Genomic DNA, 144,179 nt, shown 5'->3' on the forward strand with positions numbered 1-144,179 from the left:
TATATGTGCTGTATGTACCTTGTGCTGTGTGTCACTGTCAGTACTATGGTTTGTACCTTAGCCCTGGAACAAAGTTGTTTCATTTGGCTGTATTCATGTATGGTCGAATGACAATTAAGCTTGAACTTCCTATACTTTCCGTTATTTGTATATCATGCCCTGCTCAGCACATCCCAATAGGGCAGATTATGCAACATTTCTCAGACTTCACAACATCAACAATGCATTACACAAACAAGGGAGCTCATCTCTCCATTTAATGATTCTCCCTCATCACCGACTTTCCCTTCACTCTATCTATTGCCTACCCCCTCACCTTCCCCGCAATCTGAACATACTGCTTCCTCTCTTTCTCAGTTCCAATAAGGGTCCTTTGACCTGAAATGTTCCCCATTCCACAGATCTTGCCTGACCTTCAGAATCTTTCTGAAATTTTCTGTTTTTATTTCAAAATTACTGAGATTAAACAACTTTATTTTGAAACATTTTGCCAAGTTCTTTCGATAAGTTGTTTCTAGTTCAAGGTTCCATGATTCTTGTTTCTCCTTGGTGCTAAGTGTTCAGAGTCAAGTGGCCAAAACTAAATAAATTTGCACTAAGAACAGGTGAATAAATGTTCATTCTTTTAGTAGTTGGTTAATTTAGTTTGTAAAATAATGAATTAATAAGTTGTTTTCGGGGTACAGACAAAGGCAGCCATTGTGTCTCCTGGACTGGTAATGGCAAAATCTGATTGCAAGCAGATTATTCTGTCAAATACATGGAACATAAAGGAATAATTTTCTACATTTTGAACAAAACAATAATTATTAGTCCCCTGCTTAGTAGTAATAAGCAACAGGAACCAATAAGTTGTAACATTTGTGTCTTCATATAAAAATGTCAGTGTAATTAAGGTACGTTTCATCCCAATATGTCTCTGCAGGGAACTGAATTGTTAGACTGGCTGTGCTTCAAGAACAGGCTGTGTGTCATTGGAAGAGTCTCATACCTTAAAAAGAATTAGACTACTTTGCATCTGCAATTGCCTCTTGATGCTTGGTTTACCTGGTATGCAAGGAACACAAGTCTGGTCCTGATAAGTTCATGCCATAGAAGACCTTCGGTAATGCAGTGATGAGTGGGAAGTGAAAGGGAAGGTTATGTCAGTCAAATTGAATTGTCGGTCAAGAGGGCACAGTGAGAGTGGCAACTTGTGTGGAAACATTGAGAGATTAGCTTTAGTCATCAGCATGATGAGTTCTTTCTAAAATCACCTGGAGTTAGAGGATTCAAGGATTCAAAGTGTATTTATTATCAAAAAATGTATAAATTATACAACTTTGAGATTTGTTTGCATACAGCCAGTCACAAAGCAAGGAACCCAAAAGAAACAATTAAAAAAATGCATTTTAAAAATTAAAAAAAAATTAAGACCAAACCCCAGTGCACACAGAGAAACAGAAAATAAAATCATGCAAACAGTAGAAGCAAGCAACAACAAGCATTCCAAACCAAACTGAGTCCGTAGATTCAAATTCCCAGAATAGCTTGGAGTAGGCCTAAAGCCTTGGTGTTCAGTTCATCATATTAGTGGGCCAAATCGCCTCAAAGTTCACAGACACAAAGCACAGCAGCTGGGGGCAGTCTCACAGCCTTAGCCTCGTGGAGAGAGAAGCCCCCAGACTATGTGAGCCAGCATTTAATTGTCTGAACCTCTCACTACGACCTGGGCCCCACCACAACAAATTGTTCTAGGCCTAGGTTTCACTGCTGGAGAAGCTGTTCTTGACCTCTGTAAATCAGATAGGTGCCCGGAACAATCTAACCTCGCTTGCCTCTCGACACCTTGCCTTTCCAGTCTATCTGGGCTGGTGATTAGGACCTCACATTAGGATCGGGCACCCTGGCGGCGAATTGCTCCGGGTCTAGAATATGCTGCTCAGCGATTCACTTCGGACCTGGATTTTGTTACCGAAGAAGCCATTCTTGATCTCACCAAATCGGCTCGGTGCTTAGAGCGATTCACCCTTGCACCCGGGTTAGTCTGATGGGCATCGAAGCTCCTACATCCTGTCTTCTCCCCTCCAAATTGTCCACTCCTACCAGCACGACACCAACTCCAAGTGAATTGATTCTGCAGCGCACCAGCAGGGCACATCTCTCAAGTTTGCTTTGCCCTCTCTCGCCTCTTTGTTTGGGATGATAGTTTACCACAATTTGCTTCAAAAAAATGTTATTAATAACGTTTTTAATCAAATTCCTTTGCTTTTGAATCACGAGTACGATGTTGTGTGCCTTCGGTAGAGCCATCTACAGATAAATGGAAATGAACACAGAGCATAGATCAGTGCAGCAAAGGATTAGGCACTGTCTTTGCCGACAATGTTGCCAGCTGAACTGCACATCTGCCTATAGGTGGTCTGTGTGCCTCTATTTTCTTTTTGTTCTTGTATTTGCTGAAATATTACTTAAACAATCTCTATTGTATCTGCTTCCACAACTTCCATGACAACATTCCCAGAATGCCGAGGCAGTAACCTGTAGCCACTGGGAATATTCTCCCTCGGTCTACTCTGTCTAGGCCTTAGAGTTTTATATGTTTCTATCAGATCCTTGTTGGCAATTTCTTTTAAAGCTGTTCTTTTGATTTCAGCCTGGGTGAGGAAAATCAGTTGAAGGGTACCGAGCCGTACAACCTGGAGCTCTTAAAATTTGAGCAATGCTGTGAACAAAATAATATAAATGTAAACAGTACATTACAATATAGTGTAAAATTACTCAGTGTACGATGTGAAATATCATGAACTGTCATGTTCTAATATGCCTTCTGTGCTTTGTCTCTGAACACTATTTCAGTCCGGGATCTCCATCTCTCCACACAGTTGGTCCCTCCTGTTTGCAGTTCCCTTAAGGCAAGGGTCCCAGTCTGGGGTGCACAGACCCACTCAGTTATTGGTAGGGGTCCATGGCATAAAAAAGGCTGGAAACCCTGTCTAGAGGCTACCCTTTAATCTTAAGATTACTTATCCTTTCACTCCAGGTGATTTCAGACGGAGAGAAGACACAAGTGACTCTAGATGCTGGAATTTGGAGTGACACACAAGATGCTGGAGGAGCTCAGAGGGTCAGGCAGCATCCATGGAGGCAAATGGATGGTTGACATTTCAGTTTGACAGCTTTCATCTGGATCAATGTCAATTGTATCTGAGGATGACTGGTCATTGACTCATGGCAAAATGTTTCCTACACCTCCATCCCCTCCCTTCCACCTTTTTGAGGCCTCTTTACTTCTAATCCAATTTGATTGATACAACCTTCTCTTCATTTTTGTTTGTATTCTGTTTGCCTGAGATGGAAATGTTTGATGTCTAGCCATTAGCACAACAAAGATGTTTTTATGGAAAATAATCTGAATTTATCCACAGTCTGAAACTTGTTGACAAGTATTTCTCCTGGTATTCACAATGTTTGTTGAGAACAGAACTAGGCACACTGGTCACATCCTGTTAATTCAGTGATGACTTGCTACTTTGGACACATTGTTACTTAGCAGGGGTGCAGAAGAAAAGCTTCTGTCTGCATGTGCGAATATATTAGGATAACTGGAGCAACAAACAAAGGTGCTGGAGGAACTCAACAGGTCAGACAGCATCTGTGGAGGGGAATGGACAGTTGACATTTTGGATCAATACCCTTCATCTGGTCTCCACCCAAAACATTAACCATCCACTTCCCTCCATTGATGCTGTCTGACCTGCTGAGATTGTCCAGTGCCTTCGGTTGTTGCTCTGGATTTCCAGTTATCTGCAGTCTGATGTGTCTCTACTTCAGCATTGCAGTTTACAGTCTGGAAGAAAGGTTCACCAACTCTGAACTCCCCACAAAAACTTGTGACAGGAATTACCCTCCGTTCTTGTCAACTTTTGGTTCATTGTGGGCTGATTTTAGGTTCATTCATACTTGTCCTGACTTCTTTCAATTCCTCTCTCCCTAGACAATTTTTGGAGGTTATTTTTGTTCTCTGTTGTGAAGTCAGTAGCAGAATATATAATCAGTGGCCCCTTACTAAGCTTACCTCTACATCTGCTCAATAATGGAAGTATCCAATCAGCCAATCATGTGACTGTGGAGTTATTGTTGGTGCCAGATGGGGTGGTTTGAGTATTTTAGAAATTGCTGACCTTCTGGGAATTTCATGCACAGCAGTCTTTAGAGTTCACAGAGCATGGTGCAAAACACACACACACACAAATCTGTGGGCAAAAATGCCTGGAAAGGCGTCTTGAGAGAGGTTGGAGGAGAATGGTCAGACTGGTTCATGCTGACAGAAAGGCGAGTGTAACTCAAATAACCATGTGCTACAACAGTCGTGTGTAGAATAGTGTATCTGAACACAACATGTAGAACCCTGAGGTGAATGGGCTACAGCAGCAGAAGACCACGAACATCCAGTCAGTGGCCATTTTATTAATAAACTGGTATGGGAACTGTACCTCCCTCAATTGCAGGGCTCTGTGGAGAGTGGCGCGGACAGCCCAGCGCATCTGTAGATGGGAACTTCCCACTATTCAGGACATTTACGAAGACAGATGTGCAAAAAGGGCCCAATGGATCATTGGAGACTCGAGTCACCCCAACCACAAACTGTTCCAGCTGCCACCATCCAGGAAATAGTATCACAGTATTAAAGACAGGACCAACAGTCTCCTGCCAGTTTCTTCCACCAGGCCATCAGACTGATAAATTAATGCTGACGCTACTGTATTTCTATTTATATTGACTATCCTGTTGTACATAATACTTATTATAAATTACTATAATTTGCACATTTGAATGGAGGCGTAATGTAAAGATTTTTACTCCTCATGTAGTTGAAGGGTGTAAGTAATAAAGTCAATTCAATATTCAGTTATCATAGAATCATGGAGTCCCAGAGTTATAAAACACAGAAACTGGCCTTTTGGCCGAAATCATCTGTGCTGACCAAGTTGGCCACTTGAACTAATTAACTTAACTGTATTTGTCAGAAATCCTCTGAACTATGTACCTGTCCAAACATCTTTTGCAATTGTACCTGCTTTTATATTTCCTCTGGCACCACATTCCAGTTCTCACCACCCTCTGTGTGAAATATTTCCTCTCAGGCTCTCTTTAAATCCTTCCCTCCCACTTTTAACCTTTGCACTCTGCCTTATTATCGGTGCTTCAATAAGGCACACTGATTTCAGATTTGTCTTTTTGACATTATTAGCCCTGTTAGTATTGTTTTCACACTATAGTTCCATCTGCCCCTTGTCCTTGTTACCTCTGTTGTTTTTTCTTTGCCAATTCTCTGTCTTTTCTGCAATAGTGAACATTCTGAGAAACAAACTGCAAAGATGTCTCCTATAAAAAAAACCATCAAACAGCTGAAATACTTCATACTAATAAAATACTAACTGAAAATTTAAGGACAATAGCTGGGGCATCTTCACTCTCTGAATGATCAGAGTTCTTGTCGGTTATGAAAGAAATGACTGCAGAAAATGAGCTGACACTGCCATCGGCTCTTTCAATGTACGGTCTGGTTTTTGATTCATTAGATCAGACTCTCACTAAAACCCCATCTGTTCTTTGTAAGTATTTAAGGATTAAATAAACCTTGTGTCTGTGTGAATACTTGCCAGTGCCTCATGTTCTTGACATACCTTGATAAATTGTCTTATGGGGAGTCTGTCAGTGCATCTGGTGAAATGTCTCATGATGCCCTTACAATTTCAATGAAATCTGAAGGGATTCTTGAGAGTCCTAAGATACCCGAGGCTCATCTGTCTATGTCCCATCAACCTGTACTTCAGACTCACAGCTGACAAAAGTTCAGAGCCTGGGAAATGAGGAAGATGAAAAACGAATTTGATATTTACTTCAGGAGAGGAAGAAATGTTTAGAAAATCTTTTTTTCTGAGCATTAGATATTTACAAATTTCTCTAACATCTCCGCACCTCCTCCCCTGTCACAGGAGGAACGGAGACAGGCTCGCTCTGATCAACATCAATGGGTCTGCAGTTGAGAGTGTGAGTAGCTTCAAGTTCCTTAGTATACACTTCATTGATGACCTCACCTGGACTGTACATACTGGCTTTGTGGGAAAAAAAGCACAACGGCATCTCTTCCGCCTCAGTTGACTGTAGAAGGGGCAACTACAGGGGCACCATTGAGAGCATACTGGCTGTTTCACTGCCTGGTATGGGAACTGCACCAACCTTAATCACTGGGTACTGCAGAGAGTGGTATGTGCATCTGTGGATGTGAACTTCCCTCCATTGAGGGCATTTATAGCAGCAGGTGCAGAAAGAAAGCCTGGAAGATCATCAGGGAGTCCAGTTACCCCCAACCATAAATTGCTTCACCTGCTTCCATCTGGCAAGCATTACTACAGCGTTAAAGCCAGAACCAACAAGCTTCTTTCTGCAAGCCATTAGACTTTTAAATTCACATCTTTGTACATTGCGACAGAGTCATATCGCAAAGATTTTTACTCCCTCTTGCGGAATGGTTGCAAGATTTAAATAAATTCTAATTCAAGCTCACCACACTGTACACTCGAGGTGGCAGTCACGAGGATCCACCTTCTTTGCGAGTGTGGGTTTGGAGAGGGACGCTGTGGTCTTTATTGAGGTCCCATCCATATGAGCAGCTGCAAAACACAAGATTATGTGGTCTATGACACCTATACTAAGACAGATATCAACTACTGACTCAAAAGAGATTCCATGGATGCTGGAAATCTTGAGCAACATATGCAAAATACTGAAGGAACTCAGCAGGTCAGACAGCATCTATAGAAATAAATGGATAGTCGACATTTTGCGCCGAGACACTTCTTCAGGACTAAGAAGGAGGAAAGGGAAAGATGATATAGCATAAAAAGGTAGGGGGAGGAGAAGGAGGCTAGCTGGAAAGTGATAGGTGAAGCCAGGTGGATGGGAAGGGTCAAGGGCTGGAGAAGAAAGAATCTGATAGGAGAGGAGAGTGGGCCATAGGAGAAAGGGAAAGAGGAGGGGACCTGGGGGAAAGAATAGGCAGGTGAGAAATAAAAGGTCTGAGTGGGGAATAAGATATAGGAGCAGAATGAGGCCACTAAGTCAATTGAGTCTGCTCTGCCATTTCATTATGGCTGATCTGAATTTTCCTTTCAGACCCAGTCTCTTGCTTTCTCCCCATATCCCTTCATGCCCTGACCAATGAAGAATCTATCAACCTCTGCCTTAAATATAAAGACTTGGTGTCCACAGACCAAGATTGCAGTTTTCCATTTAGGAAGTAGAGGATCCAACTGCAGAGGGAGGTGCAGAGGTCCAGGTTCTGCAACTTCTCAATTAGGATTGTGGAATGATGGTATTAAATCCTGAGCTACAGTCGATGAACAGCGTCCTGACATAGGTGTTTGTATTGTCCAGGTGGTCTAAAGCTGTATGGAGAGCCATTGAGATTGCATCTGCCGTTGACCTATTGTGGCAATAGGCAAATTGCAATGGGTCCAGGTCCTTGCTGAGGCAGGAGTTCAGTCTGGTCATGACCAACCTCTCAAAGCATTTCATCACTGTAGGTGTGAGTGCTACCAGGCAATAGTCATTAAGGCAGCTCACGTTATTCTTGGGCACTGGTATAATTGTTGCCTTTTTGAAGCAGGTGGGAACTTTTGACAGTAACAGTGCGAAGCTGAAAATGTCCTTGACAACGGCGGATGAATGCCTCGGCAGATGGAAAGCCAACCTCCTCCTCCTGGGCAGGAAACAGAGGAGGTTGGTAGCCAAGGCAGCTCTCAAAGGGGGATGAGGACAGATGAGAGTTTATGGCGTACTCAGCCCAGGATAGCAGCTGACTCTACGTGAAGGGGTTCTGGGAGACCAGACACTGCAATACAGTCTAGCTGTCGGTTGGCCCACTCGGCCTGGCCATTGGTCTGTGGGTGGAATCCTGAAGACAGACTCACAGAGGTACCCAGAAGATTACAGAATGCCCTCCAGAAGTTGGTTGTGAATTAAGAGACCCTGTCGGACACAATATTGACAGGTAAACCATGTAACTTAAAAACATGCAGTACTAGTAATTTGGCTGTTTCTTTGGCCGAGGGGGGTTTAGGTAAAGGAATGAAGTGTACAGACAGACTTGGAGAAGCAATCAACTACTGTGAGAATGGTGGTATTACCATCTGATGGGGGAAAACCGGTGACAAAATCCAGGGCAATGTGGAACCAGGGTCTCTTGCGGATAGACAGGGGTTGTAACAGACCAGCAGGTGACCAGTTAGAGTTCTTGCCGAGCACAGACTGAGCAGGCGGAGATGAAGTTGCGGAAGTCTTCTCCCATGGAGGGCCACCAGAACTGTTGAATGATGAAGGCCTGAGTACACATGGTTCCAGGGTGACAGGATAACCAGAAAGAATGGTCCCACTGCAATACCTGTGGGCACGGTTAACATAAACACAGTTAGTGGGGCATTGACTAGGGGCTGCCTCGCTCTGTTGAGCAGCTAATGCCATGGCTTCAATGTCCCATTGCTCAGACCCACGAGGCAGTGAGCGGGGAGGATGACATTGGGTACCTCAGGGGTTTCAGAGGAAGGAAATCTTCAGGAGAGGGCATTAGGGTTTCCATACTTGGAACCAGGGTGGAAGGACAGAGTAAAATTGAATCTTGAGAAAAACAGGGACCAACGAGCTTGACGGGAGATGAGACGCTTGGCCGTATGGTTATATTCCAGATTCATGTGATCAGTCCAGACTTAGAATGGTACCTTTGCTCCCTCCAGCCAATGCCTCCACTCTCCCAGAGTGAGAGTCACAGCCAGCAGCTCTGGTTTCCGACATTGTAATTCCTCTCCGTGGGAGTAAGGCAGTGAGAGGAGGCGGCACAGGGGTGAACCTTCTCATCCTTGGCCGAGCGGTGAGGGAGAACAGCTCCTACACCAATGTCAGACGCATCCACCTCCACGTTGAACTGCCGGTTGGTGTTGGGTTGAATCAGGATGGGGGCAGAGGTGAGACATTCCTTCAGGTCAGAGAAAGCTTTTTTAGTAGCAGGGGATCGGGAGAATCTGACAGCAGATGGGGTAAGAGCAGTGAATGGTGCAGCCAGCGTACTCACAAAGAGCTGGTTCTCCAGAAGGCACTGGAGAACTCTACGGACGTGACTTGTGCGTTCAGCAAGACTCTTAGAAAAAAAAATAGAAATGTCACTGAGATACACAAGAACAAATTGGTTCTCAGGGACATGCCAGGGCTTGGAAGACATTGGGGACATTGGTGAGACTGAATGGCATGACCAGATACTCATAATGGCCTGAGGTAGTATTGAAGGCCGTCTTCCACTCGTCCCCTTCGCGGAGGAGGACAAGATAGTAGGTGTTACAGAGATAAAGCTTGGTGAAAACTGAGGCTCCTTGTAGTAGTTCAAATGGCGAGGTCATGAGTGGAAGAGGGTAATGGTTCTTAACAGTGACTTCATTCAGTTCCCAGTAATCAATGCATGGATGCAAGGAGCTGTCCTTTCCAACAAAGAAAAAAACAGCATCGGCAAGTGAGGAAGATGGCCGGATGATGCCTGCAGCCAAAGACCATTGAATGTTCGTATTCATGGCTTCTGTTTCAGGTAGGGACAGGGAATACAGGTGGCCCCTTGGGGGAGATGTGCCAGGCAAGAAGTCATGGTGCAATCATATGGACGATGAGGAAGCAGGGAAGTGGCCCGGGACTTGCTGAACACAGCCTTGAGGTCCATGTATTCAGGAGGGACGGTACTAAAGTCCGGAAATTCCTCGGGGGGGGGGAGCTGGACTTGGAGACAAGGGGATCTGAGCATGGCAGAGGTAGTGGGAGCGACAGAATGGGCTCTAGCCTACAATCTTGTGACTGAGCCGGTCAATGTGGGGGTTGTGTCTGACTGGAGAGCAGACGTGGGTACTCCCCACTGGGCAGCCAAGCCGGAACCTATAAACACCCCTCCGTGCCACAATCGACCAGGACAGAAACTGCTCGCCGTTGGACGAGCCACTCCAGAGAAGCGGGTATGAGAGTGAGTGGTGTCGAGGAGTGCCGGGCAGGGGTCATGCTCACCAGTGCTCCTCGTCCTACTGGTGAGCACTTGGCTTTTATTGGGCAGGTGGAGATGGTTGGCCACAGTGCAGACAGGAGTGGGTGCTTTGTCTTTCAGTCGATGTCAGGTGGGTACGGTCAACATGCACAGCTACTGGCTCTGGAATGGGAATTGTAGATGGGGCAAATGGCAGGGCAATGTAGACTGATGAGGAACTTGGAACTCACCCAGTGCCCATAGGGACCCTCTGGAACCCCTCCCTCTGTGGTATTGCTGAAGGAAAACATCAATACAGATGGCCAAATCCACCAGGGCTTCAAAGGTGGCAGGAAGGTCCTGCGTGACCAGCTCATCTTTGATGTCTTCGAACAGATCATTCAGGAAGGTGTCGTACTGTGCCTCCAAGTTCCAGCCACTGGAGGTGGCTAGGGTCTGGAACTCTATGGTGCAATGTGACACGGATCTGCGCCCCTGGTGTATGTGCAGCATTTCACGGGCAGCCTCTCTCCTATGTTTGGAGCGATCAAACACTTTTCTCATCTCCTCAGAAAATAACTGAAAACTACTGCAATTTGGCACAAAAGGAGGCCATGGACCAACACCAGAACAGGGATGGGAATGGAATTAAAATGTTAACGTCTTGTTTGGTATGGACAAATTGGGTCGAGGGTGTAACTCAATGATTCTCTGACACAAACAGAGTTATCAGTATTGCAAGATTCTGGAATGAGTCCATATTATGTTGTCTTTCATTTCTTCCCTTTTCTCTCTTCCTCAGTCCAGACCAAAGGACTTTGACATGAAACTTAACCCTGAATCTCTCTCCACAGATACTACCTGATCTGTGAGGTGCTTTCAGCATCTTCTCTTTTAGTTCTGCATTTTTATCATCTGCAGATTTTTGATTTCTATTTCCTGCTCGTTGTTCCCTGTGTTTGTGAGTGCCGAGGGATCGATTGCCAAGTGCCCAAGTGTTACCTGTGGTGATTTTCAGTACCCAATTTCTCCCATGGCCTTCAATTAAAGAGACCCACATAAAGTTCACAGAACGAGTATTGTCAGGCCCCTCTGAGATGATATAATCTCAGTTTAACATATTTACACAGTGTGGCTCAATAGATGAGATTCAATTATGCTGTATTCCATTCACTGGGTGACTTAATGCTGGAACATCTGAGTACTTTACAGGCCTAAAATGAATGCCTATTTCCATGCATAGGAACCTCATTACTTGGTAGAATAGCCCACCATCTATAGATTGTGATGTTTCCACTTCACTGCAGTGGATTTAAACAAATCACACAGAGAAATGTCCCAGAGATAATAGATTCCAAATGGATAATCGACAAATTACTACAGGGTGGCTGAAGTCATGTGATCTACCCAAATCATTAAGCTAATGGTCTGTGATGGCTCTTGAAATGACTGTCTGGTCTAAATTTCTGCTGTTACGCAAGACCCCTTTATATAGCGGTGCAGAAAGCAGGCCCCATTAATCGTTGCCTCAGGCATCATTCAATGTATCAGACAAATCTTTCTTTCCCCGTTCTCTCTTCCAGAAGCTATTGTTACACATTGGACAGCAGTCCCACCAGACACTTTTCTGCTAAGATGCAATCATGTGTAGTCTGGATTAGAGAGGTGTAAGTACAACATCATAATCCCATGGTGTTAGGACAGGTGTTGGATGTTCAGTTGCCTTGAGTACTGGACCTTAGAGCTGATTGCAGTCCCGATGCCGCTGATGTGATGGATGCTTGCAATATTTTTGGCTTCTGTGAAAAGGCTTTGCATCTATTCACACTGGAAATCCCACTCCCAATGAGTGGCACATTGTACATTGGGTTCCAGGTCTGATCAATGAGTCCTTTAAGCATTGGGGGTGCCTTTCTTTGTGGGAATCGGCCCTGACGACATCACTAGGTCCTGTTACCTCATAAGATCATAAGGCATAGGAGCAGAATTAGGCCATTTGGCCCATTAAGTTTGCCCTGCCATTTCCTGCCTTCTTCTCATATCCTTTCACACTCTGACTGAACAACACTCTAGCAATCTCTGCCTTAAATGCATCCAATATCCTGGCCTCCAAAGCCAGCTGTGGCACTGAATTTGACGGATTTACCACCCTCCAGTTAAAGAAATTCCGCCTCATCTTTGTTCTTAATGGACATCCCTCTATTTTGATACAGAGGGACTTGTGGTGAACTAGATATACCTGTCTGACTGCTCCTGTGGCTCCTCCCAAGACCCTGCTGACTGCCCCTGTGGCTCCTCCCACAGACCCCTGTATAAAGGCGACTGTGGCCTGCTGCTCTCCCTCATTTTCCCCAGGATGTAGTGTTGTTCTTCAGTCAATAAAAGCCGATATCTCAATTCCTAAGTCTCGGCGTGAGTTATTGATGGTGCATCAGGACTACACTCCCCTTCCATTGGAAACATCCTTTTCACATCCACTCTATTGAGGCCTTTCAACATTCAATAGTTTTCAATTTGATTTCCCCCTCATTCTTCTAAATTCCAGCAAGTACAGGCCCAGAGCTACAATCGCTACTCATATGATAACCCTTTCACTTCTGGAATCATTCTCGTGAATCTCCTCTGAACCCTACTCCAAAGTGAGCACATCCTTTCTGAAATAAGGGGCCCAAAACTGCTCAGAATACCCCCAAGAGATGCCTCACCAGTGCCTCACACAGTGCCTCTGGATTGCATCCTTATTTTTATATTCTAATCCTCTAGAAATGAATGCTAACATTACATTCACTTTTCTCACCACTGATTCAGCCTGCAATTTAACCTTTAGTAAATCCTGCACGAGGACTCCCAAATCTCTTTGCAGCTTGGAATTTTGAATTTTCTCCCCATTTAGAAAATAACTCTATGCTTTTTATTCCTTGTGCCAAAGTGCATGACCATACAATTTCCAACACAGTATTCCATCTGTCACCTCTTTGCCCATTCTCCTCATCTAAGTCCTTCTGCAAACTCCCTGCTTCCTCAACACTACCTGCCCCTCCACCTATCTTCATATTGTCCGCACACTTGGCCACAAACCATCAAATTCGTACAGTACAACGTAAAAAGAAGCAGTCCCAACACAGGCCCTGTGAAACACCACTACTCACTGGCAGCCAATCCAGAGGATCCCTTTATTCCCACTCAGCCAATACTCTATCCATGCTTGTATCTTTCCCATAATACCATGGGCTCTTAACTTAATTAGCAGCCTCATGTATGGCATTTTGTCAAAGGACATTCAAAAATCAAAGTACACAACAGCCTCTAATTCTCCTTTGTCTATCGTGCTTATTATTTATTCAAAGAATTCCAACAGATTTGTCAGGCAAGAATTTTCCTTAAGGAAATCATGCTGACTTTGGTCTATTTTGACAGGTGCCTCCATGTACTCTGAAACCTTATACTTAACAATGGACTCCGACATCTTCCCAACCACTGAAGTCAGGTTAATTGGTCTATAATTTCCTTTCTTCTACCTCCCTCCCTTCTTGAAGAATGGAGTGACATTTGCAATTTTCTAGTCCTCCAAAACTGTGCCAGAATCTATTGATTCTTGAAAGATCTCTGCAATCTCTTCAGCTACTTTTTTAGAGCCCTGGGATGTAGTCCAGGTAACCTTTCAGTTCAGACCTTTCAGTTTCACAAGCTCCATCTCCCTCGTAATATCAACTGCACTCACTTCTGCCCATTGACATTATTGAACTTGCGGCATACTACTAAAGTCTTCCACAGTGAAGATCGATGCAACACACTTATTCAGGTCATCTGCCATTTCCTTGTCCCTTGTTCCTATCTCACCAACATTATTTTTCAACAATCCAAAATCTACTTTCACCACTCCTCTACTCTTTATATATCTGAAAAAAACTTTGGTATTTTCTTTTATGTTATTGGCTAGCTTACTTTTGTATTTCCTCTAACCCCTCTCCCCATGATTGTTTAAGTTGCCTTCTGTTAGTTTTTAAACTTTCCCTATCCTTCTCACAAACTTCCCACTAATTTTTGCTCTACTTTATGCCCTCTCGTTTGCTTTTATGTGGACTTTGACTTCGCTTGAAAGCTATGGTTGTGTCATCCTGCCTTTAGAATACCTCTTCTTCACCAACCTCTTGAATTCACAGGAACTGTAACTACTCAAGGTGGGGAATGAAATGCCCACAAATGTCCACCCTGGCTTTTCTTTCCTCCTCTAATGAAGACACTGAGGGTAAGTGCTGTGTGCAGATCTCCAGCGTCTTGGTTGTGTTGTTAACTTGGAGTATTGTGTTCAGTTTTCATTGCCCTTCTGTAGGGAAGATGTTATTAAACTGGAAAGATTGCAGAAAAGATCTACACGGATATTGCCCAGACTTGAGGAATGGACTTAAAAGGAGAGGTTGGGCAGGCAAAGACGTTATTCCTTGGAGTATAGAAGACTGAGGGGTGATTATATAGAGGTGTATAAATCATGTAGGGTATAGATCAGGCGAATGCAGTCTTTTGCCCAAGTGCTGGGAAAATCAAGAACTAAAGAGCATAGATTTAAATTGTGAGGGAAAGATTTAATAGGAATGTGGGCTGCAATTATTTTTAAACAGAAAGTGGTACGCATGTGGAATGAGCTCCCACCGGAAGTAGCTGAAGCAGGTACAATAAGAACTTTTAACAGACAGTTGGACAGTTACATGGATAGGAGATATTTAGAAGGTTAATGGCCAAATGGGACTTGCTTAGAAGGGCCTCTTTCCATACTCTATGACCCTGTATTATCCATCAGTGGATCCCATACTTTTTTGGGTTACCGACCCCTTGGCTCCAAGGCCATGTCCCCAGTGATGCCCTCTTCCTTTCATATAAAAACTATGGAAAGTGTTGATTTATGATGCACAGTGAAAAAAAAGGAACTGAAATTTCAAAGCAGTGACAAATAATTATTCAAATCTATTTAAAGCTACAAATAAAATTATTTCTTTATTTAATAACAGTAAAAGCAATTTTCATCCACAATTTTACAGCGTACATTAGTATTCACTCCTTCATTGCTTTTATCTTTTGATGAGATGGATGGGCTTGGTGCGGAGATATCAGCTTTTCAACATTAGGCTGAACAGCACTTAAAAGGAATCTCAGATCACCACATTTGATAATTTTCAGTCTGTTATGTTGCTTTTAAAGAAGTTGGGTGACTGCACTGAAACAGCAATCCACCAAATACGATGTTGGAAAGCAATAAAGAACATCTTGTCCTTTTCCCACAGTGCAACCAAAAGTCTTGATATGATTTTATGACCCTCAGCTTTAGCTCAAGGTAAATTTGCAGCAAGATCAGTTCATCCTCCATCCTTCCTGTTAATTCTTCATTACAAGTGTTCAGGAATGGATTTATTAACCAATTTGGAATTTGGATCGAGAGAAGATCCTGAAATCTTCCGATGTGTCTTTTTGTAGCTCACCTATGTGGGCACAGTATACTTGAAGATTATCATCTAGTATTCCTTCTTTTTATTCCAACTTAGAGAGGCTTGGAAATTGGAAGAGGTCGCAAAGACCAATGTGGCACTTAAATAGGGATAACTTGGACAGAAATGGGGAGACAACTGATCTGACTCTAGTAAGATTCACATCTTTTCATTGCAATTAAAGATTGATTTCATTAAACTTTGCAAAAAAATTCTGACAAATAATCCATGCCATGCTTAATATTATTGAGTTGATTACTGAAGGAAGCATTCGAGTCTTCACAGAATTTTATCACAGTTTGAAAAAGCACATAGGAGCGTTTCATATTAGTAGTTAGATTAGTGACATATTAGCAGTTTTCCTTTGAGAGCCATCTGACTTATGTGTGCAACAACAAGCATTCAAACTATTCATCATTCTCAATACAAAGCTTTTGAAATATTCGAGAAATGAGAGCATGGGACTAGATTTTACTCACTGCAGTGACAGTAGTACTTAATGATTTGTGCAGCCGATCGCTTAGGTTTTGAGCGACAAGATGTTGTTTGTCAATCACACAGTGAATGTTAAATATGTTAGATACAACCTTTTTCAGGAAATTATTAACCCTACAGTGTCATCCTGTCATTGATGGTGCCTCATCTGTTGCTCAAGCAAGGATGTTGGTGAGTGTCTCTGTCAGTACCTCCAGCTGAACTCTGTCTTTTTGTGTGTTTTCCCCCTAGCTGTCAGTCTGTGGTTTTGTATTGCCACGTGTTCTTGTTTGTTTCCATGCCCCATGTGCTCCTGTCTCCACTCCTGCTCTACTCCAGCCCCTGTATTACTGAGTACTCCGCCTCTCACCTGTTTCCCATTATTACCTGTATTGCTGCCACCCGTGTCTCATTGTGCTCCACCTATCATCTGCCTCTCTGTTTATTGCTCAGTGTATTTCAGTCTTGTGTTTTCACCTGTTTGTTGCCAGATTGTGCCAGTGAGTTTCCCAGCATTTGTATCTGTACTCTCTCTGTCTGAATAGTGACTCTAGCAACACACACAAAATGCTGGTGGAACGCAGCAAGCCAGGCAGCATCTATAGGGAAAAGCACTGTTGACATTTCAGGCTGAGACCTTTCGTCAGGACTAACTGAAAGGAAAGATAGTAAGAGATTTGAAGGTGGGGGGGGGGGGGGGAAGGGGAAATGTGAAATGATAGGAGAAGACCAGAGGGGGTGGGGTGAAGTTGAGAGCCAGAAAGGTGATTGGCAAAAGGGATACAGAGCTGGAGAAGGGAAAGAATCATGGGATGGGAGGCCTAGGGAGAAAGAAAGGGGGAAGGGAGCACCAGAGGGAGATGGAGAACAGGCAGAGTGATGGGCAGAGAGAGAGAGAAAAAAAAGGAGGGGGGATAAAAACTAAATATATCAGGGATGGGGTAAGAAGAGGAGGAGGGGCATTAACAGAAGTTAGAGAATTCAATGTTCATGCCATCAGGTTGGAGGCTACCCAGCTGGTATATAAGGTGTTGTTCCTCCAACCTGAGTGTGGTTTCATCTTGACAGTAGAGGAGGCTATGAATAGACATATGGGAATGGGATGTGGAATTAAAATGTGTGGCCATTGGGAGATCCTGCTTTCTCTGGCAGACAGAGCGTCTCTGCCTGTTTTCTGATTCTGGTTTGTGGATTTCTCTGGATGTTTTGATCTCTGCCTGAATTTCAACGCCGACTTTGTTTGTACCTTGGGATTTGTTACACAATTAATATCACTGGGTGCACAGTACAGGGTCTGCAATTGGATCCCTGCTCCAGCGTCCTGACATTCTCTTTGAAAAATTGCACAACAACCTGAAATATTGACTCTGCCTTCATATCAATTTCTAGTCCCTATGTAAGTAGCAGCTCTTGAACCATAATTTTATCTTTTATGAAGTAAACATAACCACGAAGCAAAGATTTGTTGCCTCACAAAGTTGGCTCATTCAACTGCAGATCAAATTCTATTGTGCTAAGTATATTGCACAAGTTGTTTCCAAATTCTCAGAAATTTCAACTATTCATCTTTGAACAGAGTTGTCGCTGAACAGAATTGATTGAATTATTAAAACTGTACTCAGAACCTCCCTTACTACTGGCATAATTAGTTCTTCTCCATTTATATGGGGTATTCCAGGTCTAGCAATGAGCAATGAACTGTCGTATGAAGTACGCAAACCATCACTGTCTTGTTGTGAAGTGCTGGTAAACATGTTTTGAAGTACTTTCCATTTCTGAAAGTTTTTACAAAGTGACAGAAAGTAAGCCAAGTTCTTGTTTGTTTTATCAGAGTGCATTCTCTTCAAAGACTCAAGGAACCTGAAAAATCCTTTTTTTACAACAGACACATTGGCTGCTGTTGGTGCTTCGTGCTGGTATAAATCCATATTTCAGATATTCCACGCTATACTGTCTGCATTTCTTTTTCATTTGGTCTGTTTCTGCCATTTTTGTTATGCATTAATGACCACGGTCAATCGTCTATTGTTTAAGTCCAACCTCAGGCATTGTGATCAATAAAGAGGAAAATTATGATGTCATCATAAACTCAGGCAAAACCTAACATTCTGCCTGAAAGTATGAAAAGTGGGACAGAAATATTTTGGTTCGGCCTTGGGTTAGAGAAGTGCAGTCAAGACCATTTGAAAGGACAAATTCTGAACTTTACCCCATTGAATGTCAGACCTTAGTTCATGGGAATTGTGTCACTGCATTATTAGAGCATAGGAATTGCACTAGCTGACACTGTACTACAGTAGTGAATGGCAATAATACGTGGGCTGGGCTGTCAAAGTAACTAAAATAATTAAAAATAACTGGACCCAGAACATACACATTTTTACCGCTCAAGCATTCCTTATATTTTACTTGTGTGCAAGGAGAACAGCCCCTGTGACCTACACTTTTCTGAAGTTCGAACAAAAAACTGTTATTTTTATTAAGAATAGGCTTATCAATGAGCCAATTTACAATTGATTACGTGCAGGATCAATCGACATTCACAATAGAGGTGTTAAAGTTAATCAAAACTTCAAGCGGACGGTCAATGATATTTTGAAGACAATAGAGCCTTGGTTGTTGGGGGCATGTTTCAAATCCTTCTGTTATTTTGTCTGTCTTTGGCAGTCACAGTCCAAAGGTCTCGCTTGACTACACTGCCCCAGGCTATCTTTGCCTTATTGCAACTTCTACACTCCCTCCTCTTTGTCCTGTAGAGGACAACATAATTTGTACCGAATCTCAGATGCACAATTCTCCGAAAGCCCGTGACAGTTTCATCAAGGGCAAGTGGCTGTTCTATCATAGTAGAGGGGATTGTTCTACATGATAACATTCTTGGTTCAGACCAAATATCCTGTTTTTTGGGGTACTCCTTATAGCCAGTGATAGGCCTGGTAACTACTAACAAGATTTGCAGGGTCACCAGTGGTTTATATTAACTCTTTTGTTACCTGAGTCTAGACCCACCCCTTGCAGGTTATAGTAACATACAGTACTTCATCTCTATCCCCATTATGGAGCTTCAGTGTAGGGAGATTATGCACTCCGTTGTAGGTAGGTAGATACCAGCCTTTGAAACAGCTGCATTGCAAGAAACTGCACTGCCCATTGGATTGACTCTTGCCAATGCAGCTGTTTCAAAGGCTGGTATCAACCTACCTACAATGGAGTGCATGGTCTCCCTACACTCCATTTACAATATTCGTTTTTTTTAATCAAAGTAAAACACGGAATTAAACTCACTATGATTCAGGGGTATGGGCTGCATTGGCAATCCAATTTCTGGATGTATAGGCCCCCTAGAGCATACCCAATAACCTGACCTGTTAGTACACAAAGCATAACCATAACTAAGGTGAAGAAAAGTGTCAGGAGTATTGGTGTTGTGGGATATTTCTACATTTAGGCAGAAAATAGATGTCCAGATTACCCAAAACACATAATATATATTGGCTTCTTAAGGTGGCAAATAGCAAAGATCAAAAGTTCAGTCCATTAGTCCTTACCATCAAGGTCTTCTGGCCACCTGTTCCCTGGGCCAGTGGCACTGCTGTCATAGTCCAGATCGGGTTCCCTTTAAATTTCCTTTGTTTGTGTTACGATTGGGACCGTTGACTCCTTGTTTCCCTTTAATTCCCTGTTTCCCCATGTCCCTTGGACTTGGTGATTAAAGGCAATTTACTCTCGACTGAACCAGCAGTTTATAAGTCTCTGGCTTTCAGCCGTTCGGCGCGAGAGCGTTATGGAGTGTCACCGAAGTTAGTGAAGCTAGCGTGAGCCAAAGTCATCTTGCCGGAGCAAGCCAAGTCTCCTCCTTGAAGCAAGTGCCAGCAAGCCGCCTTCCCTTGCCAGAGCGGGTCCAGCAAGCTTAACCCACCAGGGTGAGTCAAGATCTCACTGCTGCTTGGAGCAAACTTGTGTCCAAATAAAGAACTTTCTATCATTGTGTGGTCTCTGTCTCCATGTCCAGTGTCAAATAGGGGTCCCAGCCCTGTGCCCTAGAAGGGTCCTGACCCTGTGTCAAAAAGAGTCCCGGCTCCATCATGTGTCCAAGGAGGAACCCTGGCTCAGGGTTTCTTGTCCTCGACTCCAGAGGGTAGGCCCGGCCGTCTGCCACTACCCTGAATTGAGAACTGTCTCTTCGTGTCCAAGTCCAAGCTCTGAGGTTCAAGTATCAAGGCCAAGCGCCGAGTTCCATGTATCAAGTCCAGGGTCCCGAGTTCCAAGTATCAAGTCCATGTCTGGGTCCTGAGTTCCATATTCCAGGCTCCAAGGTCCATGTTCTGAGTCCTGGCTCTGAGTTCCTAGTACCTAGTCCAAGTCCAGGTCCCCGAATTCCAAGTCCTAGCCCAGACCCTGAGTCCTAGCTAAGTCCAGGGCCTGAGTCCTAGTCCATTATGCTTATTTTCGCTTCCGCTTTCTCTCTCCTTGATTTCTCTCTGTTCTATCCTTGCATCAGGGCTTTCCTTGTAACTATTAATAAACTCTATTTAGTTAACCCTACAAAACGTGTTTGTGTCTTGTATTTGGGTCCACCCTTGCTCCGCACTTGTGACAACCGCTGGCTTAACATGTGAGCTGTGTATCCACATTACCTTTCCTTGGACCTTTAAAGTGGTGTATGTGGTCATCAACACTTGGAACGGACCTTCTAAGCAGGGCTCCAGGCAGTCCTTTTGTCAGTAGGCTCTCGCCAGAAGCCAATCTCCTGTCTGGTAGGTATGGCACTTTGCAGACGTCACGACTTTTTGGGCTTCCAATACCTGATGATGGAAACCTTTAAGAGTTTGGCATTAATGCCACACAATACTGCAACATATTTTCACTCACAGTATGGATATCCATCTGTTTTACTGAAAAGGGAGTAACTGGCAAGTGCCTGGTATGTCCCAATACTAACTCATGTGGATATAGTCCAGTTATACAGTTTGAAGCACAGTGCTTTGTCATCAGGGTCAGTGGAAGTGCCTCTGGCCACCTTTGTCCAGTTTCATCACAAAATTTAGCTAGCTTGGTTTTCAGGGCTCCATCCTGTCTTTCAACTGCCCCAGTAGATTGAGGGTGGTAAGGACAGATGAAATGGGGTTTACTCTGTAAGGCTGTCAATAGTTCCTGCTGGGCCGCTATCACTTGAGATCTTTTTGGGGATTTCAAACCTGGAGTCATGAGATCTGGTACGTTCTGCCACCAGACCTTCATCTACTGAACCAGGACCCCACCCCACACCCCAATGTCGTACTCTGCCTTTCAAACTGGTAGTCAGAATCTCAGACAGTGCTGGAGCACTGGATGATGCTGACAGTCCTGAATAATTGGAGGCAGGACTCTGTGGTAATGGTAACAGGAGATACAGAGAATTATCATCTTTGGATCCTGGTACCATTTGGTTAAATTGCTTTCCCCCCCTTAAAACAGACACCGTTATCTTTGCCTGTTCTTTTTGTATCTTTTCCATCTCTAGCTTCTGTTCATTTTCTCAACTTTTTCTTCAGGATTCATCTAACCATTTCTGCATTTCACACTGACATTAAGCAAACACAAACCACCCTACAGTCTTCACACATTTTCCTTTCTCCTTCACACATCAGCAGACACTCACTTAGTCCATTCCACACAATTCAACATATTTAATACTTTCTGGTACAAACATGCATGCTATCGGAGTCCTTTAGCGGTCCGGGGCAGGGGACTTTCACACTACCATTCACGCACATACAATCAGGGCATGCACACACACAGATACACACATTTTGGAATTCCATTTTTTTAACAACACACTTACCAAATTAGCCCAGCCCACGGTAGCACCTTGGGTGGGCTCCTACTCAGACCACGGCAACACCTCGGGCAGGATTCCAACCTTGCCCACGGCAACGCCTCGTGCCCACAGCAGCCTCATTTTTTTTAACACTGCAGTTCTCCTATGTCGGCAGATAAGGCGGCATACCTTGACTACTCCACGCAGGAGGAAACTTGCGTTCCAGCAGCAGGCCGAGCCCCTTACTCAAATATGAGCGGCCTAGGATTTAGGACTGATCAGCTACTGGGGCTGAATTCCTTTCTCCTGCATAGTAAAGTCAAGGGTTAGCCTCTAAATTTACTGTCGTCGGCCATAATAAAAGAAAATAAAATAAAGCAACTGCGCATTATTACGACTCAAGCATTCTTTTTATTTCACTCGTGCAAAAGAAGAACAGCATGGGCCCCTGTCATCCACACTGTTCTGAAGTCTGACCAGAAAACTATTATACTTATATCAGAATCAGAATCAGGTTTATAATCACCAGCATGTGATGTGAAATTTGTTAACGTAGCAGCAGCAGTTCAATGCAATACGTAAAACAAGAAAAAAAAACACAGAACTGGCTTATTAGTTGTGGATATTGCCTGTCATAAATTGTGTATGTCTGAATTCTTTACTTGCAGGATTAATCGACATTCACAGCAGAAGTGTTAGAAGTCAATCAAAACCGAGCGGACAGCTGATGACATTTTGAAATTAGTGACGACAATAGAGCCTTAGTTGTTGGGTATGTTTCACATCCTGCTGTTAATTCGTCTGTCTCCGGCGGTCTCACTTGACTACAGCTGACTCAGGCCTTACTGCAACTTCCACAGGGCCCCGGAACTAACACCATTTCTTCAGTCCTGATTTCTCATGTTAGGACAAGTACAGAAGTGTCACATTGCTTTTCAGAAGACAGACGAGTTACCAGCAGGATGTGAAACAAACCCAACAACTAAGGCTCTATTGTCTTTACTAACTTCAAAATGTTCAAGCAAAGCCTGAGAGAACAATTATGAGGTACTAGGGACCAAATACTTACAATAAGTAATTCATTTCTTACGTTAAGCCTGTAATCCCTCAGTTGCCTTCTCACGGCCCCCTTTATCTTCATTACCCCGTAGAAACTCCCAATACCACGAGGGGGGTGGTATCGCTCACTTTGGGAACCACTGGTTTGCATAGTCAGGACCTGAAAATTGTTGAAGCAGTGATGGGAGAACCACCATCAGACTTCCACACTGACTGGCTTTTCATGAGCAATCACTGACATGTGATGCCATAGCAATCTTGGCTGCTTCCCTCCACCCTGCTTCATCATCACAATCCCCACCCCTGGTTACTGCACGCACAGCCTTATCACTCCCTATTTGAAAGAACCCTCAAGTACTCTTTATACATTCCATTTTGTGACTGACCGCGCAAGCTATTAGTTGCTAAGTGCTCACGTTGCACTTGCCTTTTGCAATCACGATAAATCTTTGTGAACAGCATAAGTGGAGATAGAGTTTGAGCAGAACACTTTTTAAAATTAAAATTTATTGAAAATGCTGCAAATTAAATTTCAGGAGCATAAAACCATATGTAAAAGCCATTTGTACTAAATTAATTTTATTTGTTATAACTATATTTAATGTAGTCCAAAAGGAACAAAAATGTGGAATGTTTAATTTTGAGACCAGTGTAGTTCCGTGTTAGCAGATCAATGAATACAGCACCCTCTGCTGGTAACTCGTTTTTGCAAGGACTTCACGCAATAGAACAGCATTGGAAGAGAGCATCTGCCCAATTTTTACTGCATTACTTGGGGTTGAATATTTTCTTCATCACAGCTAACATCCATTTGCTCCTGTGACATATCTTCTCATATATGTCAAGGTTGGCATCACCAGCTTCTTAAGCACCCCACTTTCTGGTCCCCTTTCCCCGATGACATAGGGCAAGGAGTTGGTTAACTCTGGATTCCATAATCCGTTTGTCAAAGCACCAGAGACAGAGTGTATGTAACTCACTATTTTGCAATTACAATTACTCCTTTGTCCACTTGCAGCATCAGAAAGCATTTCTTAAAAAATTGAAAATTTGAAACAGTCATCACCGAATATCTAGGAGATGAGGGAACATTTTAAAGTTGTTGGAAAAGACAAGAAACCAATGTGGTCAATTGAGTGATAGGACACAAGAGATTGTGTAGCCTTCTTATCAGGAGTTTCTGTTTCTTGCAAAGACAATCAATCTATTTCAATCGGAAGGGGGATGGGAATTGGAGTGAGGGCTGAGGATGGAGCAGTTGGTATGTGGGTTGATGCAGTTTGTAGTGACACTGTGACGCTGGATAGGCAGATAATAGGGTAAAAACGCAGTCAGTGGGTTGAGGTGAAGAGTAACCTGGGGTCAAATTCAAGAAGGGTGATGAATACAGGACTGAAGGTGTTATATATGAATGTATGCTGTTGTGCTGAATAAGATAGATGACCTTGTAGTGCAGTTAAAGATTGGCAGGTATGATGTTGTGGACATCACTGAGACATGGCTGAAAGAACATCGTAACACCCAAGGGAGCTCAACATCTTTGGATACATTTTGTATTGAAAGGACAGACAGGTAGGCAGATAGGCTGGGGGTGGCTCCGTCGGTAAAAAATGAAATCAAATCCTTAGGAAGTGGTGACATAGGATCGGAAGATGTACTGTAGAATGTTTGTGGGTAGAGTTAAGAAACCAGAAGGACAAAAAAACCCTGATGGGAGATGTACACTGGCCCCCAAACATTAACCAGGAAGCGGGATATAAACAAAAGAAAGTCAGCAGACGCTCACTGGAAATTCAAAGCAACACACACAAAGTGCTGGAGGAACTTAGCAGTATCAATGGAAGTGAATAGATAATTGAAGGTTCAGGCCACCACCCTTCTCCAGGACTGAGAAGGAAAGGGGAAGATACCAGAATAAAAAGGTAGGGGTGGGGGAGGAGGCTAACTGGAAGGTGATAAATGAAGCCAGGTGGGTTGGAAAGGTCAAGGGCTGGAGAAAAAGGAATCTGACAGGAGAGGGGAGTGGACCATAGAAGGGGAGGAGGAGGGGACCAAGAGGGAAGTAATAGGCAGGCAAGAAGAGGTAAAAGGTCAGAATGGGGAATAGAGGTATGGTGGGGGGGGGGCATTTGTTTTCCATAAGGAGAAATCAATATTTATGCAATCAGGTTAGAGGCCACCCAGATGGAATATAATGCGTTGCACCTCCACCCTGAGGTGGCTTCATCGTGACTGACACATTGGAATGCAAATGGGAGCCAGAATTAAAATGTTTGGCCATCCATAAATCCTGCTTGTGGCAGATGGAGCTGAGGGGCTTGACGAGGTGGTCCCCCATTTTATGACAAGTCTCACCAACGTAGATGGTGCTGCATTGGGAGCACTGGACACAGTAGACGACCCCAGCAGATTTGCAGGTGAATTGTTGCCTCACCTGGAAGGAGAGCCTGGGGACCTGAATGGAGGTGAGGGAGGTGAAGTATGGACAGATGTAGCACTTAGGGTACTTGCAGGGGTAAGTGCCAGGAGGGAGATTAGTGGGGAGGGATGAATGGACAAGGGAATCAGAGAGGGAGAGATCCCTGTGGAAAGATAGTGGGGGAAGGAAGGTAAAGATATGTTTAGTGGTAGGATCCTTTGGAGATGGTGGAAGTTGTGGAGGATGATGTGTTGGATGCAGAGGCTGATAGGGCTAGTAGGTAAGACAAGAGGAAATCTGTTAAGGCGGTGCAAAAATGGGGTGAGCGCAGATGTTTGAGAAATGGAGGAGATGCAGTTGAGGGCAGCATCAATAGTGGAGGGAGAGAACCCCCTTTGTTTAAAGAAGGAGGACATCTTTGAAAAGCCACGTCCTGACAACAGATGCAGTGGAGGCGAAGGAACTGAGCAAAGGGAATAACATTTTTACAGGAGATAAGGTGGGAAGAGGTATTGTCAAGATAACCATGGAAATCGGTAGGATTATAAAAGATATTGGATGACAGTTTGTCTCCAGAGCTGGAGACAAAGAGATCAAGAAAGGGGAAGGAGATGTCAGAGATGGACCAAGTGAATTGAAGGGGATGGTGAAGTCAGAAGCAAAGTTGATAAAATTGATAAGCTCAGTGTGGGTGCATGAAGCACTCCCAATGCAGTTGCAACTGAACGTTCAATTTCTTGGCCTTAACTGCCTAATCTTCAGTATGCACGTTCAGTTCCTATCCATTTCTATTCCGCAGAAAGAAGGCCTCAAAGCTCTCCACTTCTTTCTTGACAAAAAAAAATCAACTAGCTCCCTCCACTACCACCCTCCTCTGTCTGGCAGAACTCAACAATTTTTCCTTCGGCTCCTCCTGCTTTCTCAAAACTCAACGGTAGTCATGGGAGCTCACATGGGCCCCAGCTATTGCTGCCACTTTGTTGGCCATGTAGAACAGTCCATGTCTGAAGCCTTCCTCAGTAATACTCTCCAGTTCTTCCTCCACTACATTGACAACTGCTTCATGCACCCATGCTCAGCTTGTCAATGTTATCAATGTTACTTCTAACTCCCAGCCTGCCCTTCAATTCACTTGGTCCATTCCTGACACCTCCCTCCCTCCTCTTGATCTCTCTGTCTCCATCTCCAGGGACAGACTGTCAACCAACATATATCTTAAACCTATGGATTTCCGTGGTTATCTTGACTGTATCTCTTCACACCCCATCTCCTGTAAAAATGCTATTTCCCTTTCTCAGTTCTTTGCCTCCACCATATCTATTCCTCAGGGCAGGACTTTTCATTCAAGGACATCAGAGGTATACTCCTTCTGCAAAGGATGGGGTACCCTCCCTCCACTATTGCCTCACCTGCATCTCCTCCATGTCTGGTAAAAACGTGCTCACCCCATTTTCTCACCACTTTAACAGTGATTCTTGTCCCCTTGTCCTTACCTACCTCCACATCCAACACATTATCCTCTGCATCTTCTGCCATCTCCAAAGGGATTATACCACTAAGCATATCTTTACCTACCACTCCCTCTCTGCTTTCCACAGGATTAGCTCCCTCCACAATTCCCATGTACGTTCATCCCTCCAAACTAATCTCCCTCCTGGCACTTCTCCCTGCAAGTGGTCTGAGTTGCACACCTGCCCATACACCTCCTCCCTCCTCCCTCCATTCATGGCCCCAAACAGTCTTTCCAGGTGAGGCAACATTCCACTTGTGAATTTGCTGGGGTTATCTATTGTGTCCTGTGCTCCCGATGTGGCTTCCTCTACATTGGTAAGACCTGTTATAAATTGGGGGATCACTTCTTTGAGCGCTTCTCCTCCATCGGCCACAGGTGAAACATTTATTTCCAATTCCCATTTCAACATGTCGATCCATGGCCTTCTCTTGTGCCAAGATGAGGCCACCCTCAGAGTGGAGGTGCAACACCTTATATTCCATCTGGATAGCCTCCAACTTGATAGCATGAATATTGATTTCTCCTTCCAGTAACCAACTCTAACTCTCCCCCCTCTTCCTCTCTACCCCACTCTGACCTTTTACCTCTTCTCACCCGTTTATCACTTCCACCAGGACCCTCCCCCTTCCCTTTCTCCTATGGTTCACTCTCCTCTCCTATCAGATTCCTTCTTTTTCAGCCCTTGACCTTTCCCACCCACCTGGCTTCAACTTCCACCTTCCTGCTAGACTCATTCCCCTACCCCTACCTTTCTATTCTGGCATCTTCCCCGTTCCTCTTCAGTCCTAAAGAAGAGTCTCAGCCCGAATGTCAACTATCTGTACTTCTCCATAGATAATGCCTGACCTGCTGAGTTCCTCCACCATATTGAACACGTTGTTGTGGGATATAAATTTCAAAAGGAAATAGAAATTGCATTTAATAAGAACAATATTACAATAATCACAAGGGATATCAATATACGAGTAGATTGGGAAAATCAGTTTAGTGATGGATTCCAAGGGAGGGAATTTGTTGAATGCCTACAAGATGGCTTTTTAGAGAAGCTTGTGGTTGAGCCCACTAGGCAATTGTTTAATGAACCATATTTGATTAGGGAGCTTCAGGTAAAGGATCCCTTGGGAAGTAATGATCATAATATGATAAAATCCACCCTGCAGTTTGTGAGGGAGAAGACAGGCGGATGTATCATTATTACAGTGGAGTAAAGGGATTACTGAGGCATGAGAGAGGACCTAAGCAAAATTGTTTGGAAGGGGACATGAGCAGGGATGAAGGCAGAACAGCAATGGCTGAGATTCTGGGGGCAATTCAGAAGGCTCAGGATAGATGCATCTCAAAGATAAAGACGTATTCTAAAGGGAGGACGAAGCAACTGTGGGTGACAAGGGAAGTCAAAGGCACCATTAAAGCAGAGGGCATAAAATATAGCAAAAATTAATGGGAAGTTACAGAATTGGGAAGCCTTTAAAAACAGAAGGCAACTAAAAAAATCTTAAGGAGAGAAAAGTTTAAATATGAAAGTAAGCTAAAAATATCAAAGAGGATAACAATTTTTTTTTCAGATTTAAAATATAAAGAGCAAAAGAGGCGACAATGGATATTGGACCACTGGAAAAAGTGCCGGAGAGGTAGTAAAGGGGGACAATGAAACGCTGAACAAACTTATTAAGTATTTTGTGTCAGTCTTTACTGTGGAAGTCACCAGCAATATAACAGAAATTTGAAAGTATCAGGGGGCAGAAGTGAGTGTACTTGCTATTAGTAAGGAGAAGGTGCTTGGGAAGCTGAAAGGTCTGAAGGTGGGTAAGTCACCTGGATCAGATGGTGTACACCCCAGGTGACTGAAGAGATTGTGGGGCATTAGTACTGTAATGATCTTTCAAGGATCACTTCCAGAGGACTGGAAAATTGCAAATTTCACTCTGCTCTTTAAGAAGGGAAGGAGACAGAAGAAAGGAAATTATAGGCCAGTTCAGTGGTTGGGAAAGTGTTGGTCCATTATTAATGACGAGGTTTCAGAGTTTTTGGACGTGCATGATGAAAGTAGGCCAAAATTAGCATAGTTTCCTGACAGAAATATCTTGCCTGACAAATCGGTTAGAAATCTTTGAGGAAATAACAGATAAGGTAGATAAAGGAGGGTTGGTGGGTGTTGTGTACTTGGATTTTCAGAAGGCCTTTGACAAGGTGCTGCACATGAGGCTGCTTGACAAGCTAGATACTAGCATGGGATTACAGGTAAGATACTAGTGTGGATAGAGCATCGGCTGATAGGCAGGATACTAAGATTTGGAATAAAGGGAACCTATTTTGTTTGACTGCTGGGGACAGGTGCTGTTCTGCTGGGGCTAATAATGAGACTGCTTCATTTCACGTTATACGTATGTCAATGATATGGGTGATGGAATTGATCGCTCTATGGCCAAGTTTGCAGATGATACAAAGATATTTGGAGGGGCAGCTGGTGTTGAAGAACAAGGGAGAATGCACAAGGACTTGGACAGATTGTGAGAATGAGCAAAAAAGTGGCTGAAAGAATATAGTGTAGGAAAGTGTATGGTCTTGCGCTTAGGTAGAATGAATAAATGTTTAGACTATTTTCTAAATGTGGAGAAAATTCAGAACTCAGGAGTGCAAAGGGACTTGGGAGTCCTTGTGCAGGGTTCCCTAAATGTTAACTTGCAGGTTGAGTTGGTGGTAAGTAAGGCAAATGCAATGTTAGCATTCATTTTGAGAGGGCTAGAATACAAGAGCAAGGATGTGATGCTGAGACTTTATAAGGAATTGGTCAGACCGCAGTTGAAGTATTGTGAGCAGTTTTGGGCCCCTTACCTAAGAAAGGTTTTGCTGGCATTGGAGAAGGTGTCCAGAATGATTTCAGGAATGAAAGGGCTCATGTATGAGGAACGTTTGTTGGTTCTGGGCCTGTACTCGCTGGAGTTTCGAAGAATGAGGAGGATTCTCTGAAACCTATCAAATATTGAAAGGACTAGACAGAGTAGAAGTGGAGAGGATGTTTCCTACAGTGGTTTCCACCAGCCTTAGAAAAGAGGGATATCCATTTATGAGACGAGAAGGAATTCCTTTAGCTAAAGCAAGGTGAATCTGCGGAATTCATTGCCACAGATGGCGGTGGAGGACAAGTCATTGAGCATATTGAAAGCAGAGATTGATAGATTCTTGGTTAGTTAGGGTGTTAAAGATTGCAGGGAGAAGGCAGGACATTGAAGGTTGAGAGGGATAATCAGTAATGATGGAATGTTGGAGCAGACTTGATGGGCTGAATGGCCTAATTCTGCTCTTATGTCTTATGGTCTTAAAAACAAATTCCAAGGGAATACCAAAAAGGAAGAAGAGACAAGCTGGAAGGGAAGGAAGAAGGATAAACACACAGGAGGAAAAAGTAGGGAGTAAAATTCATTCTTGGAGTATTCTTGTTAGTTGTTGATGTACATTGTTATGTAATATTTTTCTCAAAGACTCCAGTTCTGTGACAACTGAGTCTCAGCAGCCCGGAGGTGAGCTGAATACTCATGTGTTTGAGTTAGTGAATTGAATTGGATATGCTTTCATTCCAAAAGTATACAAAATAAAGTATACTTACATTATGTTTTAGCTAAATTCATACCTTTCTCCTCAAATTCTCCTTCCTTTGATTTATTAATTGATATTTTTCTCTCTATAAGGCATTTTATTCAGTGCGAAGTGACACTATTTTGGAAAATGTGTTGTCAACTGTTATATGATTCATCATTGCACGATTGTTATATGGACAAATGTCACATGATCAATTTTTCCAGGAATTAAACAGAGCAGGGTTAGCAAACACAACGGGTACAAACAAATTGTATTTACAGCAAAATATCTCCAAGGTCTCCCTGGAGTGTTGATGACTATAATTTGATTCCAAGCTACTAAAGAAACTTTGAACTCAGGTTTTTGAAAGCATAGTCAATAATTAGGTTTTAAGCAAAATGCTGAAGAACGCAGAAAGGTTTTGGGAGGAATTTACAGTGGATGAAACTGTTAAAATGAAGCATCTGTAAGAGACCAGAATTGAATGAACACATAAGGGGTTGTAGAGGCAGAGCAAATGATGGAGGTAGGAAGGAGAATCCGTCCATTGTAGGATTTATAAACAAGAAGGAGAATGCTAAAGTCAAGGCAACTGGGAAGTGCTAATGATGTTGCTGGAGTGTCAGGATATAGGCAGCAACACCTGATGACTTCAAGAAAGAGATAGCTTGGCCAAGAATATTTTGGAATAGTTGTCCGGAGGTAACTAAGGCTTCAGTGAAGCTTTTTCTAGCAGATAAGCAGAGCCAGATATTATGAGGATGTAGAATTAGAGAGCTTTAGTGTTGACTTGGATATGGTGTGAGCCCAAATTCAAATGGAAAACAAATTTTCTGAATGGTCAGCCCTCAGTTTGCTTGGGAGAAGAATTGAGCTGATGATAAGAAACAGAATTTCCCATGGAGTCTGAAGGCTTTAGCTTCGATCTTCCCGTTACTGAGCTGGATGTGATATCTGTAGCAGGTCATCCCTGGAGGAATGAGTCAGATTGGGGTGACATCAGCACTCCTTGCTGTTTCGTTCAGATGTTGATACTGAGGAGCAGCAGGTCAATGAAGCCCTGGCTTTGATTGGGCAGATGAGAATAGAATCAAGAATTCTGGTCAAGGACAGGGGTAAATTTGGAAGGCTGGAGCATTCAAAGAACTTGAAGAGGGAAGGGAGTTCAGAGATGGAGCTGTGTGTTCCAGGGACAAAAGAGGTTTGATATCTGACATGACTGTGAGGAACACTGGGGCCAAAAAGGGAAAATGGTAGGATGGTAGGAATCAGTGAGAGGGAGAGGGGCTGAGTTGCACACATCAGAGGAGATCCCAGAGAGCATCAGGACTGAAGGAGACAAGGTGCAAGTGCAAGGCAGGAGAAACCTTGGCAACTGAAAATAAAAGCAAAAGAGAAGCCGAAAATCTGAACTGAAAACAGAACACTTAGCAGCTCAAATTCCTTTGTGAGAAGTGGGAACGAGAAAAACAAGTTAGTTTTGAGCTGTAGGGTGACTGACAGTTAATAGGCCTATGGAGGCATGAGAGACACAGATGCCGGAATAAGGAATGAAAAACAAACTGCAGGGAGAACTCAATGGGTCTGTGGAGGGAAATAGATGGCATTTGAGGTCGAGGCCCTTCATCTGGGCCCAGCTGAAGGATCTCCACCCAAACACTGACTCCCCATTTCCCTCCACAGATGCTGGCTGATACATTGAGTTCTTCCAGCAATTTCTCATTGCGTCGGGTAGGTGTAGATGAGGTAAGAGGAAGGTTCCAGGTGGACTGGAAATTGTGGATGTTTATTGTAGTTGCTCTGGATGTGGTGATGGTGGATCACAAGTCTTTGAGATGGGGTGAGTTGGTGTCACAGAAAGCGGTCAGGAGCACGCATGTTCCAAAACATGGCATTAAGAATTGATCTTAGGATGTGATGAATACCCCAGTGGACTAGGAGAGGGTTTAGCTGACAGGACGGTTTTGAGTTTAAAGCAGAGGAATTCGAGATACCTTGTACTTGTTGAAGGTGAATGTGTGGGAGACAAGGAAATATTGTTAACACTAAGAAACAAGATAGAGCTTGGAATCAGTACGGGAGGTCAGAGGCTGATAGAGAGAGGCAGTGAGGTAGTTTAGTGGGTGGTGCAGAATGAAGATCTTAAACAAGGGGCAAGAAGTGTAGCACAAGGTGGTTTTCAAAGCAGGGATTGTGGTGGAGGGGCAGGAGTCCAGAGCAAGTTGGGTATCAATGAATCAGCCCCCCCACCCACTGGTTTGGGAGTGGAAAGTGGTGGGAGGCAAGTCCAGCTGAAGGGGCTTCACTTAGGAGAAGGTATTGTCACCCGTTAGTCTGTAAACTTGAATGGAAAAGGGCCTCTTCATGAGGGGACGGGCATTGTGAAGAGTAATATGGAGGGGTCTGGAAAAGCAGAAGCAGCTTGCAGTGCCTCGAGAAGCCCTTCAGAAAATAGCAGGTGAGGCTCAAATTGAAGAAGTGGGGCTTGTGATTGCAGTGTGAGATGGGGAAGGTCAGGGGTGATCGAAGGGTTGGGGTGGGAACTGAGGAGAGGAGTCATCTCTGGGAAGATGCTGCCATTTCTCTACAGTTCTGTGGTTCAGTGATGGTGGGAAGGAGTGGGCCTGCAGTGGCTAAAGAGAAGAAGAAAAAAATGGAAAAAAAGGAGAAATAACAGGGTTCCAGTACTGAGCTACGGTCAAATACGCTTGCAAACGAGCGTTCAAATAGAAGCGGAGAAAGCTAATGCCACGTAAACCTGTCACCACAAAATCATTCGGATTCCTTTTTCTGGGACTGAATGGGGAACAGAGCAGAGAAACAAGAAACACAGAGATACTTTTAGGAGAAGAGGTAAGGTTAATATGAGCTGGGGACTCGAGTCTGCAAGGAATATTAATGAACTATTGCTCCAGCCCATGGGGTGAATGTCCAAAGGCAGATGAGTATGTGGGGTATCAAAGTACTGCTGGTGTAGTATTTCCGTGGAGATGCACCAAGGTTGCAATACTGAAATTTTGACCCTTGAATACTAGTGCCGCGAATCAGACAACTGCAGCTGTCACTGTACTGGACTCCAGTATCTGTGATGCTCTTGATCAGCTCTCACAGCAATGTTACCCAGTGCCAGTTCTCTCAGCCTGATCACTGTGACAACCCGGTGAAACCTACTGCCATCTGGTGGTCACACCGCAAATTGTGGAAAAGCTTGAGTGACAAAAATACATGGGTTGTTTGGTGCCATACTCTTTAAAGTTAATTTAGCCAAAAGTAAATTACATTTGTAAACATTCTGAGATTGAATGAGACTGCACCTCCTGCCAGGAATCATCCCTATAACCCTTTAATGCAATTTGTGCACCAGAAAAGCCTGTGATGACGTAATGAAAATAAAAGCAGAAAATGCTGGAGAGACTCAGCAGGTCAGGCAGCATCTGTAGTGAAAGGAACACCATAACTGTTCTAAGCACAAGACTTGGAAGGAGAACTTTGTGTCAGTGGGAGTGGAGTCCTCTCGAGCTGACCCCAGTCAGAATCAGTAGCCAGGAACCTGCTACAAACAAGAGAAAATCTGCAGCTGCTGGATATCAAAGTAATACACACATCTGCCTGGCCCGCTGAGTTCCTCCAGCATTTTGTGTGTATTAATATCAGTGAAAGTGGAACTGTTCCTCATGAAAATCATGTCCAGGGAGCTGTTCTTAATGAGAGTTGATGCCTATGGAATTGTTACCACAATTACCTATTTACTGTTGTTCAGTAACAGGTAACTATGCTGCTGTCAGTGCTAACAAAATTGTGAGGTAGAGCCCAAGAACTGTGCTTCAAGAACTTTATTCTTTCATGTCCCAGCATGCATGGAACCGGATCTCAGTATGTGCCAATGCCCGAGGGAGATTTCCCAATTTTAAATCACTGTATATGAAGCTTGATCCCAAAGTGTGTCAGAACTCATAATAAAGGACTCCAGTGAGCGTCAGTGCCCAGGGGTCTGGACTGTGGTCACTGTCCTCTCTAAGCTGCATGGGTGCACAGTCATGTAGTCACTGACATGCTCCCATGCACATGGCCTTTTTTGGCACGCAGCTGGAATTTTCTTAACATTTAAGCATTTAAAGTGCCGTGCAGCTTTCAGGCCGTGTAAACATTTCTTGCTTAGTGCACTGGTTGGTTCGTGTGGCTTTATTCAGCAGAATGAGGAGGGATCTTACAGAAACATAAATAATTATGAAAGGGAAAGTTGTGCCTACTGGTAAGTTACACTAGAACTAGGGTACATAGCCTCAAGATTCAGGAAATACATTTAGGAGGAAGATGTGGAGAAACTGCTTTTTCCAGAGAATAGTGAATCTGTGGAATTCTCCTCATTAAGACCCAGTTAGACAGAATTTGGTGCGTGGCCAAGTGGTTAAGGCGTTGGTCTAGTGATCTGAAGGTCGGTAGTTTGAGCCTCAGCTGAGGCAGTGTGTTGTGTCCTTGAGCAAGGCACTTAACCACACATTGCTCTGCGACGACACCGGTACCAAGCTGTGTCAGTCTGGTTCCCTTCACTTGGACAACATCGGTGGCGTGGAGAGGGGAGACTTGCAGCATGGGCAACTGCTGCTCTCTCACACAACCCTGCCCAGGCCTCAGTCACCATTGAAATCGATGGACAGCCGAAGAAGAAGACAGAATTTTGCATAGCAGGGGAATGAAAAGTTATTGTCAACAAACAGGTCGGTGGAGCCTCATCCACAGGCAGATCAGCCATGATCTTAAGGAATCGTGGATCAGCATCGACAGGTCAGATGACCTAATCCTGTTCCTATTTCTTATGTTCTTATGTACCCACGTGGCAGTAAGTGTCCAAACAATGAGAGAGAGTTTATCGTTCTTTGAAAATTTCAAGACAATGGTCAGGTAATAGATTCCCATTGAGAGTTGATATCTGGATAGGAAATAGTGTAAAAATGGTTTAAACAAATAAAATGTGATGGTTTCATCAAAACATTTCAAGATCTGCCTCATATAAGCTGCATGGTTTATCAAATCATTTAAAAATGGACACTCATCGATTCAGACATTGTAAAACAGTTCCTATATTTAAATAACAGCAAAGAATAACATTCTGATACAGGAGCAATTTTAAGTAACATTATTTAACATTATTTAAGTAACAGGTGCCATGGAGTCATGTGTAGCTAGCCATCTGGACACAAGCTGGGGTCTGATCAGCCCCGGCTGGGTCACCTGGAGGAGGGTGTATGATGTTGAAAGACCCGAAACACCCGATGATTCCAGGAACATCACTGTTGATGTGTCCAGAAGCATCAGCAGACGTATGCACACAGCAAGCTGTGATTTACGCACTATTGTGATAAATAGGACTGTACAATAACAGAACAAGTATTAAACAGAAGCCACGACAAACCAATTACGTTTTGTCTGAATGACCGATCTGAAGGTGGCTACAGCAGCAATGGGAGTGGTTTATGAGATGTCGGCACTGCATCAGTGGGTCATTCCACCCCAAGACACCTGGGATAGAATAACTAAGGTTTTTCAAACATTTGTTTAGAGATACAGCACGGAAAAGGCCCTTCCAGCTCAACGAGCTGCACCACCTAGCAACTCTCTTATTTGACCGTAGCCTAACCACAGGACAATTTCGAATGACTGAGTAACTGACCACTGGAATGTGGGAGAAAACTGGAGCACCCAGAGGAAATCCACGCACACACGGGAAGAAAGTACAAATTTTCTTGTAGAGGACACTGGAATTCAGTGCTCTTAGCTGTAATAGTTTCATGCCAACCGCTACGCTATCATGTTGTCCCAAGGAGTACCACAGACCAGTCCAGTGTCCCTGTTAAACATACATTCACAACCCCTGCAGCCTAGTTCCCATTCACCTTCTATTCACCAGCGGCAACTCCTGACACACTACAGGAACAAATACTCCGACTAAATTTGCTTCACAGTTACTCACTGACATTAATGCGCATCATATGTTTTACTGAAAACTTTAGTTGATATCAGCCAGTTTGGCACAAGCAAAAGGTTTATCCTCAATCGTATCACTCCCCATCCCCGCTGATGTGCTCCTGCAACCCGACCAGTAGGGGGAGCTCACTGCTTTGTGATGAGGCGTTAACCATCAAAGATCTGAAGCAGTGCTAATGGATAGTTGAGCCTGAATTGGATCTGGGGGTGTTGAAAGCTTCATTTTCGCAATGCAGGGAAGAACAGAAATTGTAGAAAGGCAACATTTTAAATTCCTTATTAATATAGGAAAATGTTAGACTGATGACAGCACTACTGGGTTATGAAAGGGAAAGGTCAATAGCTGACCGCTGGCCTACCATTCGTCATAAATCTATGACGTATATGTGTGTAAAGTGCAGAAACTGGCCTCTTCAGCCCATCACACATTCCAACATTTTGCCAGTTTGCACTAATCCTGCTAACTCACACTAGGTCTGTATTCTTCTGTAACTTGTCTATTTAAGTGCCTGTATAAAATGCCTTTTAAATGTCACCAATTGTATCTGAACCCACCAGCGTCTCTGATGTACAATTCCAGAATTAAACCACTCTCTGTACAAAAAGCAACTTTCCTCTCTAATCCCTGTTCAAACTTCTTGTTCTCTCTTGTTTTTGATGCTTTGGTCGAACCTTTTTGATGCCACAGCTGAGGGAGCTCATCAACGCCACTACTGCCTCAGGAAACAACAGAAATACGGCACTTTCTCTGTGGAGCCTAACCAAATTTTATCTGTGCGGCTTACAGAGCATTCTACTTGGATGCACGACAGCTTGGTGTGGTGATTGCTCTGCATGTCACCGCAAGAAACTGAAGAGATTGTGGACACAGCCCAGAACATCACAAAAACAAACCTTTCTTCTCTGGACTGTCTGTACTCCTCATTGCCTCAGTAACACAGCCAACATAATCAAAGACTCCACCCACTTTAGATTTTCTCTCTTCTCCCAGTTTTCCCTCAGGCGGAAGATTCAAAATGCTGAAAGTTCGTACCCTCAGTCTCAAGGGAAGCTTCTATCCTGCTGTTATCCATCTCTTGAATAGTCCTCTTGTATGGTAGGATGAACTCTTCACCTCACAATCCACCTCATTATGATCATTATGCTTACTTTCAATGCATTTTTTCTGCAGCTTTGACACTTTATACTGCATTATTATTGTTTTATCCTTTTCTACTTCAGAACCAGAATCAGATTTATTATCTGACATGAAATATGAAATATGTTACCTTATGTGACATGTGACATGAAATATGTTACCTTAGAGTAACCTTATGTGATATGTGGCATGTGACAAATATGTTACCTTAGCAGCAGCAGTTCAATGCAATACATAATATAGAAGAGAAAGAAATAAAATAATTATAATAAATAAATCAATGACTTTATATGTATTGTGAATAGATTAAAAACACGCAAAAACAGAAATACTGTATATTAAAAAAGGTGAGGTAGTGTCCAAGGGTTCAATGTCCATTTAGGGATCGGATGGCAGAGGGGGAAGAAGCTGTTCCTGAATCGCTGAGTGTGTGCCTTCAGGCTTCTGTATCTCCTACCTGATGGTAACAGTGAGAAAAGGGCATGCCCTGGGTGCTGGAGGTCTTTAATAATGGACGCTGCCTTTCTGAGACACCGCTCCCTGAAGATGTCCTGGGTATTTTGTAGGCTAGTACCCAAGATGGTGCTGACTAGATTTACAACCCTCTGCAGCTTCTTTTGGTCTTGGGCAGTAGCCCCTCCATATCAGACAGCGATGCAGCCTGTCAGAATGCTCTCCGTGGTACAACTATAGAAATTTTTGAGTGTATTTGTTGACATGCTAAATCTCTTCAAACTCCTAATGAAGTATAGCCGCTGTCTTGCTTTCTTTATAACTACTTTGATATGTTAGGTCCAGGTTAGACCCTCAGAGATTTTGACACCCAAGAACTTGAAACTAGTCACTCCCTCCTTCAATGCACAAAGACTTTGATCTGTCTGAACAGTAGGCAAGACAAGCTCTTCACTCCATCCTGGTACGCGTGACAGTAATAAACCAATTCCAACCAAAACCCAAACATGGGAAAGAAGATTCTCACCATCTTCTCTATCTCTCCTACTGCTCTCCGGACCCCCATCAATTTACTTCACTCCAGGGCCAATAAGCTCAGCCTTTCTCCAAACTAAAGCCTTCACTCTGATAACTTCCATCGTCAAATAGGCAAGCTAACATGGCTGGGCCAAGCCAGTCAAGGGCACCTGATGAGAGCTGAGCAATATAAACAACCGTGAAGTTCAAATCCATGGCAGAGGAAACACTTTGATTTGTGGCCAGCAATAAACGATTTACAAAAGTTATGTTCATAATATGATCCAGGGGCTGAGGTCTGTCAGGCATCATGGGAAAGACAATCATGGATCTGTAATGGATATTGTATTTCAATCTTTTTTCCAAAAATAACATTACAAATCCCTTTTGAAAGACAAGAATTCTGACAGAAGGGCCACATCTCACATTGCAGGATAAGGTTTAATGTGGAAGAAGAAAAATGTTTTGCTAATTTTGGCTTTAATAACCCGCAGACCGTAGGGAGAAAGACTTAGTGGTGCAACTTGGAGAGTTGCTGCCTCAGAAAACCAGGTTCAATCCTAACTTTTATACATTTCCCTGTGACTATGTTGGTTTCCTCCTGGTGTTCTAGTTTTCTCACATATCCCAAAGACATGCTGGTTGTCTAATTTGAACTTTGTGAACCATCAGTTTCAGTGTATTAAACACCCTTTCCTCGTAGCTTGAACTAAACATGTTTAGGAGATCAAGGGAAATCATCTCCTTTGATGGGGAAATCATGAATAAGGGGAGAAAACCTATCTGTCAGAACAATGGAAGAGAAATCAACAAGGACTTTTATTTTTAAAAAAACCCAATATTAAAAAAAATCAGGAACTCTTCCCCAGATCCTCTCATCAAAAGCAGTAGGTGCTGGGATTAAACTGTAGCTTTTAACATGTGTCTAATCAATCTTTGTCTTATGTGAGAACATCACAAGATGAAAATCTATGGGAGGTAAATAGACTTTTAGGTTAAATTCATCTTTAATCCAATTAAATAGTGAATGAAGCTGAGATGCTGAAAGTCATGCTTTCTGTTGCTGATTAAACCCTTTAAATCTTTGAGTTATGTGCAAAAGCTTTCTGTTGAAAAAAAGTTCTATTTGAGCAGTTATGTTGAAAAGAACGTAATTAAGTCAGTTTTGCAGTCATAGAATACCAAGTCTCTAATTATAGCTCTGCCTCAGTCTTCTCCTTTTAAGATGCTCCAGCTCTTTCAATAAATATTGGTCAACTGCCCTACTGGCTCCTTAAATGGCCAGTGCCTGGTTGTTTCCTTTATTCCTGTGAGATCACTTGGGATGTTTAACTGTGAAAAAAGCCACATGATCTTATTGTGACCTCATTTAAATTTAGGAGATAAACACTGCAAGGCCATAACACCCATCATGGGAACTGGCCCGAAGAAGTATTGAGGGGTCACGTGGTGGTCCAAAGTAGTTGTCCCAGAGAAGCGGCAGATCAGAGTACATTGTAGACCTTGGGCCTCTGCTTTTCCTCAGAGATCCACTTATTTTTCGATGACCTTTCACTGTTACCAACGGAACAATACAATTCCTATCCAAAGTGGCAACCTGAATTTCCATTAATGTCCCAGGATTTAGGACTATAAATTTGACCACACATCTCCAAAACAAAGTGGATCTGTGCTGCTAAAAATTGGGTTACTTCAGAGGAAAGCAATTTTGGATACAGTTCTGGGTGCCTTCAAACGCATCAGAAAATCTCATTTTTCATTACAAATTTCATTCTCCCTAGTGCTTTTTATCTTGTGCAAAATGCCACCAAATTCATCTGCAAATGTGTTTTTTTTTGATCTGCAACTTATCATCATCTGATAAATTGAAGACCATGTTTTACTCTCAGAAACGGTTCTATTTAATGGGCCAACATTCAACCTGAGCTCTTTGTTCTTGTTCAGAATTGTGAGTTCCTCTGATCTGAAACTCAAGCTCTTGGTTCCTTTGTCTGCCTTGCCCTTGGAAGTGAGGATCACAGTGACTCAAATTTGCAGCTATTTTGGAGAAGCCTGCTACACTCTAGAGCTTATTGCTCATTGTTGCATGAGGGAAGCCCTCCAACTCAATACCAAATGAGGGAAGAGCTTTCTTTCAGGAACTGTGCTCTTGCAATAACTGGAGATCAGAACAGTGGGGTTTTCCTGTATTGCAGACTTCCCCAAGTGCAGTCATTGAGGGACCATATCCATTGGTTCTCTGACAACCTCTTGGCTCAAGCCCTGTAGGGCCATCAGTGATGCTTTACACCAGCAACTAGCCTTCTTGAGGCTCTGTTTTTCATTAGCCTGCACAAATTTCGCTGAACTCCAGACGCAGACTTGCACCAGCCTCTCTAACCATCCATTAACCCATTGGAAACATTCTCCTACAATGGCAATTGGCTGATTTTATAGTGGAGTGTCCCTTTAACACCTATTGTTTTGCATGACAGTGATTGGAAAGTGGAACAGTGGAATAATCCAAAAATGCGCTGCAGGAACCTGATCAGGAAAATAACTTAAAAGAATGTAGGGAAAATGTTGGAAAATCAACAACAGTAGGGAGAGTGGAGTGACCGCCACTTGTGCAAATAATTATAATTGAATCATGGATTGCAATGAGAGTACAACTGAGTGAGTCTGAAGTTTCATGTTGCTGAAGTTGTAATCATGTCCTGCTAACAGTTTTAGACAAGGGAAGGCAGATAAAGTGCTCTATAAAGAACTTGAGGCAGACCTGAGTATCTGGAGGTACCTGAACAATGAGACAGTGAACAGTCCCAGAATGAGAGTAAATCACTGTCCTCATTCGCCTCCCTCTGTTTATGGGTCTGTTGGAGAGATAAGCTGGGATCCACAAGCCAGGAGCCCCCTCTCAGATGATTCCATACACTTTTCTGGACAACTTTAATCTCTTAACACAGATATTCCCTCTTGCTTCTCCTCTACAATTTAAAGCAAAATTGTTGTCTCACTTTTCCAATAACCGATAAAAGGCAATACCCGTGAAACATCATCTTTGTTACACTCCCTCTAGACTCTACCTGATCTGCTAATCGCCTCCGGCATTCCTTCAATTTTTCCCCCTTCCAAATTTGCGAGAATTTTCAATTATTAAAAATTTTTGCTTTTTGACATCCTGACAGTCTTTATTTAGTGCATAAGGAGAGATGGGGTCAAGCACAGTTCAATCCGTTGCACTTTAGTGCAATTTACATTCCACATCTGGAATGACAATCACTGCAGATTCCTTCTGCCGGCACTTGGGTTGACAATCATCCAGGTTCACGTTCAAGTCTCCAAGAACTTTTCCACTGGGGAAGGAGAATGAATTGGGTATTTAAAGCAATGTGTTTGTCTTAGAATGTTTATGAATGCAGTTTGATCAGGACTTTTGAGGAAGATCATATGAAGTAGGCTTCAAGAATATATCCACTCAGAGTTGGTAATTCAGCCAAGTGTCTTACTGGCTGATAAAGATTATGATGCTTACTCTAGCTGATAAAGTTTGAATAAATACCCTATGTCTGTAGCTCTGGGTATTTCCTCTAGAAGTTTTGTGAATATAATGCTGCCATTTGTTTCCAACCTTCATCATCCTTCCAAAGTTATGCCACATCATCAGACAAAGTTCTCAGTTTGTGTTATTCAGCATTTATTTTTTAAACCACAGATGTATTATAAAAATGTCTGAAAAGTCAGTTTCTTTCTTGAGCACATAGAATAAAATAATGCTTGTGTTTCCATATCAAGATAATTCTTCCCAATATTTGGAAGAACTGTACATAATTAAAATATACATTAGTCATTGATTCAGTGGACCAAACTTTTGAAATCAGCCCTTTGTTGCCCCAGTCCCCAGTAGATTGAGTTTCCTGAAGGACTCCCATTTCCAGCACAGAGCTGGAGGTGGACTTTCAGACTGTCTTTCTTCTGCCGTGATTTATTCACAGCCTGCCCTGTGTGGAATGGGGCAGTGGATTACAGGTCTCCCTTTTATTCTTGCTCTTCAGAAGAATGGCAATGGGCTATTCCAGCCCTCATGCAGATGGCAAAGGGCACCCACCCAGTGGGAATGGCTATATTGATTGCTGTTCTCCCTGTGCCCTGGAGAACTAGCTATCCACTTCCAATGAAATCCGTTACTCAGTGTGGAGGAATTACAGATACAGACCCACAACTCACTCCGTAATGCATTTCAGATTCCAAACAGCCCTTTACAAGAATGAAATCAGGACAGATAAAGGTTTAGACAATTCCAATTCAAAGGTGAAGCTTCTTTTGAATCAATATTACCCATAGCAATAACTTCGGTTAGATTCATACACAGCCTGAGCAGCTATCACTCCCCCTGTAATGACCAATCATTTTTGATAATGCACTCCCAGCAACACACTAAGTCAGTGGCGTATACCTCTGGGACTAATTCTGCTTCCTTACTTGGCAAAGGATTTGTGGTCTGATCCACTGGTCTCACAGATCAGCAATATCCCCTGGGCTTAGATAGTGCGATTGTGACCTCTGCATTACCACTCGGCTGGTTTCAAGTGTGGAAAAGAAACAAAAAGTAGTGCTGAGAGGCTACTCAATCACGTGGCCATCACAGATCAGACCGACCCTGTCATCTGGCCCACTGGCTGTGATCAACAGTATGATCTCTGGTTCATATTTATTCCTCCGGAGAGTCAGCAAGAACAAATCTGCCGCAGTTCAATAGAGCAGCAACTGAAGAAAACCTGTTAGGGCGTAGCTCCCTTTATCATCTCATGACCTAGTTATTCTCAGTGCCAGCAGCTAAATCGTGGATGAGGGATTGATGGAATTTGCAATTTTTTAAAAAACACGAGCAACAATACAAACAATTAAAGCACAGATGAAACAAAAATAAAGACTTAAAACCACAATAGAAGATATTTCACATTAAGATAGATACCAATCCTTTAGTTTTAAAGCCAATACAACACACTTCACAAAGACACACGTTTTGGATTTAGAATAGCTCCCAGTGCAGAAAGCAGATGGCAATCACACATAAACAGAACCAGAAACCTGGTGGTCTCAAATCCCAAGGAAATCCCACTGAGCCATTTATAGCATTGCACTTCATCAAATGTATATGGTATATAATCCTTTGACATTACCGATAGAAAATAAAGCTGACAGGTCCATTTTGAGTTCAGCCCAATTTGTGGCTCCAGGCTAAACGTTCCAAATCAGTGATTTTATAAGCTCAAGGCCAAGTCTTTGCAGTTATAGAATGATTCTAATGGTTTATGTTGGATTCAAGTTATTAATGGACTTGCTTTACGTTCACTCTTCCTCCTTCTCAAATCCACTCCCCCACCGAGTTTCCATCTTTCTTTCTCAAAGGCTGAAGATATCTCAATGTTCGATATCTCACTCAAACACAGAGGCAATGTGCGTATCATGTGCTAATGGTTATAGGGGCAGCGTCGTTGAGTCTGAACCTGCCTTCACGACTTTTGCCTGGTGTCCCAGGTTTCATATCCTGTCTTACCGTAACCCAGATTAAACCCCTTATTACCGGATACCCCAATGGCAAAGGCTAGCTGGGCTTGGAAGTTAGAATAGGAAACCCATACAATTTAGCAGACTCTCAAAGGGATGAATTAGATGGCAAGGTTTATTTGGTGTTTGTGAAAAGTAGCCTCATTATCTAGGCAAAGGCTTTGGATTCAATCTGCACCTTTCAAAGAACAATGTCCATACCTTTAGTGAGTATTATTCTGTCACTAGGCTTAGGTGGACGTGACTTACAGTACACTAAGTGACTGCCCACAGTAAAATATTTCAGCAATAAATCCTGGCAGATTAATCTACCAGAGGTGGGAAAAGCATCTCACCAAAACAATTTATTTCCCCCCCCCCCCACCCGTTCCCACAACCCCCTCCACCCTCCCTGCCAGCAAAGTCCTCGCTCTCACAGTAAACCCACTCAGTCATTCGTGGAAATGCAGCAATCAAATGCTTCCGTCTTCCAACATTTTGTTAATCCCTTCACAAAGCTTCTGCACGTGTGTGCGGTAGGGCTCAGTGGGGCCATACAATGTTGCTAGAAACTCACAGTCTGCAAAGTGGTTGAAGATGTGGTTGACACGCCCGTGGGACTTGGATGTCAGGTGCCGGTTGATGGCTTGGTGCAGCAATTCCCTGCACTCGTTCAAGATGCCTGCCAGGACCCGCCTGTCAAAGGTGAAGTCAATCTGGTAGAAACTGACGGCTGTCATGGCTAACTGGTGAACTTTCTTGCGGAACTTCTCCACCAGCACCAACTCCTCTGCATTGAACTGGTTGTTCCTATAGAGAACCCCGAGTTTTATCACCACCTTGATCAGGTTTTTGATGACCTTCTGGGCTTCCTTCTTGTTTTTAGTATAATCCTTGGTCACTTGGTAGAGTTCATCCAAGACGTCACTGCTCGTGTCATCGATGAAGATATTGGCCACACTTTTGTTGGCCATTTTCCCTAGCAGTTTCTTCTGTGCCTGCATGGCTAGGCTTTTGGTGTTGAAGACATCCATTGTCTCTGAAGGAAACAAAGAAAAACAATTCCACATTAGAGGACATCACCAAGCCCAGTTTCTCCTGAAAATATGCTGCTTATCATTTGGTGGACACAATCACCTTTGTGATTCTTCTGCTAACGGTCACAATCATTGTTAACAACCATTCAAACATTACGAGTAGAACGGTAAAGGTGGATTCCAAAGCACTCGGATACTGACCAGCAAGGACAATAACTAATTTGCTTTTTTTTTGATTCCACCTCTGTACCACAAGTGCTGACCGAAATCCCTTGGTCTTTTTTTTTGAAAGTTTTGAGGCTCAATTGATTGTCTGCTTTGAGTTCTTGCTTTTATCAAGTGAGCCCAGGTAAGGAAAGTGGAAAGAAAAGAACAAAACCAATTGTTATACACTAGATGAATAGCAGGTTCTTCGTCAGAGCATCCCAATTACAAGCAGAATTGGTAGCATCTATGGAGAAGAGTACAGTCGATGTTTCTGGCTGAGACCCTTCAGCAGGACTGGAGAAAAAGAAAGGTGAGGAATAGAGTTAAAAGGCGGAGGGGGGGAGGGGAGGGAGAAACACAAGGTGTAAGGTGAAATCAGGAGGGCGAGGGGTGAAGTAAAGAGCTGGGAAATGGATCCAGCATTTTTGTGTGTGCTGCTTGGATCTCCAGCATCTGCAGAATTTCCCTTGTTTGTGACAAGTAGAATTGGTATCAGTTACGGACCCAGCCGTTCTCCTCATGGACTGTTTCAATGCCAGAACTGTTAGATATGTTTCCATCGGTTCTTGAGCATGTTGCACAGATGGTGCACAGCACATACCAAAATAGTTTAACTTCAGAGGCCACTCCCAGCCCCGGATCATCTGTGGCATGTATCTGCTGCCTTCCGATGAAGCAGGGAATAACCCAGAGATTGAACACTCTGGGCAGGTGATTTGGTATTAGAATGCACAAGCAAAGACCCTGCTGTTCCTTGTAGCTAACTGGCTGTGATTCAGAGATTGCACTTCACAGGACTACCTTATCTGTATTGATAGTGTCAGGAAATTACCTGGAACTATGGCAAAGATCACAAGTAATACAAAAGAGAAAAAAGTCTACTACAATGTGTTTTCCTAAAGTGCACCCCCAAATACAATTTCTGCTTTACTTCTATGTCAACTTATATCAGGGATTTAGGGTTTTCGAATCCAATTGACCTTCTGTGGAGGCACTACCAGCACTTACCAATGTAAAAACAACATCTCCTTGTCCTTCTGGCGCCCAGAGCAACCCAATGTGGGATCTCCCAAAGCTCCATGGGGGAAAGCGTCAATAATTTGTATGGCCCATTTAGTCCAAGGTTCCACACCAGCAGATCTCAGCTGGGATAAGAGTGGGACCCGACAGGATAGCTCAGTAACTGGGTGATGGAAAGGGAACAGAGAGAAAACCCAATTCCTGCTTCAGTTCAAAATTCACTAGCTACTGCCAGGAAATATGACTTTTTCAGACCAAAAGAAAAACAGTAACTGCAGGAAAACAAATAGAGGCAGCAAGTTAATACTTCAACAATTCGCTTTAACAGATGTACTGTTGAAAGTATCCTGACTTACATCATGGCTTAGTAGTGTCAAAAGTTAAGAGGAGAATGCAGGAGAATGGGGTTGACAGGGATAAGAAATTAGCCATGGTAGAATGGCAGAGCAGGCTTGATGGTCTGAATGGCATAATTCTTCTCTTTTGTTTATGGTCTTATAGTGCGGCAATTCTAATTTATACAACCATAAGAAGCTACAGGGATGAGTGGGACTAAACCCAATGCATGACTGGTGCATCCATCCTGCCAACAGAAGTATCTACAGCAGGCTTTTTCTCAAGAAGGCAGCAGCATCTCCATCCCCTCCATCTGGGCTATACTATCTTTTTTTAGCCACCATCAAACAGGAATACAGAAGCCTGAAGTCCCATATCATCAGGTTCAAAAACAGTTACTTCTCTGCAGTCTGTTCAGTTCTTGAATCAACCTGCATAACCTACTCACTACGTCAGGATAGCACCACTATGACCACTTTGCTCTACAATGGACATTTTTTTGTTCTGTTTTAGTTTGGCTTCTGGTACAACTTATGTTTAAGTTCTACTTCAATCGTGGAATTGAAGTGTCTAATGCAGAAAATCATGGGTTTACATCCTACTCAGAGACCCGTCACTCCAGTGCCAAGGTAGGGATGCGAATGCAAGTAATGCTGTGTCTTTATTTCAAAGCACAGCTTCTCGGGGGGCCCTGGCCAATACTTATCGCCGTGACTTTGCCATTCAGGGGATCTGTCTGTGGCAAAGTCCTGCATGCAGTTCCACATGCAAGGTAAACTGCTTCATTGGCTTTGGAGATCCTAAGACCCAGGAATGCATGATATTAATGCAAGTTTGTGATTGTGTTTTTCCCTCTGCAACGTTCGGGTAATTGCACGGAGTAATTGAACTCATACATGTATCTTTTTTTGGGTGAAAATTCCACTCAGCTCTTTTTTTTCTCATTAGATAGCACTAGCAATATTTTTTAAGCCTATTAGAACCACCAAGAACTTGACCTGGGCCTGGGCACCTATCATGAAACACATCAGCATGTCTGAAGTTCCTCGGATAACAGACAAGTGACAAATGCCACCATCCAGTGCAAGAAACCTACTTCTTTTTCTACTGACTGAAATGGAACGTCACAGCACACCCAGCCACCTGCATTTATAACTCAGTTAACTGATGAACAAACCTGGCATGGCAATACAGTGCAAGGGGTCTCTACTGTTCAAAGTTCAAAATAAATGTACTATTGAAGTACATATGTGTTACTATATTCTACCTTGAGATTCATTTTCTTGCAGGCATTTACAGGGAAAAAATACTATCTCCATTACAGCAGATTTGATTACTATGATTTAATTGTTATGAACATGTAATATAATGACTATAATCACAAGATTTGTGGCTCATCTTCATCGCAAAAGAACCTTCTGGATCAAAACATCCCCAGATCCAACCTCACTTAATTAAGCACAAGAATTACAGGCAGCATACATTGTGTATTACAAGTGAACTCCAGTTTCAGCAAAAATGTGAAGACAGGACCATGATGTGATGTAGTGCCATGAACATCTTCATTCCACGACACATCACTCTCAGTAACCTGTTAACAATCCGTCCTTACCCAGTATTAAATTATTTCAGCATTCACTGTTTGCTACTTTTCAAAATCAAGGGAACGGATTTAAAATCAGCAATGATACATCACTGAGTATCTGCACACCTGAATGCTTCCTTGGCTTACTGATATTTATTCTGCATTTTATGCTCGCACTTCTGTAGAACAGGAATTTTTGCAGGTAAAGCAGGATGCCAGAGAGTACATCACAACTCTGCTCACTGCTCACTCTAGCAATTCCAAAATAAGCCCAGTCTTGAACTCCGTATGTACGTTGACAGCTGTACTTAACAATTCTTCTCTACCCTTCTACTTCAACTCTTCCAACCTTTGCCATCATTTGAATGTTTCTCTATTATACTACCAATACATCCTTTGGCTATCTTGATCCCTAGCCAAGAACTTGCTGACAATTCCAAATCAATTCCTAGGCTTAGTTCAGCAGTTACAAAAACAGTTCTGATTAAAAGACATGAGCATTTAAACCAGCTTTTTTTTTGCAACATGGATACTCACGGATCTGATGCTCGTCTTTAGGATTTTGTTTCAAAGTATTCATTGACAGCATTGCCAATGGGTTGGAAGCCATATGGAACATTTGACTTACAGCAAACTTGATTGTACTTCAAACAAAGTCAATTTACTCAGTAAACAGAGTCAATTTACTCAGTAAACATTTTAAGAGCAGAAGAGGTAGAAACAAGAGGAGCATTGCCCAGTAAAATCAGGATAAATTCTCCGAAAATATAATAGATGGAGGTTAGCAAGTTATAAACTATGTGCTTTAACTCCTTTTCACCTAGTGCAGGCGTCAGGTGATCAAAGGAAATTACCCAATTATCTCCAGACCATCTATTGTCACTTTATGTAGCCAGTTTCTTAGATTTTGAGCAGGTGATATTCTTTGGACTTTCATATTAAGACATATTAGTGTCCATAATTTAATAATTATTTGCCCCATGATTGGATCTTTCCCATACATTCCTCTGTATCTCTTCCTTTGTTCCCCTACAGCCCCAAACCCTTTCAAGCTAATTATTTCTAATATCTGCAAAGACTTTTTACAGAGATCACTGATTGCCTTGCTGTTCACCCTTCAGCAGGTTTTAGTTATTATTCTCTGAATATATGCAAACTGTTGTCAAGGATGTTAATGGGATTCTAGGCTCAAAGAACAAAAATTAAGTGGAAATGCTGGTTAGACTTGATCTGGAATCTGGCGTTTGCTTTGTGGTGTGTCTTCGGAACAACTTTCTGGTTTTGGGACAGACCTGGAAAGGATCACTAAAATATTCCTTGCTACATTGGGAAAATACCGTCCTCGTGTCCGGGTAATATGACCAGGAACTTTAAAGTCGTGAAGGGAACTGTAGAGTAGTTAGAAAATAATATTAATTTGCAGAGTAGGAATACAGACAAATGCATCACTTAACATAAACTATTTTAAAGCAAGTACAGGGAAAAAGTCAAAGGATTACATCAAGAGTAGTCTGACTGTTTAAAAGGAAATAGTAGCCTGGACAAGTAAAGTTATTTCGGGATAGAGAATGCCAGGAAATTGGGATTGGAAAGTAAGAGTGCTGCCTTATTGATGGATCTGACTAAAAGGCAGGAGGGGCCAGTTCCTGTTCAGACACAAATGAAGTGGGTTGTCAAGGTGTCGCAGGGGGATGAGGAAAGAAGATGTGATGCTAAGAATATCTTGTAGTACGGCCAAACACGAGTGAGAAATTACAGTAGCTAGTGAAAAATGTAGCTCAGTGGCTTTTGCAATTTTCCTCTAGAAAAATAATCACTGTGGAAATGTGATAGTACGATGTCAGCTCAGACCCACACTTCAAACTGAAAATGCCCCAAGCCCACGCACACGTATTCTGGCCATCCTTGTCCAGCCCCAGTAAAATGCACTTAGAGCTTTTTAAATCAACTCCTCTGCAGTTTGGGAGAATACATAGAATGATGTAGCACAGGAAGACACCCTTCAGCCTTAAACATCTGCACTGAACCCAATGCTGAATTCAACTAAATCTTCTCTGCCTGTAAATGATCCACATCACCATCCTGCCTTGGTTTCCTACATATTCATGTGTCTATCAAATAGCCTCTTAAACACCACTATCCCATTTCAGGCACCTATTAAATGCTCCTAATGGTGGGTGACTCAAAGACTAAACCCCGCGGATCTATTTCTACTGACAGGAGAAAGGGTAAAGGTGGGCTACTGGCGCCTTAGAACCAGTTGTTGTGGGCAGATGGGGCTCATCAGTCATGGTTGGCAGCTCATCTAGGAGAAGGAAATCTCTGATCTCAAACCTCCCACACCCACTCATGGGGAAGGCTTCGTGAGCAAACCCAGAGGGCAAAGGTCCAGAGCTGGAGTCCCTAAGGCAGTCCACCGTGGAGTTCAACACTGACTGGCAACTCCTGCGGGGCTGCTGATGCCAAACTGTATCAATTTCTGCCGTTCCTTTGGGTTCATCAATGCGTGGAGAGGAGGAGCCTGCTACACAGACAACAGCTTGGTCTCCGTACCGTAATGCCCTGGTTTGCATATCTCGACAGCTAGGACACAATATCCATGGTCGACCCTGACCGATGGAGGCCTCAGTCAGTATCAATATCATTTATATACTGTATATCACAAACAGTGCTTTTACATTTTTGGGAAAGTTTATCCGAAGCCAAGTTCCAGTGTTGGGATATTTGGGTTTCTGACCTATCTGCACTACTACAAGCCTCTTAGAATGCCTAACAAGTTGGGGGAAAGCCTTCAGCCCAACAATCTGCCACATGGCATCAGCTATCAGGGACTTATTGTGAAGGTGGCTCTGTTGAGACACAGTGATGCTTTGCTGCCTATAAACAAATCTACTAACTACTCTATTGATCACACGTTTTCTGGACAATGATCAGTACAATCACTAGCCTGTAACCCTATCGGAAACGTGCTTCTGAACTGCCTGCACCAACTGGCATGCTTGCGATGTTCTGGGGGATTTGGTGAGCTGGAGCCTTGAGGGTGTAGCGTGATTGCAGCGACGTGGCGGTGTAGCCTGGGCCTGAGAGCAAGGAACGAGCCGATGTTTGGCCATTGCTGGAGTGGACTTGGAATTAAATTGAAGCTGCAGGGCCCAGGCCCGAGAGATGAGGAACAAGCCAATGCTTGGCCAAATTAAGTGCAGTGCCGGCTTTAAAAGCTTGGGGTGTCAAGGCCAGGCTGATGCTCAGCTTATGGTTTTTACGAGGTTTACTTTTCTCTGTGTTGAACTGAGGCTGCGGCCTGCAACTAACGGCTCCTGGACTGGCTGCTGTGAAGAATTGGCTTCGTGACTGTGGAGTCACTTCCGTGAAATTTAGTTTGAGAGTTATTTGTTTACATTTTATTGTTTGCATATCTCCCAACTTCCTGCAGGGATCACTCCCTATGCAACTCCCTTGTCCATTTGCCCTCCCCACTGATCTCCCTCCTGGAACATATCCTTGCAAGCAGAGCAAGTGCTACACCTGCCTCGATACCTCCTTCCTCACCACCATTCAGGGCCCCAAGCAGTCCTTCCAGGCGAGGCGACACTTCACCTGTGAGTCTGTTGGGGTCATATACCGTGTCCGGAGCGGCCTCCTGTATATTGGTGAGACCCGACGTAGAGTGGGAGACCACTTCACCGAGCATCCGGCAGGAAAAGCGGGATCTCCCAGAGGCCACCCATTTTAATTCCACTTCCCATTCCCATTCCAACATGTCAGCCCATGGTCTCCTCAACTGCCACAATGAGGCCAGAGTCAGATTGGAAGTGTAACACCTTATGTTCCATCTGGAACACAGGGTGGCGTGAATGTCAATTTCTTGAACTCCTGGTAATGGCCCTCCTCCCTCACCATTCCTATTTCCCTCTCTCCTCTCCCGCCCATCACCTCCCTCAGGTGCTCCTCCCCCTTCCCTTTCTTCCATGGCATCCTGTCAGATTCCCCTTTCCCCAGCCCTTCTCTCATTCACCAATCGACTTTACAGCTCTTTCCCCTCCTCCTGGATTCACCTATCGCCTACTACCTTGTATTTCCTCCTCCCCTCCCCCCACCTTCTTACTCTGACCTCCTCTTTTCCCTCCAGTTCTGAAGAAGGATCTCAGTACAAAACGTCGACTGTTTACTCCTTTTCATAGATATTGCCTGGCCTGCTGAGTTCCTCCAGCATCTTGTGTGTGTTGCTTGGATTTCAAGGTGGTATATAGTATACATAATTATATAATAAATATACTTCGAAATTCAAGTCAAGTACCTGATTGTCTCTAATCCAGCAAAATTCAAGAAGAAAATGGGAGCTGTGTGCAGTGTAGTCATCATCAGACTGAAAGGCAGCAGAGGATTAAGAGACTAAAGGACTCACTCCTGTTCCCAACGTAACAGAGGCTCAGGTTTTGCTGGCAAATGCCTGCAGATTTGCATCTACTCAGAATTCCGAGTCATACAGAAACAAGCCTTTTCCCTGTTTCTGCCCAGTACATCTATAGAACCATGCAGCATAACTAGTCAATGGTGCCCCCAAGCTAGTCCTGCTTGTCCCCATTTCCTTCCAAATCTTTTATACCTATCACAATGTCTTTCAGATGTTATTGTACCTGCCCCCTGGCTGCTCTTTCTGCACGTGCATGCCCTCTGCATGAAGAATTTGTCCTTTAGGTCCCTTATAAATCCCTCACCACTCATCTTAAGCCTATGCCCTCTAGCTTTTAGTCCCCTACCAGGGAAAAGAAAAGACTGTATGTGTTCAACCTAACTAGGCCCCTCATGATTTTATAAAGGCACTGAGCATTGACTACCCATCATCCCAATTCACTTGGTCTGTAACCAACTGTGCCTTGGCGACTCTACTGCTCCTTCTGATGCTTTTAAAATGCATTGAGAGAGAAACTTCTCAGTCAGTCATGATTGAACCATCCTGTGGATGAAAGCATTCTTCCTGAGAACTGCTTCTCTCTCCTCACCTCGAACATATGACACCTGGTTTTAGACAACTCTGTTATGAGGATAAAACATTTGGTTGATTGGTTCTGCAATAACAACATCACGCTCAACAGCTACAAAACAAAGGAGTTAATTGTTGACTTCAGGTAGTAGATATCAATAGACCGCGTATGCCAGTACTTACTGGTGGCTCAGAAGTGAAGGTAGTTAGCAGCTTCAAACTCCTGGGTGTTAACATCTTAGATTATCTGTCCTGGCCCCAGCACATAAATGCAATCAGGGAACAGTCAAGCCTGGGTCTATATTTTCTTACAGCTTAAGGTTCATTTGGCATGTCACCAAAAATGCTAACAAATTTCTACAGATGCTCTGTTGAAAGTACCCTGATCGGACATATTATGGTCCAGTTTGACAATTCCAATGCACAAGAATAACAAGAGGCAGAAGAAAGCTCAGTACTCCTCGCCTCCCCCATCACTGACAGCATCTGACAGAGGTTCCGCTTCCAGAAGGTGGCATCTATTATTAAGGATCCCCACCATCCGGGTCATGCCGTCTCTCTCCTAGCATCATGCAGAGATAGCGAAGCCTGAAATCCTACAGCACCAGGTTCAGGAACAGCTATATCATCAGGGTCTTGAACCAATTTGCAAAACCCTACACCCACTTCAGCAATGGAAGATTACAGACCATTTCTTGCACTACCATGGACATATCTCTGATTGCACCTTGATTTGCACTTATGTCTTGTTTTTACACTTTTTTTTACCCTGTTTTTTCACTGCCTTCTGTACAATTTATATGCCATTGTGATGTGATACTGATGCAGGCATGTTTTTCCATTGTGCCTATTCCGTTCCATACCGGTGCACATAACAAACTTGACTTAGAAATGTTTCTTACAATCTGCACTTCTTAATTTTGTAAACCAAAGCTGGCTGAAGTTCAGACCTGTCACTGGAATGTGGAGTACCTTCGCTATCATGTGACTATAGGGTGTCTGGGCATAAAGGTTAGAATAAGATCGAAATAATTTAAAATAAAATTGCAGGTACTGGAAATATGAAACCAAAATCAAAACTTCACACTCTGCAGGTCAGACAGCTTTGCTTCAGTTTGAAGACCGTTTGTCAGGACTGGGAAAAAGTAATTGAAGTGTTTTATTAATTAATTTTGTGGCTGTTTTAATGTTATTATTTACTTATCAAATCTTAAATGCTACTTTTAAAATATCTATTAAAACATATTGATTGTGTATCTTTGTAAATGTTTCCAAATGTTAAAATTTTTTGGCAGCTTTGACACATGGCAATACTGGGAGCAGGACTTTCCTGAAAGTGAAGGGTTTACAGAGGGGTTTCCTGGGCAGGCTTTGCACAGACCCATCATGGCATCTCACTCCAGACCTCCAGGATGGTCTTAGCAGTAGGACTGGCCTTGTAGATCCAGAGCAGGGAGGTTCAAAGCAGTGGGTGTTGGGTCTGAATCCATACCTTCAAGGTACAGGCCATTCACCTTACTGCATGCAGTGCACTGAAGGACATGCAAATATGTGGTAGTACATACACAATACTGTACAAAAGTCTTAAGTACGTATTATAGTTAGGGTGCCCAAGACTGGGTCTGAATCCATACCTTCATTCAACAGACCATTCACCTTGTAAATCTGGCAGGAGCAAAGGATGTTGGGAATGGTGAGGGTGGAGGGGAGGGCGACAGATGGCAGAAGAGGAGTGCCAAGGGTGGGGTTGGCGCAGGTGCAGACATACCCAGCCCTGAGACACCAGGCAAGGTCATTTGATTCCAAACAATTGGTTTATTGATCATTTTAGAATGTCTTTCTGCTGCTTCCTCCTCCCTCCCCTCTTCCCAACCATGATGCTCTTCTCCCAAAATAGAGACACATATCAGAATCACTCACATATGTCATGAAATGTGTTTTTTTTTTGTAGCAGCAGTACAGTGCAATACATAAAATTACTACAGTACTGTGTGAAAGTCTTAGGCACCCTGGCTATATGTGTCTCAGACTCCTGCACAGTATTGTAATTTAGGTGCAGGAGTAGGCAGTTCAGCCCTGTGAGTGTGCTCCTCACCTCAGTAAAGTCATAGCTGATCCAAGTGTAATATAACTCCAATTTCCAACCCGCTTATCAACAACCTATTCATCTACAACTGTTTTAAAAATATTCACTGGGGAAGGGAACTCAGACCCTCCTAAGAGGGGAAAAAAAAGGTTCACCCCTCGTATTTAAAAAAAATGCAAGTGACTACCTAGTTTTAGACTCTTCCACAAGAGAAACCCACCCTTCCACATCCAAGACCCTTGGGATCCCATCAACGAGCGGATTTGTATTGTGTTTCCACTATTCCAGTCAAACAGTAAGCCACTTCATCGCATTCCCACTAGATGCTCTTCTGTATTTTTAACATTCGATGAGCTAATGGGGGAGGCAACTTTAATTATAAATCCCATCATCAAATGTTTTTAAGTTCAACATTCACTTTTCTAGTGTTATTGTCACTCCCTAATGGCCTTCTGTCAGTCAGTCTGGGTTCCATCTTCCTTACACTACTAATAGCAGATCGCCCTTTCCTGGCTGGAAAATCTGAGAATAACTTTACTTTCCACTGGACAAATGATCGGAGAGTACAGTGGTTGTCATGGATATGAGTGAATCACAAACAGCATGCCCTTCAAGAGGCTACAGCTGAGAACAATCTCACCGACTATGGCACAAGGGTTATTGTTAAATTTAGAAAAGCATCTTTACAACTAAAACTATAACTTAATTGAAACATTAGTTCCTGAGGGATCTTGACAGGGTGGATGCTTCCTCCTGTGAGAAACCTAGAATTAGATAACTGTTTAAAATTAGAAGGTCATCCACTTAAACCAGTTGAGACATCTTTCTCCTGTCAATACACTGAGTGTCTTTGGAACTCAGTTCCTTAAAGGATGGTGGAACCAAATCTTTGAATTCTTTTCTTTATGAGAGAGAGATGGATAGTAGATAAGAAAGAGAATGAAAAGTTACCCCAGCTAAATAGGAGTTTTGGTTACAATGAGATCAGATTAGTAAATGGAAGAGCAGGCCTGAGGTGATAAGAGACCTAATTCACAAGTTTATTAAAGTAATCATTGATTCTGGCAGAGAAGTGGTTTTTTTACAAACAGAACTTCATCCTCAAAACTAATAACTTGCAAGACCCAGACCACAATACCTCCGTCTGCAACTGGATCCTTGATTTCCTCACTTGCAGACTCTAGTCTGTTTGGATTGGAACAACATTTCCTCTACAATCTTCATTGGCACAGATACACCACAAGGCTCTGCACTTAGCCCCCTGCTCTATTCATTTTGAGGGGAAAATACAGGTCCGATGCCACAATCAAGTTTGCTGACCGCACTGCGGTCACTGGCTGAATCAAATCAACATTTAGGAGAGAGATTGGAAATCTGGCTGAGGGGTGCCACAACAACAGCCTCTCACTCAAGGTCAGTAAGACCAAGGAGCTGATTATGGACTTCAGGAGGAAGAAATCCAGCGTCCAAGAGCCAGTGCTCAATAGGGGATCGGAGGAGCAGAGAGCCAGTAACTTTAAATAACTGGGTGTTAACGTATCAGAGCATTTGTCCTGGGACCAGCACATTAATGTCATTTCAAAGAAGGCACAGCAGTGCCTCTTCTTTAGAAGTCCGCACAGGATTTAACACGTCATCCAAAAATTTGACAAACTTCTATTGATGCACAGTGGAGAGTATGCTGACTGGTAGCATCACAGCCTAGTATGGAAATACAAGAACCCAAGGACAGAAAAGCCTAAAAAAAAACTGGTGGCTAGAGCACAGTCCAACAGAGGAAAAGCCCTCCCCACCACAGAGTACATCTAAAAGGAGCCCTGTCTCAAGAAAGCTGCAACCATCACTGAGGAGTCCACCATCCAGGCCACACACTCTTTCCGCTGCTGCCATTGGGAAGGAGGTACAGGGGCCTATGGACTCACTTCCAAGGACTCCATAACTCATGATCTCAGTGTTATTTATTTACTCGTTTAATATTATTGCTTGCTTCTTTTTTGTGTTTGCACAGTTACACGTTTGTTGCTTGTCAGTCACTGCTTTTCGTTGACTCTATTGCACGTTTTTGCTCTGCTGTGAACGCCTGCAAGAAAGTGAATCAGACCGTGACATGTACGCACTTCGATAATAAATTTACTTTGAACTTCAGAGTGAATGTAGACTAAATCCAGAGACAAGGTAACCTGTTATGAGGTAGTCTCATTCTCGCTTTAAAATCATTACTGCATTTGTTATTTTGTTTACACTGCTTTGTTTTAGAATAAACAGTTTACTGTCAATAAACCTTTGATTGTAAATGTCCCGTGAAACAACATTCAACTACAGGAGGTAATATCTGCTTACTGGCGCCGAGGGATCAGAAGCTGGTAAAAATAAGCAGTCAGTTGAATTAATGTGCTGCACCTTCACGTTGGTGCTGGGGCTGCACCAGCCAGCGGAATGCTGGATTCTAAATTTGCAACAACAGCTCAGCAGGGAACAGGAAGCAACATGCCCTGCGCATTCTTTCCCGCCCGTAACGCACCATTCCACAGAGCGTCTCTACTTTGCCCCTTCATACCACCTCAGCTTGGTCGGGAATAGCGTCACTTCTGGGGTCAGCAGGACGAAGCTTGCGGAAGGCATATACCAATATTTGTAGGTTAATGTAATACTAAACATCCACTACACAACTCAAGATATCATTTAAACAAGGATTTAAACACTGTGCTGGTCTCCCTGATCAAACTAAAGTCTAAGGTGTCACTGGACATGGAGCAAGTGGTTCTCCTGACCAACGTTCCACTACCAAACAACATTGTTCACCATTGATTACATTGCCCATCTCAGGAATTTACCAGTGTAGAATTCATCTAATAAGATACTGCACCTCTCTCAATAATTTAATCTATTAAGCATTTTTGGACCATATGTATATCAGAGGAATTCTATAAACATCAGTGTACACCCCGCAGACGACAGCAATGTTTTGTGGTTGACATTTTAACACAATTTTTATCCTAATAACTGATCTCTTGATATTGTGCAACACAGATGCAAGTAATTAAACAGAATTGCTGTTGTAAACTGTCCACTTTGAAACGAAAGGTTAAAAACATTTCTGGACAACCCCTTTGAAAACTGACAGCTCTGCAAAATCTGCTGCTGTTCAGCAGAGCTCAGTTGAAAGTGAAATGTTATACTCAAGTCGAGTTGGATTGAATTTGCTCCTCTCTCTTTTGCAACAGTGCTTTTTCAGTGGCACTGTGACCAGAACTGTACACCATGGTTCAAACTCTCGCCACTGCATCTCGGTTGCCTGGTTCGACCCCTGTGCAGGTAGTTACGGAGTGCAGAGCATGAGGTGGGAAGATAGGAAGAGTTGGCGGAGACTCTAACCTGAAGCAGGCCAGGTAGCAAAAGAACAAAAGAAAACCATAACCTTTCATCAGTTTCTAGGGAAGATCGATCAACTTGCTTTAGCACTAGAGGTTGGTTTATTTTTGCATTCCAGTGCTGGAGTGTATGCATAACAGAAACCAATACAAACATCACCAAACCATTGCTTGCACAATGTAATTCAACACCTTGGTATTCATCAACTCAGGGGAAGATAGCCCTCAGCAATTCCATTAGACTGTTCGGAGGAATTTTCTGATGTGCCTCATTGGTTAGAGGCATTGTTTGTTTCTACTTACATTGGCGGTATTACAATGAAACTGCTCCTGTAATTGCACTAAATGGAGATGATGAGCAAACTGAGACATCCTCTTCATGCACTTCTTCCTCCTTTCTATGGTCCTACTCTGGTCCTATGCCTTAATAGAATCAGTTTTTTTGACTTCCACTCTCTAGCTACCCCTCTCCCTGGCTGCACCGGACTATTTGCAAACTTCGGTGTCAATATGTGATTCCAGAGTTGCATTTTGCATCTTTAATCTATAACATGACTAAACTTGGCTATTTCCACCCCCATTATCCTTCCTCAGCTCACCAGCAGCGGAAAGGCTGATCTGTGCCTTTGCCAACATTAGACAAGTTTTCCAATGCTTTCCTGCTTCGCCTTGAACTGAAAATAATCCAGACACTTGTCTCACATGTTCAACTCCCTCCTGATCTTATTCACCCATCATCTTGGATTTGTTGGCCTGAACGTGTGTGGATAAGCAACATCTCAATCTTACAGTTCTTCTTCTCCCTCACCCCTACAGCTCAAAAATCCCTTCATTGTTCTGCATGTAATCTTTCACCAACATTATGTTCTCCCTCCAGTTCCAATCATTTAAACATCCCTGATTTCTCCACCACATTTTCACTTGTTAAAATCCTAAAGTCTGCAATTAAATCCCTAAATTTCCCTGCTACAGGTGCTAAATTAATCCTACCTCTGTCACTGGGCATTTGGTCATTTCCACTTATGCCTCCTTAACAGGTTGGCTGTTAACTTTCTGTCCAATAACACCGACGCAAAGCATCTAGGGCCTATTTGCTAGGGGAACAGCTCTATTTAAACAGTATCTGATAATGTTGGATCCGTATGTGAGATGGAATCTGTGGAGGAAGCCCATTCATTGCATTTAAAATGTTCCCAATAACTTACCTTGCCTACCACTCCCTATCCACCAACTGCTGCAACCAATATTTTAACCATTCTCAACTTTTTACCATTGCAACCCCAAGTCCATTTCACCTTTTAACCTCCGTGTGATGATCTCAGAAACACTTTGCTTACTTCACATTATTTTGACCTGTTGCATTGACTGACAATTTCTATACAAGAGGAAGCACCACCCAGATGATCAGAGCCAACGCTTTGTGTAAAATGTCTATAAATGGTCTTGCTTTGTAGACAATTTTGGTTTCTGAAGACTTCTACCCAGAACTCCATTGCTACAAACCTGACATTAAGTAATTGCTTAGGTTGGTGACTGTCCAGGAATTAAACATTCATTTCCAGTTCACTGCTATGAGAAACTCAGCAGAAAGAAAATCAATTTTTTAACTCAATAAATTACTTAAGAACTTAAGACACAGGGAATTTGCTACTAATTGATATAAATGCAAATATTTACAAAAGGAACAGCCTCTTCCTCTTCATCATCAGATCTGAACAGCTCATAAACACGGCCACAATATTCTCTTTAGTCACTATTTATTTTGTAATTAGTAATAATGCGTAGTCTTTGCCCTAGACTGCTGCCTCAAAACAGCAAATTTCATGTCATGTAAGACTTGATTCTGACTGAGTGAGACTTCATTGTCAACCAGGATGTAATGAGTACATTAATCTAGGAAGGTGGAGCAATAAAATTCACTGCAGCAAACCACATCCACGAGATTGTTACTGAATCTGTTTAACCTGTGAGCGTGATAAATGTGAAGCAATGGTGCTAACACTCAATGCCGAATCATATCTGTAGACCAAATTCTCTCTTCAAAGAATATTTGGGTAATCAATTCCAAGAGAGGGACGCATCCTCTTAATAGACAGTGGAAGACGACGCGAGCAGGTGTCCAATATAAGCATCACTTTCAACTGGAACAAATGCTTACATTGAAAGAAAAGTTCAAGGTAAACATTTTTCTTAAACATTCATTTGACTTAAACATTGCTGTAACACTCTAATGTTTGCAGCAGAAGAATTATGACCTCTTAGTCCAGCTTCCTCAAGTTTATTTTGATGGGAATATAACCTTATCTGTGTTTATGGAGCTCATGAGAGATTGAAATTACTTTAACGTAGAGGAAGCATGGAACACCTGCATGTGGTTTAACATCCACGGAAACACAAGTTCAAATCAAGAGCAATGGTTAAACGCTGGCTGAAGTGGTTCAGTAACAAATCTAGATTCTCCTAACTAAGTAGAACTACCCCAAACCATTACACTCACTCAGCAGTAGTACAGTAATGTCAAAGATACAGCTTTCAAACAATGTCAGAGAAAGGTGAATATTTGAAATTATTTGCAAATTTAAAAATGGAACTTGGACAGATGCTGGTTACTTTTTGGACCTTTATGCTGGACAAGTAGACCACAAGGATTGTTCACCAATTCTAATGAAAGATAATCAGCCTGAAACACTGACTGTTTTTCCAGAGTTGCTGTCTGATCTGCCGAACATTTCCTACGTTTTCTGTTTTTACTTCAGTAGTTCATTCCAAATCCATAAAAGCTCAAAATTTCCAGATGCACGTTAGGCTTTTCCCTCCCGATTCCCTTTTAACCAACTCAGTGCCCACGAGCCTTGAATCACCCACTCCCTCTATTTACTTATCTAAACCTGTAAAGACCTTGAACACATTTATGAAATCTTCTTAGCGCCAAGGACAATAAACCCACCTTCTCCAGTTACTGAAGGAATATCATGTTCTTGGAATGCTGAAAGGTAGAGCAACTATTGAATCATTGTCGAAGAACTGTGTTAATATCATACAAACAAGCTGGAGGAACTCAGCAGGTCGGGCAGCATCCGCTGACTGCTCGTTTCCACGGATGCTGCCTGACCTGCTGAGTTCCTCCAGCTTGTTTGTACGTGTTGCTTTGACCACAGCATCTGCAGTGTACTTTGTGTTAATATCATGGTGGGCATGGAAAGGGGAGATTGTATGTAGGAAAGTTCTGGACAGGTAAGATAAGATCCAAAGACTTCTCTCATCTATATCTGTCCTATAAATCACAGAACTAAGAGCAGTTCACAATCACACAGAATACGAGACCAAACAGTTCACAAAACTATCGAATGCTGGCTATAGATCTGGTAGGGACTCATCACAAAATCCCAGTCTACAAGCAGCTTTAGTTCGGCCAACTTGAATTTAAACATGCTACGCTGAACACAATGTATAATAACAGTGTTAACACTTCAGATGTGTTTATGAGAAATACGTTTGGAGAAGAACAGATGAAAATTGAATCATGAAGGTTTAGAATGTGTAAAGTTAGATGGAAATGCAATGTAACTATTTGTTTCGGTACTGTTTTAAAGTAATTCATTGAACCCAGCCAGATTAGCCAAATACAAGACCTGCTCCAGAAGAGAGTCTAGCCTCATTTCACCTACACAAGTTCTACAGTACAAATACAACCACTGATATACACAGTACAAGTATCTTAGAAAAAAAGGGGCCGCTTAAACTTCACCGAATCTTATTATAGAAGCTCAAACTTATGGTACAGAGACTACTTAACACAATCTGTTCATAGCAACCAAAACTATTTCAGCTAATCCCACCTCCCAGAATTCTATACACAAAATATACAACTTACTTAAATATTTCTAAAAATAGGATGAGGCTTTCTCAGGGCTCAAGTCCCAGATCTCCACTACCTGAAAGGTTTTCACTAACTCCTCTCTATTCCTTTTACAATGCTTATTTATCCTTCTGTTACGTTCACAACATTGATGAACATCATTATATTAACCACTTTGATTAAAACTTATCAGCTCTCTTTATTTCTAAGAGAACAATCTCAGTCTACATTTCATAACTACAATTCTCCATTCCTTGACACACCCGCATATTTCCACTACCCCATTCAGATGCTGATGTCTCTAGGTAATGTGGTTACCAGAACAGGACACAATTACATGTACTGTGCACAAGCTATTGTCATTTTCCTTACAGTTCTTAAGTTTCTGCTGTTAGTTCTCTTTATACAAGTTGAACAACATAAAAGGGACATTTATGCATTTAACTACTTGTGGATATGGACACCAAGATCACCTCCCCCTTCAGTATTTGTGAAATATTCCCTTGCCTTATTTAGTCTTCCGAAGTGTAATTAATCACACTTACCCATTTGCCTCACTTTTTTTTGCCACCAAGGGGCAGTGGCAAAACTTCTAAAGCCAGTCTACAGATAGCTAGCTCCCTGGCACTGCACATTTCTTTGTCAGTGCCAACTCAGTGTCATCTCCAAACATGTTATATCATGGCTCCTACATTTAGCACTGGCCCCTGCAGGACCCTACAACAAATAACCTTCCAGCCACTAGAACCTATCAATCATTACTCCTCGTTGTCACTAAGCCAATTTCACATGATTTCTACTTGTCTTTCAGTTTTGGAGATTTTAATTTTCCAAGCAATCTGTCGTGCAGGACCAGGTCAAACATTTATAGCTGTCTCTGAAATAAAAATACTGTCCTGTTGACTGATCAATACTGGAAGTTTAAACTTTGCCTTCACAACCTAAAACCTTTGGCATCCTTTTCTTGGATACAACAATGCTGGTTGCTTTGGGAAGTAGACCAAACATATTGTACACAGGAGAAAAACAGAAAATCTAGTAATCACTCTGTGGAGAGAGAAGATGACTGTTTCAAACTAATGCCTCTTTGTTAGAACCATGAATGTTTAGGAAACAGACATATGCTGCAGATACCATAAGATATAGGAGCAGAATTAGGCCATTTGGCTCATCATTTCTACTCCACCATTCTATCTTGACTGATTTATTATCCCTCTCAATCCCATTATCTTGACTTCTCCCCATAATCTGATATCCTTACTAATCAAGAACCATTCAGCCTCCAATTCAAATATACCCAATGACGTGGCCACCGCATTTGTTTATGGCAATGAATCCCGCAGATTCACCACCCTCTGGCTAAAGAAATTCCCCCTTGTCTCTATTCTGAAGGGATCATAGCATTCTGAGGCTGTGCCCTCTGGTTCTAAATTCCCACACTACAGGAAACATACTCTCTACATCCACGCTATCTAAGCCTTTCAGTATTCAACACATTTCAATGAGATCTCTCTCCCCCATTCTTCCAGGCTCCAGCGAGTATGGGCCCAGAGGCACCAAACTCTCTTCGTGCATTAAGGGGATGGGTGGAGAGATCGCAGGGACTGAATGCTCAAGAGAGGATGCAGACAAAGAAAAACAGTTATTTAAATGGTGGTAATGCCAGAGAAAGGGAGAGATGGAAAGACAGAGGGAGATGAAAAGAAATGGTCAATTCTAGCACAAATAGGGAAAAAAAACAAAGGCTGTAAAACAGAAGGCCAACTAGACTACCTCTGTTATTGGCCAAACCAGCTTCTCACACTGAACAATATCTTTTTTTTAAACTCGTATTGGGTTTTTTTCCAAATCACCAATATAAAAAGGGGAATAGACACATGTACCAGTCTTTTCTGGGAACATTCCTTGTTCTGTCCTACTCAGGCCCCTTTCTCGCTTCATTTTCTCACACGGGTGGTTGCATTGGCTCTACATCTTACTCTTGTAAAGAGCTTGAACATTTTATTGCCATAGGAAAAGGAGGCCATTCAGCTCTCAATAATGCACTGCCATTTAATGTTCACTGCAGATCCACATTGCCACCTTTATGTAAACTCTTAATTCCCTTACCAATTAAAAATCAACCTGTTTCAATGTCCACAACATTCTGGCCAAGGAATCATAGACTTTCCCTTTTGAGAGAAGGAATTCCTCATCTTAGTCTTAAATAAACACTTCCTTATTCTGATACAATGCTCTCTGGTTCTAGGCTCTCGCCCAAAGGGAAGTATCTTCTCAACTTTACCCTTTCAAGCCCTTACAAATCCGACACATTTCAGTAAGATTACATCTCATTTTTTTAAACTTCAATCAATTTAACCTTTCCTCATAAGGCAAGCCCTTTATAACTGGGATCATCCACATAAATCTTCTCAGAATAGCCTCTAATGATAATACACCTTTACATAAAGAACAGGACCAAAGTCTGGCTTATTAGTGCATTGTATATTTGTACTTTCTTCCTTCTATTCTCCAATCACTTTGAAATATGACAAGATACAATCAGCCATCACAATTACGAGACACACCCACAAGCTAACTTTGCATCTATTTTCCACATATCATTTTCACGTTATCCATGTCTGACTCTTCTCCACATATTTACATCTCTGGGGTGGGGTTGAGCAAGCAAATATCCCTGCAATCCTTCAGTCTCCCACAGCAGGCTCTCCTACACTTCCTCCCAGTCTGCTTCTGGCAAGGTTAATCCGTTCTCCTACTTTCTCCAGACCTATCACATCATTTCTAATTGCCTCACTTTCTATTTCAGTGATTCACTGACAGGGCCCTCCACTGCAGCTGGTTTATTTTCTGAACATCTGCATTCACGCCTTCTCCTTCCAGCCAGAACACCAGAAGCATTTGCCTTCTACCCCACCAGACTTGCTATTCAACAATCAACCTATGTGGTTTCCCCCAACTCCAAAAGAGAACAAGCAGATATATCTCCCTCTCGGCATTCTGATGGGATGGCTTCCTTCTCGACTCCCTGGCTATCTCTTCTTTCCGCACCAGTTCTCCCCTTCTCATACAAACACAGGAGATGTAACGCCTGCCCTTTCTTTCCTTCCTATCATCTAAGGAACCACCCACTCCTTCTGGAAGCAGCAGCCATTCCATTGTACATTGTACAATATCATATCCTTCACATTGAGGGAAAGAGGCATTGGTTGCAGAACACCTCCACTCAGTCCACAAGCTGACTGAGATTCAGATCATAGAACATAAAACAGTGCAGCAAAATACAGGTTCTTCAGCCCACAATGTTTGCTGACATGTTAACCTACTCCAAAATCAGTCCAGGGCTTCCCTCCTACAACATCATCAGTCACTTTAATTCCACAGTTCATTCCCACTCTGATCTCTGAAATTATCCTGACAAAGCTCAGTGCTGCTCCGGGATAATTACCTAATCACTCATTCAGTTTCTCTACGTCTCCATCCAATGAAAGGCAGCCTCTGTTCTCTTCACCTGTCCCAATTCCCTGCAACTTGAGCAATGCTCAGGACCCACAGCCAGCACCAGAACCACCAGTGCCCATCTGGTTTCCCTGGATCTCCACCTTTGTGCACACACAGACAGCCTTCGTTCTCTCCATACCTCTCTTTTCTCTGTAACTTAAAACCTGGACTTTTACAACTTCTCCCAGCTTTAATGAAAAACCATTGCCTTGAAACTTGCTGTATGCACAGATCCTGCCTGATCTGCCGAGTACAACCAATATTTTCTGGTTTTATTTCTGATTTTCAGCATTGCAGCTCTTTAGCCTTTCATTATTACGGACAGGAGAGGATCCATTGCCCAGTTATATAACAGAACCATTCCTGCACTAACTCCCAATCGCCGTTAATCAAAGCAGTGCTAACAAACTAAACTGGACATGTGGTCATCACGTAACCCCTAGGACATTTCCTTTCCCTTTACAACTCTGTGGCAGACATCAAAACCATCTTCCAGTTCAAATGGAGATCCAGGGTGAAGCATATTCAATGTGTCACAATGCACAAGTCTCTGGAAAATGGGACAGAAAGTGTCCCCGACACCATCCTGGCCACCTCTGTGTGTGACTATGCTGAACTACAAATTTTGAACTTCTTTTGAAGAAATAATGAGATAAAAATAATTGTGGTTGCAAAAAAAAGATATTTATCCTGAGGGTGGTGCATGTATGCGATGAGTGGCCAGGGAAGGCAGGTACAAAAAGAACTTTTAAAAAACATTTGTATGGGTACATGATAGAACAGATTTAGAGAGATATCAGATAAATGCAGGTAAATTGGAGTAGCTTAGATGGGCATCTTGAATCAGCATGGGTGAAGTGTGCGAAAGGGCCTGACTCCATATTGTGTGACTTAGCGCAGAACCACGTGTCACCATTGGCTGAGATTCTACCCAACGTTGGCGTTGCAAAGGATGGGCCTGGCCTTGCTGCTGAGCCATGCTGCATTTGCTGCCCTACCAGTCCCTCAATGAAAAGTTACTTCAGAGGAACAGCTATGATCACGTCCATTAAACATTGGTCAGCAGGCAACAGCCTGCCGGCCCTCTGGGAGAAGGACGCAATGCATGTTGTGGGATGACTCCCCAAGTAGAGTGTGAAGACCATTTGGTGGAGAACCTCATCACCAGAACTCACCAACAAACACCAAAATTTTGCTTGGCTGGCAGTGAGAGGGGCTCTCACAGGGAGAGTCTCACTCCCAACTGGCATTGTCCTTGAGATGGCTGTGATAAGGATGAGTTAATCCCCCAGCTCTTTGTGGACTGGGCATTTGCAAAGAAGGTCTGAAAAGAAATGCAGTAGTGATTGTCAAGGATCAGCCATTGTAGCTGTGCAGCAGAGGGCTATGGACCATTACCAGGGACACATACCGAGACAGATATCAAGTGCTGCTGGAAGATCATCTCAACTCAGTGAAAGATGCACTTTTGCTTGCCTGAAACTCAGTACAAAGAGGTGTCCGTAAGGGAATGCAAAGGACTACATGCTTGATGTTGTCAACACAAAGGGGATGGATTGCAGTCCAAGATTCTGCTGTCACTGGACAACTCCTTAACACCTGAAAGGAGTATTGTTCTAAGAAACTACAAGTGATATTGGTGCTTGGTACATAGAACTCATAGACTAGATGACACTATGAATGTAAAGAAAATCATGTACTGTTTTCTACTTCTGATACTTATCAATATGTTTATATTTTTGAAACTACTTTTATAATTTATGAATGTCTCATTTTTGAAATGAAAAAAATTCAGACAACGGAAAAGAACCACAATAAAACTGTTGCCTGTTCCTCCCACCTCAAAATGTAAGCTTATGGAAACAACTTCACGTCATTCTAAAGGTCAATGAAAGTCTTCTTGATTTATAAGCACTATAATGTTTCACACACACTCTTCATTTGATGTAAACTGTGGGCTACGGCATTCCTAAAATTCTTTGTATGATTTTAATCCACATCTTCAATATCCTGTTTCAAAATGACAGCAGCCACTGCTTCTCGAAATCTGAACAAAATTAACTTTTTTAAAAAATATAATATTATAAACATAACTCATTCCTGTTCCCTTCTACAAGTATCAAAGCTTGGGATCAAAACACCTCAATCATAGCACCAGTCATCTGAAGTTATAGGATGTATTGAGCAATTGAAGGCTCACTTTCATCTGCTGGTACTGCAAATCTGAAATAAAAACATTTGTTGGAAATACTCAGCAGCTCAGGTGGCGTCTGTAGAGGTATTGCCTCAGCTCCTGAGTATATCCAAGCATTTGCTATCCTAAACCTTTGTTTCTTCTAAACCAGGGGTTCTTTTTTATGCCATGGACCTCTCCCTAGGTTGGGAATCGCTGCTTTAAATGGAAAGCAGAATGCTACCGGCAGTATAACAGTTCTGCAACACTGCAGACAACTAGTCTTTGTATAACAGAGCTCCCAGGTGATTTTGTTGTTTGCTTTATTGTCCTTCTCACATTATTTTCACTATGTGTTTCAACAGTCCAGGAAAACTTTCGGAACTCGCCTTTTTTTGTGTTTCTACACTTGCAGATCAAGATCCAACTTGTACACACATTATCTCATCGCATTACCACTCCAGTTTTGAATTCAAACTCGGCTTCAAGATAATGGAATGCTGATTACAAGCTTTGTCAGCCCCCACCCCAGTAGGAAGGTACTGAATTACCGATAATTTAGCGCATTAATAACTCCCTCCCTTATATTTTACACAGTATGGAGCAAAACAAATGGCATACTCCCACCTTCCCTCCCCACCCTTTCATTCACAATAGTTTACTTTCTATGATTCGACATTAGAACCATTTTTTATTTTAAGGCATTGCTGGTTATTATAGGTCACTATCTAGTCCAACAGAAATAAATGAGGAGCAGCGTCCTTAGCCAGAGCAGAGCTCAATCTGTTGGGCAACATACTGAAGTCCACATCTTACCTTTTGCCACCTCTTCTTCCATAGCTAGCCTTGGATGGTAATGAAATGACGAGCTTCTGAACAAGTGACAGCAAAACCAGGCAGTGCCAGTCCGCACAAACTCCAGCTGCCCTAGGAATAGATCACACTGGAATTCTGAGCAGCTCCAGTCAGGACACTCATGGGAAGAGATTAGAAAATTATTTTTGTTGGAAGTTGTCAGTCCAGACTTGCCCAGCCCTGCCTCCTAGCTGATGACAGACCAGACATTCCTGCCTCTCCAATATGGTCACCACCGGAAAGGGAGGAGGAAAAATTTGAATATAAATAGAGGCACTCCAGTGAATAGTTTGTGAAGCGAGTACTGCTGCTTTCTACCAGTGTTAGAAGCTACGTACAAAACAAAGGAGAAAGTGATGCTAGCTCCCTACATAACTGTCATTCAATGAGTATGAAGCAAACTTACTGTTCTGATCCAAGAGACTGATCTCAGTTATTAAGGAGGGTCACACCCAAAATGCTTACGTATCCTTTTATGCTGATGGACTAGCTGTACATTTACACCATTTCCTTTGAATGTGCTGTTTATTTACAAAAAAAAGTTTATTGTCTGACCACATACAACTTTAATGAATTCTCACCTCCTCCTTCCCTGAACTTGTGCAATCCAGGAGAACCTAGGATTTGAAATTATTCTGCACTGAATGAAACACAGCCTTTGCTCCTCTTTGCAGATGCTATTTGACCACTGAGCATTTCCTTCATATACAGTATTTTGCTCTTATATCTCTGCAGGTGGGTCAGCTCAAGAATCCTGCCAAGATGAAAAGCCCTGTCCCTCGACGGACTATTGTCTAAACGATCAATGGTTTGCTGTGCTTCTTAATGTCCTTGATAGTCCGAAAGCTGTCATAGTTGAAATAAAATTTTAAGAAACAATGGAGATGAATAAAATGAAAAACTCTAAATCTGATGATCAATCTTACGATACTACTAAAGTTGCTGTTCAGTATGTTTACCTAGTGTGTTTTTTTTAAACAAAAGTAAAAAATAAAGATTTTACACCTTGTTTGTGTCCTTCTGCCTTGCAGGTGCAAAGTTTCCATGGTGATGGAAAGGGATGGCAGATTCTGCATCAGAGCAGGACCTGAGTACACGCTGTCTAGGGGAAAAAGTTGTCAGGGTGTCATGAAGATACTGAGGTCCTTTGGCATATGCAGGCCTCTCCATCCCATGTTCTACCAGTCTGTTGTTGCTAGTACAATCTTCTATGCTGTTGTGTGCTGGGGCAATGGCATCAACATGGGTGAATCCCATAAGCTCAATAAACTGATTAGAAAGGCTGGCTCTGTTAGAAGAGCCAAACTGGACACGCCAGAGGCTGCGGTAGAACAAAGGACCCTACAGAAAATCCTGGTAATTCTGGATAATATTTCTCAACCTCTACATGCCACCTTAGCTGAATAGAGGAGCACTTTTAGTAAAAGACCAAGACAACTGTACCACTCCAAAGAGCAGTATACAAGGTCACTCACACCATAAGAGCATAAGAAATAGGAGCAGGAGTAGGCCACCTGGCCCATCGAGCCTGCTCCGTCATTCAATAAGATCATGGCTGATCTGGCCATGGACTCATCTCCACCTACCTGCCTTTTTCCCCATAATCCTTAATTCCCCTACTATGCAAAAATCTATCCAACCTTGTCTTAAATATATTTACTGAGGTAGCCTCCACTGCTTCATTGGGCAGAGAATTTCACAGATTCACCACTCTTTGGGACAAACAGTTCCTCCTCAACCATGTCCTAAATTTACTCCCCCAAATCTTGAGGCTATGTCCCCTAGTTCTAGTCCCACCTGCCAGTGGAAACAACTTTCTAGCCGCAAATTTATCTATCCCTTTCATAATTTATATGTTTCTATAAGATCTCCTCTCATCCTTCTGAATTGCAGTGAGTACAGTCCCAGACAACTCAATCTCTCCTCATAGTCTAACCCCCTTATCTGTGGAATCAACCTGGTGAACCTCTACTGCATCACTTCCAAAGCCAGTATATCCTTCCTCAAGAAAGGAGACCAGAATGGCACACAGTACTCCAGCTGCGGCCTCACCAGTACCCTGTACAGTTGCAGCATAACCTCCCTGCTCTTAAATTCAATCCCTCTAGCAGTGAAGGCCAACATTCCATTTGCCTTCTTCTCCTGCAAACCAACCTTTTGTGATTCTTTCACAAGCACACCCAAGCCCCTCTGCACAGCAGCATGCTGCAATCTTTTAGCATTTAAATAATAACCTGATCTTCCATTTTTCCTTTCAAAGTGGATGATCTTGCATTTACCAACATTGTACTCCATCTACCAGACCCTTGTCCATTCAATTAACCTATCTAGATCTCTCTGCAGACTCTCTGTATCCTCCGTACAATTTGCTTTTCCACTCCATTTAGTGTTATCAGCAAACTTAGTTACACTACACTCAGTCCCCTCTTCCAGATCGTTAATGTATATCGTGAACAGTTGTGGGCCCAGCACCAACCCGCTGCACACCACTCACCACTGATTGCCAACCAGAGAAACATCCATGTATCCAACTCTCTGCTTTCTATTGGTATCCATGCTGGTACATCACCCCCAACTCTATGCATCTTTATCATAACTTATCTTTTATGTGGCACCTTATCGAATGCCTTCTGGAAATTTCCTGTATCTACTGCGCTTTGTTATATCCAACCAATAGGCTCTATAATGAGCCAACCTATAGCAAAGGAAGTGATGACCCCTCCTGTTAGACTGTTTAAGGTAACTTACTTTTTATTCTTTCTATTCTTCTGATATGTGTATATTTGTATATCTGTGCACTTGTAATGCCACTGCGGCATTGTAATTTCCTTTGGGATCAATAAAGTATCTATCTATGTACGTGGGGCAGGAACAAGCTGAAACAATGAGTCTACCAGGACAAAAGGTTTGCGCATCTTGGGTAGGAGGTAGAACAGGGGGTGAGGGGTGCGGAACTATGAGGATGGTGGCAGTGGATGGGAGATCCTCAGAGCGAATAAGGTCGGTGATGGTGTGGGAGACAATGGCCTGGTGCTCCTTAGTGGGATCCCGTTCAAGGGTAAGCAAGAGGAGGTGTCTGAGAGTTGTCGCTGGTCCTCAGCAAAGTGGAGGTCAGTCCACCAGAATACTACAGTATCACCTTTGTCTGCGAAGGGTCTCGACCCGAAACATCAACTGTTTACTCTTTTTCATAGATGCTGCCTGGCCTGCTGAGTTCCTCTAACATTTTGTGTGTGTTGCTTGGATTTCTAGCATCTGCAGATTTTCTCTTGCTTATCTTTGTATGTTTCTGCTTCACTATTGGACAGTGGTAGACTTCAGCCAGACGAGTTGCTAGGCCAGTAAATCTAAGATTTCTGCTTGGTGTGGAAGCTCTGGGGCAACTCCTAACACTGTCCCACACACCAGTGATGCAACACAGGACCATGCTTACTATTCCTGCATTCTGAGCTGTTCCACTAGCTCTGGACCAGAAACCTTTGGAATATACTGCAACAATTCTGCTGACATCAGGTTAAAAACCCTTTAAATAGGAAGCAAGTTGTGTGGGTTCACCCCACAATATATCGTGCAGACATTTACCTGGACAAATGAATGCACGATGGTAAAAGCTTAAGAATCAGATAGATTAGCAACTTTAGCAATATGTTCGATGAAGAGAGCCTGATGGAACACTTTGCACTCTATCCACATCTAGCATGTCAGTGCTACATGTGAGAAAATAGTTTAGTTCAGATGGGGGGATGGTCCCCAGCTCACATTAGGAGTAGAGTAAATGACACTCCGATTCTTTAAAAAGGTATTTATAACGTTGTTGTGACCTCCATGCATACAACACCAAGGCTAATAGAAGACAACTTTGATCTGGGACATGTTTTGTTTTTCCTTTAGAGCTGTTTAATTTTTGCACACCAGTTGTGCATCTCATGAAATGCTTAGGGACACATTAAAGGGAGCTGTGAACTGTGGTTCATTTTTCATTTCCTTTTCCATGAACCAAATCCCATTTTATTTGCTACTGATACAGGTCCCTGTGAACAGGACATCAATCTTTGCTTGCTGACTCCCTTCTTGGCTGAGAAGGTCTTTCTTTCCCACCCCAACACTAATTCATCTCAAGTCTTTCTGCCTTCCTCTTTATTCTGTTCAAAGGAAGGGTCCCGTTATTGTTGCCTTTGTTGTGTTCACTTCAGCTTACCAGCAGTGCAACAACAACAGCCATTGGCCTCATGAAGATGATTTAAATAAGATACCGGAGACTGCCGCTTTGCATCCCAGGAAGTCCTGATGGCCACTTTCATATCATTATCTTTGAGTTGACTTTTTTCCTGCCCTCTTCCATCAACAACAATTAGTGATAAGTGAAGAAAGGTTAATAATACAGAAAGACTTCAGCTACCCACTGTTGGATTGTCAGTGTTTGAGTTGGTGGTAGGGAGGCTTAGATACTGCATCTTCATCTTTACTCTCTACACTCCCTCTCTGACCGCTTGCATTTCCTCCAGCTAGAAGAGCTAATACCTGGGTTGCAGAACAACAGTGATACAAAACAGATGAAGGCCATCCAGCCCTTCAAGCCTGCTCTCACATTCTACATTGCCATAGCTCACCAATCAAAGTCAGTGGCTTGTTCCAGCATTCTTTCTACATCTCTTGATTTCTCTAGCCCCAACAGCTGCATTTTACCATCTTCAATATATTTAATGATCTGACTTCAACTGATATCCGCAGTGGAGAATTCCACAGGTTTAGGATGTTTTTTTCCTCATCTCAGTCCAAAATTGTTTATACCTCATCCTTCGAACGTAACCCTTGGTCCTAGAGGGCAACCACCTTCCTGCACATATCTGATCAGCCGTGTTGGAATTTGTGGGTTTCTATGGGATGTCCTCTCATTCTTCCAGAATATCTGAGCTACTCTCTCTTCATACATCAGCCCTACCATCATGAATTAGCTTTGCTGTTTTCCCTCCATTGCAAGAACCTCTTTCCTGAGATAAGAACACCACAACTGCCCAAAGTACACAAAGCTGCGGTCTCACTAAAGCCATGTATAAGAGCAATACATCCCCATTTCTATGAACCCTCTTGCTATGAAGCCCAGCATGCCTTTAGCCTGCTCGGTAACCTACTGCACCTGCACGGTTAGGACAGCACATTGGTATAGTCTGTAGAGATATTTCTTCGTAGCTCCAATATCCACAATGTAATCCTGACTTGTGTGCCTGTGTGGAGTGTGCACGTTAGTCTGGTGACCACATTGGGTCTCTACATGAGGCTCCAATTTCCTCTGATGTCCCAAACCTGCACGGACTGCGAGGTTTACTGGCTGCTGTAACTTGCCCCTTGTGTGTATGGGTGGCTGAATCTGGGAGAAATTATGGGGATTTGGGAAAATTAATTTGGAGTGGTGTAAATTGGATGCTGGATCGTTAGCAGAGACTTGGTTTCTATGCTGAATTGACTTATCTTCAGTGACTGGCATGCAGAGACACCTTGGCCTTGTTGCATCTCCCACTTTCCCTGACATGTCAGCATTCAGATAAAAATCTGCCTTCACGTTCTCATCACCCAAGTGGACCCTCACATACTTAAACACATTACTCTGACACCTGCCAAGTGTCTGTCTTTTGTCCCCGCCTGGAATCTGTCCAAATCAACCCAGAGCTTCACTGCATCCTCAAGAGTCACCTCAACCTCACCACCCAACCCCCAAATTTGTCACCCACAAATTTGGAGAGAAATGTATTTAACTCCTTCATCCAAATAATTAATCTATATTGAGTATAGCTGGGGGCAGCACTGATCCCTGTCATATCTTACTAGACACGGTGCGTGCTCTCAGAAATAGAAGCTTTTGTTTTTATTCTTTGTTTCCTTGTTACCACTTCTCCAGCCATACAAGTTCTAACCCTCCCCCCCACCCCCCGATAAATCTTGTGTAGTTTTACTGAAAACTGTTTGGAAGCTGAAATACAAAATGTATATGGGTTCTACCTTATCTATTCTCTTAGTTACCCCCCCCCCCCCACCAAAAAAATTCCAGTGTATTTCTCTGTACAGTAATTGCTCTGTACTGGGAAGCTAGATGTGGTTACATCACCTGGTGATTGTGAAGAAGTGTGCAAAATGCCCAGAGACACATGTTCACTGGACAATGCCTTTTCAGGATGTATGCTTATGTGCATTGCTCGGGTCTAACAGCCTCAATCTCTTCGATCTTTCCCACCTTTGACTGTAAGTAAGTTCGGCTCTGCTGAAATTGGTCCACATCTGGAAACATGCAGTAGGGTGGGGATTGTTGTTACCCAGTTGACCATGGATTTCATGCATAATTTGAGATCTTAATCTCCCAACGCCTCCTCAGAGAGCCAAGGCCTGGGCCAAGCACTGATCACTAAATTCGAGTCAGTCGCTGGCCCACATCAGGGCATTGGGTATGGAAGGTGATGGCGTGGATGTCCAAGACTCTGGTGAGTGCAGGAGACTGAGAGGTGGACTTATAGAGATGTGGGAAAGCATGAGGGGTATAGACAGAAAGAACACAGAGTCTTTTCCTCAGGGTTGGAGGATCAATAACAAGAGGACACAGACTTAAGGTGAAAAAAAGAAAGATTCAGTAGGAACTTGAGGGACAACTATTGTAAAATAAAGCACAGAGGGTAGAATGAGCTGCCAGAGGAAATGGTTGGGATAGGTAAGATCATAACATTTTTAAATAGCCAGTTGGACATGTAATATTATAGAAGATTATAGAAAGAACAGGCAAATGAGGCTTAATCACAGCCAGTGGCATGACTTACTGGGCAACAGAAGCACGGTGCAGTTAAAACAGAAAGCAACGAATACTGGACTGAAAGTGTTATATTTGAATGCACGCTGCATAAGGAATAAAATGGACGATCATGAAATTCAGCTACAGATTGGCAAATATGATGTTGTGGCCATCTCTGAAACTTGGCTAAAGGATGGCTGCCATTGGGAGCTGAACGTCCAAGGATATACAGTGTATCGGAAAGATAGGTTAGTAGGCAGAGCGGGTGGTGTGGCCTGTGTATAAAAAACAATATTTAATCATTGGAAAGAAATGACATATGATTAGAAGGTGTAGAGTCTCTATGGGTTGAGTTAAGAAACGGCAAGGGTAAAAGGACCCTAATGGCAGTTGTATACCGGCCGCCAAACAGCAGTTAGGATGTAGTTTACAAATTACAGCAGGAAATGGAAAAGGTGTGTCAGAAAGACAATGTCATGATGATCACTGGGGATTTTAACATGAAAGTGGATTGGGAAAACCAGGTCAATACTGAACCTCAAGAGGGAGAATTTGTAGAATGTCTAAGGGTTGGCTTTTAGAAGCACTTGTTGAGCCCACTCGAGGATTGGCTGTGCTGATTTGGGTGTTGTGCAATGATCCGGAGGTGAAGAGAGCTTAAGGTTAAAGAATCCTTAGGGAACAGTGATCACAATATGATCGAGTTCACATTGAAATTTGAGAAGGAGAAAATAAAATCTAATGGGTCGGTATTTCCGTGGAATAAAGGAAATTATAATGGGATGAGAGGGGAACTGGCTGAAGTTGACTGGAAAGGGACATTTGCAGGAAGGACAGCAGAGCAGCAATAGCTGGAGTTTCTGTGAAAAATGAGGGAAGTGCAAGACAGATATATTCCAAATAAGAAAACATTTTCAAAGGGAAGAAGGATACTACCGTGGCTAACAGGTGAAGTCAGAGCCAAAGAAAAAGCAAAAGAGAGGGCATTCAAGGAAGCCAAAGCTAGTGAGAAGACAAAGTATTGGGAAGCTTTTAAAAACTTGCAGAAGGAAATTTAAAAGGTCATTAGGAAGGATAAGATGAATTATGAAAGGAAGCTGGCGACTAATATCAAAGAAGATATGAAAAGCTTTTTAAGTATATAAAGGGTAAAAGAGAATTGAAGGTAGATATAGGACCAATAGAAAATGACGCTGGAGATATTGTAATGAGAGATGCAGAGATGGCAGAGGAACTGAATGTGTATTTTGCATCAGTTTTCATAGTGGAAGATGTCTGCAGTATACAAGAGTGTTCGGGAAGTGAAGTATGTGCAGTGAAAATTACGACTGAGAAGGTGCTCACGAAGCTTAATGGTCTGAGGGTGGATAAATCTTCTGGACCTGATGGAATGCACTCTCGGGTTCTGAAGGAAGCAGCTGGAGAGATTGCAGAGGCATTAAAAATGATCTTTCAAGAATCAACAGATTCTGGTATTGTACCAGATGACTGGAAAATTGCAAATATTACTCCACTATTTAAGAAGGGTGGGAGGCAGCAGAAAGGAAACTATAGACCTGTTAGCCTGACATCAGTGGTTGGGAAGTTGTTGGAATCGATTGTTAGGGATGAGATTACAGAATACCTGGAGGCACTTGACAAGATTGGCCAAAGCCAGCATGGTTCACTGAAAGGAAAATCCTGCCTGACAAACCTACTGCAATTCTTTGAGGAAATTACAAGCAGGGTAGACAAAGGAAATGCAGTACATATGGTGTACTTGGATTTTCAGAAGGCCATTGACAAGGTGCCACAAGGTGCTTAGCAAGATAGGACCCCATGGAATTACAGGGAAGTTACTAGCGTGGGTGGAGCAATGGCTGGTTGGCAGAAAACAGAAAGTGGGAATAATGGGATCCTATTCTGGCTGGCTTCCGTGGAGTTCCACAGGGGTCAGTGTTGGGACTGCTGCTTTTTACGACGTATGTCAATGATTTGGACTATGGTATTAATGGATTTGTGGATAAATTTACCGATGATACAAAGATAGGTGGAGGAGTGGGTAGTGTTGAGGAAACAGAGAGCCTGCAGAGAGACTGGGACAGTTTAGGGGAATGAGCAAAGAAGTGGCAAATGAAATAATGAAATGCTGGAAAGTACATGGTCATGCACTTTGGTGGAAGAAATAAATGGGCAGACTTATCTAGATGGGGAGAGAATTCAAAATGCAGAGATGCAAAGGGACTTGGGAGTCCTTGTGCAGGATACCCTAAAGGTTAACCTGCAGGTTGAGTCAGTTGTGAAGAAGGCAAATGCAATGCTGACATTCATTTCTAGAGGTATAGAATATAAGAGCAAGGATGTGATGTTGAGGTTCTATAAGGCACTCGTGAGACCACACGGAGTATTGTGTGCAGTTTTGGGCTCCATATTTTAGAAAGGATGTACTGACATTGGAGAGGGTTCAGAGAAGATTCACTAGAATGATTCCAGGAATGAAAGGGTTACCTTATGAGGAACCTCTGGCAGCTCTTGGGCTGTATTCCCTGGAGTTCAGGAGATTGGGGGGGGGGGGGGGGGTGGAATCTCATAGAAACATTTTGAACGTTAAAAGGCCTTAACAGATTAGATATGGCAAAGTTATTTCCCATGCTAGGGGATTGTAGGACAGGAGGGCAGGACTTCAGAATTGAAGGACGTCCTTTTAGAACAGAGGTGCGGAGAAATTACTTTAGTCAGAGGGAGATAAATCTATGGAATTTGTTGCCATGAGCGGCTGTGGAGGCCAAGTCATTGGGTGTATTTAAGGCAGAGATAGAAAAGTTCTTGATTAGCCAAGGCATCAAAGGGTATGGGGTGAAGGCAGGGGAGTGTGGATGACTGGAAGAATTGGATCAGCCCATGACTGAATGGTGGAGCAGACTCGATGGGTTGAATGGCCTACCTCTGCTCCTATATTTTATGGTCTTATGGTCAGACGTGGGCAAATGAGACTAGCTTGGATCCGTATGCACCATTTGTTCTGAAGGACTTATTTCTGTGCTGCATGACTCCGTGGATTTCTCATCAGTAGCGTCACTCACTGAGAAAAGACTTGCAAAGCGTGAGAAGCGACCCACACTGGCCAGAGTTTCAAAGAGCTTTACTATTGGAGCTCAATGCTAAGCAGAGGGTATAGGCTGGTGAAGGAGTCTTGTCTTGGGAGATGTTAAGAGCAAAGTCCATTCTCTCTTGTGTTTTGTTCACAAACCACTGTTTCATTCACTGAACCATCCAAGAGAAAAGGCCTTACGATCAACACCCACCAAACGAGGCCCGCTACCAAGCCGTGACAAGCATTTGTAGAATCTGTTAACAATCAACCTTCAACTAGTTGATGACCCCTTTAAAAAGGAAAACTGTGGCTTCCTGGTGCGAGGTGCTAAACACGTTCAGCTGTGCAAGGACGGAAAAGGCTCCAACGTGTCAGTATTAATTTACAGCCTACTTACTTTGCATACTGCTGGTAGGCAGAGGCCGCGCACAAGCTTATCGTCTCACCAAAGTGGCGTCTGTCGTAACGCGTGCCACAAACCTGCAGGTGCTCCTCAAGATCAATTTGGCAGTGGCAATGCCAGAATAAAAGCATTTCCCAAAAAGCCAAGCACTATCTGGAGGAAAATCTCTCTCATGTGTGAAGCTAAGAAAGAAATGCAAAATTGATATCTCCCACTGTGCAGGTTCCCACATTTCTGTAGCCAAGCGTCAACCTTTATTACATGCTCGAGTCCTGTGAATAGCATCTGAACTCCTCAACTTTCAACTCAGATGCAAAATTCCTTCCACAAGTCACAGCTGACAGCCGAGGTTTGCTCTATAATTTACATGAAACTACTACTGGGCTGAAAAACAAAACCAGACTTTGAAGGATTTAACAAAATTTTAACTCAAGAAAAGCTTCATTGAGTGATTCCTCGATCACCACAGAGTTTCTAGCAATTCCTGCACTTTAGTACTGCCTCTCAAATCCAGGTTGCTGTAAAATTGCCTGGAATCATGCTTGCTTGAAAGAATCAAATTGCTTACACTGGGAGCAGAAGAATGTGAGAATTTCCTGTTCGTGTCTCTAGGGTCTCCTGCAGCCTTGCCGAAAAGTTGGTTAGTGGTGCCCAGGGCTCAGTATAAGCTGCTCATCACTATATTTATTCATCAGCAGGAATCCTTCTGAATTTACCCGTAACATTTCAGAAAGATTACAAGGACACTATTCAGCGTGTTGAGTCCATAACCTCGCATTGCAAGAGGGAACGAGCTATCCCATTCCTCTGCCCTCTCATCATCGTAAATTCTTTCCTTTCAATTATTTCTGAGCTCCCCATGATGGTAACATTTGAAGCTACCTTTCCTACAAGCCCTCCCAGACACCAGTCCTCGTATTAAGCAAAATTATCATATCACATTTGGCTCTTTTACTCTATCACTGTCATTCCATCATTTGCTGTTCCCCATTCTTAGCCACTGCAACAACAAGAACTGTGTCACTCCAACCATTCTGCTTTTCCAATGTCTTTGAAGGTGCTTTGGAAGTCAACCCTAGTAATACACTAAATCTGACAAAAATCCAGAACAATTCAAGAGTCTTTATTTCTGTTGTCCTTTAAACTCCAGCTTTCCTTCTGTCCACAGGACGGAGAATGGAGCAGTAGGCAGGAGTAACAAGTAATTGGTTTATTAGTGCCACATGCACTGAGACACAATGAAAATGTTTGCTTTCCATGGCATCCAGCCCAAAACATGGCGGTAATCCAAAAAGGAAAAACATTAACAGAATGTACTTCTTCAGACACATCCTTATACACCAGAGACTAGGCCGACCACATCAGCAGGGTTATCACTGCCTGATCTTATGCACATCTGATTTTCACAAAGCGGTCGCTGGAGTTTGGGTCCAGGGTCGCTGGAATCAAATGCTGCATCTTCAAGAAGTGTAGTTTGCCAACTGTGCCACTAGGCGGTGCCCTAGCCAATCTATATGGCAGCTGCAGGGAGGCACTGAACATGGATAAACATCATGTTCAGTTATTAGTTAGTATTCCATGTTTTAAAGACGGGGACAAATTATCAATGAACATACAGAACTAAAATACATTCTAGAGCTAATTGAATAATGACATTGGAATGAATTCTATACAGAACTCTTCATGGTAATACAAAATGAGAAAATGACAGTAAATCTAATCAAGCTTCACATTATGTAACATGCACTTACACTTCCCTTGCTGTGTTTCCCAAGCACAAATCTTACACACACAAAACAAATGTAATCCTGCTTGGACTTGATGCCAGAAGTCACTTTTCCTCTGTTTGGCAGAACACCAGAAATCTTCTAAATTACAATACATCCTGTCCTAACATGCAAGCACTGGGCTAGTTACCAACCTAGATATGCAAACGTTTTGTCAACATTCAAACAAAGCACATGACTTTGTAAGCCCCCTGGATCTTTTCATGCACTGTATACAATTCCAGCTGGACTGTTAATTTAATTTGGCGACTATCCCAACTCAAACACACATTACACAAAACATTCAAATGGTGAAACGTCACTTTTGTAGATTAAAAGTGATTTCCCCTTCATTCACAAACCAAGCTCAGTGCCGGTTATCATCTTACTCAATGAATTATTCATGAAGAACACTTTAATGCAGATCAACTTTCCATTCAAAAATATAAACAGGCAAAGTGATGAGTTTTCCAATATAATAGTGGCAATATTCTATTAAGAAACATGGACAAACAGGTGACTAACTTGGGCATACCAGTGAAAAAGCATTGTAGAAAAAAAACTTTGGCATCAAGTGATGTTTTGAAAATGCACCCAGGGGTAGGTGAACTGGTCATTGTAAATTGTCCCGTGATTACGTTAAGGGTTAATCAGGGTTTAGGGGTTGCTGGGACAGCATGACTCAAAGGGCTGAAAGGGTCTATTCTTTGCTGTATTGCTAAGTAAAACAAGCAGAAAGGAGATGAAGGTTCATACTACTTCCTTATAACCTAAAGGTGTTTAGATATTTCCCATTTAAACTTTAAAGTTAAATAGAAAACATTTTGTGAAATCAAATCTCACCATAAGCCGTCGGATGAGTTGTCTTTCTTTCCTTAAGCTACAAAACAAAAATTGAGCGGTCTCGATTTGCTTCCTTGCCCCTACTGTGTTGCCTGTGGTTCTGGGAGGGTGGCTTACCCAGCAAGATGGCATTGGGTGGGGAAGGGAGCTGCAGTCAGTGGCGTCTCCCTCTGGGTAGGGTAGGGAACAAATCAGCACTGAGTTCTGCTCTCAATCTCTGATCCTTGTAGTCTGCTGGAAATACAGGTTGGGCTTGAGCTAGTGTTCGGCTCCGACAAGTTCAGCCCTTGATAGATGGGTGGGACACATCACCCAGGATCGCAATGGATGCATTACCACTGAGGTCCCAAAGTCTGCTCATTTTTGTAGAACATCAAATGGTACAGCACAGTACAGGCCCTTCGGCCCACAATGTTGAGTCAATCTTTTAACTTTCTCCAAGATCAATACATCCTTTCCTCCCACAGAGCCTTCCATTTTACTTTAATCCATCTGCCTATCTCAGAATCTTTTAAATATTCCTAATGTATCTGCCTCTACTACCAACATGCTCTACACACCACCACCCATCATCTGTGTTTGAAACTGCCTCATCCTCTCTGTACTCTCCTCCAAACACATTCATGTATTAACCATTTTCACCCTGGGATAAAGGTGCTGGCTGACCACTCCGCCTATGCCTCTCATCATCTTATACACCCCTATCCTCTTCCAATCCAAAGAGAGAAACCCTAGCTCACTCAACCTCTATATATATAAGATGCACTCTCTAATCCCGACATCACTGGTAAATCTCCTCCGCACCCTCTCTAAAGAATCCACATTCTTCCCAGAATGATGAGGCAATCAGAACAGAACACAATATTCCGAGTGTGTTCTAACCAGAGTTTCATAGAGCTGGACGGTTCTTGAACTCATTTCCCCAGCTAATGAAGGCCAACACACCATAAGCCTTCTTAACCATTCTATTAACTTGCACGTCAAGTTTGATGGATTTATGGATTCCTCTAAAGTTTCCATATTTTTAAGAATTAACCACATACTCTGCCTTCAGGTTTGGCATTCAAAGTGTAGTACTTCACACTGCGACTTCTCCGCTCAGCTCTGGACCGCACCCCCAACCCAACAGTATCCAAGGCAGTGTCATTGAGAGGAACAATCACAGCACTGCCTGCCTGCTCTCTTGCCCTCTCCTGACAAGTCACCTGGCTACCTGCTGTTATGTTTTGAAACTCCAAAACAAAACTAATTCAAATGAAAACAGAGAGCCGAGAGATGCAAATCTTATTTTGTTTTTTACTTTAAGCGAGGAGTGCACAAAGCATGTGATAGTGTGACGATGTAAGCCATTCACTCATTTTACATATAATCTGTAATAAATTATATAAAGAATGTGTAATCAAATATATTTACAATATTACCCAAATACTACTGAACTATTAAATACACAACACACTTCCCTGCTTAGCTATAAACTCCAACACAATATAGAATGTATCTCAACTAGATATACAATATATGTATAATACAACTTCTATACAGACATTTACAGCATAGTAAATTTTAAATTGCCACTTTCAGGCCTAAATAATTAATCACTGAAGAGGATTTCTTACTCCTGTGGGATGTTTTTCCTGACAAGGGAGGTCTCTCAACTTTGCAGGTGAGACTTGTGACTGTGAAAACCATCTCAGGTTCTGGGGCCTCCTCCCTGCTGGTTGTAGGAGTTGACTCTGAGACTGCAGGAAGTGGTTCTGACAACTCTGGACACCTTTCTTCTCCTTCCTTTTTCTTCTTCTAGTTTGTGCACCTTCTAGTCTTGGAAGATCCATTTAGTTCACAGGAGTATTCTCTTATTAAATCTTATGTTGTTCTTTTTATCCCAAATCTCTCCGCATCCACAACATTATCTGATAAACCCTCTGCTTTTGTATCTCCATTGACACCTTTCTTTTTGGCTTTCCATTCATCCAGCTGGACTTTGGTGTTTGAATCTACTTTTACAAGCCACATTTTGTCTCCTACTCAAAGTTCATTCAATAACCTTAATGCTCGCAGAGCAGATTCTGGTTCTTTATACTCACAAAAACTGAATGCTCGCAACTTTCCTGAAGCTCCTTAAACCCTCTTCCAGCTTAAAACTAAGCCACGTTTCACAAGTAACTGACCGATTAACCTATCAGAGGCTTCCTTAGATATGTTACCTCCAAAAACTGCTTTCGTCACTTCCATGATTGCTCTGAGCAGCATGGTCCTTTCTGCTGCAATCAGAAACTCAGAGGTTGGACCAAATACCCGTTTTTCCTTGCCCTCTGTTGGGCAACAATTCATAGTGTACATCATGGAGATAGATGTGGCATCATCCAATACCTTTCTTAATTCACTTTCGGTTGACTCTATTGCAGAGGACGTGGCATGCAAGTGGTGGATGGATCTCCAATCAAGTTGTGGTTGTCTCAGCCAGTCATGTCCTCACATGTCGCCATCAAGATGGCGGCGCGACGACGCAGGGCGCAGCGGCCACTCCAGTAAGGAATATCCGTTATCTGTAAGTAGGGGCCGTGCACAATCCTGATTTGATTGAGACGGATGTGTGAAGCACGGAGGAACATCTGGCGAAACTTCTGACATGCCTGTGCTGCTGACGCTGCTACTGAGCGATCGGAGAGATCTCCAGAGAGGAAGGCCCCGAATCCTCGGCTTTGCCTGTTGCTTGGTGGCCGGAGCCGGGGTTGAAGCACTCGGCAGAGATGGTGCTCGGTGCTCGGTGTCGGAGGGCTGGTCGGAGGCACGAAGTTGTCGGAAGTTTTCGGACGGACTCACAGTTGGCTGTGCTCGGGTGCTTCCAGAGGCTGCATCGGGAAGTTTTGCCACGTTGGAGGTTTCTTCCTTCTGCCATCTGCGTGAGATGATGGGCTATCTGGGACTTTGAGACTTTTTTTTACCGTGCCCATGGTCTGCTCTTATCAAATTATGGTATTGCTTTGCACTGTTGTAACTGTATGTTATAATTATGTGGTTTTTTTGGTCAGTTAGTCTTGGTCTGTCTTGTGTTTATGTGATATCATACTGGAGGAACATTGAATTTCCCCTTGGGGATGAATAAAGTATCTATCTATCTATCTATCTATCAATGCTGGCCCTCCTGTTTTTACCACACACAAGCCCAATGTAGCTTGTTGGTTGTTATATTTCACTGTTACAAATGTCACTCCCACAGGAGTTATCTTTTCTCCAGTACAAGTTCTTAGTTGGATATCTGCAGGCTTCAGTTCAGTATCTTTGAAATGCCTTTCGAACACACTTTGTGGAATGATTGAAACAGTCAAGCCAGCGTCCAATTCCATTCTAATTAATTTGCCATTCACTTCTGGCGTAAGTGCTTTAAAATACTGCTCAATCTATTCAGTACACAATATCCAGTTATCTGTTGTGTAATGGAATACATAAATCCTTCTGATGTAGTCAGCCATTTTGGCTTTTTTTTAAATGAATATTATCACCTGGCACTCACCGTTTACGAACCTGTGAAATTGTCTGTTTTCTGCCTTTTATTTTCTTCATTTTATTGGCCCTTGCCAATTGCCTAATTACTCAAACTGGACTAAAAGTCCTGACAGGCTTTGCTTCTTAAATCTCCCACTCCTCACAGCAAGAAATGGCTTCTGCTACCTGAAAATGAACAGAACGTCACAGTCTTTTGGTAGCTCCAAACTCATTGTATCCAACAGCTTCGTACACAAAGGGGACAGAAGGTGGAAACAAGTTGTCAATTATTTCTCAAAGTCAGGGAAATTGGTTTTTTTTGCTGATTGTTAACAGTTCATATTGAAGTTTCTTCCAAGTGCCAATCCAAATGTCAAACAGGAGACAGCTCAAACTTACTTTTCATAAGCAGAGTTGGCTTTCTACCAGCAGTTTTAATTATTTGGCACTGCCTACAATTGCTAAAAGGCAAGATGCATAAAGAAACTTGAGATGAAATCAAGAATCTTCCAGCATGACTGAGAGAATTCAGTAGAAAACACAGGAACGGCTTTTTTTTTCCTCAACAAAACACATCTCCAAATAATTCCTAGTGGACCAATAGTTTAGGGGCAGTCTGAAAATCAACAAACTAAATTTAAAGAAAAAGCAGTCTTCAACAGGACTGGGAGCCGCTGCTTTAAGCAGAGAGAGGTGGAAAGTCATTTAAAAATGAAATGCTAAGCGTTCAGGGTCAATGTGCTGTAATGGTGAAGGCAAGGCTAACAAGTTGAAAGGACATAAAGGAATACTGGGAGCTGGTTAAAAAGGTATTTTATAATAGCTTCAGGGAACAAAAACAGGAGAGGTCGAGTCATACAGAAACTGTAGTGAGACAGGCATTTAAGAAACAGTAGTGGGGAAAGAGGAAGCACAAAATAGCATCAATGGACAAGATTAAAGCCTTTTACAAATCAAGGGCACAAAAGTAACTGTGGAAAGAGTAGAACCTATAAGGGAGCAAAGTGGTCATCTGTAGTTGGGATGCCGTAGGATGCTGTAGTTGGAGAATTCGGGGAGACAGTGGAATTTCTAGCATAAATTACCATTCAAAATGAGGTATTAGATGTCTTAGCACAGTTAAAGATGGATAAATTCCCAAGGCCTGGTGGAAATGCACCCCAGGCTGCTCTCTGAGGAGTTTGCTGGGGCTTAAACAGAAAGTTTGAAATCTAGTCTAGCCACAGAAGTGGTGCCAGATGACTAGAAGACAGTAAATACAGTACTCTTATTCACAAGGGCAGCAAGCTGATTAAATGTCAATAAGATTTATGTGAATGGCAAGGGAAATTAATGGAAGGTATTCTGAGGGACAGAATTCAGCTGCATTTAGAGAGGCAAGGATCAATCAAGGGAAGATCTTATCTGGCTAATTTGGTTGTGCTTTTTCAAGGAGATGATGGAGAGCGCCAATGAGGGTAGTGCACTTAGAGCAGTCTGAGACAAAGTCTCACAGAAAAAGTCCAAAATGCAAGAATCCATGGAATCCAAGTCAAAGTGGCAAATTGGACCCAAAATTGGCTTGGTGATAAGAGCCAGAAAGTGTAGATCAAGGATCACAAGCGATTCTGTAATGCTGGAAATCTTGAGCAATATACACATAAAATGTTGGACAAACTCAGCAAGTCAGGCATCATCAATGAAGGGAAATAAATTGCTGATGTTTTGGGCCGAGACCCTTCACCAGGAACGTAATCCTCCATAAGGGCTGTTGTTCTTTTTGCAAAGATACTGGAAGCCCGTGACCAGCGTGTATCTCAATGATTAACATTTGCTGTTTGTTATATAGACTAACAACCTGGTGTGAGGATGAGGTATGAATGGCAAATTTGAAAGGTCATTCCTGCCTGTGGCCATCAAACTTTACAACTCCTCCCTCGGAGTGTCAGACACCCTGAGCCAATAAGCTGGTCCTGGACTTATTTCCACTTGGCATAATTTACTTATTATTAGTTAATTATTTATGGTTTTATATTGCTATATGTCTACACTATTCTTGGTTGGTGCGGCTGTAACGAAACCCAATTTCCCTCGGGATCAATAAAGTATGCCTGTCTGTCTGTCTGTAAAAACTGCTGAGTTATTGATAGTGAACAGGGTATTTGCAATTGCAGAATAACATTGATGTGTTGTTAAGATGGAGAATGTTGGATAGAAATTAATCATGAAAAATTACATTATGCATTTTGAGAGGAAAAGAAGGGTTACTGTGCATGAGTCAAAGGAGACCAGAAGAGAGCTGCACAGGCAGTTAAAATGAGCAATGGATAATCACCTTCATTAGTGAGGGCATGGAATTCAACAGGAAGAAGGTTGTGGTATCACCATACAAAACACTGGTTAGGGCTCATGTGTGCATTTCTGGTCACCAAACTATCAGAAGGGTGTGACTACACTGGAGAGGGTGCAGAAGAGATTCACCATAAAGTTACTCAGGAAACCAGATAGACTGAGTCTACTTTCTGGCGAATGGAAGGAGCCAAGGGGTGGACTGTATAGATAAGAAATTACGAGGGGTGGAGATTAGATAGATAAGAAGAAGCATTTTCCCCCTCAGTAGTGGTGCCTGTAATCAGAAGAGATTACAGGAGATGATTTGGATTATTTTAGGATAATTGATCCTACAAACTGGTAATTAGTCATGTCTCACCAATGTAGAGCGAGCGGCATCAGGAGCGCCAGGTACAGTACACAACTCCAAAAAATTCACAGGTGAAGTGTTGCCTCACCTGCAAGGACTGTTTGGGACCCTGAAAGGAGGTGAGGGAGGAGGTGAATGGGCAGGTGTAGCACTTCTTCCACTTGCAGGGATGAGTGCCAAGAGATTAGCGGGGATGGGTGGAAAGCAGAGAGTATGGGAGGGCGTAGAGCTGGTGGTGGGGTTCCATTGAAGATGGTGGAGGTTACATACTGGGTGCATAGGCTCATGAGGTGCCAAGTGAAGGCAACAGGAACCCTAACCCTGTTAAAGCAGCGAAAGGATGTGGTCAGCACAGATGTCTGGGAAATGGAGAAGATCCAGGTGAAGGTAGCATAAATGGTGGAGGAAGGGAATCCCTATTCTTTGAAAGAAGAAGAAAACACTATTATGTAAAGAGCTGTACACAATTATGACAGGCAGTTTCAGGAATGGTTACCCACACTTCTCACCCAAAATCTATAAATGGTTACCGTTTCCTTCTATCATTTATTTCACAATATGCTGTAATTATTGTCAAGGCAGAGAGATCATTGGGGCTGTTAAATTCCTCAAAATACTTAATAAAAGACCTTTGCCTTTTTTATCTTCAGCCAACATTCCTTCAATAATGAAAACAAATTATTTGTGTAGGATCAAATTTGGTACAGTGCTTGGCAATCAACAACAGCCCCAATTAAACTGCAATTCAGCCCAAATTGGGAACAATAAATAAAGGAAAAGAACGATAACAGGCTGCTGATATGCACTGGCTTGTCTACCCACAGCAGAGCAATTACCAGGTCTACAAAGAGTTCCTGCAAAGCTGATTGTACTTTGATGCAAATCCAGCTGGCAAACTGCAATAAACCAATTGGAAATGCAGATACAACTGAACTGCCCATGTAGATAGCAATATGATGAGTGAAAGACATACATATTGACAGCAAAAATCAAGTTCAAGCCATAAGACATAGTGGCAGAGTTAGGCCATTTGGCCCATCAGGTCTGCTCCGTCATTCCATCATGGCTGATCCCAGATCCCACCCAACCCCACACACCTGCCTTCTCGCCATATCCTTTGATGCCCTGACCGATTTGGAAACAATCAACTTCCATCTTAAATATAAGCCATGGACCTTTACTGCAGTCTGTGGTAAAGTATTCCACACATTCACTGCTCTCTCTGGCTAAAAGAGTTCCTCCTTACCTCGGTTCTAAACAGTCACCCCTCAATTTTGGGCTGTGCCCTCTAGTTCTAGATACCCCCGCTATTGGAAACATTCACCCTATCTAGTCTTTTCAACATTCGTAGGTTTCAATGAGATCCCCATGCATTCCTCGAAATTCCAGTGACAAATTCCCAAAGCTGACAAACTCTCCTCATATGTTAACCCTTTCATTCCTGGATTCATCCTTGTGAACCTCCTCTGGAATCTCTCCAATGACAACACATCCTTTATGAGATATGGGGCCCAAAGCTGTTGGCAATACTCCAAGTACAGCCTGACTAGAGTCTAATAAAGGCTCAGCATTATCCCCTTGCTTTTATATTCTATTCCCCTTGAAATAAATGACAACATTGCATTTGCCTTCTTTACCACAGACTCAACCTGTGAATTAACCTTGTGGGAGTCTTGCATGAGGACTCCTAAGTCCCTCTGTACTGCTGATGTTTGATCCTTCTCTCCATTTAGATAATAGTCCACACTATTGTTTCTTTTACCAAAATACATTAACATACATTTCCCAACACTATATTTATTCCACCTGCCATTTTTTTGCCCATTCTTCCAATTTGTTCAAGTCCTGTTGCAATTGCATTGCTTCCTCAGCACTACCTACCCCTCCACCTATCTTTGTATCATCCGCAAACTTTGCCACAAAGTCATCAATTCCATTATCCAAATTATTGAAAAAACAATGAGAGAAGTAGTGGTCCCAGTACTGACCCCTGAGGAACACCACTAGTCACTGGCAGCCAACCAGAAATGGCTCCTTTTATTCTGACTCACTGCCTCCTGTCTGTCAGCCATTCCTCGATCCATGTCAATATCTTTCCTGTAACGAACCATGGTCCCTGTACAATTAGCTTTTTTCAGTTGGGCAAGTGCAGTCAGTGCTTAAGAGAAGAGTGGGTGTTTCAGAGAAGTTGGTGGAAGTTAGCCACAGTTCATGCTGTTGGTCATTATCCACCTTCTCTTGTTGCAACACAGTTCCTTTACGTTAGGCTCACTCTGGAGACTGAAGGACTGATCTGTTCTGAGGAGCTTACACTTGTGGATGAGGCATTGATTGAATTGAATTGACTTTATTACTTATATCCCTCATATACATGAGTAAAAATATTTTACATTACTTCTCCATCTAAATGTGCAATGTGTAATTTACAATAAATAGTATGTACAACAGGACAGTCAATATAACATAGAAATACAGTTGTGTTAGCATGAATTAATCAGTCTGATGGCCTGGTGGAAGAACGTGTCCCAGAGCATGTTGGTTCTGGCTTTTATGCCTCGGTACCATTTCCTGGATGGTAGCAGCTGGAACAGTTTGTGATTGGGGTGGCTCGGGTCTCCAGTGATCCTTCGGGCCATTTTTACACACCTGTCTCTGTAAATATCCTGAATAGTGGTAAGTTTATATCTATAGATGTGCTGGGCTGTCCACACCACTCTCTGCAGAGTCCTATGATTGAGGGAAGTACAGTTCCCATACCAGGCAGTGATGAGGCCAGTCAGGATGCTCTCAATTGTGCCCTTGTAGAAAGCTCTTGGGATCTGGGGGCCCATACCAAACTTCTTCAACCGTCTGAGGTGAAAGAGGCACTGTTGTGCCGTTTTCACCACACAGCTGGTATGAACGGACCACGTGAGATCCTCGGCGATATTTATGCCGGGGAACTTAAACCTGTTCACCCTCTCAACCCCAGATCCATTGATGTCTATAGGGGTTAGTCTGTCTCCATTCCTCCTGTAATCCACAACCAGCTCCTTTGTTATTGCGATATTGAGGGAGAGGTTGTTTTCTTGACACCACTGTGTCAGGGTGATGAATTCTCTGTAGGCTGCCTCATTATTATTTGAGATTAGGCCAATTAATCTAGTGTCATCAGCAAATTTAATTAGCAGATTGGAGCTGTGGGTGGCTACACAGTCGTGGGTATACAGAAAGTAAAGGAGGGGGCTCAGGACACAGCCCTGAGGAGCACCTGTGTTGAGAGTCAGTGGGGCAGAGTTGAGGGAGCCCACTCTTACCACCTGCTGGTGATTTGACAGGAAGTCCAGGATCTAGCTACACAAGGCTCCGAGGTGCTCTCTCTCTCACACACACACACACAAGATACTCCGATTGAGCTACAGTATTCTAAAGATGATGGAGGTAAATTATCCCCGGCATACCATCCCTCAACACTTTAAACCTGAGGACATTAATTCAAAGTGAGAGGGGCGACTTGATCCACTCAATGGATGATGTGCATATGGAACAAGCTGCTGAAGTAAATGGTGGAACGGGTACAGTTATGACATGTAACATACATTTGGATTATTACATGGGTAGGAAAGATTTACACGGATAGTGGGCTAAACCTTTTCAAACAGGACCAGCTCAGCTAGGCAAATTTGTTGGCTTGGATAAGTTAGGTCAAAGGGCCTGGCTTCACACTGTACAACTCCATCACACATTGTGTTCAAGATCTTGCTGTGTACAATTTGGGCTGAGCCTCTTGCAGAAAGCTATATTTCAGAACTTTTCATCAGCTATACAAAGAATAAGGATGTCTGGAAAGGTGCTATGGAAATGCGTGCATGCGTGTGCGTGTTGAAATGGTGCAAGGATAGGATTGCATCTATTGATGACATGCCTTTTGATGATCTCATGCACTGCTGACACATGTGACCGGTCATGCAGAGTAGAACAGAGCACAGTTCAAAGTACATTTATCAAAGTATGCATAAATTATACAACCTGCTGCTTACAGGCAGCCTCAAAATAAGAAACCCGAAAGAACCCATTTGGGAAAAAAACAGACCAACACCCAATGCACAGAGAGAGAAAAAAAAACACGCAAATAATAAAAGCAAGCAATAGCATTCAGAACTAACGTGAGTGCACAGACACAGACAACCTGTAGCCCTGTACTTACACCTCAGCAGTTTGTCACAGAGTGAAGGGCAAAGTACTGGTGGGCGGGGGTGGGGGGGGGGGGGGAGGGAGGAGAGAGGAACGTGAAGGTGAAATATGTTAGGAAATAAATAAACTCAAGTTAAACTCATATTGTTAATATTCTCCAAAATATCAATGTCCACCTACATGTTAAACAAAGAATTCCCTTTAGGAATCTGCTACATACAATTAATATTTCTCTGATAGCAGGTTTCAGGATAAATATATGACCAGGCACTTTAACCCCATATCAAAACCTTGCCAGAAGATTAATCAGACTACACAGCCAACGGACAAGACCCAGCAACAACACTAACATCCCTTCCACAGGAATCACGGCAAGATTGCACCTCAGCACTGGGAAAGATTAAAAATGGAAATGCAAACAGAGCATTTTGGGTTTCAAATTAAAATGCATGTCTACGAATTATTAGTAATTTTGCATATGCATTCAAGACTTAAAGCATTCACCACATTTTTCTGTTAACCTTTTCTATCTATTCAATTTAACTGGTATGCAAAATGTATGTGTGTAATATTTTTTCTAGGCTTCCCCGCACCTATAAAACATCACCAGTTAGTGACATCACCACAGACATTTTACCCAGTTCTTAACAAGTTTCATGCATAATAAAATATACTGCACAGCATCTAATAGCAAATGTCAAAAGTAGAGTCTGAAATTGCAATACAAGAAAGCCTATCTTTGGGCCAACCTGACATTTATGGTGCTGTTGATCATTCATGAGCTTTTACCCTACACTTGTTAACATTTGTTAACTCTGCCTTGTTAACATTTCTTATTATTCATTTTGCCTGAAGAAAAATGTGGAAATTTCCTTAAATTTAAACAATCCCCCCTCAAAGGAAAGCAACACACACAAAATGCTGGTGGCCCGAAACGTCGACAGCACTTCTCCCTATAGATGCTACCTGGCCTGCTGCGTTCCACCTGCATTTTGTGTGTGTTGCTTGAATTTCCTCGTGTTTGCCTTTTAAACACACATAATTGTGCAGGAACTCAGCAGGCCAGGCAGCATCTATGGAAAAGAGTACAGTTGAAGTTTCGGGCCGAGACCCTTCAGCAGGACTGGAGAATCGATGAGGAGTCAGAGTAAGAAAGTGGGGGGAGGGAGGAAGAAACACAAGGTGATAGGTGAAACCAGATGGGGAGGGGTGAATAAAGAGCTGGGAAGTTGATTGGTGAAAGAGATACAGGGCTGAAGAGGGAGGAATCCTTCAAAAGAAAATCGGCAGGATGGCTTTTTTTATATAAAGAAACCTGTTCTCCTAAACCATGGAACTCAATATCTAAAATTAGAAGGGATGCAGACTCAGTTGACACTTTTAAACACCAAAAACTTATTTAATTAACCTTGCTTTCAACTAACATCATTTTGTCTTTTATTTTTCTGTTTGCACTTCATCCCATTGTGAAGCACTTCTGAACAACAAGTTTGTATAAAAATGTTCTATAAATTAATTATGGTTATTATTGTTAAACATCTATCAGGTCTGTTGGTAACATGATGGAATGTCATCTGCTCAAGTATTTAAATGACAATGCAATCTACAGCCTGACAAAACAACTGTGCAAACAAAATTCTTGTTTTTTTTTCTCTAAATTTTTTGCTTTTAATTTTAGATTTCAGGAGCTTTCAGAGGAAGCAATTTACTTCTACTTAACCTGCTCAATTACTAACACAATGATATTAATCATCATTATCAAAGCAAATCCTTAAATCATTTGTACTCTATTTTGAAAGGACTTCCTATCACAATGCCACAGCTCCAGGGACCCTGATGCCCTTCTGGTATGTTCTTCTTTACTCCCCACTTTTTCTTTAAATTTACTCTAAATATACACATATATACACAATGAATATATGAAGAAAGTGAAAACAGTTCAAAATGCTTACATTTGAAGTATAATTTTGTCAATTTATTCAATAGTGTTACTAATCAAACCATACCACTATTGCCACTCACATAGCCCGAGGCTCTACAAATTAGGGGCTCTGGTTAAAACTGTCACCATTCTACCCACCATCAGGCAGATAGATACAGCAAGGTGTCAGTCGGAAGAAGGCCAGCAATATCAAGAAGGATCCCAATCACGCTGCTTATGGACTGTTTGTCCCACTCCCAATTGGGAAGAGGCTACGCAAGCATCCATGCCAGGACCACTAGACTCAAAAATGGTTACTTTCCCCAAGTAGTTGGGCAGATCAACACCTCCACCCACGCCACCCCCACTCCATACACATCAGCTAGTGTCACTTATGTACATACAATCAGTCTGTGTATACAATAGTTACTTGTACATTGTGTTTTATAGAATTGCTTTTACTTTTCTACTTATTGTGTTTTCCTTTTGGTTTTGTTGGTGTGTACTATCTGGTTATTGTGTTATTTCTACAGTGCATTGGATCCAGAGTAAAAATCATTTTCTTCTTCTTTATTCTCCTGTAGAATAAACAATCTTGAAATTTGAAATGCAATTTCTTTCTCCTTCAGTGCAGTCAGTGCACTGAAAAAAAATTTATCACCAGCATCTTGGCCAGGCCCGTGTTATCTGCCTTTGCTCTGTCTGATGCCCAGGTGGCTTGTCAAAAACAAACACATACTCTCACTCAGCATAAGCTATTTTCACTCTGCAGGCCACACATAGCTTCCCAGATACCGCGGAAAGTCAGCAACAGACTGAAAACTGCCAATCTCAGCTTTTGCTTTCTCATAGTCATTTCAGTGCTGCTGCTGGAGTTATGATCTTAGCCAACAGAGAAAATAGGAGCAAGCTCAAAACACCAGGAGGGAGGAAAAAAAATCACAAAATAAAGATTGTTGATCAAAGAAATTCAATATATTATCACCACACACAAAATGCTGGTGGAACACAGCAGGCCAGGCAGCATCTATAGGAAGTACAGTCGACGTTTTGGGCCAAGCCCCTTCGTCAGGACTAACTGAAAGAAGAGATAGTAAGAAATTTGAAAGTGGGAGGGGGAAATCTGAAATGATAGAAGACAGGAGGGGGAGGGATGATACTAAGAGCTGGAAAGTTGATTGGCAAAAGGGATACAAGGCTAGAGAAGGGAGAGAATCATGGAATGGGAGGCCTAGGGAGAAAGAAAGGGGGAGGGGGAGCACCAGTGGGAGATGGAGAGCAGGGAAGGAGGGATTGTGAGAGGGACAGAGAGAGAGAGATAAAAGGAAAAAAAATAATATATATCAGGGATGGGGTAAGAAGGGGAGGAGGGGCATTAATGGAAGTTAGAGAAATCAATGTTCATGCCATCAGGTTGGAGGCTACCCAGGCAGAATATAAGGTGTTGTTCCTCCAACCTGAGTGTGGCTTCATCTTGACAGTAGAGGAGGCCATGGGTTGACTTATCGGAATGGGAATGGGATGTGGAGTTAAAATGTGTGGCCAATGGGAGATCCTGCTTTCTTACTGCTCCCCACCTGTTATTTCTTTGGCCCTTCAACTTTTCGATCAATACCTTATATTCCACCTGGGTAGCCTCCAACCTGATGGCATGAACATTGATTTCTCTAACTTCTGTTAATGCCCCTCCTCCCCTTCTTAGCCCATCCCTTATTTATTAATTTATGTATGTATGTATATATGTATGTATTTATTTATCCCTTTTCTCTTTTGCCCCTCTCACAATCACTCCTTGCCTGTTCTCCCTCTCCCTCTGGTGCTCCCTTCCCCCTTTCTTTCTCCTGTCCCATGATCCTTTCCCTTGTCCAGCTCTGTATCCCTTTTGCCTATCACCTTTCCAGCTCTTAGCTTCATCCCACCCCCTCCGGTCTCCTCCTATCATTTTGGATTTTCCCCTCCCCCTCCCACTTTCAAATCTCTTACCATCTCTTCTTTCGGTTAGTCCTGACAAAAGGTCCCAGCCCGAAACATCAACAGTGCTTCTCCCTATAGTTGCTGCCTGACCTGCTGAGTTCCACCAGTATTTTGTATGTGTTGCATGAATTTCCAGCATCTGCAGATTTCCTCGTGTTTGCAATATAATAGCACATTCACCGAGAAGGACGTGTCCCTGTTTAGCAGCAGACAGCAGAGGCTGAAAAGTTTATTATGTTCTGTTTCTATGGTGTGTTATGTGTTTGTGCATTCCCAGCAATAGAGTCCTTAGGCTCAAGGAAATTTGATTTTGGTTGCGTTCTCACCTCCATTATTGACATACATGTGAATCAATTCCACTAAAAAAGTGTTTTCCACTATTTGACTGCACCCTCTTCCCTTCAAGCTTTGACCTATGGTATTAGAAACTAGCTTCAGCCACATTTCCTTGTCCATAATCTCTAACTTCATTGACAAACATGCACACATTGTTTCAAATCTCTCTGCCTCGCCAACAGCACCAGCTCCCTGAAGCTTCCTCGCAGCTTGTTAAACACATTTCAGCACAATCAGATCTTTGGCTTGCTTTCTCCCTCTTATCTGCATTGCTTGTGTTTCAGGTTTTACTTTCCATCATCAGTAAACATCCAGGATTTTGTCTGTAAATTAATAAAAACTAGATATAATAATTTATAGTTCTTGTATCCGAAACTCATACCAGGGGAGGTGCGGTGGTAGAGGGCAATGAAAAGAGGAACGTTGAGAATGTGGTGGCATTGTTGCCAGTGGCTGCAAGATTGTTGAAAGTTATAAATAAAAATTCCTTTTTATTCCTTTTCCTTTTAAATTACACATTTTGAATTGCTTGTGTCAGGGTTAATAATGTAACTTTTTCTGGGAAGGAACAGAAGGCCTATTGAGTTCTGTATGCTTACTGCCTCCAGCTCTCATTGTAACCTTAAATCTAGTCTCCACACTGCATCTCAAAAATAACTCCATGCATCCGCCCTGAATTCAACCCTGGAAGAATTTATTTTCACATAGTTGATTGCAGCTGGAAGACTATTACTGTCTGCTGCAGATTTCAGCATCTGTAATCTCCTGCATCTCTATTATTATTTGTGATAAACCACTGGACACACCAGTAGCTGTATGAAAATAGGTGGGTCTTTTTGCAGATTAAATAAATATATTTTAGCGTTACGGTAAGTATCCTTCAAATACAGTGGATTCCACTTCATTAGACCATTGGTTAATTGGGACAGCCACTTATTTGGGACAACATTTACAGAACAAAAACAAAATCAAGAGAATGGCTCAGATTCCCTTCATTTATTTGAGACAACACGTTGGTGAACATTTTCTAACTAGCATCAATGACATGCACGTCATGTGCCCGTTAGACTCCACACTGAGCTTAGAGCAAATAGTTTTTAAATAGCGTCAGTTGCATATGCCTGTGCAGTGATTTATGTCACTGATAGTTGGAGAGAAATAGCTGTTAGACAATTCAGAACTGTTTTGCTCACTGCGATTTCAAGCGCTCAGACTTGGAAGTGCCAGAAATGGCTGAGTGAAAATGGAAGAATTTAACTACTTCGACAGCTTAGGAACCACAAATAATTCGAAAGTATCAATAATCATCTTGAATGTCATCTTTGATTCCCAGTGAGCACTCAGCTCTCACCTGTAGCTCCAAGTAGCAGTTTGCAAGCGACAGCACGGGCTAAATTGGGTGAGGGTAGCTGGGGGTCTTATACGCTGCTGAGGTAGGACATGTTTGTCCTAGCGTGTGAAGTCAGTTCCAGCAGACTGGCTGGGTACGACCTACAGTGAGATCCAATGACCAGGAAGGCTCAGCTAGAAGATAATTTGTCTTTTTTTAAAAATATATTGTTAACTATTTCCATGAAACTTCGGCTACTTGGGGCAGCTGCTTAATTGGGCTAAAATTTACTGGTGTGTCCCAATTAACCAGTATCCACTGTACATATTGTTCCTATTATATCCCTTTCCAGATATTGCACTAATCTCAACAGCCAGAGTACTTTCAAAATGTAGTCATATGGTATTGCAAAAAATGCAGCAACCAATTTTCACCAGCGCTCGCTTTCAAAATCAACACCAAGAAAATGACTAGATTAATCATTTTATTGGCAGAGAACAAGTGAAAAGAATTAGTCAAGAAATTGTTACCTGTTGTTCCTCAAATCAATGCAAATAATTCTTTATTTGCACCCAGATCTGGAAGTAAAACATATTTGAACTAGTTGGAAGTAACTGATCTCGGAACCCAAGCTGACCCTCCCCTTGGTACTGGGGACAGACACGGCTTAGTAATACCAGAAGCAAATGGGCTTAGCATGGAAAGCAGCTGAATCATTCCCTGGGAATCACCTAAACACCAGAGCACACTGGATGGCTGCATGGATGCCTCAGCCTTATGACAAACTCTTGATTTTTTTTTTAAACTTAAGGGTCCGTGGTTTATCACCTTGTCTAGAAACCGGTGGCTATTATGGTGCACTGTTCCCACATTACTAGAGTATCTGCTTAGATTCCATAATGGAATTTGGATGAGCAAAATCTCTGACTCAGGGCCAAGTATGTAAATAAATGAACAACTGACACTTACCCAAATAAAGAAATTTGAAGAAAAATGTTTTTAGCAAACACAGCTAGCATCTGTGCTTTTACCCATTCCATTTTCCCAGATGGCCCCTTCAATAACGCAACCACAAGTGATGCTGGATACAGAGACCTAAATATCCCACATTTGATTCCTAACTCGCTCGAGTTTCTGACTGCAATATTTGGGGTCTCAATCACTCTGGGCTGAATCACTGTTTCTAAACCAATGCCCCTGTACTATTGCTACACAGAAGGCAGATATTGGCTGAAGACAGGAACAGGCTAAGAAGTGATTTCTGTATAATTGCATAACCCAAAAGGCAGCCGCTGAATTATCCAATGATTTCCTATGGGCAACTTGCTGACATTCACCAGCATGAAAATAAATGGCTATGGGGAGACATTGTAAAAAGCTCCAGATTAACAACTGTATGTTCTGAGTATCTTTAGAAAGCCCAGTGCAGTGCATCCCAGAGTGTCTGTGGGGATATACAAACATATACAGATCACCGGGCACTCATGGGATCATTATACAGTGAAGTTCAGAATATGAGGAAATATGGAAAATTTCCAGATGGGAGTCAAGATAAACAGTTTTTGATGATGACTAACAGGACATATCAAAAACTTTCCAAAATACTTTGGTTCACTGACCAGAGAGGGAAGCAATTCCGGTTTATAACAAAGGCAGAAGTCAGTTTTGCTCCAGAGAAAGCTTTAACAATGAAGGGTCTTCAACTTATTCTGTCTCCCTTTTCCTATCTGCTGCCTGACATGATGAGTGTCTCCAGCATCTTCTGTTTACAGCAAAGCTCTGAAAAATTACTACATGCAATTATTGATTCTTAGTAATGAGTCACTGAGTAAATCTAGTTTCTGACGTGGTGCTGAGATGTGAAACTGAAAAGAAGTTTATGTTGATCTCAACTGGAACAGTTAAAAATAAAACAGACATCTGTTAGCTTCTACACCCCGGAATAGGATTCCAAGATAAAACAAAGCTTCTGGTTTGTTGTCCACAGTACAAGATCTATCGCTTATCCAAAGATTGCAGATGTTGGAATCTGGAGCAATGCACACAACTTTTGCTGTGCTTAGTGGGTCAGGCAGCATCCGTGGAAGAAAATGAATAGCAGTTCCTTCAGGTTGAAACCTTTCACCTGGACCAGTCACAGATGCTGTCAGACTTGCTGAGTTCTTCCACCAATTTTTGTTCTATCTGTCTAAAGAGCGTCTGGCAACATAAGGTGAATAATGGCAATATCAGTACAAGTGTCAGTAATTGTAGAAATATAGAAAGATTTTTCCAGATCAAGATCATAGGACTAACAATCAAATATTTGGTGATTATTCACAACTTTTTCAACAGCTGCTGTTCATTTACTCCAGGCTACAAATCAAGAATACATGGTAGTGGCCTCAAGTTAATTAGTGTATTAGAGATTAGCCATTCAGAGGCACCAGACACAAATTGAACGATAAACAAACGAGGAAAACTGCGTTCAAAGCACAACCATAGACCCCCCCACCTTTGAAATTGATTGCAAAGCCCAATGCAAACAGAGTTTGTGCCAAATTGGATTGAGTCAGAGCAAAATGAAAGAATTCTTTTTGCTAATGAAACTAAGTCACTTGGGTTGCCAAAGGCATAGCAAATGTCAGTCCAAGACAATGGGGTGCCTGTGGCAAACTTAGCACATCTGATATGACAGTAAACACCAATAATGAATGTGCATTGTTGCTGTGGAATATCTCAACCCGATCGCTCCTCTCACCCACCCCCCTCCTGAATGACATTATTAATGTCAGAGATCTGTCCTGAATCTAAGAGCAGATTAGGAATCTAATGTCATCTATCGCAGTCTTTAAGGTCCAATTAAATTCCAGATTTCATATTTAAGGACATCAAATTTAAGTTGTATATTAGTCATAGAGTGCTCATACTGAAAGTTTCACTGACTTTAACATTCCTGCTCATTAAGGAGATTAATGATGTACGGCGTGACAAATGGCCACTTAATACCCAGGGAGGGCAATGATACCCGGTGTAACACGAGTCGTAAGAAAATATGAGTCTCATAAACCGGAGGTGGAATTGTTCAGGTGAAACACAGACTCCAGGTTTGTTACACGTTACCACGGAAACCATTTAACTCTCTGCCTCCGGTTTCGTTCTCGTCTGATTGGTGCAGTTGAACACTCCAACGCCTGTTGCACTGATGATTGGCTCAGTCACACGTCACGATAATTTGATGCAGTGAGGACAAATGATCATTAAAGTTACAGGAACATTGGCATTCCTGTAAACAGGTTCCACCTCAGGGGAACGCATTTTGTAACATGATTATAAAAGAAAAGCAAGCATGGTTATAATTTGCTTTAAACTTTAATGACACGAGAGGAATACAATTCTTGGACAGAGAAAGCAGTTGAAATTCTGTGTAAAACATGGAGGGTGGAAAATAGACTCAAAGCAGATCAATCAATCCTTCACAAGTCGTTATTTTAAGTGGGCTGCACGGTAAACCCCCTTCATTCCACAAATTTCCAATTCTCTGGTCTGTGGGAGGACAGACTAGCTTACTTCCAACTCAAACACTGCAACCACAGACTTTGAACCCCTGTAGTTGTATTTTACACACATTTAAACAATTTGCTTCATTCGTTTATTTTTACCTTTACGTATTAGCCAGCCTCTTTGTTGCGCTGAAATCTCTCAGTTTGCTTTACCTGGTTTCCTCAAACCGCGGACGGCCGCAGCGACCAGCCAACTCCTCGCAACTTTTTCCCCCCAAGAAGCTTTCCGCTTCCTCCGGACGGCTTTAAAGGACTGGGTTCCAGCGGGTGATCAAACATGCGACGCCCGGCGCAGGGACAGACCGAACCCCTTCTCGGCCGAGTATGAAACTTGATTCCGGGAGGAAGAAAAGGAGGGAAAAAAAAGTTTCAAATTTGCGAGGATCTGTCAGGTCCACAGGGCAGAGGGAGGGGAAATAATTGACACTTGACTTGACCAATGATGCAGCGAAGTGTGAGCCTCAGCGAGCAAGGGCGGGCATTGAGTCGGGAGTTGCAGCGTCTGCAAACCGATCTGCAGTGTTCCCAGTTTATTTTTCTTTCTGGACATTTCCTTTCCCCACCCCTTTCCTACCTAAAGGACTTCGTTAGCTTGGTTCAAGGAAACTCAAACGTCTGGACAAGTATTCAGCGTCTGCCATTGTGAACATTTTCTCAATGAATATTGCAGAGTTCGGCACCTTCCTTTAAAAGGCCCCTTCACCTTTTTGCAATTTTCCTGCTTCCCACTCTGCACCCATACGCTTTCCTTTATCTTTATTTATATATATCGGTGTGAGATATACGTGAAGCTTACTATTTTGTAGAATGCAGCATTATAAAGATATCACATCTTATATTTTGGCAATCCTCTCAATGTCCAGAATTGTTTGTTAAACACTGACAGTAGCCCGTGTTGTAATTAAACATCTTCCCCTCCCTGTTTTCCACAGGGATCACTCTCTCCTTGACTCCCCTGTCTGATTCCCCTTTAAACCCTTAACCCTGCAACTTGCTAATTGTTACAATTATCCTTTCACCTCCATTCAGGGCCCTAAATGGTCCTTCCAGGAGAGGCAACACTTCACCTGTAAATCTTCACTTCTGTGCTCCTGCTGTGGTCTCCCCTACATCAATGAGACCAGATGCTGATTGGTTGAGCACCTTCCTTCAATCCACTGTAAATGGTATGATCTCCCAATGGCTAGCCATTTTAATTTCACTTTCCATTCCACACTGATGTGTCTGTCCACGGCCTCCTCTATCATCACACTGAGGCCAAACACAGATTCAAGGAGCAACATCTTGGTAGTTTTCAAACTGACAGCATCAATATTGATTTCTCTATCTTCTGGTTCCAAGGTTGTCAAGCCGAGGAGTGGTGGGTGGGTGGGTGGGGGGGGGGGGGGCAAGCTCCCACTACCTAAAAATGCTCCTCACAGCATGCACCTCAAATTGCCTCTGACAACCAAGTCCAACTCCTGGCCTTCTCGTGTGGCTTAGCCTCTAAGCCCGGCAGAACTGTTTCTACTGACGGGAGAAGGGGTGAAGGTGGGTCCTGGCGCCTTAAAACCAGTGTTTCGGGTAGATGGAGCTCGTCAGCCTGGGAAGGCAGTCCATCTAAGAGAGGGAAAACTCTGGTTTCAAACCTCTACTGCCTTGCGGGCATACTCACTCATGGGAAAGGCTTCGGGAGTAAACCCTGAGGACAAATCCGGAGCTGGAGTCCCTAAGGCAGTCCGACGTTGTCTTCAACCTCGCCCTGGCAACTCCTGCGACGTCACTGGTGCCAAGCTGTATCGGCCCTTGCCCTTCCCTTGGACAACATTGGTGATGTGGAGAGGGGAGACTTGCTACGTGGGCAACTGCTGGTCTTCCATACAACCTTGCCCAGGCCTGCGCCCTGGAAACTATTCCAGGTGCAGATCCATGGTCTTGCGAGACTAACGGATGTCACCATCTTCTGGTTACCACTCCCCTCTGTAACCCCACACCCCACCATCTTCATTTTCCCTTATCCTTCTGGCCTCTTTCCCCACCTCCATCACCTAAATCTTCTTCCCACTGGTTCCCCATCTCCCTCCCTTTACTCGATGGTCTACTGTCCTCTCCTATCAGATTCATTCCTCTTTAACTCTTTGCTTTTTCCATCCCTCACTTCCCAGCTTCTCACCTGATTTCCTTTCTCCTCACCTCCCCATCCCCACCTTCCCACCTCCCCTCTCCCCCCTCATCCAGATTCACCCATCACCTTATACTATCTCCCCATCCTCCCTCCATCCATTTAGTCTGGCTTCTGCCCTCTTTCTTTCGAGTCCTTAGAAAGTGTCTCAGTGCAAAAGGTTGACTGTTCGCCTCCCTCTGTCTTTGCTACCTGACCTGCTGAGTTCCTCCAACATCTTGTGTGCATTGGTGTGGTAGAACGACAGGGGATCTCAGTCAAACATATAACAACTTGGGCACATCTTGGTAGATGTGAAAATGTTTTCACTCACCGAAGGTCTTTGAATGGGGGGACATAGTTTCAAGATAAGGGATTGGTCATTGAAAGCTGAGATACATAGAAATTTCTACTTGCACAGGGTAGTGAACCTCTGGAATTTCCTGCCCGGGAGGGGTAGAGACTGGCTCATAAAATAACACAGCACTCGAACAGGCCCTTAAGTCCACAATGTTATACTGAACTAACTAAGATAATCACACCTACTACGTCTGCCTACACAATGTCCGTATACCTCTATCCAGTTGTGTCTGCCTCCATACCAACCCTGGCACTCACCAGTCTCTGTGTAAAAAAACGTTGAGTTTACCCCCTTTCATCTTGAATGCCCTCCAATAGTGGACATTTTGACCTTGGGAAAGGTACTGACTGTCTACTCGATCGATGCCTCTCATAATCTTATAAAGTTCAGTGAGGTTTCCCCTTTGCCTCCACTGCTTCAGCAAAAACAAGTCTCATCTCTCCTTATAGTACATGTCCCCTAATCCAGGCAGCATTCTCATTAGTGGAGGTAGATAAATCTTTGAAATAGCAGGGGATTACGGACCATGGGGATCTGGCTCAGGGTGGGAGTTGAGATCTGGGATAAGCCAGTCATGATTTTGTTGAATGAGAGGCAGGCTTGACGATTTGGGTTTTCACCCCCCGTTCATATTTCCTTGTGTTCTTATGCATGATAGTGCCTAAAATAATCCACAGAGTTCATGATGTTCAATTAATCAGTGCCTGTCAATTGAAGCATGAGGAGAACAGGTCTCAGAAAATGCAAGAAAGTATTAACTCTATCTCACTTGCCGCCAATACTGCCTAACCAGCTGAATATTTCCAGCATTTCCTGTTCTAACTGTAAACACTGGAAGCCATCATTAACATACGATACTGCCTCGATGATATGCCTAGTCAATCAATAAAGCAGTTGATATTGGATAGTTATGTAAGTTAATCAAATTTGCATACATTTAGGGGAGAGGACTGCAGTGGGAGGGGTCCTTGGTTATGTTGGCTGCTATCCCAAGGAAGTACGAAGTGTAGATGGAGTCAATGGAGAGGAGAATTTTTAACTATAAACCCCATCACCCAGGAAATGCCCTCTTCTTACTGTTAGTTCCAGGAAGAAGGGTCAGAAACCTGAAGGCACACACAGTGATTCAGGAACAGCTTCTTCCCCTCTGCCATCCAATTGGACATTGAACCCATGAAAACGACCTTAATTTTTATTATTTCTGTTTTTACACTATTTTTAATTTAACTATTTAGTATACATATGTATACTTACTGCAATTTATTTATTTATTTTTTCTGTATCACGTATTTGCATAGTGCTGCTGCTGCTGCTCAGTTAACAAATTTCTCTACATGTGGCAATGATATTACATCTGATTCTGATTCTCTATCGCATCCCTTTAGCCTTCTCTGCTCTAAAGACAACAACCAATCTCTCCGGTCTAGCTGCCTAACTGTAATCCCTCATCCATAGAGTCCATTCTAGCAAAGCTCTTCTGCACCATCCCAAGAGCCTCCACATGCTTGCAATAGTGTGTCCAAAATTGGAGGCAATTCCAACAGCTGGGGCTGTACTGGGGTTTCAATTAGATTCAGCATAACTTCCTGGCTTTTGTATTTTTTGTTTCTATTTATGTGCAGGAATCTGCTTCCTTTACAGACTGCATGACCTCTCCTGCTACTATCAAAAACATGTGCGCAGACCACTCCAAATCTCTTTATCCCTGCATCCAATGTTACCATATCCTTTACTTTTATTGTCTTTCAATATTTTTTCCTGTCAACATGTTTAGGTGTGAATATGAATTGTTTTACAAATCAATTCCTACCAAAATATGTCAATATGAATTAGCAGTTACCTAAAGTTCATTTATTGTGTATGATGGACTAGAGTATGAGCACATATTCGTGATGAAGGTGTGACTTTGAGGATCTGGCTACAGTTTAGAAAACATTTCAGTTTATTGAGATTTTCTCTTTCCAGTCCTATTTTTTCTAATTTTTTTAGACCATCTATGACCGATCTGTTTTTTAGAGAATGGGATAGATTAGGCATTAAATGATTTCAGCATCTGTTTGTTGGAGGGAATCTCCCTTCTTTTGAGCAACTCTCAGTGAAATATAACCTATCAAATACCCACTTCTTTCGATATCTGCAGATTAGAGATTTTTTAAAGATCTAAACTACATATATTTCCTACTAGCCCGGATAAGAACATAATAGATGTAATTTTAAAATTGAAACCTTTTGAAAATGACTCAATATCTTATATTTACGGTCTATTGTCAGGATTGAAAATGGCTCCTTTAGAGAAAATTAAAAAAGATTGGGAAAAGGATTTACAGACTTCATTATCTGATGAGACCTGGAAGGTTATTTCCAAAATGGTTAATTCTTCATCATTATGTGCTCGTCATTCCCTCCTACAATTTAAAATAGTAAATAGGGATCATATGTCTAAAGACAAGCTCTCTCTCGCTATATTGCAGACATATCTCCTTATTGTGGTAGATGTAATAATGGAGAGCCTTCATTATTTCATATGTTTTGGTCATGTTTGAGCCTTGAAAAATATTGGAAAGATGTATTCCAAACTTTTTCTGTATTTCTTAAAGTTAGTTTTAAGCCCAATCCTTTAACTGGCCTATTTGGTATTGTTGAGGAAAGAGCTATAATTTTGGAGCCTTCTCATTTGCGGGTACTGGCTTTTATTTATTTTATGGCTAGGAGGGCGATCTTGCTTAAATGGAAGGAGGTTGCTCCCCCCCCACACACATGCTCAATGGTTATATGATGTTATGTCATGTTTAAATCTAGAGAAGATTGGTGTTCGATTTCTGATTTTAACCAAGATTTTCAAATGTTATGGGACCCTTTCTGAACTATTTTAAAAATCTTTGAATTGTTATTAAAATATAGATCTGGGCTATTATTATGAAACATTATATGGTAAAGTACTCTTTTCTTTTTCTCTTGTGTTTTTCCAACCAGCTTTGTCTTGGTAGGGGGTGTAGATTTTTTTATAATACAATTAACCATACTAGTGTACTTCATCACTCAATTTATTTTATTTGAATGATTATCAATATGGGATACCGTGATTGTATGCATTTTGTGCTTTCTTATTTTGATTTATAGTAAGTATCTTTATGAACTCTGTATTTGTGTATATGAAAATTAATAAATATATTGGGGGGGAAATGGTGTTAAGGGAAATCAGCAATATAGAATCGTGTAACATCTGTGTACAGAGTCCCTGATGTGCAGCAGAGGAGCAACAAGTTAATAAGCATGCGGAGGGGACCAGGAAATGATACAGGGAGGCTTCTGCACAAAACATTGCAGGTAGGAACAGCTCACTGCTCAGGTTATGTCAGAATATGCAAAGGTGAAATCAAGTGAGACAACAAAGCAGGGGTACTGGAGTGGTTGAGTGTGTCAACAGCTGCATAGAGGTTGACAAGTAACAGAGGATGTCACTTGTAACCTTGATTAGGTTTATGTTGGTGTTCTATGATTTCATGGAGATTTTGAAAGCAGAGCCCAGACTTAACATCTGAAATATTCATTAGTGTTTGCCTTCCATGGGTGTTGACTGATCCGCTTCACATTCCCAGCGTGTTCACTTTCTACTTCAGACTGCAAACAGTTAGGTGCTTTTACTGGTGGGAATTATTTTCCCAAAGTAACACCATCAAAACCACCATGCAAAGCACTAGAGGAACTCAGCAGGTTAGGTAGTATCTATGGATAGTCAACATTTCAGGTCAAGACCTTTCATCCGAACAGTTCATTGTGTCAAGTTGTAGGGTCTTGACTGAACAGTTGACAGTCTATTTCCTGCCTAGATGCTGCTTGACTGACTTTATCCAGCACTTTGGGTTTTACACAAAAACACATTGACAGCACAATCATTTTACTTCCACCTTGTGGTGGGATCTCTCTATGCTTGTTGGATGCTGTGTTCCTCTGCCTAACTACAGTGCCAATAATTCAATAATATTTCATCATGTGAGAAATGACAAGCATTTCTATAAACACAGGTGCTTCACTTCTGTGTTTTCCTGTTCCTTTCTCAGAGTGGTTGACTTAGAAATCTGAGCACACCCAGTTCATTTCTATTGTTCCACAAGGTTAGATCCCACACCTTTGTTAGTTTAGTTTCACTGAAATATTAAGACCAATTCTACAAAGTGAGGACTGACTGATTAATCTAATTTCACTTTCTTTTTCATTCCTTTGTGGATTGTGGGCATCGATGATATGAGGTGTCGACGAGGTTTTGGTTTCAGATGCTGCTCCTCCTGTGTTAAGACTCTCCAGCAGTTCTGTTGGTCACAGAGTCCCAAGGCTTTAATCCAGTGATGATGGGACTATAGTGATATACTTCCAGGTCAGGATAATGAGTGACTTCAGAGGGGAACCTGCCAGGTGCTCTAGTCCTTCCGACTAGTAAAATGGCATAGATTTGGGAGATACTATTGAAGTACATTTGATGAGTATTTGCAATGCATCTTATAATAGATGTACACTGAAGAAAGCTGTGTTAACAGTGTGTGGAGAAAATACTTATGGTGCTGTAATATTTGATTGTGTCTGTATTCATCCGTGCAAGTGGGAATCACTTCAGGTCTCTTTTGTCTTGTTCTTGAGATAATGGGACAGATTGCAGTGAAGGGAGTAAGTCGATTGCGCAGTTGAGCTGTTCTTGTAGCCACAGGTTTCGTGGTTCTGGTGCAGTTAACTTTTTGGTCAGCATGGTCTCAGCTGTAAATGATGGGGGATTCAGTGACAGTAATGTCAAAGTGAGGAAGTTTGACTCTCTCTTCTTGAAGATAGCCATTGCCAGCTGCTGAAGGACAAAGTATTATTTGCCATTTATCAGCTTGTGGCTGAACACTGGCTGGATAGCCTGGGTGTTGCAACAGACCTCAGAGGAGGCTGAGATCATTTACCCACTTCTGGTTTTGCCTTTCATTGGGCTCCAACGTTACCGTGGTTAGAAATCACTGAGGCTCTTCATCAGGCTGTCCAGCTCCTTTGTGATTGGATGCAATAGGACAACAGAGTTTTAATCTGATGACTCTATCGCAGGGTTATTTAACATTTCCAGTTAAATGCTGTTTCCAAGAATTAGCACACAAGCTTTTTAGTGCAGGATGTCTCAGTCACAGATTATAGAAATGATCCTTAAAAGTACAATATTGGCACTTAATTTTAGATAAGCCTGGTGCAACTTCTGCATGTTCTCCCACACTACTCTGAACAACTTTTGATTCCCAAACAAGGAAAATCTGCAGATATTGGAAATCCCAAAAACACGCAAAACAAGCATTTTGTGTGTGTTGCTTTTGATTCCCTAATTTGATAGTAACATAACACTGGGGAATATGCAATGCTGATATAACACAGATTAACCAAATTCAAAGATGTAATGTTAGAAAGCTCCACCTCTGGAGGGATGAAAATGAGGTTTACCAAATTTTTAAAAAAGAGAACTTGAGAATGAGGCTTGGCTGAGGCAGCACAGGAAAGCGCAAGAAACACAGCAAACTATTAGAAACTATAAACATAAACTGTTAAAAGTGGAATTAGTAGAGAGTATTTCCACCCTACTTTCTTGAAAACCGCATGGCGAAACCCCTGGAAGAGAGACAATAGCAATAATAGATTTTTTGATATCGATAGAGACAAGCGTCTAAGATCTCTACCGTGTAACCAGGAATTAGTTCTGTTAAATCATGCCAAAGGATTTGGTCAGTTTTTTTTTGTGTAATGTATTGTGAATCGACTTACAGTGGATAATCAACTATTTCATCCAACGAATCGAGAAACAAGATGGCGAGCCACCCCAGTTTGAAGAACCAGCGTGGGAACAAAATTTTTAATGACCTAGATGATTTAATGTGGTTGGATGTACAAGTTCATTTTCATTCAAAGGATCTGAATTTGTTTTCTGTAGGAACTGATTATTTCTACAATGATTTTGATAAGCTACTGAATGAGGTTCACTTTTTTTAAAAGTCGCGATGTTGTAGAATTGTCGAGAAAGGAGTTAAGCTGTACTTTTTTTGGGGAGGGTGTTGAATTTGAATTTGTAGACATACTGACTACTTACTAATGTAAATATTTTGTGTATATTGTGTTTTTTTTATAAACAAAACTTATTTCCAGAAGTCTGTGTTTTCTATTCACTGCCTCCTTCCGATACCTAGAGCTTCTGATGGCCCACTAGCACCAAGTGTGGTACAATGTAATCTGATTTTTCTCATAAACAGTGCGGCGACCAGTCACACGAGGTTAAGAGCAGCGCCACACAGGTGTTACACTGAGGTTCCAAATTACGGTATAGAACAGTTCTGTTCTGATGTTGGTCCACACTTCCTCCAGGTGCCCAATTTAGCTGTTTGCCTATTTTGAGTCTATCCCAGTTAGTACAATGACAGTGCTAGACAATATGAGAGAGGTTCTCATTGTGAGCAGTACATTTTGTCTCTCTATGGGCTATGGGTTATTACTGTGGTGCAGCACAAGCTACTGCCTCACAATTCTATTGACCTGGGTTATGTCCCAGTAGAATTGTCCTTCCTGTGACTTAGTTTCCTCCAGGTGTCCAGTATGTGCAAGTGGGAAGATTGATTGGTGGATTTGATGGGAATGTGGGAAAAATGTCATTCGTGTAAGATTAATGTAAAATGGGTACTTGCAGGTTGACATAACTCAGTGGCCCTGTTTCCTTTCTATATGCCCCATGACTCCATTAAACTGTAGTCATACCTACTATTTTTTTTTGGATAGATGCACTTATGATGTGTAAACTGGAAAAAAACAGAAAATGCTGCAAACATTCTGGAGTCTTTAACCTGAAGCTTTAACTCTTTCTCTTTCTACAGATGCTAATTAATATGCTAATGTTGCCAGCATTGTTTTCTTTTTTTATTTCAGATTTCCAAATTTTTCAGTTTTTCTCATTTTCAGGGACTTTGCTGTGATCTTCAGATCTGATGTCAAAGCTGATGAGACCTCGATTGTCTCCCATTATTCCTATAATTGCTTTTTGTAGTGGTTCAATCTATCTAATTGGCTTGACAGATTATTTCCAAGAATAGCCAAAAGTTAATCACATTGTGTGTTTTGGAGTCAGCTACAGGCAAATCGCAGTTAGTTGAATTCATTCCCTCATGTACATTACTGATTAAGATAGGTTTTTACAATAACCCAGTAGAATCAGTGTTTTCATTATTGATTCTTTTTTTTTCCCAGAATGTTTTCTTTCATTAATTTAATTTAATGTTGCAGCTGCCACAGTGGGATTTGAACAATTTTCCCTGGATTATATGTCTAAATATGTGGACTATTAAGGCAATAATATAAATATCATACTTCCATTCCTTATCTTTGGCCAGTTATGCCAAAATGCACGGGCAAAAGAAGGTTTCAATTGTGGTTTTATTATAGTTCTGGAAATTATTTAACTCTAATTATTTTGACATGTGTGCATGGTTTTAATTTTACTTTTGCATGCCTGTACTTTATTTAGTGACTATGTCACTAAATTTAGCCAATTCCTCTGAATGTCAGCCTGGATTCATCAATAACACCATCAACTTTGAGACATGAATCCAGAGGCTTGAGCCAATAATTGCTGCTGCTTTAGTGCTTCAATTGTTGCCACATTGTGAGAGATATTGGTGTTATTAAACTGTGCAGGTCCATCCTCACAGATTGATAAAAAAGATAATTATTCCATGATACAGAGTGAAGATGATTAAGGGAGCTTTTGCTGGCAATTGCTCAATATGCCCCCTTCAGAAAAGGTCCTATTTGGTCGGATGTATCATTTCAGTTAGTGGGAACTTGCTATGCACTGGCTTACTATTGTACTCCTCCACTGCACAACAGTGGCAAGACTTCACTTGATTGGCTGTGAGTTGATTTGGGATCATCCGAGATGGGAAAGCTCTTTCTCCTTTAGATGTGGCGCTATCTTTACTCTTGCCTGAGTCAAACTTTGTGCTTAGGACCTACTTCAGAATTTGGCAATAGTCTAGTCTAGCCCAATGGCATGGAGTCACGATACCACCCTTTCCTTCAATGTCAATAAGACAAAGCATCTGGTTATTGACTTTAGGAAGGGTGGTGGAGCTCATACCCCTGTATGGATCAATGGTGCTGGATGGAGATGGTTGAAAGCTTTATTTTTTAACTGGAGATTTAGAGCTTTGTTGTCATTGCTCAGGACAACAAAATTGCAGAGCAACTCCTTTCAGTGCAAAACAGCATATTGGCAATTCAATTGCTGAAAACATAAAGACTAAATTTAATGGCACACGAGTGAATCTGCAGTTGCTGGAAATAAATAAAAACACAAAATGCTGGCAGAACTCAGCAGGCCAGACAGCATCTATGGGAGGAGGTAGTGACGACGTTTCAGGCTGAAACCCTTCATCAGGAGTGAAGTAACATGGGATGGTGGAGAGGGGTTAAGAAGTGGGGGAGGGATGAAGTAGAGAGCTGGGAAGTGATAGGCTGGAGGGAAATGGGCTAGGGGGAAGGTGGAGAATTATGGGAAATAAAAGAGAAAGAAAGGTAGGGCTGTGTGGAAATTATAGTGAGGGGGGAAAAAAGAGAGAGAAAGAGAAGCAAACTAAAATAATAGATAGGGATGGGGGTACTATCAAATTCATCCACTGTCAACTCTGCCCTCCATTGCGTCTCTCGTACTTCATGCACCTCTGCCCTCACCCCATCCCCCCGCCAGCCCACCAGGGATAGAGTCCCCCTGGTCCTCACCTATCACCCTACCAGCCTACAGATCCAACGTATAATCCTCCGTAACTTCCACCACCTCCTACGTGATCCCACCACCAGCCACATCTTCCCCTCCCTCCCACTCTTGGCTTTCCACAGGGATCGCTCCCTACGTGACTTCCTTGTCCATTCATCCCCCCATCCCTCCCCACCGACCTCCCTCGGGGCACTCATCCCTGAAAATGGAGGAAGTGCTACATCTGCCCCCACACTTCTTCCCTCACCACCATTCCAGGCCCCAGACAGTCCCCTTTCAGGTGAGGCACCACTTCACCTGCCAGTCAACTGGGGTGATATACTGTATCCGGTGCTCCCGATGTGGCCATTTATACATTGGGGAGACCTGCCGCAGACTGGGAGACCGTTTCGCCGAACACCGGCGCTCAGTCCTCCAGCAATGGTGGGATCTCCCTGTGGCCACACACTTCAATTCCACAGACCACTCCCACTCCGACATGTCTGTCCATGGCCTCCTCTACTGTCAAGATGAGGCCACAGGCAGGTTGATGGAGCAACACCTTATCTCCCGCCTAGGTAGCCTCCTTCCTGCCGGCATGAACATCCAACTCACAGACCTCCGTTGATACCCCTGCCCCCACTTACCCCCATCCCTATCTATTATTTTAGTCTGGTTCTCTTTCTCTCTCTTTTCTCCCCCCCCCTCACTATAATCTTCCCCTGGCCCTACCTTTCTTTCTCTTTTATTTCCCATAATTCTCCACCTTCCCCCTAGCCCATTTCCCTCCAGCCTATCACTTCCCAGCTCTCTACTTTATCCCTCCCCCCACTTCTTATCCCCCCCTCGACCATCCCATGTTACTTCACTCCTGATTAAGGGTTTCAGCCCGAAACGTCGCCACTACCTCTTCCCATAGATGCTGTCTGGCCTGCTGAGTTCTGCCGGCATTTTGTGTTTTTATTTTTGACTAAATTTAATGTTTGAGTATTTAGAATAACTCTGAAATCAAATGAAGGTAGCCACCCCATTTAAACCCATGTATTGGACATGCCTATGTATTTCACTTAGAGATGGTCCATAGTGCCTATGGACTGTGGGTGGATGGGAGGGCATTGTTCAGTTGCGTGACAGCCCTGGGGAAAAAGCTGCTTTTTCTGTCTAGATGTCTGTGTGGAGAAATTTCTGCATCGTCTGTCGAATGGTAGAAGATTTAACAGATGTTTACTGGAGTGGGATGAGTCCATCACAATGTAGCGAGCCTGCCATAAACAACATTAGTTATAGGTGGTTTCCATATCTGGGAGTTGTGTCCTAATGATGTTCTATGCAGTCCTGATCACTTGTTGAAGTGCTTTCTGGTCGATCTTGTTTCAGCTATTGTATCATTCCGTCATGCAGCAGCTCAGTCAGAGCTCAAAGGCGCAAAACATTACCAGCAGCTTTTGGGGCAGATTTACTCTCTTTAAACTCCTACGATGGTATATGCGCTGATGAGCCTTCCTTACTGTCAAGGAAGTGTTGGTGGTCCAAGAGAGCTTCTCTGTAATGTTCACTCCCAAGAACTTAAAGCTGGAGGTCCTTTCAGTTGCTTCACTGTTAATGTGTAGTGGAGCTTGTTCATACCTTGTTGATTTCCTGGTCAATAATCATTTCTTTGTGTTCTTTTTTGATGAAAGATTATGGTTCTTGCACCATTCGGACAGTTTTCCGCACCTCTTCTCTGTATGCTGTTTCATGTTTTTTGTAATTAATCCAATCACTGTGGTGTCGTCTGCAGATTTGATGGTGAAGTTGGTGCATGGGCAGGGGCACGGCCATGTGTAAAGGAGTGGGCTTGGTACACATCCCTGCGGTGCACTGGTGTTCAGAGTCAGGGAGGTTGGTGTGTACTCGTCTAGTCTTCTGATTGGGTATGATCGGTAAGAAAGTCCAGAATCCAGTTGCAAATTGATGTATTCATTCACAGATTACGTAGTTTCATGGTTAGTTTAATGGAAAGTATGGTGTTGAAGTCAGAACTGTAGTCAATAAAAAGCATTCTGGCATAGGTGTCCTTGTGCTCCAGGTGTTCCTTACGATGTGGAGAGCAATGGAGATGGCATGCTCGGTTGATCTGCTTGCTTTATAGGCAAACTGGTGCTGGTCCATAGCAGCAGGGATGGCATTCTTAATGTGTGTATAACAAGTCTCTCCAGGCACTTGGCGGCTATGGGAGTGAGTGAAGTCATTGAGGCACATTACCACTGACTGCTTTGGATTGGTATGATGGTTGAGTTTGAAGCATGCAGGGACCACAGCAAGGGACAGAGAGAGGTTATAGATCTTTGGAAAAAACTCTGCCAGCTGGTTAGCACAGTCCCTGAGGACCTGCCTAGGTATGCTGTCTTGTCCGGCCGCTCTGCATATGTTGATACTGTGGAGAGTACATCTTAACTCATATGTGCTCAGTGTCAGTGCTGCATCCTCCTCAGGGGTCAAGACATTCATAACTGGTTTGTTGTTGTCCTTGTCAAACTGGGCAAAGAATTTAGCTTAGCTCTAGCATCACCACTTGCAGGGCAGGGGATCTTTCCTTTATATCAGTGATGAATCGATGCCATGCCACATGTGTCAGGAGTTGGTGGCATTACTGAAATGTGTCTCTATCTTTTGTTTGAATCTGCCCTTGTCTGTACATGGAAAGTTTCTTGTTTCTAGCTTATTTTGGTTCAACCCATAGATGTTATGGCCAAGAAAGCAAATTAATGCCTGTGGTTCCTCAGAAGATGAAGGAAATTAGAGCTGGAGTTTCTGGAAGCAATTTGGAAGGTGTGGGATAGATACATCCCAAAGAAGAAGTATTTTGAAGGCAAGATGACACAACTGTGGTTGACAAAAGAAGTCAAGTCTAACATAAAAGCAAATGAGAGGACATATAGTCGAGCAAAAACTAATGGGAAGTTCTCAAAAACCAACAGCGGGCAAATAGGATGCCAAAAGTTTTTTCAAATATTTAAAGAGTAAAAGGGAGGTGAGAGTAGACATTGGATCACTGGAAGATGATGCTGGAGAGGTAGTAATGGTGGACAAGGAAATGACAGATGAACTGAATAAGTATTTTGCATCAGTCTTCACTGTGGAAGACATTAGTAGTATGCCAGATGGTTGAGAGTGTCAGGGAGCAGAAATGAGTGTATTTGCTATAACAAGGGAGAAAATGCTTGGGAAGCTGAAAGGTCAGAAGGTAGATAAGGTACCTGGACCAGATGGACTACATCCCAGACTTCTGAAAGAGGTAGTTGAAGAGATTATGGAGGTGTTAGTAATGAACTTTCAATAATCACTAGATTCTGACATGGTTCCAGAGGAGTCGAAAATTGCAAATGTCCCTCCATGCTTCAAGAAGGGAAGGAGGCAGAAGAAAGAAAATCATAGGCCATTTAGCCTGACCTCAGTGGTTGGGAGGATGTTGGAGTTGATTGTTAAGGATGTGGTTTAATGTTTCCTCCAAGGTGTTCACGTATGCGTGCACACACATCTTTTTCTACTAGCAAAATTCAAACTGCGCACAAAAGAATGTCACTCTCGACCTCGTTGGCATGTTAAGTATATTTCACGATCGTATGCAATCAAATTTCTTTTTTGGTTTTCTGATGTGGATGGTGTTGACAGCGTGGAGTTTGTGATGATTTGTTTGCAGATTTTAGAACTGGCTTATTTTTACTGTTTTATTGAAGAAATGATTCAGTGAGCAGATATTGTCACTGGGCAAACAATTGCACAGCACCAGATATTTGTGCATTGTGGTCATTACAAATTAGAGGGACCATTGATGTGGTTTCGAGGTACTTGCAGGGACATGGTAAAATAGGCCATAGTCAGCATGGTCTTTAAAGGAAAATCTTGCTTGACAAATCTATTGAAATTCTTTGAGGGAATAGCAAGCAGATTAGAAAAAGGAGAAATGGTGAATGCTGTGTACCTGGATTTTCAGAAGGCCTTTGACAAGGTACCGCATATGAGGCTCCTTAGCAAGATACTAGCATGGAGAAAATATTGGCTGATTGGCAGGAGCTAAAGAATGGGAATAAAGGAAGCCTTTTCTGATTGGCTGCTGGTAACTAGTGGTGTTCCACAGGGGTCAATGTTGGGACAGCTTCTTTTTACAATGTATGTCAACGATATGGGTAGGTGAATTGATGGACAAGTTTGTGAACAGTATGCAGATAGGTCAGGGAGAAGGCAGGTTGTGTTGAGGCAGCAGGGAGACTTAGAGAGATAAGGAGAAAGGGCAAAGAGGCAGATGGAACACGGTGTAGGAAGTGTAACTTCATGTACTTTGGTAGAAGAAATAAAAACATAGATTATTTTATAAATGAGGAAATGGGGGAAAAGTTCAAAAATCTGGGGTGCAAAGAATCTTGGGAGTTCTCATGCAGGATTCCCTAAAGGTTAACTTGCAATTTGAGTTGGTGGTGAGGGAGGCAAATGCAATGTTTGCATTAATTATGAGAGGGCTAGAATATAAAAACAAGGATCTTTAGAAGGCACTGGTGAGGCACCATTTCGAGTATTGTGAGCAGTTTTGGGGACCTTATCTAAGGAAGTATGTGCTGACATTGGAAAGGTTTCAAAGAAGGTTCATGAATGAAAGGCTTATCATTTGAAGAATGTTTGACGGCTCTGGGGCTGTACTTGCTGGAATTTAGAGAAATGATGGAGGATCTCATTGAAACTTATCGAATGTTGAAAGGTTAGATATAGTGCATATGGTGAGGATGTCTCCTGTAGTTGGGGAGTTCAGGAACAAAGGGCACAACCTCAGAATAAAGAGGTGTTCATTTAGAATGGAGATAAGGAGGAATTTCTTTAGCTGGAGTGGGGTGAATCTGTGGAATTTGTTGCTACAGGTGGCTGTGCAGGCCAGGTCATTGGGAGGATTTAAGATGGAGGTTGACAGGTTCTTGATAAGTCAGGTTGTGAAAGGTTATGGAGAGAAGGCAGGAGAGTGGGGTTGAGAGGGAAATGGATCAGCCATGATCAAATGGTGGAACAGACTCGATGGGCCAAATGGCATGATTCTGATCCTTTGTGTTATGGTCTTGTGGAAATTTGGAATGTCCCCATTGACCATCACCAGATTTTAGCGATGGACCACAGAAAGCATCCTATCTGGATGCATCACAGTTTGTTATGGCAACTACTCTGCCCAAGGTCGTAATAAATTATAGGAGTTGTGGACACAGCTCAGTACATCATGGAAACCTCCGTGGACTCTATCTACACTCCTCACTGCCTTGGGAAACAAACACTTCAAATATTTTCTCTTTTTCTCCCTTCCATTTGGCAGAAGATGCAAGATCTTGAAAATAAGTGCCATCAGGTTTGACAGTTCCTACCCATGCTGTTATAAAACTCCTGAATGGACCTCCTGAGCTTTAAAAGAGAACTCTTGACATTACAATCCACCTTGCCTTGGGCATTACATTTCATTGTTTACCTGCTCTGCACTTTCCCGGTAAATGTCACACTATATCGGGCATTCTGATACTGGTTTCCCCTTGTATAATGTATTTATATTTGGAAATTTTGAATCGCGAGGGTGGACCGCAAAACTGCTTCACTGTATTTCAGAACATGAGTCAATAATAAACCATTTCATAGTTCCAGCGCCACACCCTTGATGAGCCATCCATTTGATTATCATATCAGCTTGCATACTGGCTTTCCAGTTTAAAGGAACAATGAAAGTCGGGTGCACAGTTTAAACTTGAACAAAGGAACTCTCCCAAGGACCTGAGCGAAATTCTACCTCATCACTGAAAATAGATTAAACTGTTATTCAATCTATCGCTATATCTGGAACTTGGTCTTATGCAGTTTAATCACATAATGACAATGCATCTATAAAATATGATCCATAGGGACAGATAATTAGGAGTAGGAATAAGACATTCATTTCTTTAAACCTGGTCCAAATAGCAGATCCTGTACTTTAATGCTAAATTTTCACTTGCTCTCTACACCCCTTGACACACCCCTTGATAGATTCTGTTTTTATAACTGTATCTATTCTTGTTAAATGTCTTCACTGACTTAGCCTGCGCAATCTACTGTGGAGGAGAATTTACCAGAGTGAAGAAATTATCCTTGGATCAGTCGGAAATAGTCCAATCCCATCTTCCAAAGCTGTGACTCCTGTTTCCGAACCCCAAAGCAGAAATGTTTTCTCAGCAACCACTCTGTTGAAAAATTACACCTCAATAGGATCCCTGCTGTAAAATGTCATGAATATAGACTTAGTCAACCCAATTTGTGGAGTGTTCTGAGGAGTTATATAAAGTTATGGATCTAGTCATTCTTTCAGATACTGTAATGTTAATAAACACTTAGTGGCTTTTAGGTACACCTGCTCACTAATGCAAATATCTAATTAGCCAACCATGTGGCAGGAACTCAATGCATGAAAGCATGCAGACATGGTCAAGACGTTCAGTTGTTGTTCAGACCAAACATCAGAATGGGGAAGGAATGTGATCTAAGTGACTTTGACAATGGAATAATTGTTGATGTCAGATGAGTTGGATTGATTATCTCAGAAACTGCTGATCTCCTGGGGATATCACACACAACAATCTCTAAAATTTACAGAGAACTATGCCAAAAGCAAAAACTGCATCCAGTGAGCATCAGTTTTATTTGTTTAGAGATACAGCACGGAACAGTGAGCCACACTACCCAGCAACCCACCCTACCCTAATCACAGAACAATTTACAATGACCTATTGACCTATGGGTCCAGGTAGACCCATTGTTTCAGCTTGTTCCTGCCCCACTGGACTCATATCTCAACTCTGTTTTTTTCCCCTTAGTTCAGTCCCTTCCCACTTACATCCGTGACACCTCACATGCTCTTGTTCTTTTCAATGATTTCAAATTCCTTGGACCACATCATCTTACTTTCACTATAGTTGTCCAGTCCCTATACACCTCTCCATTTCTTTCTGGATACCAGACCCGACCAGTTCCCCTCCACCACCACTCTCCTCCACTTAGCGGAACCTGTCCTCACTCTCAATAATTTCACCTTTGGCTTCTCCCACTTCTTTCAAACAAAAGGTGTAGCCATGGGCACTTGCATGGATCCCAGCTATGCTTGTCTGTGTGTCAGCTAAGTGGAACAGCCCATGTTCCAAGCCTATACTGGTGACCGTCCTGCATTTTTCCTATGCTACATCAACAACAGTATTGGTGTTGCTTCCTGCACCCATACTGAGCTCGTCGTCTTCATCCACTTTGCCTCCAACTTCCATCCTACCCTCAAATTTATCTGGTCCATTTCTGACCCCTCCCTCCCCTTTCTTGATCTCACTGTCTCTATCTCTGGAGACAGCTTATGTACTGATGTCTATTATAACCCATGGACTCTCACACCTACCTGTACTATACCTCTTCCCACCCTATTACTTTGAAAAACACCATCCCCTTCTCTCAATTCCTCCATCTTTGCTGCATCTGCTCTCAGAATGAGGCTTTTCAATCTGGAATGAAGGAAATGTTATCCTTTTTCAAAGAAAGGGGATTTCCTTCCTCCACCATCAATGCTGCCCTCAACCACTTCTCTTCCACTTCATACATGTCTGCTCTTACACCATTCTCCAGCCTACCTACCACAGATAGGGTTCCTCTTGCCCTCACCTACCACCCCACCATCCTCTGTGACCAGCACATAATTCTCCATAACTCCCGCCATTTCCAACAGGAACTCATCACCAAGCACATCTTTCCCTCCGCCCACCACTTCCTGCTTTCTGCAGAAATCGCTCCCTATGCAGCTTCCTTGTCCATTTGTCCCTCCCCACCGATCTCCCTCCTGGCATTGCTACACCTGCCCCGCCACCTCCTTCCTCACTACCATTCAGGGTCCCAAACAGTCCTTCCAGGTGAGGTGACACTTCACCTATGAATCTGTTGGGGTCATATTCTGTGTCCGTTGCTCCAGTGTGGCCTCCTGTATATTGGTGAGTTGGGAGACCATTTTGCCGAGCACCTAGGCTCCATCTGCCAGAACAAGTGGGATCTCCCAGTGGCCACCCATCTTAATTGCACTTCCCATTCCCATTCCAATATGTCAATTCATGGCCTCCTTTACTGTCGCGATAAGGTCAAACTCAGGTTGGAGGAACCACACGTTATATTCAGTCTGGGTAGCCTCCAACCTGATGGCATGAACATCGATTTTTCAAACTTCCGGTAATGGCCCTCAACCCCTGCCCTCTCCTTCATCAGTGGCCATCCGCTTTTCCCTCTCTCACCTTATCTCTGCCTGCTCTATACCTCCCCCTTTTCTTTCTTCCATGGCCTTCTGTCCTCACCTATCAGACTCCCCCTTCTCCAGCCCTGTATCTCTTTCACCAATCAACTTCCCAGCTATTTACTTTACCCCTTCCCCTCCCGGTTTCACCTTGTGTTTTTCTCTCCCCTCCCACACCTTTTAAATCTACTCCACATCTTTTATTCCACCAGTCCTGCCGAAGAGTCTTGGCCCGAAACTTTGACTGTATTTTTTTCCATAGATGCTGCCTGGCCTGCTGAGCTTCTCCAGCATTACTAACTGGTAAGTTTTTAGAATAATATTTACAAAGAATGGTGCAACAAGCAAGAAAAAAATACAGTAAGCTGCAATTCTGTGGGCAAGAAATGTCCTGTTAATGAGAAAAATCAGAGGAGAATGGCCAGCTGTCAGAAAGGCAGCACTAACTCAAATAACCACACATTACAACAGTGGTGCGCAGAAGAGCAACTCTGAATGCACAACACATTGAATCCTGAAGTGTATGTGTTACAGCGCCAGAAGACCATGAACATACACTCAATTAGGCACAGAAAGTATCTAATAAAGTGGCCAGGGAGTGTATACCACACATTAGTACCGTATCTCAGAGTGTGTTTCTTGTATTGTGGTGACCAGGAATCTGCAGAATATGCTAGCTATCTCAACTAATGTTTTATATTATTTTGGCTCAAAGTTTTGTTCTTATGTATCAGCCAATTGAAATGATATCCTACACTTCTTCTTACTACCTTATCCATCTTGTCCTGCTACCTGTTCACAGAATACTTTGGGTCTGCAGAGGCTTGGAAGAATTTCTAGTCAGTATTTTTCTTCACTTGCCTTTTCACTGCATCTTTGTATTCATGTGTCTCTGTTGATGTCTGTCTATTTACTGGAATAGAGCACAAAATCATTTCACAGGGAGAACGTTTTATCCACAGCTGGTAAATATGGTAGCATGTGCAATTTTGTTAGCATCTCTCTCCTCTCTCAAATTCTCACAGGGGTAAGTGCATGAATCCACAAAGAACATGTCATCAATGCAACACGTTAGCTGGCTGATCAGATCTGGGAAGACACAAGGGAGAATGCAGACTGCTGGAAATCTGGAGCAACACACAGAATACTGGAGGAGCGTACAGGGTCGGGTAGCATCAATGGAGGGAAATGGACAGTTAATGTTTCGGATTGAGACGCTTTGTCAGGACTGGAGGGAAAGAGGGGAGAAAGCCAAGACAAAAAGGTGGAGGGAAGGGGTGGATCCAAGTGATAGGAAGGTGAGGGAGGGGGAGAGTGGGCGTAATGTAAAAACTTGGAGTTGAAAGACAGAGGACAGAAGAAGATGGAATCTTATAGGAGGTGGCAGCAGACCGGGGGGGTAAGGAGAAGAGGAGGGGGACTGAAAGGAGGAATGTGTGGGTCACGGGCAGACAGAGAGCAAGGGATTGGAAAGAGGAGGGATAATATGGTCAGCTATAGATCAGCTGATTAGAAACATGAAAGGCTTTGTATGGAGTTGTTTTTCTGTTTGTCTTTTTCACTCCAATAGCTGTTAGTGAATATGAGCAAATAGAAAATTAATTTATTTTAATAGATTAATTTATGAGATTCAGGCCATACTGCCAAAGCCATCATTGATTGACCATAACTGCCCTTAAGTAGGTGGTGGTGTGCTGTCTTTTTGAATTGCTTCTGCTGAAGGTGCCACTGGATTAGGAGTTCCAGGATTTAGACTCTGTGACAATCAAGGAATAGTGATGCATTTCCAACTGAGAATGATGTTTGACAAGGAGGGGAATCTCCAGGTGATGCTATTCCCCCACAACTGCTGCCATGTGCTACTTAGTGGTAAAAATCTTCGGTTTGGACTGTGCAGTCAAGAAGCTTTGATGAGTAACTGCATTGTGTTTTGTAGGTGATATCACACAGCACAGGTGTGGAGATAATGGATATTTAGTGTAGTCAATGTGGCTGCTGTATTAGGTTCCTTGAGAGTTGTTGGGACTACAATCATTCAGGCAAAATAGAGAGTATGTTATCACACCCTGACTCATGCCTTGTGAAAGAGGTGAGTCACTTGGAGCAAAATACCCTGAATGAGACCTATTATTCGAAATGTCAGTCCTGTTGAGTTCCTGGTCAATGGTGATTTGAGAATGTTGATGGTGTGGACATTGGGTATCAGGTGGGCACTTAGACTATCTTGTTGGAGATGGTCATTTCCTGGGACTTTTGTAGTGCGAATATTACTTGCCACTTTGTGATCTATGAGTGAATATTGTTTAGTTTTGCTGCGTGCTGACATTTACTGAGGAGTTGTGAATGAAAGTGAAAACTGTGCATTTACCAATGAACATCATCATTTCTCATATGTTGAAAGGAAAGGCTGAGGACGACTGGCCCTAGGAAACTGACCTCTTGGTATGTTGTCCTAATGTTCTTATTCCTGGGTCTGGAATGATTAACTTACACAAGCATCTTCCTTGTACAAGGTATGACTTCAGTCACTGGAATATTTTCCCCTTAATGCTAACTGACTTCAGATTTAGCAGGCCTCCCTTGATGCCATACATTGTCAGATGCTGTCCTGCTATCAAAAGTAGTCTGTTTCACCTCACCTTTTGAAATCAACTCTTTGACCAAGACTGTAATGAGATCCCGAGCTAAACCCTTCTCTCAAAACTAATAAAGAAAGATAGTGAAGAGACTCTTGTGAGTGCTGCTGAATCGATCTGTTGATGTCAAAAGTCAAAAAATGTCAGAAGGCGAGCTTATTAATATATGCACAAGTTTATGAATGCAGATGCAATATTGAATTGAATAGATGTTACTTCTTACATCCTTTGCATACATGAGGAGTAAAAATCTTTACGATATGTCTCCAATGTGCAATTTATAGTAATTTTTAATAAATTATATGTACAATATGACGGTCAATATAGCATAGAAGTACAATTGTGTCAGTGTGAATTAATCAGTCTGATGGCCTGGTGGAAGAAGCTGCCCTGGAGTCTGTTGGTCCTGACTTTTATGCTGTGATACTGTTTCCCAGAAGGTAGCAGCTGGAACAGTTTGGGGTTGGAGTGACTCAGGTCCCCAATGATCCTACAGGCCCTAATTACCCACCTGTCACTGTAAATGTCCTGAATAGTGGGAAGTTCACATCTATAGATGTGCTGGGCTGTCCACACCACTCTCTGTAGAGTCCTGCGATTGAGGGAAGTACAGTTCCCATACCAGGCAGTGATGCAGCCAGTCAGGATGCTCTCAATAGTGCCCCTGTAGAAAGTCATTAGGATTTGGGGACTCGTGCCAAGCTCCTTCAACTGTCTGAGGTTGAAGAGCTTTTTTCACCACACAGCCGGTATGTACAGACCATGTGGGGAGATGTGTATACTGTTACGTACCCGTGACACGTGACAGTGGTACCCTTGTCACGTGACTGGGGTTGAAGTTATACTGGACATGAGGTAATGGTGGAGTGATGTCATTTTCCCGCCAGTAGAGGTCATGTGACAGGTTTTTTCTACAGGGTATAAAAGGAAGACCCACCCTGTCAGGTGGGGCAGTTCGTGGCTGGATTTGCCAAGATGACTTCATGTCACTGCGTGATTTAAAAGGATGACGCAGTTTAGTTAAAAATGAAGTTTTATATAATGCCTAAAGTTTAAAAGGTCAGAGCCAACGGTTTCTTTGCTAAGGGAGAGTGAAGAAAAGTTTGGGAACTGGAGATCGAGAAGAATCGATTTTCGATGGATTGACTTCGACCTTGTGTGATCCTCATTCGGAAGGATTTCGTTGACTATTCTCGCTGTTGACCCCTGGGATGACCAGAAAGGGTTTGAGAATAGTGTGGAAGAGAGGTCAGTCACTTTAAGCTGTTATATTTAATAAAATTCGACGTGGGAGTTCGACGCTGGGAATCGAAGGACATCGACGTGGAAGAGAATTTAAATCGCTTTAAAAAAGTCTCTCCTTTTAAAAGTACCGTGAGCTTTTGAACTGTCGGCATATCGTTTTAAAATACTGCTTTCATTCGGCATATCGCTTTGGAGAACTGGTTTTTTCAATACTACTTTAAAGACTGTTTGGGACTGCAACGCTATTAAGGACTGTTTGAGCAGCTGAGCTCGGATCATTGTTTGGGTTTGTTTACATTTGAAGGGGGTTTGTTATCAGTGTTTAATAAACGTGTTATTCGTTATAAAACCCCTTGCCTAACTCATCTATATTATTGATGCCCGAATACGTAACATAATTATGGGGGCTCGTCCGGGATTGAATTATTTGGGTTTAAAAAGTTTTTTGAATTTTGAGTTGGTGTTTTGGTAACGGGGATTGCTCGATTTTTTTTTGTTTGTTTGGCTTGTGAGTGGTATTCGGCAACGATGAATATTGATGAGTTTCTGGATTCGCCAGACGCGGATTTGTTAGTGAAGGCGAAAAAAACTGAAGTCTCTGAACTTGCTAATCGGTTGCATCTTAAAGGGATCTTGCCAACTACATCAAAAGCTGTAATACAGAGAAAGATCGCATCACATTTTGTGGCTTCGGGTCATTTTGAAGAATCGATTTTAGAATCGTTTCCAATAAGTAATCTGGAGATGCAGTTGCAAATTGAACAAATGAGGTTGGAACAAAGTAAAGCAGAGTTAGAGAGGTGTAAATTGGAATCTGAGCAGAAGAAAAGGGAATTTGAATATGCAATGGTGAATTTAAGGTCTGAGAATCAGTCTTCTGATACTAGAAAACCGTTTGTTGCTAGCCAGGAAATTAAATTGGTCCCTCCATTTAGTGAAACAGAAGTGGAGAGATATTTTCAACATTTTGAAACTATTGCTCGGATGTCAGAGTGGCCGAAAGATAAATGGTCAGTGTTATTACAGAGTGTAATCAAAGGAAAGGCACGACACGTTTACACAGCTTTAACTGCTGCGCAAGCATTAGATTATGATATTGTGAAAGAAAATATTCTCAAATCGTATGAGTTGGTCCCAGAAGCGTACAGGGAAAGATTCAGGAGTTTGAAAAAGTCTGTGGAAAAGACTTATGTGGAATTTGCCTATGATAAAGCTATGTGTTTTGAGAGATGGGTTTCTTCTAAAAATGTAAATGGGGACTATGAGACATTGAGAGAGCTGATTTTAATGGAGGAATTTAAAAGAAGCATTCCTGTTGAAGTAAGGACCTACTTAAATGAGAGGGATACTGATAAATTGCAGGACTGTGCTAGATTAGCTGATGAGTATGTTTTAATCCATAAGAATAAATTTCCTCAGGGTAGAATTTTCAAGAGGAAAAATAATATGGAGACTCAAGGTAAATCAGAAATTAAATTAGAGGTTAATGAGAGAGGTAAGGAGGAAGGAAAACCTGTGAAGGAAAAACAGTTTGGTCTTATTTGTAACTATTGTAAGAAGCCTGGCCATGTAATAGCTAACTGTTTCAAATTGAAAAAGAAAGAGAAGGAAGCAGTTCCAGATGCTTGTGTGCAACATACTAAAGCACCTGTAAAGTTACAGGGTTTGGTAAATACAAATGAGGATTTGTTAGAGTCTGACAAAGTTAGAAAGGGATATGATCATTTTATAACTGAAGGGTTTGTATCCTTGAAAGAAGGATCTACTCTGGTGCCAATAAAGATTCTTAGGGATACTGGAGCTTCTCAATCACTGATGTTAGATAGTGTGTTGAAGTTTAATGAAGAGAGTGATACTGGTGAGGTGAATTACATAAGAGGTGTTGGAAGTGATTTTATGCCTGTACGTTTACATGAAGTAAATTTAAAGTCAGGGTTAGTTACAGGATTTGTTAAGGTAGGATTACAGCATAGCTTACCTGTGAAGGGTATTTCTTTATTGTTAGGTAATGACTTGGCAGGTGGACAAGTTTTTCCTGAAGTGCATTTGACAATGGAATCAGAGGAACCAGAGGTGAATTTTAACACAGATTTTTCTTGTGTTGTGACTAGAGCTATGGCTAAAAAAATTGATGTGCAGAATGAGGTTGTTACTCATGACTGTTCAACTCAGGATTCGAGTTTTGAGGATGTGTCAGAAACTTTCTTACCTTCGTTGTTTGAACAAGATTCTGGGAGTAAGTCTGACTATGAAGATTTATCTCTGTCTCGGAAGGAGATGATAGCAGAGCAGAATAGAGATCCTGAGATTATAAAATTAAGGGAACAAGCTTTACTAGGTAGTGAAATTGAGAAGGTGTCAGTAGGATATTACTTGGAAAAAGGAGTGTTGATGAGGAAGTGGAGGTCGCCTGCAATTCCTGCAAGTGAGGAATGGAATGTTGTTTACCAGGTGGTTGTTCCTAAAGTTTATCGGAATGAGATTTTGACTTTAGCTCATAGTGTGCCTTTAGGTGGACATCAAGGGGTAAGGAAAACTGTGGACAAGATTTTAAAACATTTTTACTGGCCTGGTTTAAGAAAAGATGTGGCGATGTTTTGTAAGACGTGCCATACTTGTCAAATTGTGGGTAAACCAAATCAGTTTACACCAGTAGCTCCATTACAACCTATTCCAGCATTTGGTGAACCGTTTTCTAAAGTTATTGTAGATTGTGTTGGTCCATTACCAAAGACAAAAACTGGTTATCAGTATTTGTTGACTATCATGTGTACTTCGTCTAGGTTTCCAGAGGCAGTACCACTTAGGAATATAAAAGCTAAAACTGTGACGAAGGCTCTTATAAAATTCTTTACTTATTTTGGATTGCCTAAGGAAATACAAACTGATCAAGGTAGTAATTTTATGTCTGGATTGTTTCAACAGATAGTTTATAAATTGGGAGCTAAGCAAATTACTTCGTCTGCATACCATCCAGAATCGCAAGGTGCTTTGGAGAGGTTTCATTCTACTCTCAAGAATATGATTAGGACATATTGTGTGGAGAATGAAAGTGACTGGGATGAGAGTATAAACTTAGTTTTATTTGCAGTAAGGGAATCGGTACAGGAATCTTTAGGTTTTAGTCCATTTGAACTTGTGTTTGGACATAGAGTTAGAGGACCTTTAGCTTTATTGAAGGAACAGTGGATTAGTAAGGAAGTGCATACTAATTTGTTGGACTATGTTTTGAAATTTAAGGACAGGTTACATAAAGCTTGTAGCTTAGCCAAGGAAAATTTGAAGTTGGCTCAGGAGAAAATGAAGACTTGGTATGATAAGGAAGCTAGGATGAGGATGTTTAAGCCTGGAGATAAGGTGTTGGTTTTTTTCCCAGTGCAGACAAATCCTTTACAAGCTAGATTTCATGGACCTTATGAAATTGTGTCTAGAGTTAATGATGTGGATTATGTAATAAAAACTCCAGATCGTAGAAGGTCAACACAACTTTGCCACATAAATATGATTAAACCATATTTTGAGAAACAATCTGATACTGTGACTGTTGTGGTTAGTGAGAATGAGTTGGATTTAACTGGGAACATGATAGATGATTCATCTGACTTTCATTCTAAATCTAACATTGTTTCTGTTAGGTTACCTAATTCGACTATTTTGGAAAATATTGATGAGAAATTAGCACATTTACAGCTAGAGCAGAAACAACAGATGAAGGAATTGATTTTTAAGTATAAGGATTTGTTTCCAGATGTTCCGAGAAGGACTACTATAGCTTCACATGATGTAGATGTTGGAGATGCCAAACCTATTAAACAACATCCATATAGGATGAACATGGAAAAATGTGAACTTGCTGAGAAAGAAATTGAATACATGTTAGAGAATGATATTATTAGACATTCTAACTTGAATTGGAGTTCGCCATGTGTTATGGTGCCAAAACCTGATGGTAGTATTAGGTTTTGTACGGACTATAGAAAGGTGAACGCTGTAACGAAAACAGATGCATATCCAATTCCTAGAGTAGATGATTGTGTAGATAAGGTTGGAAAAGCAAAGTTCCTTACAAAGATTGATTTATTGAAAGGGTATTGGTGTGTTCCGTTAACGGACAGAGGTAGAGAGATTTCTGCATTTGTAACTCCATCTGGGTTATATGAGTATAATGTTCTTCCATTTGGGATGAAGAATGCGCCAGGTACTTTTCAGAGGATGATTAATTCTGTGATTCAGGGATTGAAAGATACTGATGCTTATATTGATGATTTAGTGACAGGAAATGATACTTGGGAAGCACACATAATTGCGGTGGAGAAATTGTTTGAAAAGCTTTCAAAAGCTAACTTGACTATTAATTTAGCCAAGAGTGAATTTGGACATGCTACTGTGACTTACCTTGGTTATGTTGTAGGTCAAGGTAAGGTAGCTCCTGTTCAGGCAAAAGTTCAGGCAATTTTGGAAATTCCCACTCCGACGGGGGGAAAAAACTCTCAGAAGGTTTTTGGGAATGGTAGGATATTATCGAAAATTTTGTAAGAATTTTGCTAATGTTGCCCTTCCATTAACTAACCTTCTGCAGAAGAATGTGAAGTTTGTATGGACAGTGTTTTGTCAGGAAGCATTTGAAAAATTGAAAACAATGATATGTGAACAACCTGTGCTTAAGGCACCTGACTTTGAAAAACCTTTTTCATTAGCTGTGGATGCTAGTGATGAAGCTGCGGGAGCAGTATTGATGCAAAGGAATGAGGGTGATGAGGTTGATCATCCAGTAGCTTACTTTTCTAAGAAATTTAATAAGCATCAGAGAAACTATTCAACAATAGAGAAAGAATTGTTATCTCTTGTTTTAGCTTTGGAATATTTTGAGGTATATGTTGGTACAACTCAAAAACCACTTATTGTTTACACTGATCATAATCCGTTAGTTTTTCTGAGTAAGATGAAAAACAAAAACAGAAGATTGTTAAATTGGAGTTTGATGTTACAAGAGTACAATATTGTGATAACTCATATTAAAGGTAAAGATAATGTGGTTGCTGATTGTCTATCTCGATGTTGAATGTACAATGTTTTTTTTTTGGAGTGGTTTTTTTTATTGTAACACTCCTACGGTATTGTATATTGTGTATGTTATATGATTTATACATTTGTTTTTTTTGTAAGTAATTGTTAAAAATTTTTGTTCTTGATAGACCAAAAATGTTTTTTTTGGAGGGAGGTGTTACGTACCCGTGACACGTGACAGTGGTACCCTTGTCACGTGACTGGGGTTGAAGTTATACTGGACATGAGGTAATGGTGGAGTGATGTCATTTTCCCGCCAGTAGAGGTCATGTGACAGGTTTTTTCTACAGGGTATAAAAGGAAGACCCACCCTGTCAGGTGGGGCAGTTCGTGGCTGGATTTGCCAAGATGACTTCATGTCACTGCGTGATTTAAAAGGATGACGCAGTTTAGTTAAAAATGAAGTTTTATATAATGCCTAAAGTTTAAAAGGTCAGAGCCAACGGTTTCTTTGCTAAGGGAGAGTGAAGAAAAGTTTGGGAACTGGAGATCGAGAAGAATCGATTTTCGATGGATTGACTTCGACCTTGTGTGATCCTCATTCGGAAGGATTTCGTTGACTATTCTCGCTGTTGACCCCTGGGATGACCAGAAAGGGTTTGAGAATAGTGTGGAAGAGAGGTCAGTCACTTTAAGCTGTTATATTTAATAAAATTCGACGTGGGAGTTCGACGCTGGGAATCGAAGGACATCGACGTGGAAGAGAATTTAAATCGCTTTAAAAAAGTCTCTCCTTTTAAAAGTACCGTGAGCTTTTGAACTGTCGGCATATCGTTTTAAAATACTGCTTTCATTCGGCATATCGCTTTGGAGAACTGGTTTTTTCAATACTACTTTAAAGACTGTTTGGGACTGCAACGCTATTAAGGACTGTTTGAGCAGCTGAGCTCGGATCATTGTTTGGGTTTGTTTACATTTGAAGGGGGTTTGTTATCAGTGTTTAATAAACGTGTTATTCGTTATAAAACCCCTTGCCTAACTCATCTATATTATTGTTGCCCGAATACGTAACAATACTGAGGAACTTAAAGCTGTTCACCCTCTCAAACCCGTATCTATTGATGTCAATAGTGTTTAGCCTGTCTCCATTCCTCCTGTAATCCACAACCAGCTCCTTCATTATTGCGATATTGAGGGAGAGGTTGTTTTCTTGACACCACTGTGTCAGGGTGATGACTTCTCTGTAGGCTGCCTCATTATTATTTGAGATAAGGCCAATCAATGTAGTATCATCTGCAAATTTATTTAGCAGATTGGAGCTGTGGATGGTGACCCAGACATGGGTATACAGAGAGTAAAGGAGGGGGCTTAGGGCACAGCACTGAGTTGAGAGTCAGAGGGACAATATAAAACAATCTTGCATCACAGCCACATAGCACCAGATAAGCAGCATTCACAAGAAAGAAACATAAATTAAATGTAAATTATACACAATTTTTACAAGAAATAGCACGATTAGAACAAAACAAAAACAAAATCCATTGTAGTATAATGTTTTCAAAGTTACCATGGTGATGTAGCGATTAGACTTGTGCAGATTGTTTCAAGAATTGTATGTTTAAAGGAAGTAGCTATTCTTGAACCTATTTGTGTGTTTCTTCAGGCTGTTCTACTTCCTGCCTGTTGATAGCTGTGAGCAGATGACGTGGTCCGGATGATGAGGTGTTTTGATGATGATTGCTGCTTTCTTGAGGCAGTGCCTCCTGTAGATACTACTGATGGTGGGGAGGGATGTGCTTGTGATATATTGGGCCGACTTGACTACTCTCAGCAGCTTCCTATATTCATGTGCATTCACCAGATCATGATGCAACCACTTAGCATCCTTTCAAAAGTAGTTTGTTAGTATCACTTTTCATCATTTGCTGATGACTGAGAGTAGACTGAATGGCTGATAACTACCTGGACTGGATTTGCCCTTAACAATTGACAATTCTCATTTATAAACATGAGAGATTTTGCAGATGCTGAACATCTAGAATAACTTTTTGGCTAAGACCCTGAATCCTGAGAAAGGGTCTTGGCCTGAAACGTCAACTCCTTATTCCTCTCCATAGATGCTGCCTGACCTGCTGAATTACCATTATACTTATTGGGATTCCTCTCCATGCCTTGTGGTGCATCAGGAGGCAACTTTGCCATTTCTCTAGCATTTATCAATTTTTTTTACGAGGTTGAGTTGCTTGCTCGAAGTTCAACCCAGCACAGATGGAAAGCGTGCAGGGCCAGCCGGAATCATACCGGGGACCATTCACCTCAAAGTTCAGCTGGCTATTTATAGTTATGTTGAACATAAATGCACGTCTAATTATATATCTTCCACCTTTTCATTATAAAAATCAATATACAGTATACCTTATATTCTGTTAGATTTAGTGATCTGTAAAAAAATGAGTGGATTTAACTTAATGAAATTGTTCTATTATTAAAATAATTCCCATAGTGAAGCTCATTTAACACCCATGTCACAATAGAGAGCTGATACACTGTTGAAATAGCAGATAGCGAAATTAAAGCAAATCTGAACAGGTCTGCATTTCGTCTCTACTGGAATGACGTTTGAGATGTCACAGTGCCTTTAGTAATCTTGGGATCTGTAAGGAAGAACAAGTTCCTTTGTTTTTCTGCTTTCTACTGCATTGATGTGTGAGGATAGGATCTGGCCCCAACATTGTGCCTCTCAACTGTTACCTGAGGATGGAAGCAGTTTGACTAGGAATGAATTCCATGTAGCCCAGGGATGCAAGGTCTTCACTTCCACCACTGCCCCAGTATCATCAGGTTAGCATTTGTGGCTCATGTATATTCTGCTGGTCAGCTGCCTTCCCAGAAAAGAGGAACCAGCTCTTTGTCAGCAGGTTATGATCAGAAAGTCCAGAGAATACCTGCTGGTGAAGAGCTAAGACTTTTGTGAGGGGCTTCAGAGGTTTTGTGGGCAGGAACCCTGGGATAACTGTCAACCAGTGTTCTTATTCAGACATATCTGCTCTTCATGTATGCAATGTCCTTCCATCATACCAGGTTTCACTGAGACATTGTGGTCTACTTGATAACAGAGGAGATGAATAATTCAATGAGGTAGTTCAGGGATGAATGAAGAAGAAATGGGGAAATCAGCCCATTCTGATTTAAACAGTGCCAACTGAATGGAATAATCTTTTTATTCACATAGTGTTCATTTTTATAAAGGAAGATTGATTTCATGAGGAAAATGCTAGGATTAATAATTTCAGTCCCAGGACATCATGCCAGGAGATCCTCAGGTCAGTATCCTGGCCAAATCATCATCTCTTTCTCAATAAATGGGGACAGGAGAGGTTCCAGAGGATTGGAGGGTTGAAGATGTTGCTCCCTTATTTAAGAAAGGGAGTAGAGATAGCCCAGGAAATTATAGACCAGTGAATCTTACTTCAGTGGTTTGTAAGTTGATGGAAAAGATCCTGAGAGGCAGGATTTATGAACAGTTGGAGAGGCATAATATGATTAGGAGTAGTCAACATGGCTTTGTCAAAGGCAGGTCATGCCTTACAAGCCTGATTGAATTTTTTGAGGATGTGACTAAACACATTGATGAAGGTAGAGCAGTAGATGTAGTGTATATGGATTTCAGCAAGGCATTTGATAAGGTACCACATGCAAGGCTTATTGAGAAAGTAAGGAGGCATGGGATCCAAGGGAACATTGCTTTGTGGATCTAGAACTGGTTTGCCCACAGAAGGCAAAGAATGGTTGTAGATGGGTCATATTCTGCATGGAAGTCAGTGACCAGTGGTGTGCCTCAGGGATCTGTTCTGGGACCCCTTCTCTTCATGATTTTTATATATGACCTGGATGAGGAAGTGGGGGGATGGGTTTGTAAATTTGCTAATGACACAAAGATTGGAGGTGTTGTGGATAGTGTGGAGGACTGTCAAAGGTTACAGCGGGACATTGCTATGATGCAAAACTGGGCTGAGAAGTGGCAGATGGAGTTCAACCCAGATAAGTGTGAGGTGGTTCATTTTGGTAGGTCAAATATGATGGCAGAATATAGTATTAATGGTAAGACTCCTGGCAGTGTGGAGGATCAGAGGGATCTTGGGGTCCGAGTCCATAGGCACTCAAAGCTGCTATACAGGTTGTCTCTGTGATTAAGAAGGCATATGGTGCATTCATCAACCGTGAAATTGAGCTTAGGAGCCAAGAGTTAATATTACAGCTATATAGGATCCTGGTCAGACCCCACTTGGAGTACTGTGCTCAGTTCTGGTCACCTCACTACAGGAAGGATGTAGAAGCCATAGAAAGGGTGCAGAGGAGATTTACAAGGATGTTGTCTTGTTTGGGGAGCATGCCTTATGAATATCGGTTGAATGAACTGGGCCTTTCCTCCTTGGAGTGACGGAGGATGAGAGGTATTGATCGTGTGGATAGTCAGAGGCTTTTTCCCAGGCCTGAAATGGCTAACACAGGAGGCCACAGGTTTAAGGTGCTTGGAAGTAGGTACAGAGGAGATGTCAGGGGTAGGTTTTTTAACGCAGACAGTGGTGAGTACGTGGAATGGGCTGCCGGCGATGGTGGTGGAGGCAGATATAATAGGGTCTTTTAAGTGATTCCTGGATAGGTACATGGAGCTTAGAAAAATGGAGGGCTGTGGATAACCATAGGTAATTCCTAAAGTAAGGACATGTTTTTTTTAGCACATCATTTTGTGTTGAAGGGCTTGTATTGTGCCGTAGGTGTTACCAGGTTTGGATATGGCCCAACGGTGGAGTGAGAGACACTGAAGCAGGTCGCTAGTTCACATACTTTAATATGAACAGTGTTTTGGGGAAAATAAACAATAAACGCTAGGTGAAACTGGGCTGTTAACTAAAACTCTCAAAAGGAAAACGAAACCTACACTGTGGCTGAAAAGAACATCTAGACATTGAATGAATACCGCTAGTCTTCAGATCCAATATCTCAGGGAAGGCCGAATACAAAACAGCAGCGAAGTGTTGCTATTCTCTGTCCAAGTCTCGACAAGCATTACAACGACAAGTATGGAGTTAAATACTATCACGATTAAATAATCAGCTGACACGTGCAAATTCACAAGTGCAATTGCTGTATCTACTGCACTGCCGAATCCGTGGTTGTGACATGGCCCCCTCTCTAGGTGCAGCCCCTGAGGCACCACAGACCTGTGTCTGCTGGAAGTCCCGGATCAGCGACTTGTCCAAGATGTCCTTGGCCGGGATCCAAGTATGTTCTTCTGGGCCGCACCCTTCCCAGTCCGCAAGGTACTGGACTTTACCACGTTCCCAGCGAGATGCCAGGAGGCGCCGCACAGTATAGACAAGGGAACCATCTACCAGGTGGGGAGGAGGGGGAGGTGGGGTGACTGGGGCCAGGGGAGAGGTGGTCGTCTCTTAGCATCCTGAATATTGCTTTAGTAATTCGGCAGATTTACTAACCCATCCCCCCACTTCCTCATCCAGGTCATATATAAAAATCATTAAGAGAAGGGGTCCCAGAACAGAGCCCTGAGGCACACCACTGGTCACTGATCTCCATGCAGATTATAACCTGTCTAAAACTACTCTTTGCCTTCCATGGGCAAGCCACTTCTGGATCCACATAGCAATAGATGTCGAGTCTCTTAGCATCCTGAATACCAGAGTGGTTCTTGTGATCTGTCAGGCCAAGAATGGACGCTCTGCCCCCTCCAGCCACTGTCGCCATTCCTCCAGGGCCTTCTTGACAGCCAGAAGCTCCCGGTTCCCAACATCATAATTCCTCTCGGCCGGAGCCAAGTGACGGGAAAGAAAGGCACAAGGGCAGCCGGCGATCCACTGACGAGCGCTGAGAGAGAACAGCTCCAGTGCCGACATCGGACGCATCCACCTCGATGATGAATGGCTGAGATGAGTCTGGGTGTGGCAGCAGCGGGGCGGTGGTGAAACATCGCCTTAGCTCGGAAAATGCTTGGTTGGCATCGTCCGTCCAGTGGAATCCGGCCGAGGTCTTCTTCAGTGCTTTAATTGGAGCCGCAATGGAGCCGAAATTCCGGATGAAGCAGCGATAAAAGTTTACAAACCCCATGAAGTGCCGTACCTGTTTGACTGTAGACGGTGTGGGCCACTCTGGAACTGCCTGAACTTTACTAGGGTCATTTGAACACTGGATGGGGTAAGTATATAGTCCAAAAAACGACACCTGGTCTTTATGGAATTCACATTTTTCAGGCTTGGCGTACAGGTTATTTTCAAGAAGGCATCTGAGTCCTCTCCGGACATGCTGGATGTGCTCCTGATGAGAACGGGAATAGATAAGGATGTCATCTAAATACACAAACACAAATGGTTCAACATGGCCCTGAGCACATCATTAACCAAGGCCTGGAAGACAGCGAGTTGGCCAGACCAAAAGGCATCAGCAGGTATTCATAGTGGCCATTAGAGGTGTTGAAAGCCACTTTCCACTCTCCCCTTCACTTATGCAAATCAGATTGTAAGCATTGCACAGATCAATTTTGGAAAATATGGTTGTTCGCTGGAGATGTTCAAACCCAAAAGCCAGCAAGGGAAGAGGGTAGCGGTTCTTCACAGTGATGTTGTTCAGGGGCCGATAATCGATGCAGGGACGGAGCTTGCCATCTTTCTTGCTCACATAAAAGAAGCCCGCTCCTGCCAGGGAGGTTGACGGACGGATAAACCCCATGCTCAATGCCTCCTTGCCCTATTCCTCCATGGCCACCGTTTCAGGACGAGGGAGGGGAAAGAGCCGGCCCCGGGGAGGACTAGTGCCAGGTAGGAGGTCTATGGCACAGTCGTATGGCCGGTGTGGGGGCAGGGTGGTGGCCTTTCTTTTACTGAAAACCTCAAGGAGATCCGGATATTCAGCCGGAATCCCAGACAGGTCCACATCCTGAGCTGACACAGGGGGGATTCATGGAATGAGCTTGATCTGGACCCAGACAGGGAGACAGGCATGCTTGGAGTCCCTTCAGAGACCAATCGATCAGTGGGTTATGTTGAGGTAACCAGGGGAGACCAGTACCAGTGGCAGTTCAGGTGAATTAACCAGACAGAAAGATATTTTTTCATGATGGTTGCCTTCGAGCACAAGTTGGAGGGGTTGGATGGAAAAGTGGATCTGGCCGGTTCCCAGAGGTTGACTGTCCAGTGCCTTGACGTTGATCTTTTCTCTTAATTCCTGAGTTGGAACTCCCCGTCTTTGAGCGAGAGAGATGTTCATACGATTCCCAGCTGCACCAGAGTCAATAAACGCCTGAAGTTCATGGGTCTGAGACCTCCACGACAAGGAAGCTGCGAGCAATACAGAATTAGGAGAAGCTGACTGAAGAGAGAACTGACCCGTCAGGATTTCCCTCACCGCTGACGGGTGTTCTCTTTTACTGGACGCTTGGAACATGCCGCCTGGCCGTGTCCTGGATCACCACAGTAAAGGCAGGAACCTGTTCTCCAGTGCCGCTCTTGTTCCTCCTGAGACAGGATCATGCGCCCCACTTGCACAGGCTCCTCTGCGGGCTGGGTGCTGGGTGGTGAGGGAGGTGGAGAGAGCGAGGAAAGATGGTGATCTGGCGGCGCATAGGAAGTTTGAAACATTCTTTCCCTGTTGCCACTCAGTTACCCGATCGTCAACTCGAATAGCCAGATTAATCAGGTCATCCAGACTATCCTGCTCATCCCGGACAGCGATCTCATGCTGAACCCCTGCGTTCAGTCCACGCTGGAAGGCAATGATGAGAGATCTCTCATTCCATCCTGTCTCTACTGCAAGGGTATAGAATTTCACCGCATATGCCTTCACCGTTCCTTTGCCTTAGCGCAGGTCCAAGAGTCAGTGGGGAGCTTCCTGACCCCATACTGGAAGATCAGAAACCCTCCTTAACTTTGCTATGAAATGTTGGAACAACTGGGCTTTGGGGTATCCTTGCTCCCGTAAAGCGTTGAACAGGTTGAGTGGAGGTCCATCAAGAAGATTGACCATGTATGCCAATCTTCGCATGCCATCACGAAAATGACCAGGCTGGGCTGGGAATGTCAGTTTTCATTGGGTAACAAAATTCCTGCAAGTCAAGTCAAGTCACTTCTATTGTCATTTTGACCATAACTGCTGGTACAGTACATAGTAAAAATAAGACAGTGTTTTTCAGGACCATGGTGTTACATGACACAGTACAAAAACTAGACTGAACTACATAAAAAACAACATGGAGAAAGCTACACTAGACTACAGACCTACACAGGACAGCATAAAGTGCACAGAAACAGTGCAGGATAGGGCAAGGTGTCAGTCCAGGCTCTGGGTATTGAGGAATCTGATAGCTTGGGGGAAGAAACTGTTACATAGACTGGTTGTGAGAGCCCAAATGTTTCGAAGCCTTTTCCCAGACAGCAGGAGGGAGAAGAGATTGTACGAGGGGTGCATGGGGTCCTTCATAATGCTGTTTCCTTTGCGGATGCAGCGTGTAGTGTAAATGTCCATGATGGCAGGAAGAGAGACCCCGATGATCTTCTCAGCTGACCTCACTATCCGCTGCAGGGTCTTGCGATCCGAGATGGTGCAATTTCCGAACCAGGCAGTGATGCAGCTGCTCAGGATGCTCTCAATACAACCCCTGTAGAATGTGATGAGGATGGGGCGTGGGAGATGGACTTCCCTCAGCCTTCACAGAAAGCAGAGATGCTGCTGGACTTTCTTTGCTATGGAGCTGGTGTTGAGGGACCAGGTGAGATTCTCTGCCAGGTGAGCACCAAGAAATTTGCTGCTCTTAACGATCTCTACCGAGGAGCAGTCAATGTTCAGCGGGGAGTGGTCGCTCTGTGCCCTCCTGAAGTCAACAACTATCTCTTTTGTTTTGTTCACATTAAGAGTCAGGTTGTTGGCTCTGCACCAGTCCGTTAGCCGCTGCACCTCCTCTCTGTAAGCTGACTCGTCGTTCCTGTTGATGAGACCCACCACGGTCGTGTCATCAGCGAACTTGATGATGTGGTTCGAGCTGTGTGTTGCAGCACTGTTGTGGGTCAGCAGAGTGAACAGCAGTGGACTGAGCACACAGCTCTGGGGAGCCCCCGTGCTCAGTGTGATGGTGTTGGAGATGCTGCTCCCGATCCGGACTGACTGAGGTCTCCCTGTCAGGAAGTCTAGGATCCAGTTGCAGAGGGAGGTGTTCAGGCCCAGTAGGCTCAGCATCCACCTGGATCACCAGAATATCTGCCTGGTGGTGGAATACTCGGTTCCTGAATGGTCGTGTGAGTCGGCTCTGGTCCGGATGCGGGAGCAGGAAAATTAGTAGCAGAGATTGTCGGGGCAGCAGAAAAGGAGGACCTGTGACATGCTGGGAGTGGGACTGAGGCGGCCTGAAGCTGCTGAATCGTGTTGGCGAGAACGTTAATGGCTGTCAGCTGATGCTGGCTGTTCACAGTAAGTTCGTGGATGGCAGCCGTGAGTGCCGAAATCGCAGACACCTGAGTCCGATTGTCTGTGGTGAGCTGTTGAACAGTTGCGGCTAGGGACGATACCTGTTCCTCCAAGTGAGACTGGGTTTGTCAGCATGAGGTTATATGCCTCATTACCTCCATAACTTCACTGAGAACAGCTTCCATTGCCTGTAGCTTGTCTCCTACCTGACCAATGAATCTCATGGCCAAGGTCAGCTGCTCTCTCTCTGCTGGGCCCATCTTTGTTGTTTGAGACTTGCTGTTACTGGGTTCAGATATGGCCCAAGTGCGGAGTGAGAGACACTGAAGCAGGTAAATATTTCACAGACTTTAATATGAACAGGGTTAAGGGGAAGGTAAACAGTAAACACAAGGCTAAACAGGGCCGTTAACTAAAACTCTCAAAAGTAAAACGAAGCCTACACTGTGGCTGAAAAGAATGTCTAAACATTGAACGAATACCATTAGTCTTCAGAGTCAGTTGACTTGAAAGTCCAATATCTCAGGGAAGGCTGAATGCAAAACAGCAGCGAAGTGTTGCTATGCTCTGTCCAAGTCTCGACAAGCATGGAGTTAAATAACATCACGATTAAATAATAATTAGCTGACACATGCAAATTCACAAGCAGAATTGCTGTATCTAATGTGCTGCCGAATCCATGGTTGTGACAGTATGTTCTCTATGTTTAATAACTTTCCTTCCAGCACATCAGAAGTAGCAATGTGCAACGGTGTAGAATTTCATTTGTAGCTCCTCAGTGAATGGTAGATCACAGTGAGGTCTAGCAAACACAAATCTAAACCCCACTGAGCGTCAATGACCTTCTGAAAGTAACACTCAGCAGTCAATCATTGCGTGCTGTTGCTGGATATAGCAATTTAAGACCAAATAGAGAATGGTTTGGGATTTGAGTACTAAGATTATGGGGCAGCACGGTATTGTAGTGGTTAGTGTAACACCATTACAGCACTGCTCTAGTTGTAGTGGTGGTTAATAGTGTTATTCCTGTGCCACTCAGTTAGCCACTCCCATGTGGGAGGAGTTCACATACTGTACAAGCAGGGGATCAATGAAGTTCAGTTGAGTATCCTGCGTGCTGATGTCCTGGTGTGCTCTGCATTATCCCTCCATCATGAACACAACATGGTGTCAGAAGTGGTTGATCATTGACGAATTGGTGCTACAGACCATGTGAGATGCCCAATACGCAAGAATTTGCATCTTGTCCAGAGACTTATCAACCTAAACTGCCTGTGCTACTTTGTCACCAGAGGCAAGAGCTGAGAATGGGCCAGGGTTGCTAGGCAACACCTTCAAGCAACACCCAGAAGTGGATACACAAAGTACACTGCAGATGCTGGGGTCAAACCAATATGCACAACACGCTGTAGGAACTCAGCAGGTCGGGCAACATCCATGGAAACAAGCAGTCAATGTTTCAGGCTGAGACCCTTCGTCAGGACTGAAGGGTCTCGGCCTGAAACGTCGGCTGCTCGTTTCCACGGATGCTGCCCAACCTGCCGAGTTCCTCCAGAGTGTTGTGTGTATTCCCAAAAGTGGATACAATGTAACAATCTATGGGCCACTAGCCTGGGGGAGTGCACAGAGACACAGATACAGCAGAGAAGTCAGATACATCAGTCATGCTCTCAGGGAGGGAAAAGAAGACTTTCGTGGTCAAAATAAAATCATAACTAAACAAACAAACTGGAAAATGAAGCAAATACTTGCAGTGCCTATATCTATTTACCTAATAAAGCCCACCAAGACATTTGGACTACAATTTATTTCTCTAAATCGGGGAACTTTGAGAAATGGCTTAGATGCTTTAGAGATTTAGGGTTCTGGCAATCTCACTCAGGCTGCAGGAGAGTGTTAAGTACTCACACTGATATACTGCATAGGTGACAAAGCAGATGACATCATCAGGGGGTTAGGACTGACAGAAGCTCAGAAAAAGGAGTACAAAACAGTGCAAGACAAATACAAAGAATATTTCACAGGAAAGGGAAATGTAATATACGAGAGGGCAAAGTTCAACTCCAGAAACCAGGAGCCAGACGAAAGTGTAAACAACTTTATCACAGAATTGTATATCCTATGCATATGGAAATCTGAGAGATGGGCTCATTAGAGAGAGCTCATTAGTTGGGCTACCAGAGACCAAATTGTCAGAGAAACTTCAGCTGCAGGCAAATCTCACACTGGAGAAAGATATAAACAATTGTCAGGCAGAATGAGAATGTATGTCAGCAACAGGCATGAAAATGATACTGAAGTAAAGCTGAAGCTGTCCAAAAAAAAAACATACAAACAAGGTGCAGTCAGAAAACTACAGAAAGAGGTGACAGGAGAACTCAGCTGAAACAAAACAAACAAACAAAACAAAGAGCGGGTAAGACATGCAACTGCAGGAGATGCGGCCAGTCTCCATTTCACGTCAAAGAGATCTGTCCAGCAAAAGAAATGAAATGCCACCAATGCAATACAGCTGGCCAGTGTCACTCAAAAACAGTTCTTCAGGAGGTCAAAGAAAACCATGATTCAGACAAAGAGGGAGATTTCCTTGGGTCTCCAGATTCAAATAGACAAGGCTGGTGTACTATGATTCAGTTGCACAATGAAGCAGTAAGGCTCAAAATGCACACTGAGCAGATGTCATAGCCATCCCTGAATGCCTGTTCACAGAACTGGCAAAGAAAACAGGCATTATGCTAAACCCAACAAAGAAAATGCTCATGGGGCCAGAGGAACATAAGCTCAGTGTGAATGGATTGTTTACCACTTCCATCTGTAAAAATGAGAAAAAGTTATGAGGATGTCTATGTTCAGAATCTCTTCTCACCATTACTAGGATGACATACTATTGAGAAGCTGAACCTTTTTGCAAGGTTGGATTTACTAAACAATGTTCAGTGGCAGGAGAAGTACCCAGAATTGTTCATAGGCCTGGGGGTACTGAAAGAAGAATATCTTGTCCAACTGAGGCCAGGAGTGACACCCTCTTCATTGACCACAGCGAGACCTATACCAGTCCCATTGAAGAACAAAGTCAAAGCTGAAGGTGAGAGAATGATGGCGCTTGACATCATAACTAGTGTGAATGGACAGAGTGACTGCTGTACGAGCATTGCTCCTGTTCCCAAGGCAGATGGTACAGTGAGAATCTGTGTTACTCTAACAAAATTGAATAATGCAGTGAGTTGGGAGAAGTTTATTCTACCTCTATTGAGCACACATAGGGTATGCTGGGTGGAGCAAAGTTCTTTAACAAACTAGATATAAACTCAGGGTTCTGGCAGATCCATTTAGCTCCTGAGTCACGGAAGCTCACAAGCTTTATCACACCATATGGACGCTATGCCTTCAAGAGACTCCCTTTTGGCATCTCATCAGCCCCTGAGCTCTTTCAGATGAGGATGAACCAAATTCTGGAGAGACTGGAAGGAATAGTCTGCCACATGGATGATATACTCATCTACAGTAGCTCAAGTTAGGAACATGACACAAGAGTGGAAGCTGGTTTGGAAAAACTGAAACAGGCTGGAATCATCCTGAACACAAATTTTCAAAGTTAGACGTGAAGTTTTGAAGCTACCAATTGTTCTCAGAGGGAGGGCAACAAGATTCAGACAATCTGGCTGGAGTTCGGAACATGGAACAACCTACGAATGTATCAGAGATCCACAGTTTCCTTGGCATGATAAACCAGCTGGGAAAGTTCATTCCAGGTTTGGCAGAGTAAACAAAGCCACTATGTGACCTCCTCTCTCAGAGAAACATTTGGACCTGGGACATACCTCAGGAGAAATCACTCTCATCACTTAAAGTAGAGCTATATGTATATGGAGGAATTTAAGGTGGGGGGGGGGTTATATGGGAGGTAGTGTTTAAGGGTCGGCACAACATTGTGGGCCGAAGGGCTTGTACTGTGCTGTATTGGTCTATGTTTTATCTCTCCACCAACAGTGGCATTCTTTGATCTGAACAAAGCAACAAAGTTCTCAGCAGATGCTTTTCCTTTGGCCTAGGGGGAGTGCTCGTGCAATACTGTAGTGGTGTGTATGGAAACCAGTGGCATCTGCATCAAGAGCACTGACTCCTGTACAACATTACGCCCAAATTGAAAAGGAGAAGCTGGCTCTCACGTGGGCTTATGAATATTTCAGCTGCTGCTTGTTAGGCACTAAATTCCTACTTGAACCAGACCACATGCCACTTGTCAGCCTCCTCGGCCCAAAGCACTTGGATAACTTACCTCCATGTCTGCAAAGATTCAGAATTAGGCCTATGCGACACTTTTTGTTGCAAGGACATGGCTGGGGACGAACCCCAGTGGAGGACACAGGCACGGAGACAGGGTCGTAAGGCGTTAGCACAGTCATGAACGTTGAATAGGTATCCAGGAGAGTCTTTACACAGAGACAAGGTTTACGTAGATTATCCAGGAACTGGTGCGGAGCTTAGAACTGACAGTCCTAAGGAATCAGGAAAGGAGGTTACATGCACAATAGAATTGACCAATGAACTGGCAAAGCCTGGCTGTGATGCCAGAGTTCTTATCCTATGTTCGCTAATGGGAACCAGGTGTGCTGTAATTAATGGAAATAGCAATAATTGGGGATCAGCCAACAGGAATTAAGGCACAATCAATGAGATAATAGCAAGATGGGACCATGACAATGCCCCTCCCCCTCAATGGGAGCCTCCAGGCTTGTTCGGATGGTCCTGATGAAAGTCCTGGATGAGGGAAAGGTCCAGGATGAAGGAGTGGGGATCCCAGGAATGCTCCCATGGGCCGTACCCTTCCCAGTCGACCAGGTATTGGAGGCCTGCCCCGACAGCGCACATCCAGTAGCCACTGGACGGTGTACACCGGGTGGTCGTCGATGATTTGGGCGGGTGGAGGGGTTTCAGTCGGAGGACACAAGGGGCTGACGGAAAATGGTTTTATTT

General features: G+C 42.7%; 1 protein-coding gene across 4 annotated transcripts; it reads right to left on the minus strand.

Annotated features, from left to right (window-relative positions):
- Positions 1-44,395: 44,395 nt before the first annotated feature.
- Positions 44,396-101,716, minus strand: tnfaip8l1 (tumor necrosis factor, alpha-induced protein 8-like 1). 4 transcript variants are annotated; one of them, XM_073069510.1, is made up of 2 exons: positions 101,451-101,716; positions 44,396-45,020 (listed from the first exon to the last, which is right to left on the minus strand). In XM_073069510.1, exon 2 carries the CDS (start codon positions 45,013-45,015, stop codon positions 44,455-44,457), a length of 561 nt encoding a protein of 186 aa, XP_072925611.1. In that variant the 5' UTR covers positions 45,016-45,020; positions 101,451-101,716; the 3' UTR covers positions 44,396-44,454. The 4 variants fall into 4 exon arrangements, with proteins under 4 accessions (XP_072925611.1, XP_072925612.1, XP_072925613.1 ...); XM_073069511.1 differs by having other exon boundaries at positions 101,397-101,716; XM_073069512.1 differs by lacking the exon at positions 101,451-101,716 and adding an exon at positions 81,856-81,941.
- Positions 101,717-144,179: the final 42,463 nt, after the last annotated feature.

Source organism: Hemitrygon akajei, chromosome 16 (genome assembly GCF_048418815.1).
Source record: "Hemitrygon akajei chromosome 16, sHemAka1.3, whole genome shotgun sequence".
NCBI lineage: Eukaryota > Metazoa > Chordata > Chondrichthyes > Myliobatiformes > Dasyatidae > Hemitrygon > Hemitrygon akajei.

Coding starts and splice junctions, on each gene's coding strand:
- tnfaip8l1 (XM_073069509.1), bottom strand. CDS start 68,978: ATGGAAGAAGAGGTGGCAAAAG. Junction 45,021..68,956: donor GGAAGAAGAGGTGGCAAAAG/GTAAGATGTGGA, acceptor TGTTTCCTTCAG/AGACAATGGATGTCTTCAAC.